Here is a 125531-nt window from a genome sequence, read left to right as displayed (position 1 = left end):
CAGTTGAATCCAGTGATTTTTTTCACCACTGGAACAGTATGTATTTAGTTTTCTTTGTATTCAATGTCAAATAATTTATTCATAAGATACCAGTCTGAGGTGTTTTTCAATTCTGTGTTTGCGATAGTGTCTAGTTCGGCAGTATGATAAGCAGTAACTATAATGGCAGCGCCATCAGCTATCAGCTGAACAAATTTTATTAGATGGATTCAATATAAATGAAAGGAGCTACATGTGAAGTCAGGCCCATAGTTGTACAGCACCACGAGTCAAAAAGCAATGGCAAAATGGCAAGGGTAAGGCATCTCTGTTAAGGTAGTCAAACTCTGCATCCAGCAACAATGACGACAGCTTACTCATATTTTTCAGCTAACTTTCTTCCATAATCCCTCTGGCTGTTTTGTATTGCGCTTCCAAAGAACATGCGTTTTTCGGAACAATAGAGTACGCTTGTAGCTCTTTACATATTCAGTCAAGTGCATCCCCCTTTGCATCGACTTTTCAATGCAAGGCTTTTGGACTCATGGTGCTATATCACGGGTACTTTTGCTTGCCTGTTCTTGCACCGGTGTCACACAAAACTGTTGGCTGCCGTGTGTGTTCCAGTTGTGACCATATTGTTGCAATCTTGCAGACAATGTGATTTGCCGCAACAGTTGGTTCACATTTCAGCACAAGTGTGCCTGTTGTACTGCTGGACAGAGTGTTTGTTCATTATTTGCTTGAATGTATGCTGTGGTTCTGGCATCTCGAGGACAACTTTCTAATAAAGTGCAAAACGTTGTTCCATGATAGTTTACTCAGACAGGATATCGCCACCGCAGTGGCTCATTGGTTATGGCGCTCAGCTGCTGACCCAAGAGTCGCGGGTTCAATCCCAGCCACGGCGGTCGCATTTTGATGGAGGCGAAATTGTAGAGGACCTTGTACTGTGAGATGTCAGTGCACATTAAAGAACTGCAGGTGGTCGAAATTTCCGGAGCCCTTCACTATGGCGGCACTCATAGCTTGAGTTGCTTTGGGACGTTAAACCCCCATAAACAATAAACCATATTCAGACAGGATATCCAGTAGCAGTGCAGCTATATCTTTGCATTTTGTGCATTAAGAATTAGTTATTTTCTCCTTGCAGATTTGTACGCAGATAGCCCCTCACTAACCTGACAATCTAAGATTTTACCCTCAAAGCTGGAGAGGCATTACTAAGACCCATAATTTTTTGCGGAGGAAATTTTTAAATTTTGCCAAACGATAACCTACCATATTCCACGGGAAGCCTCCCGTGCGTTAACTCATCCGGCCTTTCGAGCAGTAGCAGTCGCTATGCCGCTGCTTCCTATTTCGTGTTCCACAGTTCTGCGCCCGTTTCTCTCTTTCCTACTACCTTTACTGCTTTCTCTTGTCTCTCTCTCGATGGCTCGCGCCGCCTTCTTTCCATTACGGCACCCTTTTCTCTGTCCTCTTTCACTCCCTCCTTTATCCCGCCCTTCAAACCACAGTTGAGGTCTCCATCGAGAACTATCCAACCCAGTGCCTGCTGCGCGCCCCTCCTCGATGGCGCAGGGTCTTCGATAAGTTCGTTTTCCCTCGCAGCTTGTGAGCGTAGTGGGTGAGCTAGCTGTGGGTACCTCGAAGGACGAAAATTAATGCGCTGTGTTCGTAACCCTATTAATTCCAAATATAACGCAAGGTGCTTTGTGAAGCTCATGATTTAAGAAAAACTCGTATTCGTGAAATTTCAGTAATATTCCTTTCAACAAGTTCCACTATGGTCACTTCACACTAGCATGTAAGCTCGTTGCTGCCAGACCCGTAGCGCTTTATGCGCTATATAGCAATTGATTGAGCAGAGGACGAGCAAGCATGGCAGGACATCGACAGAACTTTGTTCGCTGCCAGCTGTTTTACCTTTAAAATAGATGCAGACGATGAAATTGATCGCATATTCCTATCATTTCTGTAGATGTCCACAAACACGTCCTTTAAAAAAAATGCGGCTGTGAACAGAATTCCGTGAAAAGTGCTGAAACCAAAGTTTTCGAGGAAAAACTAGGGCCTTAGTGCAAAAGGGAATGAAATGGACAATGAGAACATGGCGTCATTAAAAGACCGTTTAATACAGAAACGCAAAGGAAGACGTGTGTGTGTGGGGGGGGGGGGGGGGGGGGGGGAGCATGCAGGCGGCTCCATTTTGTGACAGTACTTGGCCCTTTATTAATCCTTGTTTTCCACTGTTGCAGACTTTTCAGGTATTTATTACAATTTGGTTCCCTGCATGTGATCATATATGCCTATCTCTTGATGCCTTTGATCTTTCGATCGAAACCTGCTGTTACAAGATTTCGCAAGCTTTCATTGCCAGACAGTTGCATGCAAGCTTATGTCAGGGCCATGTATAACAGCAGTGCTTATTAAAGGCTCCCTGAAAAGGGTGTTCAAGGTTGCCTATACGCTTGCATTATGTGCGGTACAGGCCACCGAGTGCTCATGCCGTGTACAGGACCTCAAAAGCGAACCAAGCTCGTTACGTCGGCAGCAAAGGGCTGTGATTGGTTTCTCGTGACGTCTCTTTCTGACGTCACGCAGCCACCATGGCCGCGGCAGGAAGCTCCACCCCTCCTGCGCGCGACGCCAGCCGGCGGAGGGACAGATTGGGTGGGGCCAGCGGAGGAGCGCCGACATTTCAGAGTGCAAAAAGTGACGAGAGGAGAGAGAAAGGCGCGAAGACCCGTAAATTTAGATTTTGACTACAGAACTCAGCTTCCACAAAACGCATTAAAAAAATTCTTGCCGGAAGATATTTGTGAAGTGGCGTCCTAGGTCTAACATTCCAGGCATACCGCAACTTTATTCGGAGCACCTTTCAGAGCCCCCTTTTAGTGAATAAAAGGTAAGTGAAATGCCTACAAAATTAGAGCATAAGCTTTGATGTGAATAAAAGTCAAGTCTATCCCCTGGACTCAGCCATAGGACATCACAGTAGCACAGAAGAATGAAGTTCTGCATCAGTGATTCCCCCATCCCTTACAACTTTAATACTGAAGCAATGGACTTGGGCTTCCTCCAGGGAAAAGATAAAGATGGAGAGGTCGAAGAATGCACCAAGAAGATGCTTTAATGATTGTATTGTTTGCAAATGCTTCGTAGATTAATGAATGCATTGAGCAAGACGACTCAATGTATAGCTATGCAGGATGTGTAGGGTTTTTTTTATGAACATACACACACTAGTACCGAATTCTGCCAATCTAACACTCTGTAGATTGCCTGCAGACACAGCAACATGCAGGCACGTATCCCTCCCTTCCCCCCGAAAAAACAAATTGACTATGTGCCTGAACAGCACTGCATGGTGATGCTTTGGTGGCTTCAAATGACACCTTTAACACGTGATAAATGTACTATTAGCAGGAAGTGACAAGTGTATATTCTGCAAACTTCTTGAGTATGAATGCTGTGGCAGAATTACCTTTGCCTCCCTTTCCACCACCAATAAGTCGTTTGCAGCATTGTGACAGGTAGAATTAACACTCTCGTCCTGTCAGGGCCACGGAAGACAACAAATAGTCCCTCCAAAGTTTGAGCAGTGTTTTATGACTGTTTCTCAAACGGTCATTGCAAATTGAAATTTCAGGATGGTGTTTGAAAGTACAGCGAGCGTTTCATTCACTGGGTAAATTGGCGCACAAAGCCCGCACAAACACAGCATCGTGGAGGCGCCTGCTGCGAAGTGGTGCGCTGCCGTTCGTAAACGTGCGTCCTCCGGGTCTGCAGTGCCCTGCGCACAGCAGCTGGACGCTATATAGTCGGACACAAATCAATAAAAAAGCGGCTTTTGCTCGTCAGAGGTGCTTCTTCCATCAAATGGCGTTGGCTGATTCTCATGAACCTGCTAGCGTGACAACATCCCCTTTCATCTGCCACTCTCTGCATTGTCACGCTAGCAGGGAGTCATTGTCACGCCATTTGCTGGAAGGAGGTCCTTTGATGAGCAAAAGCCGCTTTTTTCTTCACTCGTATTCGACTACAGTGCTAATTTCTTGACGAGGGCGCGGAGAAGAACATTTTGCTGCGCATGCCGTTCTGAATGGCTCACACCGCCACAGCCTTCACGACACTGCAAATGAGTTGTGAGATGAAGTACATAGGCATTTTAACAGCATATATGTCATTGAGGAGCAGGTGCAGTTGAAAGAAAACGCTCCTGATCGCCTGCATAACTGACATATGTCCAGCCCTTTGCCCCCTAAAGGGCCTTAGCAATTGGAGTAAGCAGTCGAATCCTGTAGTGACCCCCTCTTCTACCGCAATGTCCAAGTAATTCCTATCAATTATCCACCCACGGTGGTCAGCGGCTGTGGCATCTGACAGCTAAACCCAAGGTCCTGAGATCAAATCCCAGCCGCAGTGTTTGTAGAGCAAAACCTCGTTGTTTCGACCCTTGTTAATTCTGACCGTCGGCGGAGTCCCGCCAAAGGCCCATGTAAGACTATTGCGCAGGAAAAAATTTGTTTATTGAGATGCCTTGGGGCTGGCATCGGTTAATTCGGATGGGCTCCCGAATTCAGTGGCGCCATGTCGAGGTATGGCGTGCTCGACAAACGATCGTCCAGACATTCGCCCTCAGGGCTTAACTGCACATTACATTGTTTCCCGTGTCGCAACGGCAGGCGTGCCGACAATCGGCAGGCCTCTGGCCATCGCGAGGCCGATACAGTCTGGCTGCATAGTTTCGTTTTCGGGCTTCGCCTTCAGCCAGCAGCGACGGCGGTTATCGGCCGTGCATATCAGCCAGCCGAGATTTTGCCATTTCGGCGCCAATCGCTCCTGTACGCGTGGCATTTCCGTTACTCCAGCGCGCCGTTACTCCACTCATCGCGCGTTGTTTGTGCGGTGAAGCTACCTCACATGCGATACCACATGCAAAGAAGCTCCAGCGCCACTGCGTCACGCATTGATAGAAGCCATGGAAACCTTCTATAGAACAGTCCTGCTTCCGACACATCCAGGTGCATAGATTAAAACATTTGACGGAACTGGGAAGATCATCCTTGAAGCGCAGTTTTCATCTTGAAAAGAGGATGACCATTGCCCACATTTCCATCGAATAAATTTTACTTTCATGCGAATCGTTTTTGGCACTTTTTGGGGGAGGGTGCAAGGTGCATTTGATAATTTGACATCCTTATAAATAAAATTTTTTCTACTCCCTTGAAATCCTAATTAACGATAGGTTTTGCTGTATTTCGAAAGATACAGAATGCAAAAATGTCCATGTGCTGTATTATGTCAGTGCGCGTTAACACACGTGGTCAAAAATTAACATGGTCACTGAGGCAGTGATTTTCGCAACCCTAATCTCTGTGCGTCATGGCCCATCGGTGGGCCGCCTAATTTTCTTGCGTGCAGCATCACCCACTAGTGAACCATAGGCGAAGCCAGCTCCTTGGTATCTTTGAATGCAGAGTCTGAAAAATTTGAGCTGATATGCATTCCCACAGCTTCATCGCGTGACAGTATTTGTGGCCGCACAGCATGCATACAAGATGTGACCCACTAGTGAGCGCGATGCACTGAACATGTTAATCCGGCCTTCCACTGTAGTGTCCATCACAGCACGCATGCAGTGTCAGGACTTTCATACTACCATCATTTCTACGCATATCCTGAGTGTCCAAACCTGCAGCTATGTTTTCAGTGCTCACACATTCATCCAACCCTTCATTCTGCTCTTATCTGCCTTACAATCTCTAGCCATTGTGGTGAACGCCTGGCTGCCTATGACCGACATTGTTGAAGAGGCGCCATGAAACTTGTCCATCGAGCACACGCTAAAGACATTGCGTTGCACCAGGAGCTGGTAGAGAGAGTCAACAGCACCAAAAAATTTTGACGTTAATATTTTATCAAAATAGTTTTGCTCTCTCACCAGACTCAGTTTTCCCACAAACTTTCTAGCAACAAGGAGTTCCCGCCCTCTAGAGGCCCACTTTTCAACAAGAATGCTCACTCCCAACCCCATTTGTGTCATGATCACAGAGTGCTCACTTTTGGGAGCACTGACATCAGGAGCCTACATCAGGGGGACCCACGGGTTAAAAGGTGTGGAATTAGGTCTGTTAATGGACACTCAATAGACATGGAAAAGGCAGCGTTAGTACAATGGCAAGTCACAAAGTGCTAACAACCATGGGCTTTATTGATTGTGAAGGTGATGCGCACACAGGAACAAACCTAACACAAAAAAAATGCAAATGGGCAGAACAGTTGTTTTCATGCATACAGACCAATCCTTTTAATGTAAAGCCTTGTTAGCATTTCTTAATATGCGCAGTTATTTAGCAGCACCTGCATATGGATGTTCCCCGGGGTAAGTAGTGTCTGCATAATACATAATAAGACGCAACCCTTTTTTGGGAACAATGGGGTGCTCTCAACAATGTGTCCTTTGTGGTCATTTAAGATATCTGTACGGTGGGGTGGGCACACTTAAAGAGTAGCGTTGCAGTATAGCTACCACTGTGGCTTCTCCTCAGAGGAGGGTAAAACGTCTGGCAGTTTTTCTCCACATGCCCAAGGCCAGGACTGCCTGGGTCTCATTGGCCGTGACGTCAAACGCGGCAGTTTTCAGTCACTCTCTGAGAGAGGAGTGGTCCTATTTGCACAATGTTTTTCATGAACCTTTTTAACGTAAAAAGAATGGGAACCAGTGAGCTTAATTTTTTGTACAAACTCTTCTGCCTTATCAATGTGGGCCTTTAATTTGGTTTTGGTTTTACGACATACTACACTGTTGGTGCCTCAGACCCTGGAGAAAATGTGCTGCACAGCCACTGTTGTATAACAGCTAGAGTGCTCCATATAATGGAAATTTGTATGTCCTCAGTGAATTCAATGTGGCAGAAAGTTACAACTCCTGGCTGAATTGCACGTGTTATCTTGTGATTAGTTTCAAAACACCAGAAATGGATGGATGGCACCTCAACGCAGACCCATTTTGGCATTGCACATGCTAGTCACTCTATCTATTCAAATGCCTTTTGAAGATAGCGGAATTGGCACAATTACATTCAGTACTGCAGCCATTCAACGGCTCTACTGGCTTTTTAAACAGGATGCTTCCACTGCATCAACAAATGCAAGTTGATGGTGTTCTAGCAAAAATTAGCACAAGGAAATGCAGCTGAGCAGGAATCACAATGCACAGAACAGGTGCCAAGGAAAGCGAGAGACAATTGACGGCAGCAGAAAATCTGGTGGGGCAACAAAGTGAGAAAATTTGCTCAAGCGGGGAGGTTGCGGCCATCGCAGGACGGCCGATTGCAAACTAGAAGGGGTCCTCAACAAAGTATCGACTCTGCTGGCTATGACACTTCTGCCAGTTCGTAAATCATAGAACCACTGTTACATTCCGTGACTATTCTGGCAACGGGGTGGAAACTATGGAGCTGGAACACCCTTTCTATGCAGTGGAATATAGTCACCACTTGCAGTAGCTCTATTAAGACATCGTATATCGTCAGTATGCTTCGTTTAAAAGATAATTCCAGCACAACTGCCAACTTTCAATGTTGAAAGCCATGGAAAAATTTTCTCGATTACAATGGATTTACTTGCCAGGCCTAGTTACAAGGAGCTGCCACAGATGTTGCCAGCTGCCCCAGCAAGGGTGTGAGGGTGTAGTGAGTGAACTTTCCACAGATAGAGTAACATGCCAGGCAGCCAGTCACTGTCCTGCAGCTTAATCAGTTTCTGGAATGACACAGCAACAGCACCTCCTCCCCTGTAACTTCCCTTCGTAAAGAAAAGCCATCGCTGGGTTTAGTGTGCTGTGTGTTGCCTGGAGTGCTCAGCCACCTCCTAGGTTTCAATGTCAGCCAGTTTCATGAAATCAAGCCCCCTCATAACCACCTGTTCTTCCATTCGTGAGCCTTAGTGCATACTCTGCCCGTGCAGCAAGAGGAAGAGAGCAGCCCTCAACTAGTGACATATCACGGGCAATAGGTGGAGAAAGTTATGGTTCTTTGCTAGGTGGCATTTTATAGAACAACATTTACTAGCCAAGTTCCACGCTAGGATGCAAGCACATGGTGCCACATTGTGGGGTAAATGAGCCAAAGCATCCAAAGAGGTCCCATAGCACAGCAAGCAAAGGGACTGGCATTGAAATATGGGCAGCATTGGCTCTGCATATGCTGGACAGTGTTAAATTGATGAAAGACCCCTACAATATGAGCTTTTCGCTACTGCGAAACTAGCTCCATATGATCCCAATTCTCCAAGAAATAAGTTGCTTTTCAACAAAATGAGCAGAAACAGCTTAAAAACAGACTTTAGAAGAGACTTCAGCAAGATAAGAGTGTAGTACTTCCATATGATGGGTAGCAACTGGGCTTGCACAAAACTGAACACCATAAGCTTCCTGGGTGCAACAGGACAATTTATTAATGGCATGGCAAATTTATACATCACCTAAGAATTTCGTAACAGCCATGTGTTCCCTGCTAACTCTGTGCTGCAAAGCAGACCTCTGCACACACACTAAAGTTGAACAACCGAAGAATCCTGGAGGGAAGTCCCAGGTTAAATTAGGCAGCAGACAAAGTTCATAGCGAAACCTCTTGCTCACCATACATTAGCACAGATAATGCAACTGAAAATTCTTGTTAGCAACACTTTCATGAGTAACGATATTTACCTCCTCATGTGCTCTCAAAACATGTAAAGAAGATTAAAAAAAAATGAAACGACTGCCCTCATTTTCCAGCACTACTGCACACTGATGCACTTCACTAAGCTCGCAGGTGAAACTGTCGAGCCGTGGTTTATTATACCTCACCAGTCTCTGAACCAGTTCGTCACAAGAATGTCTGCATGGATGTCCCACAAACCACATCCTGTCCAGCTCCAGAGGACAGAAAAAAAAACTAAGCAATGGTTTTCTCCAACGCAGACAGAAGTGTGCATGTTATGTACAAGCAGGGGTTTGCAGGCCCGCAAATGTTGCCAGCTCAGTCTACATCCATTTTTTCGGTTACTTCTTCGGACTCTGTAGACTCGGACTGGGAGGGTGTGGCTGCTTCGGGGGCAGCTCGCGGAGGGGTCTCAGCCTTGGGCGGCTTTGGCGCTGCCGTGAGGGCCGCAAGAAGGGCCTCCATGGCTCTCGTCTCCTCTCGGAAGCGTGCCACCAGCACTGGTGGATCCTCATGCAGCGGGGCATTAGACAGGGCGCCCATTGCGCCGTCAAACCAGCTCTGTCTTTCCTCCACCGCTTTTGCGAGTTTCTGGTAGACATCTTCCTGTGAGCGAGCCGCTAAGTCGACGAGAGCCTTGCGAGACTTCTGCAAGATTGCGCCCATCTCTTCCGCAGCGACCCCTCGTTCCTCGTGCTCCTTGCAACGATTTCGGATGGGCTGGCCAATCTCACGCAGGGCGTTCAGCTTCTCCACATACAGATTCTTGGCCACTTCTTCACCTTCGGTGTATAGCCAATTCTCGGTCTCATTAAGCATGCTGAGAAACTTCTCCTTCTCATTCTCGAGGACGTACAGCTTGTACTTGTCCGACAGGTGGTCCCGCATCTCATAGACGTACTCTTCCACAGCGTTCTTGGCGTCCACGCGCTCTTTCTCCAAACGGTCCATCTGCACCATCTTGGCCTCGGACTCGATTAGGTGATCCAGTTCGGTGGGCGACAGCTGTGGTACCTGTGACTCGATTGGCAATTCAAGTGCCTTGGTCTTTTCCTGCAAGAAAGAGCGCGAGACAAAAGCAGTTAGGAACACGCTACTAATTGGCGGGGGCGGCAATGCCTACAGTTTTGGGTGGCTCTGGCCGCTCTTCCTTGTTGGCCTGGTTGTTGTTCTCGGGTACCTGGGCCTTCTCAGCTGGATCCCCTCCCTCGGCTGGGGGCACCTGGGGGTAGTGGGCAGGGGGAATGGGGGGAGAGTTTTTTAGCATTTCCAGAACACAAAGGGTGGGTGCTTTGAAAATGACACAAAACTGCAAAGGGGTGAGGGGGAGTGGGGGCAGACTCACCTCATCGCCACACGCCGCCCCCGCCGCCGCTAGGTCGCCACCGTTTGAACACTTGTTGTCCTGGCCACTTGCCTGGCGGCCATCATGCTTGACACGGTCGACGGCCGAGGCAGACACCACGGAGAAGATGCCGTGCAGGTTCAGTCGCACTTTCACCTTGACCTTGGTGGCCTCGTTGTCAGAAGAGGGCACAACCTTGTTCACGCTGAAGGTGCCCAGCTGTAGGTCCGGGTAGGGCACTGCTGCATCAGCCGTGTACCTGGGTGACATGCGTGCAAGGTTACAGTCAGAGGCGCCAGTACTTACGGCAGCTGAAGCCGCGTGTGCTTAATTTTATATATTACCAGGTAGTGCCATTTTTAAATATTCCACGTCGCTGTTCCACAGCTCTCTGCACCATTGCAGAATGTGAAACACAGCCCTATCTCACTGACTTAAGAAAGATGGTTTATGGGGATTTAACGTCCCAAAGCGACTCGGGCTATGAGAGACACCGTAGTGAAGGCCCCCGGAAATTTCGACCACGTGGGGTTCTTTAACGTGCACTGATATCACACAGTACGCGGGCCTCTAGAATTTCGCCTCCATCGAAATTTAACCGCTGCGGCCGGGATCGAACCCGCGTGTTTCGGGCCAGCACTTAAAAAAGAGACTAACGGAGCTGCACAAGCGTGCATTTGAGGTCTTGCAGTGACATGCATTACACACTAACATTCACAAACAATTATGCGAGATGCAGCACACAACTACCCGAGCTTGTAAGAACTACCTGCTACAACATAACTGGCAAGCAAGTTTGTTGAAACCTGATTTCACCAGTGTTGCTTCAGCAGTCACACCCGAGATATTTCAATAGTATCACAGTGCAGAAGCATGAGACAAGGCAGGGTGTGCACAAAACTGATGCATACCTAACCCTGCCCTGGTCGTCGTTTTGCTGCCACATGAGTGACAGGCCAGCCCTCCAAGTGATAGAGCCAATATATGTAACGCTCTTTGGCAGGCTAGCTGGCGCATAATTTGAACAGGACAGGGCTGCGGGAAATAGGGGAGGTAACAGGAGAAGGAACAAACAGCGACTGTCTTATCCGTTCGTTTCTTCTGCTGCATCGTCCACTCTGCACTGTTAAAGGCGGCGCACTCACTTGGCTTCCAGCGTGAAGGGCTTGCTCCGGTAGAAGGTGAGCATCTTGCTGAACGGAACCTGGTGCCAGCGCGGGAACACCTCGGCGCGGCCCTCCTCGCCCTTTCCCGGCGCGTAGCACAGCTCGATCGGATAGGGCTGCGCGTCCACCACCTGGAACTCGCGCACCTTGAAGATGGGCGACAGCATGGCGCACTGGAGCGCGCAGCCCCGCGCCACGGCCTCGTCCTGGTTGAGCGTCGTCGACGGCTCGCGGCCGAACACCTTGCGCACCAGCAGCTTGATGGCCGGCACGCGCGTGCCGCCGCCCACCAGCTCGACGGCGTCGACGTCGGCGGGCCGCAGGCCGGCCTCCTGCAGCGCCCGCACCAGCGTGCGCTCGGTGCGCGCCAGGTGCTCGGCGGCCATCGCCTCGAAGGCCTCGCGCTTCATCTTGCCCGCAACGTCGCGGTCGTTCATGAAGCACTCGATGTTGAGGGGCAGCTCGTGCGGGTTGGCGCTCATCTGCTTCTTGAGCTTCTCGCACTCGGTGATGAGCCGGATGAGCGCGCGCCGGTTGCTGGACACCTCCAGGTTGTAGCGCTCCTTGAACTCCTGCACGAAGTAGCGCACCAGCACCATGTCGAAGTCGCGGCCGCCGACGCTCTCGAAAGCCGTGGCCATCATCTTCAGCCGGTCTCGGTTGAAACCCACGATGCCCACCTGCAGCGCCGAGTGGCCCATGTCGACGAAGGCGACGATGCGCGGCTTCTCCTCGGGCAGATCGTTCTTGTAGAAGCCGTAGCTGAGCGCGATGGCAGTGGTCTCGTTCATCAGCTTCAGGCAGTTGAGCCCCGCGATGCGCGTCGCGTCCAGCATCGCCCTCCGCTCGGCATCGGTGAAGAAGTGGGGCACCGACACCACGCAGTCGTTCACTTTTATCTTCAGCGCCGTCTCTGCGATGTCCTTTAACTTCGTAAACAGCATGGCTGTGATTTGCGTGATGGAGAAGCTCTTGTCTTCGTTCAGGTAGCGGACGCGGACGCCCACTCGCCCGTGGCCCAAGTCGACCAGCGAATACGGCAGGAACGTAGACTCGTGCTTGACTTGCGGGTCGCCCATTCTGCGGCCCTGAAGCCTCTTGAATCCAAAGACCGTGTTCCTCAGATTCGTCACCTGTTTGTTCTTGGCCGACACGCCCAAGTCACGCGTCTTTTCGCCAAACGCAACGTAGGACCTGTCGAGAAGGGAACGCGATACAGAGTTACGCACGCGAGCAGCCTGTCGGAAAACCGCCAGTCAACTCTCGCCCCTCGAAGGCCGCGTGGGCCGGCGGAGCCTTATTCGTGAAGGAAAAAAACACTAATGAATGAAAATTAACGTGCACAGATTCAGTCAGCTGAGATCTGCCCGTTACGCGTGACATGCGGCTTCATGCAGGGCTCTACACCAAGAGCTCGAGTTAAAAATTGGACAAACTTACGGCGTGACTCGCTGGCTGTACTCATTGGCGATTGTTTCGATGCCACCGGCACGAGCAACTGCGATGAAGCAGTTCTCGTTGCCGAAGTCGAACCCGATCACTGACATGGTCACCTATGAGCGACGACACAGCGCGGTGAATATGGCGTGCTCGCACTGATCACGAATGAATCGGCAGTGAGCTCGTAGCGGCAAAAGTAGGCCCCGCTTCGAGAACTTTCTCGACGTTCCCGTCGCGTTACTCGCCCCTCGCAACCCCAACGCTGCCGGTTAGACCCTTACGTCAGCAAAGGAAGAGGCTTTCGACCAATCAAAAAATGCTTTGTGCTGTTGCGAGCTGCCGCCACGAGAGCACTTCCTCGTTACGGTGCGCGTTAGAATGATGATAGCAGTATAAAAAAATTGACAAAAATAATTTATATATTAATTACCCACTTAAAAGCAATAAGAAAACCATAAATATATAAAAATATCACTAACAAAATTATGTAATGTTAATAATATAAACAAATTTTTACGTTCAAGATCTTCTAGCCTCTATAGTTCAAGCTTGGTAAGCGCTCATAAAACGGTAAAACTTTTTGTTTTTCCAGCGGTGGTTTTCACACCTAATAGCCTAATAGTCAAACTAGTGAAAACTTACGGCGCTCTGGATTGACAGCAGCGCAAAATTTTTACTGGCAAGGGCGCTTTCATGTACTTGTTGAACTGATGCAACACTCAACGCAAATTTGTTAGTTTTTTTGTTTACGCGAAGCACACTATGCTGTCTATCAAAAAAACGTGGTTTCTAAAATCAAATAATTTAATAGCACAAGTCGTATGTGATTGCAGCGCTGCAAAAAGTACGGCGTCACAATGATAGACTAGTCGTCGGATCCTGAGCAGAGTGCAACCAGTGCTACTATGTGTAAATTTTGGCTTTTGCAGTGCCGCTCAGCTGCGCTCTGGAGTAGACGACCACGGATGTAATTTTGGGGAAGCCAGGAGGAGGGTAGCTATAATGGTAAGAATTTATTTTACAGCATGTCTCGATTTTTTTCTCTCATGATTGAATTTCATACGTTTGTTTCGACTCTTGCACCGCTTTAGGCTTAGCCATTTTATTTTAGTAATGTTTGAGTCTCTGGCTTGAGTTGTCATCGTCCATTGCTGCAATAATCGACACGCAGTTCTCCTTTCTCTTGGCACGTCTTCAGCACGCTAAGCTTCGACATAAATGGCTTAAATTGCGTCATACGAGGCGATTTGTGGCGGGGTAAATATTTCAATAAGTCGCCCGGCACTTCCCGCTCTTGTTTCTGATCTGGCAGATGCCGAAGTCGAAGTAATGCTGGTCCTCGGTCGCCTCCGATGGGAATTTTTCGCGATTCTAAACTGGCTTGTTAGAGCTTGGATGTTCAACATGGTGGTTTGTACATCACCCTTTGAAATTTTGATGAGCTACAGTCAACGTGCTTAACAAGTAGAGCAGGAGCAAACGCTTTGCCCCTAAACGTTGCTCAAGATAGCACCTCGCTTTTCTTTGCTCCCCAAGGTGTCCTCCAGACGAAACGTCGGTTCGTGGAATGATATCGGCATGCCCCGTGCCGGTCAAATCACATTAAGGCAGTCAGTGCAGTCGGGTTGTACCCAGTGCACGACATTGTCGCTGCCACCGTTGCCCCGCGGTAGTTGGGCTACGTTCATCGATCTGCATGGTTTCTGCCTCTGGTTCCTATTTTTGACAGATGCTTGGGATAACTTCTGTCACCGTATTAAAAGTGAATAACCTTGCGTCCAAACCCGATCTTGTGTACTCTCCCGAAGGTACGGCGGCGGTCGAGTTTGTTAATAGCTTCGCCGGCCTGAAACGGAAGCAGATGCGTGTCGTACGTCAAAGGAAAAGCCCCCGAACGCGGCGTAATAGTGTGCCGTCGAGCGCTCTCGGCTCTCGAGCAAGCGCGGTGGCGAGAATAAAAACAACGCCCTTTTCGCTCGCGTGCGTGCGCGCACATCAGAGCTGTCCCTCTAATGGGCTAAGCGGCTCGCTTCGTCGGAAGTGACACGATGAATTTCAGGCTACGTGATACACCCTGGCTGACCCGCCGCCGCCGCCGCGGCAGGTGCACGCCGCGCGTTGATGCCGCCTGTCTCACGGCTGCAGACCTTGCGCGCACGCCGAGAGTGCGAAGCTCGCTGCGTAGGACAGAGGCGCGTGTCGTTGCGTTTGTTGCGGAAATATTCGTATGCAGTCGAGCGCAGAAGAAGGCTGCGAGCGGTGACGAAACGTCCGCTTTCCCGCTCGACAACTGCCCTCCACTCGGCCCCGCTGTGCTTTTAGTGCGGCGACCGCACACGGTCGTGGTAGCAGGAATCCGACCGTGTCCCATAGTCGCGGATCGTCGCGTCCCTGCGTCGGGAAAGGTGCGAGATGTAGCACGGGTGCTGCTGCGAGAGTACGGCGGAAAAAAAAGGTGTTTTTTTTTCTCCACTGACTGTGTGCCGTGCACAGGGTTTGGGCTCCGACAATGGAAACTGAGCGTCTGGTCGGCGGAGGACCAACGGGCGAAGCGGGGCATGACTACGGCGGCCGGCCTCAGGACCACTCGGGCTCCAACTACCAAGCCCTGGCCACGGGCCACCCTCACCTGTTAGCGAAGTCTGCACGCAGAGGACCGCACACTTCGGCCACCGCTCGACACCGCGCCAGCAGCAGCAGCAGCGACGAAGAGATGATTGACATCTCCGGGAAGCCGTCTGAACAGCCCAGGGCATCGGGGGATGCCGTGGCCACATGTAGGGTCCAGGGTGAGTGCTCTGTTGTTTACGTACCTTTGTGGCTCATGCCTTGCATGGCATGTTACCTTGTTTTTCAGTCTGATTGCCAACTAGGGGTCTGTGGTCTAGTAGTAGAGTGAGCTCCAGCGGAACAACTAATTGTGCACCAGACTCAGTGTGGGAAGGCTGCAGCATTGTATGTCCATTTTCATTCATGCACAATTGGAGTGAAATGAAGTCATATGAGTGTTTGCAACAACTGCTTAAACATGAGTGGTGTTTTAGAGTGCAGTTCTAGGTGCCTGTTCCTTGCTTCTGTGTCACAGTCGTCGGTGTTTGCTTCGCTCTCGCCATGGCAGCTGGCATTTTGCTCTTCTACTGCCTGCCATGGTGAGTGCGGAAGGTAGATGGAAGGTAGCTGCTACCGGAAGATCCTGTATGGTGGCTAGCAATGTAAAATGCCACGTGCCAGCCGTGTAGAGCTGCACTCAAAATTCGCATTACCAACTATTATAGTCGTCTGCCAATTTTTTTTTGTTTGGCTGCCTTTCATGGGTGTGTTTCTGACAGGAAAAATTTTGTGCACCTTCAAGGTGGTAGGAAAAGTCAATCTCTGGCTGAAATATTAAAGTTGGTTTTGTGGATGGTACTACTTTTATTGTTCTGATGGTTATTTGACAATTATTCATACAACCAGGATTAACTTTGTGACTGTGCATGACTTTTAGGTCATTCATTCATTCATTCATTCATTCAAACTATAGAGAGCACGTTTAGGCATTTAAGTGGACAGGTTACTTGCGGAATGAAAATTAAGAAGTTGCATGCATTGTAGTGTCATAATGGCATGTCACAAGGTATCTAAAAAACAATCCACTTTAGCTAATTTAACTGTGACACTACGGCAAGCAATTTCCTCCTTGTAAATGTGCATTTAGTGCAAATGCTAGAAAAAACTAGGTCATATGCATTGCACCGTTTTACTCACAATATTAATTTCTTGCAACTTAATTGCAGATTTTTTGTGGGAAAAAAATGGATAATGTTGATTCCCATAAGAATAGACCTACCACCAATTACGTGAAAAGCATCATTGGATCAAACCTTGGAGAAAGTGATTTTTCTTCACCGTCAACATTTGAATGGTGAAAAATACATTTGCTATTACAGCACACCTTTCCTCTGTTTTGTGTGATTTCTGAATGCTAATCTGTTTGCTGATGCATCATCTGCTGAAAATATGATTACAGGCAGTTTAGGCATGTTCCAATGCCTACCTTTATGTTTGAGCTGTGCACTACAGCAGTCTTTCTTAGGCTGAAAATGCTGGGCATATCTCATGTTCACATTAAATATGAAGCATAATTTTCATGTTAAGGATTTGAGTGGTAAAGAAACAAAAAAAAATGCTGGTGTCAAAAGTATTTTATTCCATGGTGCCAAGTAAACTTGCATCTCTTTCATCACTGGAGCATACTGCAAAGTGGGAATTCTATTGTGTAGTTAAAAAAAATTTATGTGCAGAACGCAAAACTTGCTTCGAAGGGAATCTACAATTTCTAAAGCGAGCTTTTGTAAACGGACATTGCACTGACGTGTGGAACAGATCCCAGCTGTGTGTTGCCTCAGACAAACTGTGCCAACAGCTGTCGTTGGTCCTACGTGCGTTGTAGCAAGTCCAGCTGGTAAAGCAAACTCTAAGGCCTGCTAGAGCTGTGTGCGCTATTTCTAAGCAGTTTTAGGAATGCACACTACATGTGACCTCCATTGTGTGCATCTTGCTCTGTATGCTGTGCAAGGCATATGGTTTGCAACAGGAGATTTTATTTTTGATTTGTAATTGTTGACTTTGAGGGCTCTATCTTCCTTTCTATTCTTCTTTTTACTTTTTACCTGAAGGACGAAAACCAATAATCTTAAATGTTGTGGAAATCCCTTTATTCTAGTCTTTATCCTCAGTTATTGCAACATCAAATGGCAGACCAGCGCTGATGAAATTTAAGTATAACATTATACTCAGTAAATTCAGAAGTCCGTGGTCAATTTAGGCGGCGAAGAGCAGGTATAAAGAGACTTAAATCACGCACATATTCGAAACAAAACAGGGCCATAGAAAGTAGCAAGTTTGGCTGTAGTAGTTAAAAGAGTGAAGACACCAAATTTCTGTTGTGCACTCTGTTTTTGGAATGATGCTCAAGATAGTGATTAGTAAACATGATGGATTAATATGCAAAATTTGCCTGCACCAGGTAAATAGTTTATAACTGAATGTACTCTGTCATGTCATTTTAGTTTCATTTGGTGAATGATAGGTATGACATATCACCTGCAGGGTTATGGTCACATGAGGCACGCATATACTGCATAATAATAGATTTCGTCGCTTTAATCCGTTCACTCGGACCCAGTAACTGGAATAACAGCGAGTGAACAAGCAGTGCTTTTACAGCAATTTTTTAGTTATTAATTGCAATTATAATAATATATGAAATGTTAAATAAATAATGTAGTTCTGCATTTGATTACAAAGTAATTGCGTAGTCAGTGTAGGTGGATTCCACGAGGTTAAAACACCGCAGTAAAGAGTCTGATGTCTCTGCACCTTTGAAACAATCGTGCGTGTTGTTAAACTGTGAAAATTCTCATTCAAGGTCATTATTCCTTGTTGATTCTGGTTCTCCGGCCATTTTACGGAGGCCTCAGGCAGCCACCGCGGCTTTAGTCGATTGTCTGCCCAGTAGTGCTTATCTCTGCGAGGTGTGCTCTGTCTGCCCTGTACACACACTCCTCTTATCGCGCTGCCTTCCCAGAAGGCCGTAGGCTTACACGTTCGGCGCAGTTTTGTTTATCTGAGCGCCTTTTTATGAAGATGCTGGGTAGAGTAATAGATTCGCACGGACGAGCACCTTTTCAGGTCGTCTCACTCCTGACGCACTCGGTTAGCAGGCGCCGGAGCTGTCATTCTTCCAGCAGGGAAGTGATTTCGAGGGCCCATGGCGATAGTGACTGCCTGGCGTTAGCGACGCTTCGCGTATGCTGGACCTTGAAGAATGCTCTTACTACAATCCTTTGTATACATTGAGTGCTAGTTTGGCAATGTATCGGCGATTTAAATAGCTCCAACTAGATGGATGGCGCAACTGCATGTAACTGAGAGATTAACGCTATTTCTTTCGTAAATATTCTCAGAAATGTCTGTAGGTGGATCGCATCAGTTTGCTAGCATGTCGATTTGTGGTGCTATCGCACTTGATCGAAAGGACCGTTTCCGTGTTTGTGTGTGGACTTGACTCCGCTCACTCTCGTGGTCCTGTAAAAAAGCACGTTGTCGTTGTGTCATTATGATGGCAGCTCAGCTATGAGGAGCTTTGAGAGAAATATTGTGAGCTTTGCGGACCCTAGAAGTTGAATTGTAGACTCAGATATATATATAACGGTGTCGCATGCACAAATTGTGCACGTGCGCGCGTGTGTGTGTGTTTGTGTGTGCGTGCGTGCGTGTAAAAAACGATCTGTAAGCAGTGAAAAAACACCCACTATTCTAACATGTGTGTGTGTGTATGCGCACGCGTGTGTGTGTGTAAAAAAACTATGTGTCAGCAATGAAAAAAACACCCACTATTCTATACATGCATGCATGCATACATACATACATACATGTATACATGCATGCATACATACATACATACGGCGGACATCATCATCACCATCATCATCATCAGCCTTACTAAGCCCACTGCAGGGCAAGGGCCTCTCCCATGTCTCTCCAATTAACCCTATCCTTTGCCAGCTGCATCCACCCTTTGCCTGCAAACTTCATAATCTCATCCGCCCACCTAACCTTCTGCCACCCCCTGCTACACTTACTTTCTCTTGGAATCCACTCCGTTACCCATAAGGGCCAGCGGTTATCTTGCCGTCGTATTACATGCCCTGCCCAAGCCCATTTCTTCCTCTTGATTTCGACTAGGATGTCATTAGCCCACGTTTGTTCTCTCACCCACTCTGCCCGCTTCCGGTCTCTTAGCGTTACACCTATCATTTCTCTTTCCATGGCTCGCTGCGTTGTCCTTAACTTAAGCTGAACTCTTTTCGTTAGCCTCCACGTTTCTGCCCCGTAGGTGGGTACCGGTAAGATACAGCTGTTGTACACTTTTCTCTTGAGGGAAATTGGCAAACTGCCATTCATGATCTGAGAGAACCTGTCAAATGCGCTCCACCCCATTCTTATCCCTCTAGTTATTTCCCTCCCATGATCTGGATCAGCGGTCACCACCTGCCCTAAGTAGACATATTCCTTTACCACTTCCAGGCCCTTGCTGTCAATTGTGAACTGCTGTTCCCTTGCTAGGCTGCTGAACATTACCTTGGTTTTTTGCATGTTAATTTTTAGACCAAGCGTTCTGCTCTGATAAGGCGGACATTATGTACTATCGCGATCGAAATATTATGAGATGCATGCTCTCTAAAAAAAAATTAATTGCAGCTCTATACCTCGCCACTCAGTCGTGTGGAATTGTTGCCAGCAGATAGAGCATGCGTGCACCTTCATGCTTTGACGCATTTCAGGGGACTGGATTACGTGACTGCTCTAAAAAAATTAACTCGCGTCCCTTAACCTTTTGATCACAATAGTAGGTGATATAACTCAGTGATTTAAAAATTAACTAAAATTAACTAATCAACTTTTTGCTTTTGATTTCAAGAGCCAACACTATGTTAAGAAACTGAAGGCTTTGAGCATAGGAGCTGAGTCTAGTTGTTAATTTTTTTTTTATCGGCAATGCATTTGGAATTATTTAAGGTGAAAAATACACATTTTTTAGCTTGTAAAGTTGGCTTCCCGCAATGCACACTTTTTAAAATGGCGTCGTCGGGCGTAGTATTTCCGCGGAAATTCAGTTAAACTGTTTCTACGGCATAAAATAGACAAACGGATTCCGTATTTGCTCTATTAGAAATGCGAGCGACGCTTTTTTAAAAATGTGCATTGCGGGAAGCCAACTTTATGAGCTAAAAATTGCGTATTTTTGACGTCAAATATTGCGAACTACATTGCCGATAAAAAAAATAATTAAAAACTGGACTCAGCTCTTATGTAATATAATGTTGGCCCCTTGGCATTGTGCGCTGCGGAGAAGCTTGAAGGCCGTCGCGATTTTAAGCTACAGTTATGTCACGATTTCAAATGCTAGCCCAAAAGGACTTCACATGCTTTACCCGCAGGTTTCACACATTCGACCCTTTTAAGCTGGTCTATTTCTCAAACCTATGCAGTTACCCCTTAAACGGACTCTGAGGACTACAAATTGAAGGTCACCCCTACGGATAGATTATGGCATTCTAACTACAAATATGCTGCTTTCACTGAAAACTCAGCTATCATAAGAAGCGGCCCAAAAATGAAATGCAGCTGTCGCCATCACTGGCTGATTTCGCGAGTAATCTTTGGTGTGTCGACACAGTTCCAACGTTTCACACCAACGAAGCGACCTTAGAGTTTCAACGCGAATCGTAGAGGTTGGGCAACGTCGCCATTCACTTCGCGTCGCGTCCTCTTCAGTGTGCCGTCGCAAGTTTTAAGTCAAGTGGCAGGAAAGTTATTATACGCAGTTTTTGCGGCAATAAATATGGCTTTTGTTTCCCGACAAACGTTGACAGGAACAGAAAATGTTTGGAGTTGTCCTCAATGTTCCTTTGAAAGCGTGCTTTAGGTGCACTTGCTGCTGTATTAAAATAATTAAAACGAAATGCATTTAATTATTGAAACAAATCAATTCGATTTAAATCAACTAAAATCAAGTTTAACTGAGCGTAACAATGAACAATTAAGTATTAAACTACCGTATATGGATACTAATTGCTTACGCTATCGCTTTCGGCTTTTTCGACGCACAGAACCGCACAGAACAGACGCCGAGAACCGCACAGGCAGCGGATCTTAGGGGCAACGTTGCCGCTTGTTCGTACAGTCGAGCCAGTATATACAGAACTCAGAAAGTCGAATTATTATTCATATCAGACATTCAGGACATCCTGTTTAAAATCCCGTGCGAACTATTGCTCGCTTATACGGAACTCTCATTCAGCGGAACATTTGATATATCGAATAGGCGCCGCGCTCTTTAAAGGGCCTCAGAAAGGGGCTCTAATAAAGTTGCGGTATGTCTGGGATGTTAAAGGGACACTGAGGAGAAATTGAAGTTGGCTTGTATCGATAGATTAGCAGCTTCTGATCACAAAAACGCCACTCTTACTGAAAACAAAGCTCTTGTAATGTAGAAAATAGCAAGAACCAAAATACAGGTGTTGCCGCCACAGGCCAATCTCGCAAGTACAAGCGTGATGACTTCCTAGGACAAGAGGCGCCACCTTGGAGGAATTTTCCTTACTTCATGGAAGCCACGAATCTCTGAGGCTGGCAAAGGAAGGTTGCGCACTGCACCGCTAGCCGTCAGAAATCACGGAGTCTGCGTTTACGTCACGTATCCCGTCACTCCGTTCTGTGACGTCATAAGAGTTCTCCGCGTCGTCATAAGAGTTCCCTGAGTTTGAATCAGAGCGGCGGGAAAAACTTTCTCAACTACGAATCCAAATTTCGTTGAAATATATGCATCTTTCGCGCCCAGACAAGTGGCAACAAAGTCATGAAATGCCGAACTATCAGATTTTGCTAACAAAAAAAAAGATGATAGAGTTCTTCTCAGTGTCCCTTTAAAGGGCGCCGCTTCATAAATATCCCCCAGCAAGAATTTTTTAAATGTGTTTTGTGGAAGCCGAGTTATATGCAGACAGAATTTTAACTTTGTCGTCTTCGTGCCTTTCCCTCTCCTCTCGTCAATTTTTCGCGCACTCCAAAGTGGCGGCGCGCTCCTCCGCCGGCCCCACCCACTTGGCCCCTCCCCTGCCGATGCGCGGGGAGTAGCCGCGGCAATGGCAGCTGCGTGACGTCTGAAAGAATTTGGCGCGGCGAACCAATGATAACCCCCGCCTGCTGACGTCACTTGCTCGATGTGACCTCGTATGCCAGGTTTCGCGCGAAAGCTCGGCACCGCGCGTCGCCTCGAGGTGCGAAAGCGGGAATTTTTAAAAATGCATGGTAAATTGCCCGCTCGCTTTTGATGTCTCGTACGTGGCATGAACGCTCAGTGACCTGTACTCCACGCGATGCAAGCATTTTAAAGCCAAGCTCAAATGCCCTTTTCTGTGGCCCTTAAAGCGCCACTTCTAACGGAGCCCTTCGGCACCTGCTGGCAGCTCTAGCGCCGTGAAGCCGCGGGACGAGGTAATTGCATGAAGTGCTTGAGGGCAGAGGCGGGCATTTGACCACAAATATCTCAACCTCTCCTCAATCTTAAAAAAAAAAAATTGCCGACCTTACCTTACTTATCCTGAGGTCACTGGCGACCTCAGTCAACCTCACTTCAGATTTTGAGGTTGAGGTTGGCGCTGCCCGACCTCAGAAAACACGCAAAAGAAAACAAAAGCAATTAAGAAGTTTTTCAGTTAAAAACAATTCTGAGAATCTTGTCAGACAGGAAAGCCAAAATGGTGGTGCCATTGTGATGACTATATTACAATAGCGGCACTAAGTGGTCTGTAATTATTTAATAAGGTGTGTACAGACACTATTGATGTGCACGCAGTAGAAGAAGCTTATAATCTGGGATGAACACTAGAAGACTTTATGGCCTGCGGACAGGGGTGTCCCTTACGCGGTTACCAGCAGTACGACGGAGGGTATACTTTTTCTTTAATTTGCTTCACTAACTAATTATAAGCTTATCAGTTTCAGTATTCGGCAACTGCTTCGTGTATACTTGTTCGTATTGGAAGCCTCTCGCTCATTCACGCACGAACCGGCAATTGTCAAACAGACCCTCTGCACCATCTAACAGAAATTGGGAGGGCGGGGAAGGGGGTATTCACGATACTCTCCTTAAACTTGAGAATAGCGAATGTAAAGAAACTGATCGCCGATGTACTTCCATGTCAGAATATTTCGATTTTTTTAGCTCTATCTGCCATTGCGAGAGCACTCAGCGTAGATGAAAACTGTGCCACCCAGCAAACGCTCTTTTCAGTGCTCTCTATGCTCCCTTCGAAAACAAGCTGCGACTATAGTACACCAACAGAGACGCATTGTATTTCTGTCTATGTAGAAGCGAGCGGCCTCTAGCTTTTATTAAAGCGGTTGGGACATCAAATTTTGAGGCTATAGTAAGCTTGTTGTAGGCTTCCTCTGTATGTGAGGTCACCTATGGCGAAGTATTGGATGCAACAAGCGCTTAAAATATATTTTAATTGAGCTCCAAAGTTTCTAAGTGCTCTTTCTCACGATGGAGGCCCATCGCTAGCGCTATAGGCGGTGACGTAAAGCCCTGGGAACGATATCGCTGAATAGCAGTGACATCACAACACAGTAACGCGACGTACTATGAACGGTGACGCGCGACATCGGCGAGGCACTGCTTCGGCGACTCAGCGGTCGGTGTGCAGGTCGGCATATGTGCCTTTACTGACGCGCCAGCCGGCACCTTATATCGGCGGCCGAGCGAAACCTTCACGTCGATGAGACGATGAATCTCTTCTTTACACCTTCTCCGTAATACGAATAGGCGAAACGAGCGACTACATTTCATATGTTCACCCTTCGGCTCACCTGCAATAAGAATAGGCCTAGCGAGTCCGCCGGGCACGTATGCGCAACGTCAGCGATTGTGGAGAGCGAGTTCACAAGTTTTAGCGGACACACATGGTCATCGAGCGTGGTTTTGACAACAGTGACGTTAAATCGAGGATTGTTTACATCATTGGACGCGAATACATCAAGCGGGAAGCGTCGCTGCCAGGCGGTGTGACCCAGTCTGTCGGTCAATGCTGCTGGCGGCCACGGCGGCAGCTACGTCGGCGTCGCTTGAGGGCAACAAATTATGCCATTTTGATCTCAAACGAGTGCCGAACATACTTCTAGATAAACCAATTTAAATTCAAGTACTGGACACATCAGAAACGGCAAAAAGCAGGTACAACGAGTCGGAAACGCCGGTCCTACGCGTTGTCAACAACCTGGCTATGAAGCATTCCTCAGGCTGGCGCTGGCATTCTTCAGCGATTCTAGCAAAGTTATCGCACTGCGCAAACAAGTAAACCCGCAGCCGGTGCAAAAGAGATGAGCTTGCTTAACCTAAGTGGAAGGCAACTTGCAATTCCTGCTGAACCTACGCGCAATTGCTGCCTGTATACAGATGCAGATATATATGTAAACAAAAGTAGCGCCGAGGTGCAGTCGTCGTCATGGGCGCAATCCTGGAGGAGTTACGTACACGTGCGGTTAATTCTGAACCCTGTACGATTGTCTGAAAGCATTCATTTACCGAATACATGCAATGTTTGCTAAACTAGCAGCAGATATCGTAATCAGTAGCCACGGGATCCTGAGCATGTCTCGCAGCGCGGCTGCCCGGGCGGCGCGAAGTGAAGACAGAGACGGGTATTAGTCGGTAGGAACAATGAGGCATCGTGTCGCCGTAATGTAACATGAAAGAATAACTTCTCACCGTCGAAGGACCCCATTTGGGAGACGGTATGGTGGCGCCATCTGCTTATAAATATTCTATCTAAGCGCTGTCTGATCGGCGATCGGGTTTCGTTTTCTCTGTCTCTCCCGACGCTCGGAGGGTTGGGCGTTATAAAAATGACGTCACACCACCTGCGTTGTGCGGGGGTATAAATTCCATTGGCGATTGTCTTAGCAATTTAATAACCTTTTCGTGCAGAAAAAAAATGGTAAGGTTTTCGAAGGTGGGGTAGCTGCTTGTTTTCATAGAAAGTTGGGTGGGCGGATGAGTTTAAGAAGTTTGCGGGGATACGGTGGGCGCAGCTGGCCAAGTACAGGCTTAATTGGAGGGACATGGTAGAGGCCTTTGCCCTGCAGTGGGCATAACCAGGCTGATGATGACCGCTTGTTGGCTTAATTCGTGCGGCTCTTGCAAAATGCAGAAACACTATTTATGTTAATGGGAATGCTTTGTATTTAGACTTCATGCAGTGATATGCTGGCGTGTAGAACCGAAGTGTCTGTCACCATACTGCTATTCACTGCTGTTCTTACCTTGTATCAGACTGCAGGATGTTCCATGCCTTTCGTAAAGAGTGGAGCGGTTTTTCATCCGTGTAGACTTTTTTTGAGACCCTGTGACGGTTTACTGAAACTTGGCGCCAACTTCTCTGACGTGCGCTGTCATTTGGCGCGCAGCCGGTTGCCGGATCGCGGGCTGCACGTTTCTCGGTGCTCGCAATGGGGGAGCAGGAGACCTGGCGGAGAGCTTCGTAGGCGGTCTTACGGTTTTTGCATTTTGCCGCTTGCTGTCGCGTTCGCTTCAGAGCGCGTCGGGAAAAGGGAAGGAAAAAAAAAGCTCGACGTCTACCCTGTATTCTCGCCGAGAGCTCGATTTGGATACCGAATTTCGTTCCGTGCATAGAGGCGTGTGCTTCAGGGACCTGTCTCGCTCTCCCTCTCTTTTTTTTTCTTTTGCCTTTACTCGTACACCACATTTAGGTGTCTTCTCTCGTGGCATGCACCGTTGTCAGCGTTCACCGCTGTGAACTGTCGTGCTATCTGCGGGGACGTCCGCTCCTTTTAAACCAGACGTGTTTTATCGTTAACTGTTCTCTTTCCGTGTTCGTGGCAAACGGCCGACTCGTCTGCTTCGAACGTGTGGCGGACGTGAACGACGCCGGTGCTCCTCGCTGATATCTGACCGCAGAAGACTGGAGTGGAGCCTGCTCCGTGTGACGTCACCGCATGAATTGTAGCGCCATCTCGTAGCCATTTTGAAAGTATAGTCCGAAGAGTGCTAGCTAAAGATATGTGAATACAAAAACATTCTGGCAAGGTTCTGTCTCTTGGCGTGTGTGTGAGAGAGAGAGAGATTACGGTGCATATTACGTGGTGCTTACTGACTTCGCGCCGTAATGTTGATCCACACAAATCTTCTGGCGTATACGTATTCCGATCATGTTCTGTCGGTGCAAGAAGTGTGAGCGGAGTTCTTAGGATAGGATAACCTTATTGAGCTCTAGCGCAAGTGCTTTTACGCGGTTCAGATGAGTCCATCTCCGCAACGGTCGGTTGACCCTATTCCAGGGCTCCGCTGGATGCTGCCGTCAGCTGAGCTCGCTGTATCAGGCCGATCTGGTCATCGCGGCAGTCGCTGGAGAGCATACCCTCCCATTGCTCCGCACTTGGGTTTGGTATAATTGGAACGACGTAGACTTTTTGACATGCCCATGTTATGTGATGTTGTAGGTTTTTCATGGCACCACGGACACTTGTTTTCGTAAAGTGTTTGGTGGATTTTACTTAGTGTGTTTAGGTTTGGATATGACCCTGTTTGTAGTTGTCTCCATGTGACAGCCTCTTCTTTAAGGATTTGTGCGGTGGTGGGTACCGCATCCTGCTGGCTTTGTAGTTGTTTAGTGTGGCCGAGTATTCCTGGACTACTGGCAGGGACTCCTCAAGGTCGTTGACGTTGGACTCCCAGCTGGCATTATTGTTGTAAGGGTTGGGCGGCTCCTGCATGGCGGACGCCACGTCATCGCTGCTCACCGACCTCTCGGAGTCTGGTGTCGAGGTCGTGCTTGTCCATCTCCTGGGCGTCTGGGAAGTTTTGGGGCAATCCTTCCATGGTCGGATCGAATGTGTAGTTCGCAGAGCGGGGTCGATTCCAGGCCGCACCACCGTTGCCGTGTTAGGCCGAGCCGCCCATGTGCTCTCGTAGTCGAAGCTAGGACTACCGGTAGGCTTGGCGGGGCGTCGCCCGAATCGCAGCTTCCAAGGCCGATAAGGAGCCCAAATTTGTCCCTACCGTTCGGAATCTGGTGTCCAGGCGGTCCAGCTTGTGAGTTCTCGCAGCTCCAAATAAAATTTGGTGGCTCTGTGGATTGGTACGGTACGGAATGGTCAAAAACTGCGTAGCAGATGCGACACACGTCCGCACTGTTCGGCAGCCGTGACGGATCCTCCGGAGTTCTTTATCTCTTTCTAATAGCGGTCATTCGAGGCACTATTTAACTTCGCACTAGTGTATGCCGTTACCCTCGATTAGAACTCTTGTCATTTTTCTCGCGTTTTGTCCGAATTTAATTTTTCTGGTCGCGTTCCAATTGGAACTGTGCACGCAAGGTGGCCACGGTGGCCTATACGACCACAGCCTGTATGTAGCACATGCCGTCGCCGTCATCTTTCAGGAAAACAATGTGACCGTTTCATAAATCGACGAAAGACAACAAGAAAGGAAAACACCTGAACGATGTGTTGGCCTTCGAAAGAGCAAGCGCGACGAGCACAAAATATTTCGACAGCTGGCCGAGCTGAAGGGTTGACTCCAAGCGAGTAGACTGCGTTCCAGCCCGAATTCGTCGCCAATATGGCTGTTCCGGAATGTCACGTATACCGTACCTATGGAGTTACCGTCTATCCCTTACAGACACTTCTTTAGACAGTCTATAGACTGCCCATGGACTTCTGTCTGTAAAGCACACACAGCCGCGATGTGCGGGACTTGCCAGCACCTGAGTAGTATATTGCCTTATCGCGGTAAGCACTAACTCGCGAGGCCGCCCGGTTCTGTGTTCCCGCTAAGCGTGATTGAGGCAGTATATACATACACGGCGCGGACTACATTGCCCATTGTGTCTGTCCTGGGAGAAGCTGCAATGCCGGTTCGCGGTCAGGTGGTAAAATATGACTTCGTGAGGCCGGGGCTGGTAGTTAAATATATGACAGCATTGAGACGAACGCTTATAGCTTATGCGGGAGGCCTCTGCGTATTGCGTATATAGGCAGGCTAACCTATATATCTATCTCGGAGGCGAAAAAAGTATAGGGATGGAGAAGAAGGGGGCGGAGAGGTGGTGAGCGCCCACGAGTTTTCGTTACATTAACCCCCCCCCCCTCAACAAAAATAAAAATAAAATAAAATAGAGTTCCGCAATGGACGAGGTGTGGACTGCGCTGTGCAAAGAAATTCCGGGAATTTTCTGTAGTTTCCGGACTGTACTCTGCAGGGCCAATTTCCGGCTAAAAATAAAATTTATCGAAGTTAAAATATTAAAGTTGATTGCATATCGGTGCTGATTTCGCTGTTATTTAGCACGGTAACATGTTGTAAGCGGCCGCTCGGGACGCGTTTTTTTTTCTTTCATAGCCACCCGAAGGTTTCTTCGGCTCTGACAAAACGATCTGAAAAAATAAAATCGCGTACAGTCCGCACACATATAAATAGTCCGCATGACGCAAGATTTCAGCTTTTAAGCTTGTATCGTCCGCGCACTATATAGTCAGAAAATTAAGTTTTTTTTTTCTCGTCAAAGAGGATATTTGAAATGCGCCGTTCGTACGCGTGATCAATTTAAGTGCAGTATATATCGCTATAGCGTGGGGCTGCCTGCGACGTGTAGCCGTGGATTCGTGCATAGATTCGTGTGCATTCGCATATCACATTCGCGTATAGCCCGCTCGGGGCCCGTTTCTTGATGTCGGCGTAGGGCGCGTCTTCGCCGAAGTTTCCTGTTTTCTTTCTTTTTTTTTTTTTGCGGGTACTGGCAGTTTCAGTGCATGCAGCGCCGACAGTTCGTACACATACACGCACGCACTCCCATGCCGTCGTGTGGGAGCATGGAATGAAAAACCTCCCCATTTCGCTTCTTATTGTCCTCTTCTCCTGAAGAAGGGGTCGGCAGTTGAATGCAGCAGCTGCGCGGCCGCATTAAGAGAGCGCGCGCAGCACTTCGGCGGTCGTCGTGCGTGTGGGGTTCGTTCAACCGACGTTTTTATGGGCGGAACTGCCTGCCGTTGAACCCGCTTATTGATTCGTCTCGTTCGGAGCTTCTTCGTCTCGCTCGCATCTTGCATAGTTGAGTCATTGCGCAGTGTGTGTGTGTGTTCGTTGCTCTATCGCGGTACGTTTCGACGAGGAGGTATTGCTCAGCGCTTCGAGGATGCGTTGCCTCGCACGCTCCTGTGCCCGTCAGTTCGATTGATTAATGATTGATCGATTTGCACGTGTCAGTTAGAGGGACTGAACACTGAATTTTAAGGACCCATTATTTTTTTTTCCCATTATGCATCACCCCGCAGTGGCTATCAAAGATTAACTCTACTGTTTTCTTTTTCCCATTCTATGCGAGGCTTAATTGCGTATTCTAAATGAGTATGGAGGTCTTAAGATTTTTTTTATTTTTTAACATCTTGCTGGAACAGCATGCATGCAGGTGTATTATATGATGCTGATTCCGAATATGCATTAATATGCATACCTCACCTGGAAGGAAGTATATGGCAAAACAATGTAGCCTAATTAGGTCATTTCTTTTGGGCCTTCTTAGTAATTTATCAGTTAAAAAAAAGCTCTTTTTTTTTCTTAAGAAGGAGCAGACATTTGCAAAGGGCCACAGCACATCCTAAAACTGACAGAATGCCTATAAACTCATTTTGTTGATCATAAATAACATGGTTAGAAAGAAAAAAATATTGTGGCAGTAACCCACACTTTGCCTAGTTGCTAATCTATCATGATGGAACTTTCCACCTGACTAATCTATCATGTTTAAAGGAAAAAGGAAAGCTTTAGGATGTGTGGTGGACCAATGGAAATGTTTACATATTAGAAAAGATTTCTTTAACTGAGTAGTTATCATAGAGACCCGTAAGGAATGGCCTGATTGGGATGTTATTTTTCCATAAATTTCCTTCCAGCTTAGATATTTGAAATCTAAATCGAAATGAGCATTCAATGGTACACCTGGGTGTCAAGTTTCGACAAGTTATGCCGACAAATAAAGTTTTAAACCCTCATCCCCCCCTAAATGCGTCGTGTTCTCCAGTCTGTCCCGATCACTTCCGACCAATTATACGCTGCCATGAAGGGTTTATTTGAATGTTTTTTTTTTCTTCGCAAATGATCCTAAAGCTCTCCGTTTTCGTGATCTTGTTTGAGGCGACTTTTCGCTCTAAAAACTGCGTTTTCCGTACGTGACAAACATTGCCTGCATGTTGATGCTTGCTCCGCGCCTGCTGATGAAAGCAAAATTTGCAGGCTTGCTTTCGGTCATTTCATGCGCCGCTGTGCATCGCTTGCGACCCCCCCCCCCCCCCCCCCCGCCCTAGTTTACGCATTCAACACACGTACACGAGTCTCGCCGATAATGTTCCGTGACGTCATCGCTGCGTCACACAAGGCCACGCTGGGCGCAGTTTTGGTTGCTGTGTGCTGCACTGTTTGATGCTGTTTTATTAAAATTGTTTTACTTAATTGTTACCTCAAGAAAAAAAAAACGGGGTATTTCTTGGAATGAATGAATAAATAGGTCTGGAAGGAACGTGTATTGCGATGATATACTCAGTATTTAAAAGGCTCTTAAAGCCAATATATATCATTCCAGGCAATCAGTCCCCCCCCCCCCCCCCCCCCCTCATTTTTTTTTCTCGGTAAGCAGCGGAGTCTTAAGACGTCGGCTGCAAGGTGTGACCTAGCCGAATGATTCCGATGTTCGGGCCGTGACGGAAGAGAGCATTAACCAGGCGGGCCCCGTCTCTTTGTGCGACTGGAAATGGCGCAGCGCAAAGGATGGGGACGAAGGAAAAAATTCGGCGGTGGCACTTAAGACTGCTTACGTGTGGAAATGCGAAATCCTTATACGGTCCCCCCTGGGCTAGCCCGTTGTGCCAAACGGCAGTGCGGGGAGAGCACTTTTCTTCTTTCTTTTTTCCGCCCTCTCTAATTTATGTCCCTGGGTGCATTGACACCCACCCATCCACCCACACACACGCGCGTATGACACCACCCGGAACGCTGTACGACAAATGGTTGCGTCACTGCAGCTTTGGTTCGGATGTTGTCGGGAAAAGTGGCGGCATATGGAGGTCGTTCAGAGTCTCAAGTGGCGGTGCTCGGCTTGCTGTGTGCCTCCTACGGCCGCTTGATGACGTAATCCCAGTTTTCTTGCCATCGCTGCGATTTTCGTCAGTTGTGTGCCTTCTCAGACTTTCGTATCAGAATTGGGATGCAACCGTTCGTCGTAAAGCGTTTCGGGTGGTGTCATAGGTGCGTATGTGTTTGGGTAGGTATGCCAGTGCGCCCAACGACAGTAATAGACGTTTTTAGTGTACCGGAGACGTGCTACCGGAGACGTATACCGGTTTACCGGACCCCTCTTGCGCATGCGCAGTGGCACTGTTGGTGTCACTGTTGGGCGCAGGAGGGGTCCGGTAAACCGGTATACGTATACGCTAGCACGTCTCCGGTATGCTAAAAACGTCTAACAATTGATTTCACATTCCCACACGTAAGCAGTCCTAAGTGTCTCTGCCGAATTTTTTTCTCTAACGCTGATCTATCGGCCGAGCTGTGGACGCAAACTCGGACGTCGAAATGACGAGAGACGGCTTTAATACCTACCATGAGTTTACTCAGCATTACAGGCTATAAAGGCTAACCTTCCCTGCTCCGCATGAAAGCCTAAACAAGGAACAGGAGGTACTGTGGAGACAACTTCACACAGAAACTCTCCCTAACCAGCTGTCCTAAGCCATGTGTACCCGGATATATTTAAGCCGGAGTGCAGCAAATGCGGCGGCAAAACCACCGTAGATCACATCTTCTGGGACTGTCCGAGAGATCCCCCACCAATATCGCTCAAGAGACTCGCGCTCCCTGGCCCGTGGGAGACCTTGTTGCTCAGCTCCGACCTGGAAACCCAAGTACAGGTGGTGACGAGAGCCCAAGAGGTCGCCGCCAGTCTCCACAGATGGCCACCTAACAAGATCAACAAACCCATTTATCACTCAAGCCGATAATAAACGTTTTCCAATCCAATCCAATCTCTAACGCCATTGCAAAGTACAGTCGTAAAACAAAGCTTGACCAAGTCGCTAATCCCGCGGTCTACTGGGAAGCATTGCTCTGGAGGAAAATTTTTTGGCGCACTGGAGAATTCGAACTATGCGCGCCAGGCGACGCGTGCGTCGGCTGTGGACACACACACACACACACACACACACACACACACACACACACACACACACACACACACACACACACACACGCACACGCACACACAGAGAAAGAGAGAGAGAGAGAGAGTCACCACGGCGAGGTTTTTACTAGAATAAATAAATTAAAAAAATCTGGGTAGTGCTCAAAAAAATCTGGGTAGTGCTCGTGAAACTTCGTTGTCAGCCTTGATTTCAGACGCGGGTGACATGGGCTGTCACGAATTCCGCCCTCTGCGCCGGGGCTTGGAAAGGGTTTCGAATAAAAGCGTATATACCGCAGCTGCTGGTACACTATGTATCGTTTGCTTCGCCGCGAATACGCCATTTTTGCTTTTGGTTGCTTTTTCGCCCGTTCTTTTTTTTTAATGCAACGTGCGCTTAATTTCGCTTCCGACATTCTGCTACGTTGAAAACTAATTAAGTGCGTCCTTCTTCGTGTTTGTTTCTTACTTTCGCTTGCACAACTGCACGTGAATATATGTCATTCCTTCTCAGTGTCGTTGCACAGAGTCCGAAATTAAGGTCTCTGTGTTTATTCGTATACACTTCTCGGTACACATCAATTGGTGAGACTGCATGCATATTATTTTTTTTTTGTGTGACGTTATGAAGAATATCGTCTCTAGGCATCAGTTAAGTTGATGCGATCTTTACGTGGCCTACCCCCCCCCCCCCCCCCCTTCCTGTGTCAACCGTTGTCAACGTTTCGAAGGGAAGTGTGCGACGCCTGCATGTACTGGAGGAAAGTCACATTTGTGACTCGATAAGGCGCAGGTAGCGAACTCGTTTGCTCCCTCGTTGTCAACCCGTACCGTCCTTTATAAAAACTTCTTTACACATTAAGTCCGCTTGTGGTGTCCATTGTTCCTTGTGTTCCGTTGTTCTGTTGCGCTGTTCAAATATGGATTTCTTTACGCAGTCTGTAGATTGCATATAGGCTTCTGTCGGTAAAGTCTATAGACTCTCTATAGACAAACCCTAGAGAACAGTAAATACAAATCCTATAGGAAGTCTATAGACAATCTATAGATTTATGGCCATACATTTATGTAGTCTTTTGTCTATAGACAGCTTCTTATAGAGTATGGAGAGAAATATCTTTAGAAAGGCGATAGAGAGTATAAGAAGCCTATAGACTGTCTGTAGACCATTTATTTAAGGGGTCTGTTCAAAAAGCCCATTTTTCGTCAATACCATTTGTTGGGCGAGTTGGTGCTGACGATAATCCATAACAGCGCGACAGACGGGACAGAGAAGAGAGGACGCAACACAGAGCGCTGACTCACAACTAAAACGTTTATTGGCCGCCGGCCGGTATAAATACTGCCCTGGTGGCCGGGAAGGATACAAGCACGCTTGACTTGCGTGACATTCAAAAACGCCAGTACATCAGGCACGTGTCAACAGGTGTTATACGTGGGAAATATTTACCGCTACAGCAGCCACGAAATTTGCATTCACAATCAAGGTAACGGTTTTCCTTATCTGACAGTGCTACAGAGGGAGTACTGGTACATTGGTCTGAGGTCCTAGCTAGCGAGTCGCGGTTTTTTGCTATCACAAAGCATACTGTCAGATAAGGCAAACCGTTACCTTGATTGTGAATGCTAGCTTGTGAATGCAAATTTTGTGCCTGCTGTAGCGGTGATATCTCCCACGTATGACTCTTAACTGTTGACACGTGCCTGATGCACTGGCAATTTTGAATTTCACGCAAGTCAAGCGTGCTTGTTTCCTTCCCGGCCACCAGGGCAGTATTTATACTGGCTGGCGGCCAATAAACGTTTTAGTTGTGAGTCAGCGCTCTGTGTTGTGTCCTCTCTTCTCTGTCCCGCCTGTCGCGCTGTTATGGATTACCATTTTTCGTCATTATTCGTTGCCATGAACCGTAGACTCGGCTTCGTTCTACACTGCTTGCTGTTCTCGTCCGATCCCAACGGCAGCCGTTGATTTCTTTTTTTTTTTCCCCTGGCAATATTCATCTTTTGCGGCCTGTATAAGACTCTATAAAAAGAAGTAATAAAGTACAGAAAGCGCTGGAGCGCCTTCAACTAGTACAGCTGTGGTACTTATTTTTCCTGGGTGCTTGGTCTCTTGTCGGCCGAATACGAGAGACGTTCATCGGCTGAAGTGTATGTACGTGTATATACTTGTCCGAGATGTAACGATGAGCCGTCTGCTTAAAGTATGCCGAATAAGCGGCCTGGCATACCCGTCTGTAGTGACGGCTTGTTGGAGTATAAACATGCTCTTGAGCCCCCAGCTACGGAGCGAGCTTTCGTCAGCCGCAACGTGAGTGGTACCGACGGGATTGCCGTGAGTATGGGTTTATAACCTCCCGGCCGTGTAACACTGCCTGCAGGCTTTGCACTGCACGTGCGTCAACGAAGGTGCACTCGGGTGTATGCGCGTACGTGTGTGTGAGGCACGTGGTTCGTTCTTCAGTTTTGGGGTAGGTGTGTCACGGTGTTATGCGCGTGGGAGGGTCACCGTCGGCAAATGTGCTGGAAGGTGTTTCTCTCTCTTTTTTTTTGGTAACCAGTGAAAATGCGGTCTGTCCCGCGCGAGCATGTACGGTTAAAGAGTGTGTTTAATTTTTTTACAACGACGCCAGCACTGTCTTGAGGCCGAGGTATTTGCTGCGCAGCTTGCCTCCAGGAGATAACAGCATGTGAAGGCTTCTTTCTCCCTGTGTATACAGCTACTAATAACTTCAGCTACTGGGCTTTCTACCACTCGTTCGTGCGTGACCATGTACGATGCACAGTGCCTGCAACTGCACCCTTCCGACCTCGGTTTAACTGTGTGGGCGGAATTTTGAGGCCCGGCGGCGGGAAGGCACCGGAGGCAAGGCGAAGGACGCGCGTGAGAGCCTGGCGGCGCTCAATATGTGGACGCACTGTGCGGGCGCTTCCTGCGCCATGGTGCTTTGCCGCCTCTATGTGGGGCCCAGAAGCGTGTAACCGTGGTTGCTTGCGGCTGGCGCGCTGTCCTGCAGCTGATCTTGTGAGGCCGCTGGATCGAACCCCTGCAGACGTGCTCTCCGCGTTGGTGTGCTGTGCAAGCTCGATGTTTAATCCTTGTTTAGTGCATCGTAAAGTGGAGCACTTTATGAGGGAAAAGACGAGTGAAAACCACGCGTTTTATTTTTTCTCTCTCTACGCGCGAGCACTCAACGCCATCTCGAGTTCTGTGCAGAAATTAAAAAAAAAAAGAGGTGCTTTTCGCGTAGTGGGACACAGTGTCATTGTCGGCGGCGTGCTTAAGGGGGATGTGGAAGGGATAATGCGACGAAAAAAAACGTGTACGTTGGAGGGTTCAGTTACGAGCACATTTTGCTAACGCTGGGTCATGTGACCCTGCTGTGATGACGTCCTTTAGCACGGTTTGACAACGACGGGATCACGTGAGGCCTGACCATAACAGCTTACTGACCGCAATATTAGCAGAATAACTTTAAAAAAACCATCTTTGGGTGCGGTTTGGAATACATACTTTGTGCAGGGTAATATGAATGGCCGAATTATACAACGCATTATTAAGTTTAAGCAACTCGCCCCGATGCAAAAAAACCAAACAAAAATTGGCGATGGTTTAGCTCTGCTTAAACCTGGTGTAATGCGTTAGCTACAGCTGGCCGAGTGGAACGTGGCCACGTGATCAGCCACGGCGCCGCCGGCAGCTGCTCCGCAACGCGTGACCAACCACGTGACAGCGTGGCGGCGCCGCCACGCTGAAGCCTTGAAATGCTACCGTAATGTAGCTGTCGCTACGAAACGAATTTCCTCGCCGAAGTTGGGTTCGATATGTGACGTCGGGGTGTGCACTCCCCCCGGGTGCCCAGGGAATGAAGAGCGTGTTTTAATTGGTTGCGTGCCATCCGATCGAGAGCCCGCGCCCTGCAGTTTCCGCGCGGAAACTGGTGCAGCGGTGGCGGCGGGTCCACGCCGCGATGCATGTGTATAGGCGGCGCATACCTCGGGCGAACGGAGCTCTGTAATTGAGATTCTCAGATTGGTAGGTCGCGCGGAGGGGGGGGGGGGGGGGGGGGGGGGGGAGTGCAAATAATGGAAATGCGCAGCCCCATAACTGTCTTCTTAAGTAGGGACCACCGTAACGAAGTTATTCGCGACCGACGGGCGCTCCGGAAGGGGGGGGGGGGGATGTTGCCCAGAGTGGCGGTGGGAGAGCCCGCACGCGGCCGGCCGGCGTCACGGTGCTGCGCGGCCGGGATCGATTGGCCGCTGTGTAACTGTTGTTCCTTGCAGCCTTGACCCCCCTCCCGACGCCGGGGCCGTCGGCGCGGTCACCGGTCGGAGCCGTATCGTTTCGGGTGCTTGCGCCGAGGCTGCGGGGCCCGTGGAAACGTCCGTCCGGACACGTGTTAGCGCATGAAGGCAGGGGCATAGATTTTGCTGACGAATGCTGATCATCAGCTGAGACGGCTCGGTTGCGCAAAGGAAGGAAACCCCCTAGCTGCCTAAAAGCCGCAGAAAAACAAACACACAAAAAGTAGCGACATATTGCATCCCTCCTTCGCCCTCATGCTTCGCCGTTCCCAACGGATGCGTTCTTTTATGTATCTTTTTTTTTGCAATCTTTGGATTTTGATTTCTCGCGCCAACGGTGGAGACACCTGGCCCTGGCCGCAGTGACAAGAGGCGGCAGCGGAGGAAAGGTGCAGGTCGAGTTCCAGTGAGTGCAAGGAGTGGGCCAAGCGACATCGTCATTTTTCAGGAGCTTTAATCGACGTGCGACTCCTGCGCCGTCCCTTGGTTGACGTCATCCGCGCAGTGTGTGTGTGTGTGTGTGTGTGCGGGGGGGGGGCACGCATGTTGGCATTCACATAAGTAACGGGGGAGGTGGTGTTAGCACGCGATGCACAGGTTATGCACAGTGTATGTGTTATGCAATTAACGCACGGGGTTGGCTGTCTGGTTGGCGGTGCGGGTTACGGTAAGAGAGGCTGGTGCTGCATGGCTTCGTGGCGGTTGCTCCTTTTGCAGGCGGCACGAACGACGCGGGCAAGTACACTAACCCCCTGTACGCCCAGCCCTTCGGAGACTCCAGCTTCGAGTCACTCGAGGCCGAGAATGCGCAGCTCACAGGTAAACCCCCTCTCCACTGCTGCACCTGCCTTCCTCCTCTCCCGGCTTCTTTCCCCCTTGCTTTCGTGCGCACATTCGGCTTGCAAGCGAGCAGGGATGCACTTGTTGTGGCCGAGTGTCTTCGCCGTATCTGCAAGTGTGCAGTCGTGGCCTCCGTGATCGGGCGCGCCGCGCTGCCCGGAGCTGATCGCGGAGGCCTCGGTACAGTGCGGTCCAGCGGGAGAGGGAACGCACGTCGCTGCCAAGTGCAGAAACCGACGCAAAGATCGACAGGCACCAGAGGTGGGAAACGCGACACCAGAGGTAGTGACTGTCAGCTGACTTGTGCGCGTTGCGACGCGAAGAATTAATTGAAGCAGTCATGGAAAATGCTACTGAAGCAAAAGGGGAAAAAAATGTATGTAATAGTCGCGCACAGGCCAGCCACCACCGCTTCGTGCTTGCAGTGAGCTCTTTCCTTTTGTTTTGCGACAGACGACGGGAGGTGCTTTCCGACGATCCCGGTGCCTGTGTAGCTAGCTCTTCCGCCCCTGGAACCTCGCGTACTACACCTCAACTTGGCTGAAAGCTGCTTTATGTAAACGCATGGTGCCTGCAACCACTCACCTGCTGACCGCTATCCACAAACACCATGTACACGTTGGTATCCATTCTCGTAATCCATGTGGTACGGTAAGCAGCATAGCTGAGTAGGCTAGTTTTAACGAACACTGCGTGCGTTTCGGGAACAAATAGGAACCTTATAGCGTCCAATTTATAGAGTTTAATGCGTTCTTCTTAGGCACAGGCAAGCGGCTGTCAAACTTGTGCTCGAAACGCAGTCGTGTTGGTTGAATACTACACCAACTGGGCGTTACCATTCCACGCTGGACCTCACCGTACTCTCGCTTTCCATGGACTGCTGCTGCTCCTGGCGTGAAAGGCTTGGCGCCTTCTTGGCCACTAGGTTTTTGACGAAGGTGTAGTCGAACGCCTTTTGCCACCACGCGTTGCGTAGAGTTTTCCAGGAGTTGCTTTTGAAGTGAGAGGGGAAGGAGAGACGATCCCCTTCCTCCCACGTTACAGGTAAGTAAGCGCACGTCCTTGGCTTTGGTGGAGGGATGCATGCAGCGACGCCTAACTGCTATGCAAACACGCATGCGCATACAGCACTCGAAATGAGCGAGGCGAAAAATACGTGCAAGGTTTTTCGCACTTCTGAGTATTATGCGAGTTGCAGGTGCGTACGTGCAGGGAGCCTCTATCGTCGATGCAGGTGTTCAGGTGCTACCTTGTCGTGTTACAAGGAGTGCTTGGTGCGAAGGTGATAGTTGGTGCGCGGTTCCTTGCACGTTTTTCTCTGACTCTTGATTTTGAGTTTGGTAAGTAGGGGTGAAAGGCAGTTGCATCGAAAGTTTTTTTTGTGTGTGTGCCATTGAAGAAATAAAGTTGCAGGAAACCTGTAGACAGAACATTAAACTGCATGGAGTCTTCAATATCCGAGCTCCCCTGGTAGTGGTCCCGCAAAGTAAGGTCGAGCTGTGCTCGTTTCGCCACGGAATTTTTCGCGGACAATATGCAAGTCTCTCTTTAGCGTCATTCATCGCGTTTCTGTCCTCTTCGAAGTTCGAACCTGCCGACGTTGTATATATATATATCGTGTGAAATTCGGTCAAACGTCGACTCATGCTTCACATAATCATGATGGAGGTGACTATAGGCAACCTGCAGTGCTCAGGTGGCGCTACTATTGTTGCGCTGGGCTCCAGGAAATTGCTGCCTTCAGCCTTTTAACGCGAGACCACAATCTGGTTGATTGTACGTGCGCGACTGGCTGATAACGCTTCTTGGCTATAGGTGCTGGGTGAGACATCTGACGCACGCCACGTATGGGTTCGCGAATGCGCGGAAGGCGTGGAGAAGGCACTCCTGGCGTGCTCCTCTCGCTAGGCTCAATACGTGCGGCGCTACGATCGGCACGAGAAACTCTATGGGCTCCGTGCGCTGCAGTTTGGTGCGCGCGAGTGGCGCCACCTGGTCAACAGCGGTGGCGAAAGGCGGACGCAGCCAACGCAGCTCTCTGGTTCAGTTTGCAGTGAGCGAGGCGAGCGGTGAGGTGTTTCGTCCGAAGGCGAAAACAAACTTGGATAATTATGGGTGCTCTACCTACTGCTGTGTTTACTCAATGTCATAACAGCTATAAGAACACTGCAGTCAAAGTACCGAATATATTTAAACGCTTTTCTTGGACATCGTGCATGCTCGCTCATGCTCAGAGGGTATGCTGGAAATGAGTGCACTGTGGAATTAAATTCATGAGAGTGAACTGGGAAAGGGTTTACATTGACTGGGGTGTTTCGAACGTGACATCATTGGTAGGAGCTGATTTATGTCTTTATGTAGAGCGAAGGAATGCGTTCAGTCAGTCACAGGAAATGGTCTACGGTGAAGTTCTTCGAGCTAGCATCTGAAGTTTAAGTCTTCGTTTGTTATGCTCATCTGTGGTTCAGCGCGTTAATTTTGTTTCTAGTTTTTTTTTCGTGCGTGTGTGTATGCAGTGGGAGTGACGTCGTACTTCTGAGAGTGCTTATGTCGTTTTTCACATTGTTTCACCTAAGCTTTCGTGTATTTATTTGCATCATTTTATTTCCTTCAGTGGTTTAAAATTTTGTATCTTTATTTGTTGCATTTATGAGATCTCGAATCCTGTTCTAGACGAATAAAAAGAAAAGTAGAGAGTTGTTCAAATTTCTTTATATATATATTTCTTGGATTTCACATCACTAAACCCTTAATTTCGGGTTGATTTTAACTAGATTTACCGTCCCAATGCAACGAAGACTATAAGGGGCGCCATAGTAGGAGGTTCCAGATAATTTCAACCACTTGGAGTTCTTTAACGTGCACTGACATCGCGCAGTACGCGGGCCTCTAGAATTTTGCCTTCACCGAAATGCGACCGCCGCAACCAGGATCGAACACGAGTCATTTGGGTCAGCAGCTGAGCACCATAACCACTGAGCCACCGCGGCGGCCTTTCTATAGTTAAGTATTTACCAAAAGAGAAATACGACCAAAATAATTCATGTAATTGGTGTCTTCATCAAAATTCCTGAAATGAAAGTCCTGTGGAAGATACCTAGCAAGAAACCCATCGTCTTTTTGTATGCTTAGAGCTATGCTTCTCTGAGAGGAATACACAAAGAAGTGTCGATCCTGCAGGATGTAGAGCACTATCATCTGATATATATATATATATATATATATATATATATATATATATATATATATATATATATATATATATATATATATATATGTGTGTGTGTGTGTGTGTGTGTGTGTAGTAAGTTTGCGTTTTTCGCATTTCTAGCCGACCATTCACATAGTCGATGCCACAGTGGATGTAAATTACATAGCTGATATCATTATTTGGGTCAGAGCCTTTTTTCTCAAACTGTAAAGATACTTCATTAATCTCAATAAGCTCAACTGCGCTGCCAGATATTGCAGTGCGGTCGGGACTGCAACACAATCATGGTTGCTCGGAATCGGTGATCAGCCCAACCTGAAAGCAATTGAAACGAAATGCAGCAGTGGTGGCGTCAAGGCTTTTAATGCGTTGAAATCCGCAGAGAAAAAGGCGTTGACTTAGAACGGCATCGCGGTCAGTGCGCGTCTGCTATGCGGCGCAGGGCCACCACGGCCAGTCTCGAGGCGGGCGCGCGCGCTCTCCCTTCGAGAGACCGGCCGTGACGTCCGGTTAACGCGGCGAGTGCCACGAGGCGGCGCTGGCGATGTGGTCGCTGCTGGCGCCACCATACCAGCGCACGGAGCCCATAGCAAGAATTGCCTCTAGCAACTGCTGCACCGTGTTCCTACCGCTTCCCGTAGAGCACCTTCGGATAAGCGAACAGGGGTCGTCGTTTGGCCGCTGCAACGGTGTTTGACCATCGGCGCATGTTTGGCTTGTAAAGCAGTCCTGCTGAGCCGCTTACGGTAATCATAGCGTGCCCTTAGGGGCTGCGCTCACGGCGGTGGAGTCAGTGACGCTCCACTCGCGTTTTCTATATGTAGGGATACGTGCGCCATACACATTGCGTTCACCGGTGCGGTGCCGGTGTGCAGTGCGTGTCGGGCCTTATTCGCCGCACCGTTCCTCCTTTACCTTCATTATCGGCGCCCCACCCCACCCCCACGGTTATGGGGCGTCCGGCGCCTTTCGGCCGGCCATTATGTCCGATTGTGGCCTGCTAAGGCGGGGCGCGGCGTTTATCTCGCTTATCTCGGGGGCCACCAGCCGTCGCGTCCTCCTAGCACCGTTGCCTCGGATGCCGTCGACGGCCGCTGATTCTTCGACTGAAATACGAGCGGGCAATTTATTTTGTCGTGTGCATTTCCGCACAGCGCTTAGCCGAGGAAGTTTTGTTCACGCAGAACCGGGAAATTGGCAAGATAAGCCTTGCCTGTGAGGTGTGTAATAGAGCTTACTTGTTACGCTGATACAGGTGTTTCTGCTATGCGGAGCTATAATACGGTGGAAAGACCTGGAGTAAGCCTTGCGTTCGCTCCGGTTGCGTTGCCCTGCGATGCACTGCCGGCGATTTTTCCGTTACGTTGCTTGTATCGTACGCCTGGTTGACCAAAACTAACTAAACCTTTCCCATGCTGTACAGCTGTATAGGGAATCTGCGCTGCCCACGTGACACTGCAATTGTTCAGTAGGCGACTAAAAACTGCCGCCGTCAGCCGCTTGGGCCGCTGCAAACGCGAGAGCACATTCTGAACGCTGTTAGAGGCCCACATTTGGGTGATAAGGTTTATTTGCCCAGCTTCTCTCGACGTAGCCCAGTTAGCCGACTTGTGCCACGTGTGGCTTCGACATAGCCGTGGTAACTCATGCCAATAGGCGCAGGAAGGTGGCGTACGTAAAAAAGCACTGCGGGTGCGCCAAAAACTGCTTGCTCCCCTCGTTGAGTGCAGGTTGCCTATAAGTACACCCGCTTGTTAGCGCATGATTTGAAGGGAGGTTTCAAAGGAGATATCGCGCACGTCTTCGCAATTGCGCCATTGTTAGCGGTTCGCCGCGTTTTCGAGGAAATTATTTCTTCGCGCGCAGGGAGCTAGTTGTCTGAATGCTATAGTGGAAGCTTTCTACCTTTCCGAGAGCACAGAGGGCGTAAGCTAGCCCTGAGTGTGTCAAAGATAGGGTTAGCGTTAGCAGTTAATCTGACGCGTACAGTATTAGGAATGATGCACGCCGTTACCTCATATTTCGAAGGCACCGTACGTGCTTTGGATAATAGCTCTCTTAGGTTGAGTAAGCTCAGGCGGGAGTAACAGGTGCCAACGCCGCCTTACTTCTTGTCCCCTGAATCTTTTTTTTTTGAGCATCATTAGTGTGCAAGGTTAAGGAAACCGGAAGGCGGCCTATAATATGTTTGACTTGGGCTAGTTTGTGTCTTTGTGTGTGTGTGTGTGTGTGTGTGTGTGTGTGTGTGTGTGTGTGTGTGTGTGTGTGTGTGTGTGTGTGTGTGTGTGTGTGTGTGTGTGTGTCTTTTTCGGTCGCCGCGGTGGCCGAGTAGTTATGGCGCTCGGCTGCTGGCCCGGAAGACGCGGGTTCGATCCCGGGCTGTCGAATCTCGATGGAGGCGAAATTCTAGAGGCCCGTGTACTGTGCGACGTCAGTGCACGTTAAAGAACCCCAGGTGGTCGAAATTTCCGGAGCCCTTCACTACGGCGTCCCTCATAACCTGAGTCGCTTTGGGACGTTATACCCCCATAAACCAAACCATGTATATAGTTTTCAGTCACTACATCACTCAAGTCAGCCTGCTTCAATGCAGTTACAACAAATGACGTATCAGCAGTTATATTGCCTTTTAGTAGCGGTCGCTACATTACGGTAGCATTCCGAGCCTTCGGAGTGGCGGCACCGTGGCGGGGGCGGCGCTGCAACCCCGTGGCGGCGCCGCCACGCTGTCACGTGGTTTATCACGTGATGCGGAGCAGCTGCCGCGCGGCGTCGTGGCTGATCACGTGGTTGGTCACGTGACCAAGTCCCACTCGGCCAGCTGTAGCTATCGCGTCACACCAGGTTTAACCTTCAGCCACCGCGGTGGCTGAGTGGTTATGGCGCTCGGCTGCTGGCCCGAAAGACGCGGGTGCGATCCCGGCCGTGGCGGTCCAATTTCGATGGAGGCGAAACTCTAGAGGCCCGTGTACGGTGCGATGTCAGTGCACGTTAAAGAACCCCAGGTGGTCGAAATTTCCGGAGCCCTTCACTACGGCGTCTCTCATAGCCTGAGTCGCTTTGGGATGTTAAACCCCCATAAACCAAACCAAACCAAACACCAGGTTTAACGAGAACTAAACCACCGCCATTTTTTTTGTGCCCCACGTCATAATAATAATAATTGGTTTTCGGAAAGAAAATGGCGCAGTATCTGTCTCGTATATCGTTGGAGACCTGAACCACGCCGTAAGGGAAGGAATAGAGGAGGGAGCGAAAGAAGAAAGGAAAAAGAGGTGCCGTAGTGGAGGGCTCCGGAATAATTTCGACCACCTGGGGATCTTTACCGTTGATATGCTTGGGTATCGGGACCGAGGTCTTCACCGCATGACGATGAACTCTGCAGACGAGGAGGGTAGCCTTCAGGAGGGTTGGAGCACTTGAAGGTTTATTTACATATTTACAAGAGAAGCATGGAGACCAAAAGTCAGAGATGAAGTGCTACATATTTACAACAGAAGCAGGGAGACCCAAAAGTCAGAGATGGAGTGCTACATATTTACAACAGAACCAGGGAGACCCAAAAGTCAGAGATGGAGTCCTGTGAAACCAGCCAAATCCCGTCTTAAATACAGTTGATATTCCCTAGGCACCTAGCTAGGGAAACCGGTGGCTGATCAAGCGTCCAATGGGCAGACACACTCTTCATAGTCTCTTCCCTAACCCCGTGACCGCTCCGCCCCCACAAACACGTGCACAGGCGATAAGGAATCCTGGCGCCTTGAGGTCCTGGAATTGTTTCCGACCGGTTGAGCAGGTTCATAAGGTTGTTGGCTTAGCAGGCGGTGACCCCTCCGTGGGAAAGAGGCGTCCTGGAATGTGTTTTCCGACGGGTTGATCATGTGCACAAGGTCGTTCTTAGCAGGTGGTGATGCCCTCCGTGGGAAAGAGGCGTCCTGACGGCCCCGGGCATTCCAGAGGGTAAGATGAATCAGCCGTGTCCGCCCCCGCTTTGTCTGGCTGCACGTGCAAGCGAGCGAGGCGGGTTCGGCGCCTTTGTTCGCGTCTTTCTGCCGGTCCACGTGAGGGCGCAGTTCGGGAACAATGCCGCATTCCATACTCCGGACGAAGGGATGAGAGGCCTTTCGTCACAGCTCACCGTCGCCAGGAGCCGTTCCTAATCCTCTTCTCAGGACGACAGCACCTTTGGGTCAAGCATAGTTCGATGGCGCCTGCCGGGGCTCGTCTGTTCCCGCTGTCGGGCCTCCGATCACAACACCGTGCACTAGCATCGCACAGCACACGGCCGCCTTAGCGTTTTGCCTCCATAAAAACGCAGCCGCCGTGGTCGGGTTCGAGCCCGGGAACTCCGGATCAGTAGCTGAGCGCCCTAACCACTGAGCCACCGCGGCGGGTCCCTCACGTCACAGCCATCGTTCTGGTGATGGAACTGAAACCGAAACAGCGTATAGAATAAATTCAATTACAAATTATTTAGTGGTTGTAGGCGAATACCACGGGGCGCTTCGTGTAGACCAGCGTCTAGCGCCTCATTTAAAAGAAGACAGCACGCAAGCAAAAATTTGGTGTCTATAGTCATTTAAGGAGATTACCCACAGATATATCGTAAATCTCGTTTTTTTCTTCTTTTTCTGCCCCATGTAAGCTGGACAAAAGTTTTGTTAAATGCTTAGCGGTTAAAATCGCGAACCCCGATTAAAAAAGCACTTCGTCAAATACTCGGAATGTAGATGTAGGCTAAGCATCGAGATCCCCCTTGACTTGCAAAAACGTTTATATGAGAAAAGTTGTACGGCACTGCGCAGACGTGAACAATTCCGGCAGGTTGACATCGGATTTCTCTGCGCTACAGCTAGGATCGTTACCTAGCGCGCATACCAGTGTACAGATTCGAAAAAAAAAATTTTTTTTTCATCGTTAAGCTGGTGACAAGTGCGTCATCAGACAATCAATATCGCTTTCTCAGAAGGAGGTTGTTGCATGTTTCTGAGGAAAAGCATTCTGAAAACCCCCGCCTCTTTTTTTTTTTTTCGCCCAAAAGTGTAATAAATGCATGCTGCGTGTCTCTCGCCCCCCCCCCCCCCCCCCCCCCCGCCCCCATATTTTTTAACCTTCACCTGCGGCTAGGAGCTGCCCAATAAATACGCCCTGGAAATCAAATGCAGTACGGGATGAGGGTCGACCAAATTCACGACGAAATATTTGTTTTTTCTGCACTTTTGCCAGCGCAGCTTGGAGGCAGCTGCAAGGATTCAACCTGCCATTGCCCGCGCTCGCTCCCTCCAGCTACTGTAATCCAGCTGTGCTCCTCCCACTGTTGCAGGGGGAGGAGCGGCGCGTTATGGAAACGATTGATTTTCCTCATTTTGCTTATTACCTGCAACATGCCTCGTTGTCTCAGTTCCTCAGAATGGCTCGAATAGGGCATCTTATTTAATTCATTCGTCGCCACCCCGTGAATTGCGAACGTCGTTTTTTTTTTTTTGTAATATTACAAGACAAACGTTTTAAACACCCAACAGCCGAGGGTTGCGCCGCCTGATCTTTCTGCCGTCACGTCTTGCAGCTTATTTATTGAGACCACTAGGACAGTTTGTCTCAGATTTGCCGAGAAGTGGTTAAGTCGCTGCGCGGCGGGTTTTTGATGGCAGTGGCTGCCTGATTTAGTGCCAGCATTTCGACCAAATTCGACCAGGACGAGCCGAAGCGTCCGCGGCTGGTGGCGCCGCCCTTCGGGTTCCAATGGAGTGAGTGTAATCGACAGGCGCGGTGTCCTTCGCTCTCGATACGGGGCGCCACCGTTCGCTATCTCCGATTGGAGGCCGCTGTATTGGTGAGCAGTGAATTCCAGTGCACGTTTCGCGCTTGTCGCTGTGGGGGCGGCAACCTTTAGCAAAGCATGCGCAGAAGCTTGGGGCGTGCTGCTGAGTAAACCGCGGCACGAGAAGAAAGGCTGTTGTTTCCGGAACTGTGCAATGTGCGCACGCGTGCTCTTTGGAATATAATTAAGCCTAATGCTGACGTGTCGTGTTGGCCTTGGAGCCACCAGATGGCGTGCAACGAGAAAGCGCATTTATTGTTTTTTTTTTCCCTCTGCTTGGCGACCGGCAGCCGTTGGGTATGACACCTGTGAAGCGCAAGCGCTCGACGTCTTTCGTGACATATCGATTTTTTTTTTTCGGCCGGCACTTCGTCAAAGGTGACCTGTAGTTGTCTAAACGAGAGCTGAATTTTAGGGCCTTCATCACGTTGCCGACTGAATAAAAACTTTATTCATGCTCCTAGATGTCCAGACGAATGAGGCAGGTTTGGGTGCCTTTTGTGAAACTAAACTCGTGTTGACCATGATACGTGTAATACCATTATTGGGAAGTCATCACTTGCATAAGGTGGCCTTCTTAATGATTCATGTTTTATTTTTTGTTATTTTCACCACTTTTGGTAGGCCTGTGTTGCGCTTATGTTCTTAACATCGGGTTCGGCGCTGACTGTTGCACACGGAATAACATTTCTCACAATATAAGGCGCGATGTGATGTTTTCTAGGGAATGCTTATGAGCCATGTGATGGCTCAGGAAGTGAAAACGATCGAGCTTAAGACCTATAGTGCGGTAGGAATTCTGTTTTGTCGCACTAAATGTTGCCATGACTCCTTCATTCCCGGCACTTCTAATCGCTTGAAGTCGCCTTTGCGGACGTCATTGCTTTTCACGCAGTTGTCAAGCAACCTCTTTTGCTCCAATCTTTTACAATGTATTTTTGCTGTCGTTTTTCTGTTTTTCTTTCTTTTTTTAAACATGACTGTTTTGTCGTATTGCTGCTGGTTTCGTACTCTATCTTGTTGCGCAGTCGTGAATATTTATTTTATAATTGCCATTTAGTTTTGTGTTATCTTTTTCCTGTTTTGTGTTTTATGTTGCTTTGTTTCACCCACTCCCCTCTGTAATACCCTTAAGCCCTGAGGGTAAATAAATGAAAAAAAATAAAATAAATGAGCGCTCCGAGCTTGTCCACTTTCACGAGAGGCAGCCCTGTCAGAGACAGCTGTCTAAGCGCGTTGTTGCTGCCGCCGCCCTTCGAATACATGGGGGAAAGGAATCCAAGGCGCCCTCTAGACTGGATTCGTCGAGCGCCTTCAGAGAACGCATGCAGTCCTGTGAGCAACAACGCGGAACAAGTCGGTTTATCGAAGTCTGGGGGGGGGTTGTTTCCTCCGCTTGCTTGATTATCGCTCCCTGCTGCGCTATGCATCGCCTCGGCGTATGTCGCTTTGCGACGTAGTTTTTGAGCCGGGTTCATTTGGTTCGTCCTTTAGTGCAGTTGACGTTACCGTGAGCGCGCTATGGTCGTGTGGGGACGCCTTTGGTACTGCAGTGGGCCTAAGTGGGCTTACGCTGATGATGATAGGGATGATTGAATGGTTATGAGATCAGCGTGCCGTTACGCTTCGTGGGCCTGCACTGTGGCCGTCTTCCTCGCGTACAAACAGTTTTGCGATAACAGATGGAAATCCAGGTGTCTTCCCTTGGCGACCACTGGATGGATTGACTGCGTAATTTGGGAGACTGACGTGATATCGCTTTTGTGACCGCGTCTGGCTGCGGGACCATGGCCTCTGAGGCAGCGTGGTGGAACTCCCTTCCTCAAAAAGTTGGGCTTTGTTTAATCGATATCTGTTTCCAATACCCTGATGGCCCACATGGAATTAGGGGAGCGGGTATGCGTGAAATAAAAAGGAACTCTCAGGACAGCTACCGCTCTGTAAGGCGAGATTCAACGACCGCTGTTGAGATATACTCTACCTCCTCCTGCCTCGGTAACCGCCCTTATTGAGCGGTAACCACCCTCCGGTTGCGCCTTCATTTCTCTCACTTGCCATACGCTCCTCCTTCCACGACACTGTAACCATCACCCCCAGGAAGGTTCCTGTGGTGGTAACCACGCTCTGGTTATGCATTTCTCCGCTCTTGTCATGCCCTCCTCCTTCCACGATAACTACCCTTCTGGTGATTCCCATGGCTACCGTGCACCCGCCGGTTATACGCAGACTTTTCTACTACTACTACTACTACTACTACTACAACTACTACTACTACTACCACCACCACCAGGCACGTAGCCAGAAATTTTTTCGGGAGGGCCCCTAGGCAATTGTATAGCGGCAGGGCCCTTGCTTAACAGGAACACTGGTGGAGCCCCCCCCCCCCCCCCCTGGATACGTCCCTGACTACTACTACTACTACTATTACTACTACTACTATTACTGCTACTACGCCGACGCGAAACCCAGGAACGGGCATGCACTTAGCAGCTGTCGCTGTAAAAAAAGAAACGGGTTGCAGGAGGGGACAGCGTACAGTAACAGAGTCTGCGCACAATTCCTGCTAAAAAAGCTGAAGCCGCGACAGCAGGGGGCTTTTGCCTTTCACCTTACATCGGTTGCCTTCCTATTGCATCCTTGGATTTGATTTCGCCGTCACTCTCCAGTTCCTCCCATGGTTGGGCTTCCGGGGCGAGGAGATGGGCGTAGGCCTTCTGGAAGGTGTGGAGGTGGGTTTCGTTCTGCGTGTGCTTCTGGTATAGGTGAAGGCTTCACTTCCTTGCTCTCATACGCCGACGTTTATACGGGACGGCCCTACTTCTGGTGCTGTCGCGGTAACACTGGAGGGTGGTCACACGATGTGATGGGACAATCTGCGTTAGGATAGTAGTGGTTGTGCAGTCCTCCACACACCTGTAGAGCGCTCGAGTGACACCTGTCTGATGGGCTCAATATAACTGTTAAAGACACGAGGAGTTAAGCACGTTCATTGGCAATGCGCGTGCGCGATAAGGTCATGTTCCGAGCCCTTCCTCACAAAAACTTCTTTAGACAGTCTATAGTCTATCCTCTCTCCCTGTCCCCTCACCTCTTTCGTTTCATTTCTCCATCCTGCCTGCTATCCTTTACTTCCGCTGCCCCAGCTCAGGTGCTTCAGTATCGGTGGCAGATGCCGGGGTTAGCAAAAATCTTTTCCTTCCTTTTTACTATTATTTTAATAAACAACCACTACTACAGTCTATAGACTGTCCATAGATTTCTGTCTATAATGTCTATTGACTCTATAGACGAACCCTACAAATCATATAGAACCATACAAATCATATAGACAGTATGTAGACAATCTATAGATTTATGGCCATACAATTTTAGTACACTTTTGTCTATTGGCAGGCTGTAGACTATGAATAGGCAAAAAGAAATATCTATAGAATGGCAATAGAGTCTATAAGAAGTCTGTAGACTGTCTATAGACTATTTTTATAAGGGCTAGGCCACTCGTTAATGCCCGGTGCGTTGTTCGGGCGCTGTAGACAGGTCTGTGGTCGACTGTATACTGTTACGTCTCGCCTACAGCGCGCGGTATAGCCGGCGCGGATGCACCGGATGCCGCGGCTTCGTTCATCGCTGCCGCAACGCCTCCCGCCAAGCGCGTCCAGGCAGGTTTCAGTGCCACGTGTCGTCGTGCGTGCGTGTGTGTGTGTGCTTGTTTTGCCCACGCTTGTCAAAGCGCGGCAGCCGGGGAGAGGAGCTCCTCAACTGGGAGGCGAGGAGGTCTGACCGGCGCCGGCCTGGCGGACGCGCCCGTCACGCCTGAACATGTTCAAGCGTCGCCGTATCGGATGACTCTTCCCAAGCCGTTCCCTCTTGCCCTCGACTCCGAGGGTATATAAAGAGAGCGGCCCCGGACGCCAACGAGAGACTTCGATTTCTTCCTGCGAGTAACGTGGTCGCCCTGACCGGCTGCTCTTTTGCGATGCCAGAATAAACAAGTTGTTCTGTTGCCAGTCGACTCTTCCTTTGCCGGGACCTTCGGATGTTTCCTGCTTTGCCCCAGGCCGCCAGGCCAACGCTACCCTTGGGGCTTGCAACCCAAATGCAACAACTGGTTGCCAGCGGTGGGATCGCGACAACGGAGGCCAGCAGCGAAGATATGCGGTCAACTGTATGCTGAGCAGCACAACGACCATCCGGGAGCAGTGCAACGAGCCCTGTGTGATGACTGGTTGCCTGCAGCGGAACGACTGCGCTGAATTCGTGGCTGCGAGGTTTGGTGAGTGCGGGACTTTCTTCTTCTGAGTTTTGCCAGGCTTTTGTTAGTGTCAGAAACAGCTGGTAATTGTGGTTGTCGTTGCTGCCGGGTTAGTTTGCGGCAAGACAATAGTAGGCAGTAGAGAAAGCAGCATTCGGAGCAGCCATGGATTTGAAGTCGTTGCGCAAACCGAAATTGCTGGAGCTTGCAAGAGAGTTGGGTCTTGATGTCTCAGACAAACTCAGAAAACCAGAACTGCTAAGGGCGATTCTTGAGTTGGAGGCTGAGGATGACGAGCTGTCGGAATGCCTTGAGACCATTGAGGAGAGGGAACAAAAAGAGAAAGAGGAGCGCGAACGTAAAGAACAAAAAGAGAAAGAGGAGCGCGAACGTAAAGAACAAAAAGAGAAAGACGAGCGCGAACGTAAAGAACAAAAAGAGAAAGAGGAGCGAGAACGTAAAGAACAAAAAGAGAAAGAAGAGCGCGACCGTCAACACGCTTTGGAAATGAAGCGTCTCGAGGTAGAGATGGAACGCGCTCGTAATGGAAGTCAGGCACACGGTGCAGGAGAACGGGTATCGTTCAAAATGACTGACCTGATGCGGCCGTTTAAGCTTGGAGAGGACATTGGTTTGTTCCTGGTTAACTTTGAGCGAACGTGCGAGAAGCAGGGGTTCTCTCGGGAACTGATGCGGCCGTTTAAGCTTGGAGAGGACATTGGTTTGTTCCTGGTTAACTTTGAGCGAACGTGCGAGAAGCAGGGGTTCTCTCGGGAAACGTGGCCACAGCGCTTGCTCACTTTGTTACCCGCCGAGGCGGCCGACGTAGTCGCTCGCTTGAAGAGAGAGGAGGCAGAGGATTTCGACCAAGTGAAATCAAGTCTGCTAAAAAAGTACAGGCTGTCAGCGGAGGCGTTCCGTCGGAAGTTTCGGGAAAATGAAAAAGGCAGAAATGAGTCATATACAGAGTTTGCCTACAGGCTTATGTCAAACATGCAGGAGTGGCTCAAAGAAGAGAAAGCGTTTGGTGACCACGAGAAAATTCTGCAGTGTTTCGGGCTGGAACAGTTTTATAGTCGGTTACCTGAGAACGTGCGGTACTGGGTCTTGGATAGGCCAGACGTTAGTACAGTGGCTAAAGCCGCCGAGCTAGCCGAGGAGTTTGTGACGCGTCGGGCTCGCGGAGCTAAGGACGGTCAAAAGGGTGAATTTGGCTCCAAGTCTGAGAGGCCGAAGTTCACACCCATGAGAGCAAGGGGGGACACACGTAGTGCGGATGCGAGTGAAAGCAGTCCGACCGAACGTAAGGAGACGGCGGCAGCCGAAGCCGAACGCAGAAAGCGGTTCGAGGCGAGGCAAGCGCGCGTGTGTTATACGTGCCAGAAGCCGGGTCACTTTTCGGCGCAGTGTCCAGAAACAAAAACAAAAGTCGTTTTTTTGTCATTATGCAGCACTGACGAGAACATGAAGCTTCTCGAGCCTTACATGCGAGACTTCCTCGTGAACGGGAAAGAGTGCCGAGTGCTTCGTGATTCCGCAGCTACAATGGATGTAGTTCACCCCTCTTACGTAGAACCCGATATGTTCACGGGCGAGTGCGCATGGATCAAGCAAGCCGTGGAAGCTCACAGCGTGTGTCTGCCCGTAGCAAAAGTGCTCATTGAAGGACCTTTCGGAGCAATTGAGACGGAGGCAGCAGTGTCATCTATGCTGCCCCCCCAGTACCCGTACCTATTTTCGAACCGGTCCGATCACCTCCTGCGCGAGAAGGGTCTTTTGTTTGGTGAGGCTAGCGTTCAGGCCTTAACCAGATCGAGAGTTCGGGAGCTCGCTGCAAAGGCGGTAGTTGCGGGGCCGACGTTGTCGAGCAATGAGAAAGGGTCGGAGGCGCAGCAAGCTGATATTCAGAGCACGTCCGAACTGAATAAAATTGAGCCTGTAGCGCTGAAGGCACCAGGTACTGGAGAGGAAATGCCCGACACGGGAAAATTAGAAGAGCTATCTACAGATTTGCTCATCGCGCCTACGTCCGATGGACTTAATAGGTTGCTAAAAGTCAGCCGGTCGGCTTTGATAGCAGAGCAAAAAAAAGATGGCAGCCTAGAAAACATGCGCTGCAATGTCAAAGAAGGTATCGCCAAGAAAAATGTTCGTTTTGTGGAAAGAGGTGGGGTCCTGTACCGGAAGTATCTAGACCGCAGAGGAGTCGAGTTCGATCAGCTGATCGTGCCTCAGTGCTACCGTCAGGATCTGTTGCGCTTGTCGCATGGCGGTTCGTGGTCCGGACACCTAGGAGTTAAGAAGACTAAGGACCGTCTCTTGCAAGAGTACTATTGGCCAGGGTGTTTTCGTGACGTAGAAACCTTTGTGAGGACATGTGACACCTGTCAGCGGGTTGGCAAACCAGGGGACAAATCGAGGGCGCCGTTGAAGTTGGTACCTATCATTACGGAGCCTTTTAGACGGCTCGTTATTGATACAGTGGGACCTCTGCCGGTAACAGCCACGGGGTACAGACACATTTTGACTGTGATCTGCCCAGCGACAAAGTTCCCTGAAGCAGTGCCGCTTAAAGATCTCAGCTCAGTTGAGATAGTCAATGCACTACTGTCCATATTTGCGCGAGTTGGTTTTCCTGCGGAAATCCAGTCAGATCAGGGCACAGTGTTTACCAGCGCTTTGACGACAGCCTTTCTCGAAAGGTGTGGGGTAAAGCTGTTACACAGCTCAGTGTACCACCCACAGTCGAATTCCGTTGAGAAGCTCCACTCCGTCATGAAGCGCGTGTTGAGAGCATTGTGTTTTGAGCAACAAAGTGATTGGGAGCTGTGTCTGCCTGGGGTGATGTTTGCATTAAGGACCGCGCCGCATGCGGCTACGGGGTTTTCGCCAGCTGAGCTGGTGTACGGTCGCTCGCTGCGGTCTCCGCTTCGCATGCTTCGAGACTCGTGGGAAGGCAGGGGCGACGACCCAGTCGTGGTCGAGTACGTGCTTAGTCTCCTCGAACGCTTAAGAAGGGCACAGGAGTTGTCAGGTGAAGCAATGGCAAAGGCCCAGCAGAGGGCCAAGGTTTATTATGATCGGACAGCCAGGGCCCGTCGTTTTGAGGTGGGCGATGAGGTGATGATATTGCGCACATCGCTAAAAAACAAACTCGACGTGCAGTGGGAGGGCCCAGCACGGATTGTTCAAAAACTGTCGGATGTTAACTACGTGGTGAGTCTGCCAGGAAAACGGAAAGCACAGCAAGTTTACCACTGTAATCTGCTCAAACCCTATAGACAACGGGAAGCAGTGGTGTGTATGATGGTAAACGTTCCCGAAGAGCTTCCGGTCGAGCTTCCGGGACTAGGCTCAGTGACGAACAGGGAAGACACTGATCAGGTCATTAGTGACTTAATCATTAAAGCACCGCTGTCAGCTGAGCAGAGAACCGAACTACACCAACTCTTACAAGAGTTTCAAGGTCAGTTCTCTGAGAGGCCTGGTAGGACTTCTGTCCTTACTCATGATATAGAACTTACCTCGCCAGAGCCAGTACGATCCAAGGCGTACCGGGTGTCACCCCGCCAGCGCGACATTATGGAGGCTGAGGTAAAGAAAATGCTACAGCTCGGTGTTATTGAGGCGGGTGAGAGTGATTATACCTCCCCTTTGATTTTAGTTGAGGTACCGGGCAAGGAACCTCGTCCTTGCGTCGACTACCGCAGGCTTAATTCTATCACTAAGGATCAAATTTATCCGATCCCTAACATCGAGGAGCGCCTTGAGAAAGTTAGTAGCGCTCAGTTTATTTCCACCCTAGATCTTGTCAGGGGTTATTGGCAGGTTCCACTTACAGAGGAGGCTAGTAGGTATGCGGCGTTCATTTCACCAATGGGAACATTCCGTCCTAAAGTTTTGAGTTTTGGTTTGAAGAACGCGCCATACTGCTTTTCAAGCCTCATGGACAAAGTGTTGCGGGGACAGGAAGAATTTGCTTTACCGTATTTAGACGACGTAGCGATATTCTCCGCATCCTGGTCTGAGCATATGGCACACTTGCGGGCAGTGCTAACCCGCCTGCGCGAAGCGGGCTTGACAGTCAAGGCTCCCAAGTGCCAATTAGCACAGGCCGAGGTTGTCTACCTCGGTCACGTGATTGGACAGGGTCGTCGCCGCCCCTCTGAAATAAAGGTGGCCGCTGTGCGAGACTTCCCGCAACCGCGCACGAAGACCGATATTCGGTCGTTCTTGGGTGTCGCCGGCTACTATCAGAGGTACATCCCCAGGTACTCCGATATCGCGGCTCCCCTGACGGATGCTCTAAGAAAAACAGAGCCCCAAACAGTCGTCTGGAGCGAGACAAAGGAGAGAGCTTTTAGCGCCCTAAAGAGCGCCCTAACAAGCCAGCCTGTGCTACGATCGCCAGACTATACCAAAGGGTTCGTTGTTCAGTGCGATGCTAGTGAGCGAGGCATGGGCGTTGTACTGTGCCAAAGGGACAATGGAGAAGTGGAACACCCCGTCCTGTATGCTAGTCGTAAGCTGACCTGTCGTGAGCAGGCGTACAGCGCCACCGAGAAAGAGTGTGCGTGTCTCGTGTGGGCCGTTCAGAAATTGTCATGCTACCTAGCCGGCTCGAGGTTTATCATTGAGACGGATCACTGCCCTCTCCAATGGCTGCAGAACATCTCTCCCAAAAATGGCCGCCTCCTGCGCTGGAGCCTCGCTTTGCAACAATATTCCTTTGAGGTGCGTTACAAAAAGGGGAGTCTCAACGGTAACGCCGATGGCTTAAGTCGAAGCCCCTAACGTAGGAATCCGCCTCAAAGTTGTTGGTTACTGATGTTTTCTTCCTGAGGCAGGATTTTTAACATATTGCTTTTGTTTAGTGTTTCAAAGTGATTATGTGCTTTCTAGTGCAATTTTCCAATTTGTGGACGCGTTCTGAGTGCTGCTTGACTACTGTATGGAACTAGGCAGTAGTATAAAAGGGGAAAGAGCCTGGCAGAGCTTAGTGAGGGTTGTCTCGTGCTTGCTGACTGAGCGGTTGCGTTTCGGCGTAGTTCTAACGCTTGCTGGAAACGAGCACAAAAATGGCAACTCTCCCGAAGTGACTTTGCAGTGTCCTATGTGATCCTGAACCCGAGAACGAGGCCTTCTCTGTGCGCTGCGCTCAAGCAACGTCGAGGGACGACCGGATTCGTTTACGAGCATCATCGAGCGACATCCCTCTGGACAGCGGATGCAGTCCCCTGACCATCGGGATCTCCTTCTCCCGGCGGGGCGGTCTGTTACGTCTCGCCTACAGCGCGCGGTATAGCCGGCGCGGATGCACCGGATGCCGCGGCTTCGTTCATCGCTGCCGCAACGCCTCCCGCCAAGCGCGTCCAGGCAGGTTTCAGTGCCACGTGTCGTCGTGCGTGCGTGTGTGTGTGTGCTTGTTTTGCCCACGCTTGTCAAAGCGCGGCAGCCGGGGAGAGGAGCTCCTCAACTGGGAGGCGAGGAGGTCTGACCGGCGCCGGCCTGGCGGACGCGCCCGTCACGCCTGAACATGTTCAAGCGTCGCCGTATCGGATGACTCTTCCCAAGCCGTTCCCTCTTGCCCTCGACTCCGAGGGTATATAAAGAGAGCGGCCCCGGACGCCAACGAGAGACTTCGATTTCTTCCTGCGAGTAACGTGGTCGCCCTGACCGGCTGCTCTTTTGCGATGCCAGAATAAACAAGTTGTTCTGTTGCCAGTCGACTCTTCCTTTGCCGGGACCTTCGGATGTTTCCTGCTTTGCCCCAGGCCGCCAGGCCAACGCTACCCTTGGGGCTTGCAACCCAAATGCAACAATACATTTCGCTGTTGCATTGATCGCTTCCAGTCTTTGAATTTGATTTCGCTGTCGCTTTTTTCGTTCCACTGTTGCTTATGTTGTTGGAGGGTGCAAGTGAGCGGAGGTGTGTGATGCGCTCCTCAACGGAAGCGGTGTTCTTTACCGTCCCCTCATTCCAAACCATCATTGAGAGCCCTTCTGACCGTGCAAGATGTGCACGTTTATTTACAGCGTATGCGTCATGCAGCGCAGGAGTCTTCAAGCTCTGGAGACATGCTCACAACAGCGTCGCGCAGAACGCCATCGCAGAAATGAATGGCATGGGAAAACGTGCAATGCAGTCGAACATCAATCAGCATGTTGTGCGCTCTGCGAGGCTCGGCTGTCCACTGATCGTATCGACAGGGACCCGCAGTCTCTTCCAAGGACTGAGCGCTATAGCTTATATCGTTCGCTGTGTCTTCTCCGTAGACCTCTCACTAAGCCCAAATGGAAACAGACTTCACTCAGAGACCACGTTCGAGAGAGGGCGCGAAAGGGAACGAGAGAACAGTCCCTCGCCCTGCCTCCGTTGACGTGTCTTACCCTAACCATGAAGGCCGTGTATCGAAACGGGCATACAGCCGCCAACAAACGGTGCCTCACGAAGGCTTTGTCGCGGTCCACGGGCGGTGCTGCCACAGCACGCACCGTGCATGCGAGACTAAAGATTGACAACGTCTCCCTTATCAGGCGCAGTTCGCGAATCTAAGTCTGCGGGGGAACTCTGTGCTAAACAAAAGGAAGCCCAACAGCTAGCGCACGGAGCGCCCCCCAACGAGCGCCCAATAGAGAGATCAACCTTATTTCCACCGAAGGGTTGAAAAGAGTCCGCTCAAAAGCGCCGATAAATTGCGCGAGGAAAATGAGCAGCGACGACCGCTGCTCCTCCTCCCGTTGGCACGCACAAAGCGGAGCTGTGCGGAGTTAATTTCCACGCGCTTTTGCGTCAGCTTGCAACGCCCGCTCCGTGCGTCTTGGTTCGAGGCCGCCCCTAGCTCTCCCTACGTGGCAGGAGGCGGCAGCCCAGCGAAAGCACAGCCGGACGGAAACGCCGCAGACACACGGCGAACGCTGGCGCGCAGGTGGGCTGCGTTCTATAAAGGGGCTTGGGCCAGGCCAGGTGTTGTCCAATTGCGCGCGGCCTCTCTCGCCGACAACGTCCGCCGCCGATTAGGCGCTGTTTACCACTTGTCCGGCGTCTGCTGGCGATGCGAGCTCCCTCTCCCCACCCTTGCACGGCCCTCTCTGACCAGTAACGGCGACTTCGGGAGTCTAATGCACGGCGCGACAACGTAACGAGCGCACTATGAGGAGGAGACAGTGGTTCGTGGTCGTGCCGATGGCTGGGTACAGACCCTGCAGTTATACACGGCCAACAACGCTTCGGATTACGGGCGATGTGCTGCAGTACATCCGAGCATACACGGGGAACCGGTGGATGGCAGTATAACTGCGGCAGCGGTAACAGGGCGCCTCCATATAAAGGAAGGATGGACAGTGGGGCATGAAGATTGTTCGAAGGAGAAGAAAACAATGATTAAAGCGTCATTTCATACAGCGTCCTTACAACGCCTTGCCGGAATCATTTCATTCTGCAAACATCGTCGGAGCGGAACCATCTTATCGTCGTGTGTTGTACTTGCCAATGCCACTGATTTAAAAAGTTATCAATATATTAGTGCCTATTTACCATGTAGTATTGGTTTAATTCGGTCTGTCTGTGGGCATTCCTTTTCTTGTATCCATAGGCTGCTATGCTTATAACCTTCTGAGCCGCAGATAATAATAATAATTGGTTTTTGGGGGAAAGGAAATGGCGCAGTATCTGTCTCATATATCTTTGGACACCTGAACCGCGCCGTAAGGGAAGGGATAAAGGAGGGAGTGAAAGAAGAAAGGAAGAATAGGTGCCGTAGTGGAGGGCTCCGGAATAGTTTGCTGCGTGGTGGCTTTCTTTCCTTTTTCACGTGTTTAGGTATCCATCTGATGCAGTATTTTTTCCCCCACTGAGTGAATTTTTCTTTTCCTTTGAGTATTTGTATATATTTCCTATTCAGGTTTTTCAAATTTTTAAATGACATATTTGTTCCAGATGTCATTTTACTGCTGTAGCAGTAATAGGCGCATTTTTCCTAATCTCGGTGTCAGCTCGTGAGAGAGCACGTTGAAGAACTTCCACTAGAGATCGCCGTTAATCCGCATCTTTCAGCTGCGGCACCTCTTTCTTTTTTCCTTTTTTTAAAATTTCCTTCGTCTTGGCTATAGCCAGAATTCGGCGGCTTTCCCCTCGCAGCCCACGTGTTGCCCCCCCCCCCCCCCCCCCAAGCTTTTCTGCATGCTTCTTGGCAAGAGACATACACAGGCGGAGAGGCTGTTTAACATCACTTTTGTCTCTAGCGGAGCGAATGTGCTAAGAATGACCGCATGATTCCGAAAATATTAAATGAAAAGTGAACAAAACAAACTGAAAACTATGTAAGCTCTTGGTAGATACTCATAATGTTCTTAATCGAAGTGAAATAAAACATTGGGCCACATAAGCATTTCCCCAGCAAGCTCATAATTCAGATATTACAAACCCATTACGAACTCTCTGTTATGCGAACTTCCACAATGAGCTAACAATTCAAAATTTAAAGACGGATTATAAAGTCTTCGTCTTTTGAAAATGTAAACGATTTACCAAACTCGGTACAAAACAAAAAGACAGAAACAGGAGTCAAAGAGCAAAGGTTGTAGTGACGAAGCGGCAGCACAGGGAATTGAATGCCGATTTTATTGGAGGGGACAACTTAAGCTGAAGGGCTGACAGCTTGAAGATAGCTGGCATATTTTATTGTGGTGAAGTTCACTGGCCTTTATATTAAACAAAGGCTACCGCACAGTCAAGAACGTGCTTCATGCCACAGTTGGCCTCCGAATAAAGTCGTCCGCGATGTCAGTGATATTTACTTTGCGGGCGAGCTCTTTGTGCCCATGCAGAAGTGCTATGCAATCAACCGCGCCAGAATTCAACGTAATTTCGTAGTTTATGTTCCGAGTCAATTGAGACAAGACTTGAATGTTCGGGGATGGTTCGGAGTTTTAGAAAGACACTGTGCACCAAAGAAAAATTCCGTTTATTAGGCGGGCATTAATTTGATTCCGCGTAGGCACTTGGAACAGGAGGCGTTCGGAAAGCTCCCGTTGCTAGTTGGATCCCTCGATGGTGAGCTGCTGTATCTAAAACTCTTACCGTCGTCATCCTTCTCCTTTGTTTGTGGACGACATCTCAGTGCACCTGCGGTAGTTTAAAAGGCTGTGCTGTTCTTCCAACATTTAGGCGGCAACTGTAGTTGTTTAGTTGAGGTGTCCAAAACTAAGAAAGATGACGTGCTGCATGCCCCCTGACCCCAACGCTCAATCTTCGGGGGTGCACAGCCCCCTATAAAGATTTCAGGGAGAGTGGGAGAGAAGGTTCGAGCCCCCCCCCCCCCCCCTTCCATATTGGCGCCAACGTATGCCACCCTGCAGTTAATGCGCTTTGTAGCAAGCAGCCAGCCCTTGTAAAAATGGTCTATAGACTTCTTATAGACTCTAGTGCCTTCCTGTAGATATTTCTTTTTGTATATTCATAGTCTACAGACTGCCTATAGACAAGTCTACTAAAAGTGTATGCCCATAAATCTATAGACTGTCTATAGGATTAGTATTGTCTTTAGACTGTTTTCTAGTTTTCGTATACAGAGAGTCTATAGACTTTATAGATAGTTTATGGACAATCTATAGACTGTCTAAAGAACTTTTTGAAGGGAGGTTTCCGTCGCGCTGTCATGCTTGCGCGATGTTGCCAGTAGTGCTTGTAAGGCTGTCGTCAGGCCCGCAAGCTGCAGCCTGTGTGCCCCCCCCTCGTGTTGTGAATGCGCTGGACGACAGAAGCAGGTCGTGAGCATATTCATCACAACTGGGCACGCTGCGTGTGCCCGCTGTATGCTGCGCTCGCTTGCTTAATTTTCTCGGTCCCGGAACACGGCTGTAACCGGCCACTTGCGGCCTTCTGTCGCGCCGTTGTTACATGGACCATTGCGTGCGGGTTGTACTACGCGGGGGTTGCAGCTTGCAGGCTTTGGTATAGGCACGTCGGCGTGTGTGTACCAACACGGTTCGCCGATTTATTCTGCTGCGGCAATGTTCCCTATCAGGGGAGTGATAACACATTAGCATCCGCCTGAGCACCGTCATCCGGATAAACGGGCGAGCTTCGATGTTTAATTCCCTTATAAAAAGGGTCTATAGACAGTCTGTAGACTTCTTATAGAGTCTGTTGCCTTGCTATAGATATTTCTTTTTGTCTGTTCATAGTCCATAGACTGTCTTAGACGAAAGTCTACTAAATGTATATACGGCCATGAACCTATAGATTGTCTATACTGTTCGCTAGGGTGTGTCTATAGAGAGTCAATCGGCTTTATAGGCAGAAGTCTATGGACAGTCTATAGACTGTCTAAAGAAAATTTTGTTAGAGAAGAAACATTGGTTCTGGTGTGGGGCAGTAGCTCTACCAACCGAGCTAACCAGGACGCGTCTTTGAGGTGACAGGGCGCACGGCCGAATTGATCAGCACCTCGTAGCGGGAACGGCGTACGTGTTAGCCCAGTGAGTCATTACTCCTTCGATATGTGAAATCTTCCCCACTCCTGGGGGATTTACCCCAGAGCAAATTGAAGCGATGTTGCCTGTCCGGAACCTGAACGACGGCCGGCTCAAATTAAGAAGGTCGTTGGGGAGGGGATAGAAGAGAGTAGTAAATGCTTTTTACATACGGTATACAAGTCAGTTACGTGCACGCAAGTAAGAAGTGAACAAGCAAGAACTTTATTGTCACTGTCCTGTATACGCACACGGCACTTCACTGCAGTTTCACACCCTTTATGTCAGCAATGTGCAGCTCAAAAGGCTTCCTTCTGAGCCATGTATAACGGCTATATGCAACTCCTTGGAAGTCCCAAGCTTTGGAGGGGAGACGACGGCAGTGCCATTCGCACTCCAAAGGTGTTAACACTGGTGATTTTTTTATTTCAAGTTTTCGCGTCAAGTTAGCCGAACCTTGTTCCGTATACTTTCGCCTCGTTTCTTTCTATCCAGACGCGGCAGTGCACTCCAACCCCTCACTTCACCCCCTGGGGCTGCGGCAGAAAGGAACTGATTCATCATTAGATAGCCGAGACAATGCAGTGGCGTACACTGGCCGCGCCCGTAAGCGGCGCGAGCGACAGGAAAAACGCGAAGCGCGTGCCCGCCGCCGCCGGCGATTGCAGTGTCTGCTGACGAGCGATATCTTGTAGATACGCCCCCGTAAATTTAACATGTTTGAGGAACGCTCCAGAATTTAAGCAACCTCATTTTTTCGTCCCTCGATTAGAACTTTTGCAGTAGTTGCGTGTGTTACACACACCCCGACGAAGTCTACTGTGTTATTTGCGAGTTAGAGTTTCCTCGATTGTGAATAAGTGATGGTTCCGTAATCACGACGTGAGATAGGGGTGTTGTTGGAACAAAAGAATAGGATAGCGATATGTTCGCTTTTCCCTGCTCGTAACTTTTTGAATTACAAATGCGCGCTGCCTGGAAATAGCGTCTGGCATTCAGCGTTGGCTTTTCCCTCTGTAGGGTCAGCTCTGCTTTCATGCATTGTATCTATAGGTTTCGCTTGTGTGGCTGTTGCGATATGTATACAGTTGAAAATGCAGGCTCCCCGCTGTCTGTGTTGGAAATTGTGAGCGCGCTGAACGCGTGAACCTTGCGAAGCCTTGCGAGTGGTGGTACAAAGACCGACGGTTTTGTTCCACGGCAGTTCACCAGTTCATTGATAGCGATGTGTACGTTGATCTGCTCTCACTAAGGTGGGGCTCTTTACGCTGGAAAGAGACAGAGTCATTTGTAAGGAATGAAGGCTGTGTCAAATGAAGGGGGGGGGGGGGGGGGGGGGTAAAGACTTTTACACCTTCCGCTTTTTTTCCACGTAGAAGAGGCGACGCCGATAACTGAGCGAAGGGCGGCTTTGCCTTCCCGTGAGGCGTCATTCCCATGCACACAAACAGCGCACGTGAATCAGCTGTCTGCAGACCGTACGTTCTCACTGGTCGATGAGTGAACACTGCAAGGCTCCGTTTTCTGATTGGTAAGGAGGGGAATACATGGTCTTGGAGGGGTGACGTCATCGTCTCTAGAGGCATATACTACTGCTGCCAAATGGACACGATGCCGGAAACTCCGCAAGACGTGTTGGACGCCTGAGTTACGGCATACGTATAGCTGAACTATCAATATGGCTCCGAGTATGCAATCCAAATCGCGACTGGCTCGAGCTCTGTGCGGGCGTTGGTGTTCGGCTCCTGCGACGCCGTCGAGGCTTCTGGGATGTAGGAAGCGAGAGCGGTTTCCCTTACTCTCCAGAGGCTTGGAGCGTGCCTAAAGTGCCGCAGTCCTCGCGGACTATACTTCTTACAAGTCGGGGGCACAATAAGAGAAAACATTAAGCTAGTCAACAAGGGAACACCGCAGGGATCGGTGCTCTCCCCTACTCTTTTTAACATTGCAATGATCGGGCTTCCAGAACGACTCAGAAAGCTAGACGGCCCCTGCCACAATCTCTACGCTGATGACCTCACCCTTTGTGTTGACAGAGGGGGGAGCGATGGGCAAATAGAAGACACCCTACAAAGGGCAATATGGGAAACGGAAAGCTATCTGAGACCCATAGGGCTAAAATGCTCGCCGGAAAAATCGGAGGTGCTAATCATGAGCAAGCAGCACTTCAATATCCAGCTCCTGGTCAACAACACCCCGGTCCCAAGAGTGGGCAAGATCAGGATGCTGGATATGTGGATACAACAAAATGGGAGAAACGCCGAAACAATGAACAGAATAGAAGCCACGACCAAACAAACTTGCAGGCTTCTCAAGAGGATAGCAAACAAAAACGCGGGGAGGAAGGAAATGAACCTACTTAGGCTTGTCCACTCTTTCATCATTAGCCGAATCACCCACGCTATCCCGTATTAAAGACAACAAAAGCAGAGAGAGACAAGGTAGACATCCTCATCAGGAAAGGCGTCAAAACAGCCCTAGGTTTACCAGCGTGCACATCAACCGAGACGATCCTCAACCTAGGGGTGCCGAACACCCTAGAGGAAATGTGCGAGGCGAAACTCGCGGCACAATATGGCAGTCTAACTGGCACAAAAACGGGCACATCCATCCTTAGGAAACTGGGCTACCAAAGCCCAGAATCGCGAGAGGGGGTAACCGCCGTCCCCCAAAATTTCCAACAAGTTAAGAATAACCCCCATCCCAAGAAACATGCACCCCATACACAACGAGGAACGCAGGAGAAGCAGAGTCCGAAGACTCCAAAGTTCCCTCCTCCAAAAACAAGGGATAGTGTACACCGATGCGGCAGAGTACCCACAAGGGCACTACGCTGCAGTGAGCGACAAAGGCGAGCTAATCTCGAGCTGTAGCGTAAAACACTGCAATCAAAGCCTATGACAACGGTAAGGTGTCCAAAGAGGCCGGCAAAATTCGGCAAGCAGGCAAGGAGAACGTACCCAACGACCTAATTAGCATAATATGGGCACCCGCCCGTAGTGGACTCACAGGGAACGAGGTCGCCCGAGGACTCACACACCGGGCCCCAGCGCAGGTAGACTACTCCCTGTCCAGAAAGCGAGACTTAACCACATACAGAGAAATTCTAGAACACTACAGAATGGACAGGCGAACCCCCCCCCCCCCCCCCCCATAGATCTCCCACACAGAAGGAAGAAGTAATCTGGCGAAAATTGCAGACGGGTACCTTCCCAAACCCGTATATCATACACAACTGGCATCCTGAGGTGCACCCTTTCAGTGCAAAAACTGTGAAGGCATAGAGACCCTAAATCACATGCTCTGGGCTTGCCCAGCGCTCAACGGTCTACATGGAAACAGAGTCTTCGGAATCCTCCCTCCATAGCCAGGAAGAACAAGCCCAAAAACAAGTCATCGGTCAAGCCCAGGCCGCCGCCGGAAGACAACTGATTCCGGCCGACGTCTAGGGAGGGAGGTAGACGGTGAAAGGGGGAGCTTCGTCTCACCCGATCACCCATGCATACTCTCTGACATGTGCAATTAAAGTGCTTTCTCTCGCTCTCTCTCTTGGGAACGTTGTGACCGAAGTACGCCAGGCGCCACGATCTCGTGGTTGCATGTATACAGTAATGGACAAAAGTTTGCGGAATGCTGATTCGCGGAAAAGAGTTTATTGCGGAGCGGTTAGGCACAACCGATCAATAAAAAGCATGGAAGCTTGAGGAGACATGCCTGTTCCATCTAGTAAAAGCGAGGCAACGCAGAAATTAATTTCTTTTCAGCGAATCTGCATCCCGAAAACTTCCATCCCGTGCTGTTGCTTTTCGTGCTGATCAGAAGAGCCGAGGAGAAAGAGGCCAGCGCTGTTGTGCTGCAACGCCGGTTGTATACAGGTCTAGTGGTCTCCTGCACTGCATGCATCAAGGTGTGGCCTAGCTTTCAGAAACGGGCACCCGAGCGGTGCGAACACCAGGAAGATGCCGTCTAGCGTTCCAACAGATTTGTCCTGCGTTGTCCGGGAGCCAGCTCAGTGGCCCAGTCGAGACCAGAGGGGCGATATGGTTGCAGAGCTTTGGCGGTTTTGAGCATCGGCGACTGCGCACACTTCTAAGCGCCTCGGCAGCCACGGTGCCCCTGCAGAGTTAGCGAAGCGCCTCCCTGCAGCAGAACTGTTATTGTGGCTCGGCCCGCCTTCGTCCTTAGTTAGGTTCAACGAGAAGTCAAAGGACGCTGTGTTCAAACGGGAAGACGAAGAAGCAGCGCGGTCTTATTGGCGGGCATCCGCATGGTGTGGCCACTGTGGCGGACGATGAGGAAGAGGAGGAAGAGGCAGGCACGGCGGAGCGCAGTCCGGCAGCCCGACACGCAGCGGGGCCGGCCCTGTGCCGGGGCGCCCCGCTGGCCGCCTTGCGTCCTCACCACCCATGCGCCACGAAGAAGGCGGCGGCCACGACGATGGCTGCAGCCGGGACGGGTCGTCGAGGGGCGACTCGTGCCCCGGCCTGCCGCACCACCCGGGGGGCCAGCCGTCGGCGTGCGACGTCGGCGAGGCCTCCTCGGCCACCACCATCGCCGGCGTGGGACCCGCGGGGGCCGCCGAACCGCTGCAGCTGCCGGCACCGCCGGCGCTGCTGGTGCGGCATCGTGCACACCGCAGGGATGGCGCCGACACCAGCTGCAGTGGTGCGCCCTGATCTCTCTCTCTTTCCCTTTCGCGCACCCTTCTGTCTGTTCAGAGGCGCGCTCGCTTTCTGCAAACATATCTTCCGTGCCGTAGTCGGCCACCGCCGGCGTACTTCACTTTAGGGTTGGTTAGAAGTGCGCGCTGTTGTTGCGTCTTCAGACCCGGTCGCACTTGCCATTGTGGCATGGGTATGAACACGTGTGCGCTGGTCGGGTGCACTGTATCGAGCTATCGATGGATGGATATATAGCTGCTATGGCTTTCAGTAGGCTCCTGCGCATGCACTCTAAACATGAATACGCCTGTATGGGAGTAAAAATGGAGTAAGCTGTTCTCTAGTACACTTCCCTTTTTACTCCTTTCTGTTTAGAGTGCAGGCGAGAATACTGGGAGAGCGATGCCTGACAACGTAGCTGCTGGCCTTCTAAGGCGGTGCCTACGTGCGCAGTGCAAAAGCCGTGCAAGTGGTATACGCCAGCAGCGCTCCTCGAACCGGACATCTGCTCTCAGGTTTCGCTTTCTTTGAAAATACATGCTTCCGCGTGATTAGTATGCGAGTGCAGTCCTTGGCCCTTTGGGTGTCGTTTCTGCTGAAGAGATGAGAGCGCTCGTCTAGCGGCATCTTAAGTGCGACTATAACACCACCTGCACGACTATAACACCACCTGAACTTTCACGGCTTAGCCCGGGCGAAGTGCTGCATAGCTGCTTAATCCGAAACCACGTGACCTCTGCTGGCAGTGGTGTTTACGCGGCTGCGTACGTTCGTTGGGCCCATATATCGCCGCTAACCTTTATCGAACGCCTTGTAGCGGAACACCGGTACACATAATCTGATTGCCGTGAACTGACGTGAATCGTCGCAGTGACAGCTGCAACCGCGTTCAGAGTTGTTGGAAGGGGCGGTGCTGCTTGCCGGTACCGCGACTCGTGTCGACGCCCGTTCCCACCAGGACAGGATTGCCGTCGAGTGAAGGAGGTTGGTGCTGGGCGAAAGAAGGCGACTGGATTTATTCACCTATTGTACAACGCCAAGAGCAAACGGAGGTCCCTCGGCCACACTCACTGCCGAGTTATAATGGGGTCTCACTCCCTAAAGTCCCTAGGTAGAGGGCGTCCTCGATGAGGAGAGGGTGGCCTGAAACGTTCTCTTTCGCGCACAGTCTCACACCGCCGCACTTATGGACACGTCCCTGTCACGTGTTGAGTCTGAGAAAGTGGAAGACGCCGTCGAAGTAGTGTAGGCCGCGGTAGGTCAGCACGTATTGTTCCGTGGCCAGCTGGTGGTCGCCACGTGTTCCGACACCTGTGCAATCTAGTACACTCTCTACCTGCGTTTCATAACACCCGACGCTCGAGGCAGACACTCCGGAAGGGGGTGGGGGCACCGCCGGAAACGAGACCTTTGTCTCCAGACATGGCCGCGGCAATTGGAGAGACGCCCGCTTGCTCGTCGCGGACGGTCTCGGCACGTGAAGATGCGCCGGAATTTGATCTCTTTTGTGCCAGACTTCATTCCGACCTTCTTTTGGGTCGAGGATGGCTGCATTGCGAAGCGGCAAAGTGCGGGGATTAAAGCCAGATGACAACCCGGTCCTCTCCGGGAGGTCTACTACTGCAGGCCTCGGGAGCAGTAATCATGGAGTAGACGGGCTGCTCGGAACCACCCGGGAGAAACAGATGTGCTGGCTGCTTCTAGACGAGGCTTGCTAACGCCGTTCTCAACCGAGTGTAGGGACACGTCTGGAACAGTATCGCGCGGAAGTGTTGCTCATCAGCTTCATCAGCCAGACTGCGTCCACTGCGGGACGGGGTGCTCTCCCGCAGCCTGTGCCAGCTGAGGCCACTTTGTCCCTGCACACTTCCTTATCTCATCCGCCCACGTGACTTCCTGCTGCCGCCTGCTACGTTTGCCTTCCCTTAGAACCCACTCCGTTACCCCAAGGGAGCATTGGGTACACCTCCCCTTCGCATGCTCTGCCCATGCCTTCTTGATTTCAACTAGGATGTCACCACCTCGCGTCTCTTAACGTTCCACCTATCACTTTCTTTTCCATAGCTCGCTGCGCTTTCCTCAACTTAATTTCAGCCCATTTCTTTAGCGTCCTAAGTTTGTGCCCTGCAGGTGAGCACTGGCAAGATACAGCTGTTTATTATTTCTTCCTCTTGAGGTATACTGGGAAGTCGCTGTTCCTAATCTGAGAGCACCTGCCAAGTGCACTCCATCAAATTCTTACTCTCCAAGCTGATTTCACGCTTGTGTTTCGGACCTGCGGTCGCTCTATACCTACTTTATAAATGTATTCGCTTGCTACCCACAATGTTTTGCCGCCTACCGTAAACTTTGGTTCCCTTCCGGGTCTGTTGAACATTACTTCAGATTTGTGCGTTTTAGTCTTTACAGTTCTGCTGTGCATGTTTAGGTCCTCAATCATCACTTGCAGTTAGTCACCTGAGTTACTTAACAGCGCGGTGTCGTCAGAAAATCTCGGGTTACTAAGATATTCACCATTAGCCTTTATCCCCGAATCTTCCCGAACCAGTTCTCTGAGTATACCTCCTGTAAACACACGAGGGCCTGTTCTTGCTGCGTTTGCGAATGCAGCACCATTTGTCCCAGTTCATTTGTGTACAGGTTATTTTTTTTTATGGCGGTGGCGGGGGTGTTAATCGTGCCAAAAACAGGCTCGCGTATGAGTTATATACTGCTTGTGCCGCCGCAAAAATATTCCAGAATTTCCCACTTCTTGGGGGACTGTAGGGAAGGCTAGCGACAGTTGAAACACGCTTTTGCAGCGCCCACCCGGCGAGAACGCCTTGAAAACTCACTAGCCCTAAAGCAGTTAAGTAGCGCCCCAGTCACCAGTGTCTCTCAGTGCGACACCGGGATATATCTGCACGTGTTGATGGTGCGTTAAATTTCTTGCCAGATGGTTCGACTACGTACCCTTTGTTAACGACCGATTGTAGTGCCCTGTTGGCCCTCAGAATAACAAGAGCGAACTAGGGATGGGAAAGGCAGTCGATTGGGCTCTACGATGGGCGACAATCACCTCCAATGTCCGTCCTTTTTCCTATAGCGTCTCCGCCCCTCTCCTGCATGCCCTCAATTCCCCTGACACCTATGATAATCTAGAGCATTCCCTGTTCTCCTGCCCTGTTGTCATGCATTCCCCATTTACGCATACCCCGCTTTTCTCGGTCCAGCTGGATTTGTTGACCCTATAGCGCTGGACATTGTCGACGCTTAATGCTGTGTCGTAATATTTTCTTCCCTCTCTCTATCGAAAGCAAGGACAACTCGAGCGTTGCTCTCGCGAAGGTGTTATGGCGCCTATATTTTGTAGCGACAGCTACATTACGGTAGCATTTCGAGCCTTCAGCGTGGCGGCGCCGCCACGTGGTTGGTCACGTGGTGCGGAGCAGCTGCCGGCGGCGCCGTGGCTGATCACGTGTTTGGTCACGTGACCAAGTTCCACTCGGCCAGCTGTAGCTATCGCCTCACTCCAGGTTTAACCAGAGCTAAACCACCGCGCCAATTTTTTTTCTTCGCTTCGGTGTCTTGTGGACACGCTCGCTTCAGCGCTCGCACTCTTGCACCGCTTGGGTGTACCTTTTACCTGCATCTCTGACCGATCTGGCTGCAGTATACTTAGCTTTGCACAGCGCGTCATAATACCGTAGTTCGAAGTGCCGCGTATACAGCAGCTTTGAAATTTATGCCTGCTTCCCGATCACGCGCGTCGCCTATCTAACAAAGCTGTCGTATCGCGCCCGCTGTTTCCCCCTCTTTGTGTGCATAGATAACGGCACAGTGCTCGCTGTCGCATTGTTAATGCGTCTCGCAATATGAGCCGCCACCAGGCTACCCCCCCCCCCCTTAATTTTGCTTTTTTTTTCCTGGCGGAGAGTGCTTGTGGAGAAGGGCAGTAAGGTGGGAACAACGAAACATATGTGTGGCTGATGAGGTGGCTGAGTTATTTTACTGTAGTCTACGTAGGATAGGCTTTGAAGTACATCTTTTGAAGTGTGGTTGGACGTGTAAAATAGGGCTAGGTGGAGAGGGTCAGGTTGATGTTTTTGGCCTGTCAGCCATGTAAAAAGCCATTAGGCCGTCGGTGTTGGAAGTGTATGCAGTCTCGCATTTCTTTGCGTGCAGTCCGTGCTAGCCGTATATACAACCCGTTGATTTCCTGCGGTCGTATGCGGCCGTGCGCTAAAACAAAGCGAGTCGCTTCCTATGCCCTTCGCGTTGTGCGTGATATACTACATATTCCGCCTGTATGGCGCGCGCGGATCCCTTGACGCGATATATGCGCAGTGCTTATATACGTGCTTCTCTCTGCCGCCGTCTCTCGTGTAACGTTTCTGCGAATTCCGGTTCCGGGAGTCGCCCCGTATATATAATAGGGACACTCGACACCTACTTTTCGTCCCAGGAGTCCTGGCGGCCGGCGGAATATTCTCGCGCGGTGTCGAGATCTCTAGCTTTTTTTTTCTTCTTGCTTGGTAGCAATGGCATGCCGAGCAAGATGGAGAGTTTCTTTTCACAGCGTCCCGGTTTGCTGTGACGTGTGATGCCCGCTGCTTTATGTGCAGGGGGAAAATTGTTATTTATTTATTTATTTGTTCCTCAAAGGTCCACGAGGGACATTACATGAGGGGTGGGCTGAGAAGACAATTAGCATGAATACAGATGATGTTCGAGGGCGGTTTTGAACCTGCTGTAGTCGATGATGGTTGCCACTTCGGATGGAAGGTCACTCCGGTCTCGGGCTGTTTTCAGAAAAAAAAAGACTGGTGATATGTTTCGGTGCGGGCTTTCACAGGGTAGACGGCGTCAGGGTGACAATTGCGGGAAATTCGATGAGCGCGTGTGATAGGAATAACTTCGTGATTAAAGGTATGGAAAAATTTATGATATAAGGAAAGACGGGCGATCTTGCGACGACAGGCCAGTGAGGGGAGATTAAGCTGAGACTTTAGTGCGGAAACGCTAGTGTGGGATGAAAAATTAGAACAAACAAATCTTGCAGCGCGATTCTGGACTGATTCTAGTGTGTCAATCAGGTTAGCAAAGTTAGGATCATAGGCGGAGCATGAAAACTCCAATTTCGACCGTACAAATGTTAAGCAAGCAAGCAATTTTATGGAACGCGGTGCTAAGGCAAGGTTACGGCGCAGGTACCCTAAAACTTGATTAGCTGAATTTGTTACATGGTGAACGTGTTGCGACCAGGTTAGAGTTTCACTTAAATGAATATCGAGATATTTATAAGAATCGACTGATTTAATGGCAAGGTTGTTAATTCTATAAATTGCATCCTGGTGGTTGCGCCGGCGGTGGAATGAAAGAAGTGAAGTTTCAGCAGAATTTAATGACATTAGCCAGGTTTTACACCACTCTTCTACGCGTAGCAGGTCTTCTTGGAGGATGGTAATGTCGGCAAAATCGTCAGCAAATAGACGTATGTTAGAAGTGATGTTAGAGGGAAAATCATTTATATAAATAAGAAATAGAAGGGGGCCCAGGACAGATCCTTGCGGAACGCCAGACAGAACAGGACAAAGTGATGACGAATGAGAATTAGCGTGAACGAATTGTTAGCGGTCCCTTAAGAAAGCACGGATCCAATCCAGAACCAAAGGATGAAGGTTTAGGCATGAAAGTTTAAGAATGAGGCGTGCATGAGGGACTTCATCAAACGCTTTTTCAAAATCTATGAATATGGCATCCGTAGGAATGTTATGATCAAGACATGCATGTATACCATTAATTAAGAGAGCAAGTTGTGTATCACAGGAACGACCTTTGCGGAAGCCATGTTGATTAGGATGAAAAAAGTTATGCGATGATAGAAACTTGGCAGTATGGGAATATATTACATGTTCCATGATTTTACAGCAAACACTTGTTAACGAGATAGGTCTGTAATTAAGTGGGAATGACCGGTTATTCTTTTTTGTAGACTGGAATGACCTTCCCGATCCGCCAATCGCGTGGTAGTGAGGACGAAGAAAGCGACTGCTGAAAAATCAGATAATATGACACTACAAAGAACTTTAGTATTTTTCAGGATTTTCGGGTTGACTCCGTCAACACCAGCAGATGATGAATTTGGTAACGATTCTATGATTTTTAATATTCCACTCGGCTCAAAGATAATGTTTGCCATAGGAGAATCATTAAGACAGTGGACTTCAGGGAGGTTATGGAGAGGTTCATCAGTAAATACAGAGCAAAACTGATCATTTAGGATATTTGGAACATCTAAATCAGAATATTTAAGTCCAGAATGATCAGTAACCAGTTCGATTGCAGTGAACGAACTTGAAAATCAGGGGTAAAGTTACCGAGGAAAGGTCACGGTTAAAACTGTTGTAATCACCTTTATCATATAGAGTAATTGTTTTCTTTTTCTTTTTGTTATTCTGTAGATGGCATGAGAAAGTAGCATGACTAGCCAGGTGATCGCTAAGCCCTTCTAGATAAGTTATAGGTGAAAAACTACCAGGTTGGGATGTCAGCACAAGGTCCAAAATGTTAGCAGAATGATTTGTTATTCTAGTTGGATGATCTGTTATTTGTTCTAAGCCAAAAGTAAGGCAGGTCTGAACAAATTCGCTATCAAGATTATTTTTTGAGAGAGTGGATGCAAGATCAGACCAAATTATGGAAGGAAAATTGACGTCACCGAACAATAAAATCGGAGTGTTTGGATAGAGGATTGTTAATCTGGTTCAAAGCGTCATGAAGCAGAGCACTAAATGAAGTTATGGTTAGGAGGCCGATAACAAACTCCGATCAGAACTCGAGGGTAAGATTGATCGCAGCAAAGCCAGACCATTTCCAAAGGGCTTGAAATGTTTACCTGCGAACAATGTAACGAGCAATCAGTGGCTGTTAGGACTCCCCCACCTCGCATGTCTCTGCGATCTGATCGGAGAATATCAAAGTTAGAAAGAGACGTCGTAGATGCCAGGTTTCGGTTAATAAAAGGTTTCGCTGCAGCGCCGACGGGAGTCGCATTTTCGAACATGTTAAGCGTATACGACTGTTAACAGGGACGCCCTACAAATCTCCGATTACAGTGTGGCGAATTACTGCGAATGCAGAGATGCTTAATTAACCAGCTTACTATATACCTATAATTACCACGCGTAGATTGTTTTCTGGTGTTCGCCGTCGGGGATAATACTGTGCCGAAGAAGCCTTTCTAAGCGTCTTCGACGAAAGGTCTTATGGGCAGGTTTCTTTTTGTTTTTTCTCCCCGTCAATCGTATGTAGGATTCCATCGGGGTTGAATGTCGCCGTAGTCGTCGCGATGGGGCGGCGGTTTATAGGCACTCTATCGGGGCAAATCATTTTTACGAGGCTCGACCGCAAAGCTATATACGATTCGAATGCTGACCGGAGCGGGTGTCGCGCGTCTGTCTGACGAAAGAGCGCGAAGCGGATTTGGCACACGTCGAGGTGTCGATTGCCGCAGCCGGACTCCTTTGGGTGAATGTGGCTGCTTCCGATAGAACGGCTGCGTGCGATCAAGTTGCCTTCGGCTGACATTTGTCGCTGTGTATTTCTGGGCGTTAATTGGCGCCTCGTTTTTAAATGCACACAGGCTGCAGCCCGTGCGCATCTGTTCGAAAATACGGCTGCCGCCGCAGTCAAGGCTGGGTGGCAGAAAACGACACGCGCCAGAGTGTCAAGGCCGAGGCAGATCTCGGAGAATGTCGGCGGTCGGTTTCAGTTCCCGTGACCTTCAAGGAAGATGCTTCGGGCTTCGTGTAATGCGCATGCACGCGCACACCATAAAATGCAGCTGCAATTAATCTTTTTGTTTCACTTAAAGAATGTGTATCCATTCAGAGTGGAGAAGAAACCTTAACGCCTTTTTTATTGCTGCCATCGCTCTATTTGCACATGCAGCTAGAATACAAGGCACATTTCGAAAAGTGGGGGAATTGTTAACCCGGGGTATGATGATGACGATGATTATTATGCATCTTTTGTAGTGGCGCAAGTGCATCTTTGGCCGAAGGGCCACTTGGCTCAAGGCGTTTCTGTCTGCACAAGGCGGTGTCGAAGACACATTTTCTGAGCACTTCACCCCATAGGAGCCCAGCGCCAGGCCAGGGGAAAGCTATTACCCGTTGGAAGCCGACAGGTGCCCTGGGGATCAAACCCGTAACCTTCCGCATGCCTCTCAAACCATGCACTATATGGGCCACCGCTACGTTTAGCCAGTTTCTGCGTGTAAAGGATGTGGCGCATGCTGTACGTGCCCATTTCGGTGACAATTTTTATTTATTTATAGCCTGGTTGTTTACTAATAACAACTACAATGGTGAGCCAAGATAATGCTGTGCGGTCTCCGGCTGTCAGAAATTGTTTTATGTCGTGCACCTCCAGTCTTATACTTTCGTTTTCTGTTTCGATCGTGGACCTGGCAACCCGTGTCAGGTTCTTCGCGTAACGACGCCGGGCTTCCGGCCACAGGTTCTCGTCGATGCTGTGTGCGTGACGATTGTACAGTGCCCACTGTGCACACGCGACCGCTGGAGCGGACTTTTGTCACAGCGCGAGTTCGGGTTCTGCGAAGCCCGTTTACCCGCCGCGGTGCATGCTCTGTGGTTAGGGCGCTCGACTACTGATCCGGAGTTCCCGGGTTCGAACCCGACCGCGGCGGCTGCATTTTTATGGAGGAAAAACGCCAAGGTGCCAGTGTGCTGTGCGATGTCAGTGCACGTGAAAGATCCCCAGGTAGTCGAAATTATGCCGGAGCCCTCCACTACGGCACCTCTTTCTTCCTTTCGTCTTTCACTCCCTCCTTTATCCCTTCCCTTACGGCGCGGTTCAGGTGTCCAACGATATATGAGACAGATACTGCGCCATTTCCTTTCCCCAAAAAAAAACAGTTATTATTATTATTAAGCCCGTTTCTCGTCTTGTGCGGTCAATGTATGTTCGCGAGGCAAATAGGTTACGAATCGTTAACGGATCGCAAAACGTCGTATATCGGAACCCGTTGTAAAGCATCGGCTGAAACAGAAAATCTCGAGCACAATTTTTTTTCATGAAGTTCATCCTTAACACTTGTCAAAATACGAGTAACCAGGCTGCCCGGTTTGCTTCTCAGTGGTATATAGCGGAACACTTATACCACTGATCAAGCTATAAATCACTGTGAGGTAAGGAGAACACTTTTCCTCACCTTCCAATACCCTTTGTTTTTAGGGAAGCCGTCAATGCTCTGTTATTCGATTTAGAAGCGAACCATGCAGCCTGGTTACTTTTGGCAAAGACTGCACATGTCCATCCGCCGTTGTCTTTAGACTGTGCATGTTTCATACACCGGGCGTCTTCCACCGCGAGATTGAGAGTGTCTGCTGTAGTATATATATTGCTTCGTTGTGGCCTGTATACGCACAGTTTTGACAAACGTTTTTTGGTTCTGCAACACTGCGGCTTAGCCCCGGAGTAGGAGTAGTAGTAGTAAGTGTTTATTGATAAAAATATAATAAAATGAAGTTAAAAGATTATTGCTCACCCCGGCATCTGCCATCTCTGTGTAGGCGGCACCTGAGCTTGGGCAGCCGAAATAAAGGATAGAAGGCAGTATGAAGAAGAGAAATGAAAGAGGTGAGGGGATAGCAAGGAACCCCGGAGCACTTCCTGTTTGAAGAATTTGTACGGGCGCGTTTTTCCAGCACGCAGTAACCCCCTGCACGGAACAAGAGAGGCATCGAAAGCTGGCCCGTCGCCTGCACCGGCGCCTTATCAAACAATGCGCGGAACGCTTGGCTTTCCGCGCTGCTTTATCTCGGTCCCTGCGCGACACGCGTCGTCTGCACCGGCGCAAACCTTTTCAAACGCCGCGCCACTGATACCGGAAGCGGTTTGGGGCTCGTATCATCATCAGCAGCATCCATGTTTTTGTAGAGCCTGTCCGCAGTGTCCTTGCTGGCACTTTAGGCGTCACCGCGACCTTTTTAGCCTGCACCTAGAGTGCGTATATATATATATATATATATATATATATATATATATATATATATATATATATATATATATATATATATATATATATATATATATATATATATATATATATATATATATATATATATATACTTCGCTTATGTTGGTACTTCGCACTGTATGTCTGTAACCCTGCTTCGGGGCAGGGGTGTGTTATCAGGAGTGTTCAAAGAGGCACGCGCGCAGATAAGATTGCGACTGTCCACCTGGCCTTGTTGAGCGCCAATTTGCAGGGGCCGCTGAGGTCAGGCGCAAATTACGTTGCACTTTTATGCCGGCTAAGCAGCACCGCATGTTTTTGTCCGCCCGTGATCCGATGATCGACACACGCTGAAAAGAGAGCTTGTGCGTGCGTATGTGCGACTGGTTTTGATAATTTAAGTGTACAGTCCGCGTCAACCTTGTATATAGCGCTCGAGCAGTGCCTACCAGGTGACAAAAAAGCAAATTACAGAGCAGCCCCTGATTTCTGGGAACAGTGGTCGTGTCTGCGTTGTTTGCGGGTCTGCCTGGCACTACTTCCGCGCAAGTGTTGCCTCTGGACTCTATAGAGGCTGCGACAAGATCTGGATGTGTTTGCAGGGAAGTGCACCGCCGCTTAGAGCTCTACACAGGGGTGACGCAAACTGTGCAACACTTGCTGCTGGGCGAGCCGGTTGGTTTCCATGTTTGCAGGACACTTGAGCAAGAATGAACGGAACACAAGAACAAGGAGGACGACAGGACCCGTATTTAAGAGGGGCATATCAAGCCTCATGAAAAGGACTGCAGGAAACAAAAAAAAAAACGCGTGACTCAAGCGAAAGAAAAGTCATGACGAGAAGCAAGCTGAAATCTTTACAGGGTGAAGCTCTGAAAGCTGTAAAACTACACCCCTTAAGTGTACGGGTGCAGTCACGCTTTGCGTTTTTGTGGAGGAAAAACGCAAAGGCGCCCGTGTGCTGTGCGATGTCAGTGCACGTTAAAGATCCCCAGGTGGTCGAAATTATACCGGAGACGTCCAGTACGCGTCACCTCTTTCATCCTTTCTTCTTTCACTCCCTCCTTTATCCATTTCTTTAAGGCGCGGTTCAGGTGTCTAACGATATATGACACATACTGCGCCATTTCCTTTCCCCCAAAACCAATTATTATTATTATTGTACACATTCAAGAAAGAAATTTATTGTTCTACTTTTGCGTCGGAGGCGGAAAGGCATTAAATGCCCTTAAAGGTGCCGAACACGTGCATTTTAAGCACCCAATTTTCGGAAAGTTTGCTGTATATAGGTCGCTGGATTCCGCAATGATTTTTTCGGAAACGCTGGAAAAAGTGTGTTAGCCAAAAAGTTTATGTATCCCAATGCAGGGAACCATGATCAGTGAGCGCGATGGCGACTGCAAATCGGTAAAAGTGGTATACAAAAAAAAACATGCAAATATTTGAAGTATAGGGAACTATAGAATGCTTTGAAGATAGGCCTTCAGTTTCGAGTGAAGCAGCCACCGCTCAGTTCGGCGGGCTATACACAGTGATACATTTAAATAAAACAGGCTACTTTGAACTGCGGAACTTCACTGTTTCTCATTCTTTTTTTTTTGTTTTTTGTGTGTGCGTGTGTTGGCTCAGTAAATAATAATTGGTTTTTTGGGGAAATGAAATGGCGCAGTATCTGTCTGATATATCGTTGGACACCTGAACCGCGCCGTTAGGGAAGGAATAAGGGAGGGAGTGAAAGAAGAAAGGAAGAAAGAGGTGCCGTAGTGGAGGGCTCCGGAATAATTTCGACCACCTGGGGATCTCTAACGTGCATTGACATCGCACAGCACACTGGCGCCTTAGCGTTTTTCCTCCATAAAAACGCAGCCGCCGCGGTCGGGTTCAAACCCGGGAACTCCGGATCAGTAGTCGAGCGCCCTAACCACTGAGCCACCGCGGCGGGTGCTCAGTAAATGCTCCGTGTCCGAATTGGCTGTCGGCGCTTCCGCTTCGATCATTCAGTGCGCGTTTGGCAGCGCTGCAATGCGTTAGAGCAAAAAGCGCAGTCATGTGATTGTTTTTCATATTTCCCGGACTTTCTTTAAATGCTGGAAAGAAAGGAACGAGGTTGGAGATAGTTGGTAGAAAGGATTGGGGTCGGTTGTGTCTTGACCCCCTGAACTAAACGCGCGTGACTCTAAAGTAAATAGAAAAAATACGTAATTAATTTTAGCTAATTAACTCACTAAGCGGAATTTTAAAAAATACTCGAATGAACGCCTTACGGCGGGAAGCAGTATGTCCGTGGCTCAAGTTACGTGAAGCACCCTGTATAAGGTGGTGGATCCTTTTCTGCGGAGGGGATTTTGCACGCGGGTTATATTGCCCTAAGTTGTGGGATCACTCTCAGGGGGAAGGGGATGTGGGGGAGGTTATCTTGTCGTCGGTGGCGTCCGTCTTGGTCCTGTAGGGGAGCGCAGAGGAGGAGGGCCTCCAGGCTGAGAGGTGATTCGGGGCCGGCAACCAGCATAGAGCCGATGGCGGTGCAGGCCGTAGGCTGGCCACGCACGCCACAAGTGTCCCAAAGCTCCCGCATCACCGCACGAGGGCCACGGGAGGAGGCCAGGCGGAGGACGAACTTCCGCGTTGGCGTGCAAGAGCAGCCGATGCGGAGTCCCACAGCGATCTGTGGGACTCTCTTAGATCTCTTAATTTCCCTTGCGGGCTAACGCCTGAGCGGCAGTGTTACCAACGGCACAATACCGAAAAGTGTCGCTGGGTACGATGCAAGTGCGCACAACGGCGGCCGATCTTCGGTAGGCTCTCTGTGAATGCGAGTGCAATGGCGTGCACGTGCTGGGATCACCTGACTAGGCGAGCCTGGATAACAGCTGCGCGTCGGGGCTTGGTTAGCGCCGAAACAATGGTGCATATCTGGTGATGTTTGTTGGAAGCGATAACGGATAGCAGGTGTGCTCGGCGGCTTATGTAACGGGCAGTGGCCGGGAGCGCCGCGCTTGCGTCGGAGTTGGGGAATTCGCTTGCGAACGGTGTATACGCGTTTGCAATATGACTGATGAATGATGAACGGGACGCCCGTGCAGTGCTTTGCGTTCAGCTTTTGTGCTCCTGTCTTTTTTTTTTTCAATGTTGCTAGGCGTATGTTTAGAATAAATCTCGTCCAGTGAGTTTTTTTTTTTATCTATGGGGCTCTTAAAAAGCTTCCGTTAGGCTTGAAATAATTCGGTTTTAGGTGCTTAGCTTATGGCTTCTCTCTGTCATCATGATCATCATCAGCCTGAATACGCCCACTACAGAATAAAGGCCTGTCAGATGGCTCTCATGTTACCCTGTTCTGTGCCAGCTGCGCCCACCGTATGCCCGCAAACTTCTTAACCTCGTCCGCCCACCTAACTTCCTGCCTGCCCCTGCAGCATGCTACGCTTGCCTTCTCTTGGAACCCACTCCGTTACCCTTAAGGGCCAGCGGTTATCCTGTCTTCGCATTACATGCCCTGCCCAAGCCCATTTCTTCCTCTTGATTTCGACTAGGGTGACATTAACCCGCCGTTGTTCCCTTACCCACTCTGCCCTCTTCCGCTCTCTTAACGTTAGACTTATCATTTTTCTTTCCATGGCTCGCTCGTTGACCTTAACTTGAGCTGAACCCTTTTCGTTAGCCTCCACGTTTCTGCCCCCATAGGTTGTTAGTCCATCATTTGACCGCAGGTAACTGCAGTAAACGATCACCATGTGTGTGGCGTATTATTGCCCGAGTTGCCTCTGATGCCATTAACCCGCAGCTACTCACGTCGACTCTATTGGGAAAGAAACATACTAAGTAACTTGACTGGTGCGATCGCGTATACGTAAGGTTGCTGAAGGAGCGCGTTCACTTGCTGCTTCTTGGGCAGGTCGTTCAACTTCATGCCGATGAAGCCTCCCGCTGATTGATAAACGCGTCTACTCTATAGCTGGTACGCGTGTTCATTGCCAATGTGACCCTGTATACATTACGAGTTTCAAGGCTGCTAATTCGTGTTCGCTGCTGGATGGTTCCTTCACCTTCATTCCTTCCCTCTTTGTTTCGTCGGCCGATTCCAAGGTCGCGGGATCGACTCCCTGCCGCGGCAGCCGCATTTCTTCTCCAAGAGCGCCCATGTGTTTCTCTGAAGCCCTGCGCTACGGCCTCCCTTATATCCTACGTTTCAGCGTCGGGGTGTTAAACCCCATCACTCTACAACCTCCTCCTCCACATCTTTGTTTTTTTTTTTTTAATCGGTGTTCGGCATAACTGTGTCCGTTTTGCACATTTTGAGGCTCTCATCCTATGTTTTACCCCGACAGCTTTAATTTAATTTAATTGCAAGAGATGTGCGGGTGCAGAGGGCAGGTCGTTGGTGTCAACACATGATGCAGCATGTGGGTAGAGCGTGTCAGGTTGTCTGGGATTAATTCTTTTTATTCTGTTATCACTGTCGATATTCTTATCCACCCTTAGTGTTTTAATCATCGACTCCCCCCCCCCCCCCCCCCCCCCACGCCTATAGGGCCCTGATGTAATGACTGCTAATCACTTTCTGCGTACTTTGTCATTCACACGTCACCGTGATTTTCTGCATATCATGATATCCGTGTTAATCAGCCGCTGCTGTTCAGAATTGAGCGGGCGTTTTCAACGAACTCATTCGGAAAAATGCCACGACGCAAGAAGAGAATAGCAAAGGAAAATTTGCCTACCTCGCTACGAGGTAGCAGGGAGGAGTTGCGCATTCCAGCTATAGGTTTACTTATTCGCATATTGTTGGCATTCGCTGACGTGGACGGACTGTGGGGAAATTGTTTCGCGACACACCCGGAGACTTTCGAGGGCGGCCGTTGATTGCCGGTGTGTACTACTTTATCGGTGTCAAATGAAGCGCCAACTGAATTGCCGCTTATCATTTATAAACAGCGGTCGTCGCACCCTTGAACTTGATACCAGTCGCGCTCGCATTATGGCCAACTCCCGTTGGAAACGCCCGAGTAACTGTGGCTTTGCTCTTCTTTTTTATCAATTGTCCCGTTCTCATTCTATTCGTCGCTTATTCGGGCTTACAATCTCAGTGTCACTGGGACCAGACGTTAACATATGTCGGACTCAATACGACGCTCGACTATGTAGTGTACAGCGGCGCAGCTTTCATTTCAGCTCTCAGCCATCGCACCTTCGGCAAACAGACGACGACTCGTTATGCGATAACTCGAACCGGCCTCAGTTTTGACGCTCGACGAGGCCCTCCTCGGTGGGTGTCCACGGACGCTTAATGCATAGTTCGGCCCCAAGGCGGGCGTATAAAATGCCATGTGTCGAAGCGATTATTACTCCGCCTTAGGAGGAAAAGCCCCGGCGGCGCGAAGAAGCAGACAGGCTCGAAGCGGTTTCTCAAACGGCGAGCAACATGTTTTCTTTTTTCTTTTTTCCCCGATTCGAACGAGAGAGTCGTGCTTAGTAGTTCGGTCTCGTCTCGGAGCGTTTCAGCTTAGCCGGCGTCGTACGAGAGAGAAGGGGCAGTGCGCACACGCGATTTGTCGTTTATTTCCGGGGAAAGCCGCCTGGGGCGTCCTTCGGACCGAAGGTGTGTGTACACACAGCGGCGTCGCAGTCTCCGGGGCGATCGGGACTCCGTCGTGGTGGACGTCGGCTGGAGGTGGTGACGCTCGATAAGGCCGCCGATAGCGCGCGCGGGGCGTGAGGACGAGGGTCAGCTGTCGGCGCTGCCGCCGCCGCCGCGTCAACGCGCGTGAGTGATTCAGTGCGGCTTCGGAGGCGCGCGCGCGCCGAGAACCGGGAAGGGGGGCCGGCGTCGGCAGTCATGGTCGAGCGTAAGGAGAGCTACGTCGAGCCGTCGTTGGCCGCCATCCACCGGAATGGAAGCGAGCTGCTCGTCGGCGACCGCTGGAAGAGGCCCTACCTGCTGCGACCGCTCGCAGACGACGGCGAAGCGTGCCTCGAAGGTTCGTACTACGGAGGGGCGGCGCGCGGTCTTCTGTCCGCGGACCTCTTCGGTAGTCCTCTCTGCTTTCCTCCTTTTCCGTCTTGTTCTCTCAGGAAACGACATTTCGAATCATGCTTTTTAATTTAATGAGCTCTGACTAAAAGCTGTACGCCTCGCGCGCGCGCGGCCGGCTCATTAACGTATTGCGCCTTCCCCACTCAGCGCGATCGACAGTAGCTGTACAGGTGGCGGTGACAACACGCGCAACATTACAGCGACGCAACGCGGCCTGCCTGCCTGCCTGCCTGCCGATTCAATCGCCCCCCGATTTTGATCGCAAAAGCGGCTTGCTTGCGCGCGAGCGTTTTGAGCAGGCTGGACGACGCGGCGCTTATATGTCACTGCGCACAGCAGCTGGAGCGCGCTGTCGGCGCTCGGAAACCCCGCGCCGCCGTGCCGTATGCGTGCACACTCGTGCGTTGTCACGCGGGCTCGATTGCAGTGTCCAGCCTGTCAGCTGTTCGCCTTCTTTTTTTTCGGACTTGTGTTGTTCCAGTCTGTGATGAGGCTACCCTGGAGCGTTGAGGAGTGACGGACGTCTCCTCGTCAAAACTCCCCCCCCCCCCCCCGGCACTGACTCACACCTCATCGGTCCCGTCGACGGCCGCGGAAGCAGCGAATGTTGGCGCGCTGTGTTTCTGCTTAGGGCGCAGCTTCGACTAAGCGTTTTCTTTTTTAATTTATTCGTTTCTCGGCGCGCATGTGCGCCTCTTGCATAGCGACGTGCGCACACCGGAGAGAGGGGGCGAGGAAAATCAACCTCGGGGGTTTTTCGGAGCCAATCGCGGTCGCATTCGCTCCCGCGAGCGACGCGCAGCTGCGTTTGTTTCCCCCGACACGGCGGCCTTGGCGGCGATGAGGGTTCGAACTCCCCTTGCGACCGGAGTCCTCCCCCTCCTCGCTTCGAACAGAAGCCGTGCTTTTCACTTTTTTTTTGTCCTGTTCGTTTTTTTTTTTTCGAGGCTCTCCGTGGAATGGAAGCACAGAAAGGGAAATGCATTGTCGAGGTGTCCTTTTGTCGCGCGTCTTTCGCCTCCTCTCTTGTTTCCTTTGACGCCGATTCTCTTGCCGTCAATGCTGCTGCTGCTGCTGCTCCAGCGGTGCGTTGCACTGTTCGTCCCTACTCGAGCGCGTGTTCGCACGGCCGCCGCCGCCGAGCACGCCGGCAGCGCGAGCCGCACCACAGACGGCGTCCGCTGCTGCCTCTGCCGCGCTGGCGACGACCTCGGACGGCCGCGCCGCGACCGCGGTTCTGAACCCTCCCGGCCCTCGTCACGAGTCCGAGTCGGACGACGTCGCTGCTGCGGCGGCGGCGGTGGCCGCGGCCGAGCTGGCTGCCTCGGTGCTCATTTACACGCCGTCGTCGATGAACGGTCGCCACCACTACTACCGCAAGAGGCGCGCTGTCAAAGGTGGGGGAACAGCGGTCAACGCTCGAGTGACATTTTATCCCCCCCCCCCCCTTCCCTGTCCCGAACAACCCGTTTCCTGAATATGCGTGCGTAGCCGCATTGAACACGCGGCGGAGGTTGGATGTGTGCTGTGTTAATTCATTCGTTGCTTCCGTCGGCGGACGTCGCGGCCTCTCGCCGTTATCGGCGGAGTCGGCTGCGTCTGCGCGTCGGTTCCGAAGTCTTGTCTCCGCGACCGGATTTGCGTTGTTTCCGTTGCGACGCGATTGCATATAGCTGTGGCGGCTCCGTGGCTCGGTCGTTTCCACATGGCTGTAGTTTTTCGCCGGACCGTTTTCGAAACGTTTCGGGATTTGTTCTCGTAGTTTCTACTGGTACGCTGTGTCTCGTGTACGTCGCATGTAGACGCCCGCGCGTGACGTTACGAGGCCGTGCTCGTTGCAAGCTTTTTTTTTTCTCTCTCGCTCGCTGGCCTGCGTTTGTAGTGAGGTAGCTATCGTTACTTTTGTCGAATAGGGGTGACTTTACTTGGTTCGTAAGCAATTGACTTGGGCGGTGAATTTTGCGCTCCGCGTGGATGGTGTTGAAACACGTTTGTGCGCTGCTTGCGATGTCAAGCTCAGCAGCAGAGCAGTCCATGGAGTGAGAGAACAGTTGAGAGAAAATTTTCATCACTTTGGTGGGTGCCAGTTATCTCGCACCACACTTGCCAAGCGCTGTTCAGGTTGTTGTAACGCACACGATTAATATACCGAATGTCGGATTGCTTTTTGTTTTTAGCAATGTCTGTACGAGGAGCATTCTCGGAGGTTTACGTCATCACCCCATTGTCAGCCTAGTGCAGTTGTGACCGAATGTACAGAGGCCACCTGCTTGCTTGCTCGTGAGAACGTTACCCATAGAGATGTGGGAGTGAGCACTGTATATAACTGTCACGTGGTAGCATTTGGCCCGGGAGATATATATTTGGGCAGGAAGTGTTCTCGATTTAGGGGGGGGGGGGGATGAGTACAGTTTTGCTCATCCCGGCCACGGTGGCGGCCATGCGAATGATCCGAGGTAGCGATCCATCCAAAGTGCTCCATTGTGCTGCCTCTTTCTTCTTTCGCTCTCACCTTCTTCCCTCATGGGGTGGTTAAGGTGTCCGCCGAGAAATGAGAGAATAACCGCGCCATTTGTTTCCTCTTAACCGACTGTTTTTTTTTTAATACTTTGTGTGCGCACTGTAGTGTTGCCGCGTGGAAATTTGCTTTTTGTACACATCATCACAACAGCAAAAAGTCAACACCTGTGTGTGTGGTTGTATTGGGTAATGGAAAAGAAACGGCAGCATGGGGAGATTATAGTGATTTGGAGTTCTTAGGCAGCTGCGCACTTGAGTCTGACGACAAGGTCTGCATGAAAAAAGTACAAGTAAATGTTTTATTTTTATGAACACTCCTTCTATCATTGCTATTTATTGTAGTACTGGCGCAAGAATGTCACTGTTTAGTGTCATTGAGTTCCCGGGTTCGAACCCGACCGTGGCGGCTGCGTTTTTATGGAGGCAAAATGCCTATAGGGGCCCGTGTGCTGTGCGATGTCAGAGCACGTTAGAGATCCCCGGGTGGTCGAAATTATTCCGGAGCCCTCCACAACGGCCCCTCTTCTTTCACTCCCTCCTTTATTCCTTCCCTTACGGCGCGGTTCAGGTGTCCAACGGAATGTGAGACAGATACTGCGCCATTTCCTTTCCCCCAAAAACAATTAGTATTAGTAGTAGTACTGTCGGTTTTTGTGACTAATATGTTGCATTTCAGTGTAAGCGATTTTTCTTTATATGTACTTTTCTTTTAAGCTCAGAGTTTCTGTGGCCAGAGACGATTTCTGTCGTTGTAGTCATGACTTTCGAAGGACCCCCAGCTCTAAGTCAACCATTTTTGCTTTCGTTTTTGTAGAGCTTGCGCTGTTTCACCTATTATCGCTTGCGCAGTAGACGTAGTCGGCATATCCTGTTATGTAATACTACAAACATGTCTGTTCGCACGCATTTATAAGACGAAGCTTCTTGAGTATGAAAAGTGACATATGCTTGCAACCATCTTTACGCAGTGATGCGATTGCCGCGCCGCTTGGTCCAAACTGTGCCAAAGGCCTTACTTAAGAAAGAGGGGGGTCCCTGGTCGCGCACTGTGGCCGCGTCTGTGGTCACGTGTCTTATAGGCGGCGCTACCGGCGGGCCTAAGCGTGTCTTTAGACTCTTTCATCCAGTCGTTGATACGTGGTCGGGCACTGCATTGGCCGCGTATGTAACATCGTCAGCCCGCACCAGAAAAGAGGAACGAAATGAGCCTGCAGCACGCGGGCATCTAGTGGTCGTCCCAAGGTTTATAGGGCATCGCACGATCGGTGGCGCCAACATTCGCAAACAGGGTCGGTGTCGGGCTTCGCGTCCTGCTTGGCCGAGGTGGGAGGCTGCACACTACTGCGAAATTCTCGGCCGGCGTCAGTCTTTGGGTTCGCTTCTTTGCCCCTGCCTGATATTGTTAGAGGTCTCAAAAACAACGTGTGCGCGTCGGACACTGGCGCTGCTTTTTTTTTTTTTTTGCGCCGTTGAGAGCAGTGAGGAAATTGCGTGCGTTGCGTTGTTGTTAATGCGTACGTTGTGCGTACGTTGTTAATGCATTTTTTTATATATTCGTAATCGTCCGAGCCGCGGTATAGATCGAAGATTCCTATAAACAGAATAGGGCGAGAATGCGTGCGCGCGATAAAGCCAGAGTGAGGTTGGTTGGCAGTTGCTGGGTTGGTCCTCTGTACGGGCGACGCTGCGTGCACCGGTGCATGCATGAATGCGTGCATGCGCACACATATGCACACACACCTTTTTTTTTTAAGCCAAAGTTTGCTGGCCGCGAACATGCGATTTCGCCGTGGCGGTGCTCCGAGGAGGCACATGACGTCACAACGCGCGCCGCGCCGCGGATATTTCTCTCTCTCGCTCCCTAGTCACTACTGCGCATGCGCCAGTAGTAGCACCGAGCCACAGGTGTTCCGCCGCTGCGCAGCGCCACGCCCTTCGTCAAAATCCAACTTTCAATTTTCAGTTTTCTCTTTTCCCTCCCTCCTTTATCCCTTCCTTTACGCGGTTCGGTTCCGATGTCCACCAAGATATGTGAGACAGTTACTGTGGCATTTCCTTTCCTCAGAAATCAAACAAAAAGCCTTCTGTGTTCATGGAGTTCATTGGCATTGACAACTTTGCAAAGGCCCTTCCTTTTCACGAAAGGAAAGGCGCATAACCGGCTCTGTAGGTCAGTGGAGACCTCAACCTAGCTTTCATGTATGTGGCGTTGGTGTCCAACTGCAAAAGCCTGCTTTGGTTGCGTTCCGCACACTGGATTGGCAGCGCGCCCTCCCTGCCACCCTGGGAGGTGGCATGCAGTTAATGATTGATCGCGAGAGATTGATCCCCAAATGAACGCCGCGGCCTGGCTATTGCTGCAGTGCCGCATGTCAGCCACAATGCTCTCAGTGCTAATACATTCGGGCCACATCTCTCTCTCACCACCGCCACATGTATCAAAGCACGAATGAGGCGTCCGCGTATCCAGGGAGCCAGTTATGCGCCCTTCCTTTCCTCAAAGCCATCGCTGTCTAGAACATTGTCAACGCCAATGAACACAGTGAATGCCGACATCTTTCGCTTTGTATATCCTGGATTAGCTGAGCTAATCCGCATTAATTTTTTAATGCGTGCGGGTCTTTCCGTCAAAGGCCGTGGAAGATGAGGCAATGAGGGGTGATATTTTATGACAAAGCTGGCACTCCTTGATAGTGTGCAATTAAAAGACGACGGATTAGCTATATTGTATAAATACATACGCACACACCTGCTCCAAACTCCCATATTGCTGCTCCAAAACGCAATTTCGGCTGCTCCAAACGGTGCTTCAAAGTCGCTCGCGCCACTGACGCCACTGTATGGGCGGAACGAATGCCCTAAGAAATGGCCGGCATAAGTAGCTGCACTGGTTTTGTAGGTGCGGATTGTAATGGAACTGGAAATGACAGTCTGACTGCGAGATTTGCTTGAGGTTTTTGCAAATCTACTTGTCGGTGCCCTGCGTGTCACACAAGGTATTGGCGTTAGGCTTCTGGGCTTACACTTCCACTCAGTTTGTTTTCAGCTACTAATGCGAAAATTTCGAGGTTGTATGTGTTGCAAACATAATTCACAGAACGGTAATTTTCTTTTTTTTTTAAGTTCTCATCACATCTGCATTGGGCAGATTTCAATGTTACTGTTTGCATTCCTTCACAGTGAAAATGAAAGCATCCAAAAGGGTGTGTTTATACACTACATGCATGCTTTCATCACAGGCTTCATTTTTATTTCCTCTTTGGTTTTTACCCACCGCGGTGGCTCAGTGGCTTTAACGTTCGGCTGCTGATGCCAAGGTTGCGTGTTTGATCATGGCCGCTGTGGTCGTATTGCGGTGGGGGCGAAATCTAAATGTGTTCGTGCACTGTGCGATATCAGTGCACGTTAGCGGATCCCAGGTGGTCTAAATTAATCTGGAGCCCTCCACTACGGCACCCCTTATATTCCATGAGTCTCATCGATATGTTAAACCCCACAATTTAGTTTTTTTTATTTAGCTTGTTTCTTGGTTTTTGTCACTCTTTGTCTTCGTCAGATGCCACTTGGCTTAGCACTGATTCTTTGTTTGATTGGAGGGAACATTTGTTCTGAAACTTGCTGTCGCCCGCATCCTAGGCGTCCTAGGGAACAGTTGGGAAGCCGTTGTGATTTTGTTATGGAAAGCGTGCCTTTTTCCTCTTCATTGTCACCCCGCTGCGGAGGCGGCTGCTGAGTCCGAGGTAGCGGTGTCTGATCCCTGCCTAGGTAGCCACATTTCACTGGGGAAGAAAAAAAATTTCTAATTGGAATCAGACCCAGTAGGACGGCCATTTGGGCTCATGAATTCAAATGGGTAGTTCACTTGGTCTCCAATTGGTATGTCCAGTTGGAGACCAAGTGAACTACCCATTGGTATGTCCAGTTGGATATACCAATTGTGTCATCCAACTGGTTCCTGAGCTTCCAGTTGGTTTCATCAATCCCAGTTGGATTGCTAACTGGTTTCATCATTTCTGATTGTGTTGCCCAATTGGTTTCCTGGGTTCCAACCAAATGGTCCAGTTGGCTTTCCAGTCAAAGAGGCAAACAATTGTTGGGTTCCAATTGGGAATTCTAATCGGAAAATTGGTTTTTTTATTTGGAACCGACTGTCGCTCCAAGTAGTACTTCAGTTCAGGCTAGTTGGTTCATGGCTGTGGTTAATTCTGAGGGCAGCGCAAAAGAGACAGGGACAGGGAAGGCACATGAAAACAACGGGACAGGCGCCTACGGACAGAATGCCCCAATTGGTTCCAAGTGCACAGATGGAAAGTTTCCATTTGAAGTAGTTCAATTTGAAACCAATGATTTCCTTGACTAGGGTCTGCATATTGCTCTTTACAGAAGCAGTCAACTAACTAGGTTTTTGTAAAAGAGATATTAGCACGCAGCTTAATCAGCTGAAATTTTTTCGTTATTTCCACTTTCACCGCGGACGTGGTTAAACTTCGCTCAGCGTTGAAGCGCCAGTGGTTCCAGCAGGGGGGCCCATGAACGTACCATATGTATTGAACTTATGTTTATATTTTCTGACTATAGTGTTCCTTGTGGGTGATGCATGCTTGTTTGGCTTGATGTCCATAAAAAAGTGTAGTTCTCATAATTTCATGATTTCATTTCCTTTGTAAAAATGTTGGCACAAGGCAGAATATCTCTTAGTAGTACGATGAGAAAAGCCAACTGGCTCCAGATCGAAGCTGGTATTTTTTTTTTTACTGGGTGCAGTTCAATCCATTTAGGAAACCATTTAGATCCAATAGGTGTACCATTTGAGTTAGTTGACTAGGCATTTGATCTGGTTGGGTGGGCAGTTAGTTAAAATTGGAAACATCAATTTGTCTCACATGGTGGAGCCAATGGGTGGCAAAAACACATCTGCATGTTTTTGGCCAGTTTATTTTTGTGGAGAATTTTTCAATTAGACCCTTTTGTTTTTGGATTGTTTTTATTTTGGCTGAGAATGCGTGGGACGTCCGTGTGCTTTGCTGTGTCTGTGCATGTTAAGAATGGTTGAAATTCGATCCACATGTGCCGCTTGGGGCTGTAAGCCCCACGTGCCATACCACTCGCAAGTTGAGCTCTGACACGCGGTGGCATGCCCGTGCACACAATGCACCCTGCAGGCTCATCTGGGCAGCAGCAGCAGGAGCTCGAGGAGCAGCTGGGTCCCGCGGCGGCGCAGTATGATGACTTCCACACCATCGACTGGCAGCGCGACCTGGCGCGAGACCGCATGCGCCACAGGCTTATCGTCAAACGGCGGGGCCAGGGTGGACTCGTGGAGCTGCTGGTGGGCTTCCACGACGCGTGGTCTGGCTGGCTCTGCGTGCTGCTCGTCGGCCTGGCCGCAGGCGCCATCGCGGCCGTCATCGACATTGGCGCCCTCTGGATGAAGGACCTGCGCGAGGGCATCTGCCCGCAGGCCTTCTGGCTCAACAAGGAGCAGTGCTGCTGGGCCTCCAATGACACCTTCTACAAGGGGGACGACTGCAAACAGTGGTACAGGTGTGTGCGTGCATTTGTATCAAGACTGGTTTGTGACTGGCTGGCATCAGGCCTGTTGTGATTAGCCAGCGCTTGGCCTTGGGGCCATTTGTCTGATGTTCATCTGCTGGCCTGTGGGTGCCCATGCTGAGCCTGCCATCTGAAAGTTTTTTGTGCTGCCAGATGCCAGCACTTGAAAGCAACTGTGCAGCATCTTTCTTTGAAGGTGCTGTTTCATTATCCCTGAGGAATTTTTTACAGCGAGAGCTGTTAAGGGCGCATTTCCTTTTTTACGGCTTCATTGGCATAACACTCTTCCATACAAACTGGTCGGTGTGCGATATCACTGCAGCATGTCATGCCGATTGGTCAGAATGCATCGATTTCACTGCAATGCGCCGCTTTAAGAGGTCCAAACAAACTACACTCACTACTCTGCAAGAGAAGGCAAATGAAGTAACCATGAATAAGCAAAAAAAATATCCACCACCACATTCAGTTGTGACTGAATCTTACATTACAAAGTGATAACCATCCTGTGCATTCTTTTTAATGCGAAAGCACTGCTTCACGAGGTCTAACCGGCTCATAGAGTTTGTGTGAAGCTTGACCTTGAGGGGGACCTTGGCCAAACCATAAATAAATAAAAATAAATACTGCCGTAACTGGGAATTGAACCCACAGCGGTGCGGGCAGATAAGCGTCGCTGGCCACTGCACGAGAGCACTATGCTTTCACCACAGCCGATCACACCCCATGTTAAACTGCAACACACTTTTGCACTGTGCGTTGTACATCTTCTTCTTCAACTATTACTACTATCGAACTAATATACATGCTCTAACGCTGTGCATTGCACATCGTTGTCGTTAGACGCACATCCCCGCAAAGCAAAAACATGAGCCAACCAGGCAAAGCACATGTTTTCGCACATCTACCTGGTTTAACTACATTAAAACACTACCACTTTTTCTTTTTGCTTAGCCTGAGTGCCATACTGGATGGTGCATGGGCGATGCCATGCCAACACATGCGGCACACTCAGTGTTAGGCTGGTCATAGCTCAGGGGGCTGAATCCCTTTCTTCATATATTTTTTATTTCTGTAGATGTGTTTTGTCAGCATAGCCCCTCTCATTCATGCAAGGAAGCCATATGATGGTGGCATTTCAGCCTGAAGGGATGTGACATAGTGGTTCTGACACAGTAACTAATGAATGTAGGTGATGGACTGAAAGATAGTGTTTCAAGGCTCTTCTAATGAACCACAGATTTTTACGTTTATCTGGAACCCTCTTCCATGTTATCTTTCATGGTTTTGGAGTTGTTCTGGGCCTTGCTACGAAAATTTCAGGTCTTATGGGGCCTGCTAAGAAGCATACAGTATACGCTTATGTCAAAAAGTGTTTTTGAGTTGTGTAAGAAGAAAGCATTTGAATTTGTGGACATGTTGAAAGTCTAGAATAGAAGCTTCAACATCAACGTGCATCTGGCCATGAAAGTTATCTCTGCCTCTCTTCTTCTTCTTCCAGATGGCCAGAAATGTTTGACAGTGAAATGGACAAGGATGGGGCAGGATTTTACCTTCTCTCTTATCTGCTATACGTACTCTGGAGTGTGCTGTTTGCCGGTCTGGCTGTCATGTTAGTCCGGACATTTGCTCCGTATGCCTGCGGCTCTGGGATCCCAGAGGTAGGCTATGCCGTTTTGCTGTCTCGGAACTTTTTTTTTGTTTGTATCGAATGTAAGAAAACTGTAAGACTGTTATGAGAGCGTTGCGAAAATTCAGTTCTTGTTTTAGCTTGATGCTGTATTATATTTTTTATTATGCTTGAACTGAATTGAAACTTTGTTCCCAAAATGTTGAGAACAAACCACACATAAAAAGCTGAAATGTTAGCATTAGGGCATCTGTGACCTTATGCAATATACAAAAAAAACAAACAAGAGAATTGAAGGGACTGTAAACTCAACTCCTGAGAATGTCATTTCTCTAGTGCAGTTGAATAGTTGGGTCGCATGCAATTACCTAAATTTTTTTTTATGCTTAAGACTTTTAGTTGAGGAACTTGCTGTTAAAATACATTTTTCTTATTCCTTGCTTTATTGCTGTTATTGTCCTAATCTGGACTTTTCCATCTTAATCTGAAGAAGATTACCGCTTTGTGCTTGACAGCAGTATAACCTTCTGAATGGCCAGAAACATTATCCCGTTGTTTTATGTTGGTGCCAAATAAACGGCAAAGGCTGCCGTGCTGTGCTTAGTTTATTTAGCGCAAGTAATTTGCTTGACCGACGTTTTCAAGTCAACACTTTTGTTTTGATAGTTGTGCACAGATGGAATTATCAAGATTTGCTTCAGGTCGTGAAGCTGCCTACTTATTGGGGCTGGGCAGCTTCACATTTCACTGCATGGCACAGTGTGCGTGCTTTGCAGGTGTACCAGTGTTGGTACAAACCTTCCAAGATGGCTCAGGAGCTGTGGTACTGAGCTGCCTAGCAGTAGTTTTGCGGATTAAATTTCCTGTGGCGGCAGCTGCATTTTGATGCATTAACCCTGACACTTTGATGCACTAGTGTTTCATTAACCATGTGATGCCCAGGGGTCAAAAAGTTGGGCTGCAGTTAAAAACTTCCAGGATTTCTTCACTAATGGTGCCTTCATCACAAATATGTAAAAATCCTGAGGGAGTTAAAAAGCTCCATGTGGTCGAAATTGGCTAGGATTTAGCTTTTGCTCACAATGGTAGATCAGTGTATCATTTTTTTTTTGTCTTTCAACCCTTGTGGTTCCACACAGATCAAGACCATCCTGAGCGGCTTCATTATTCGGGGCTACCTGGGCAAGTGGACGCTAACCATTAAGTCGGTGTGCCTGGTTCTCGCTGTGGGGGCCGGCCTCAGTTTGGGCAAGGAGGGGCCCCTGGTACATGTGGCCTGCTGCATTGGGAACATCTTTTCCTACCTGTTCCCCAAGTACGGCAAGAACGAGGCCAAGAAGAGAGAGGTACGCCTCACTCCCCCTGGTGGAAAAGAAAAAATTTTGGTTTTCTGGGTGTTTCAGGTATTTCTTGTGAGTTGTGCCTTAGTGCCATTTGACACCATGAGGGAAGGAAACTGGGCAAACTCATCCCATTAGCAGATAGGCTTATCTGCATCTTACCTAACCGTTTGAGTTCAGGATAATGAATCGACTCCTTCGCAGTTGTGTTCCTGTGTGGCTCAACTGCCTGACGTGCTGAGCTTCAACAATGCAGGCATTGTGTTCATTGCTGCCACTTCAAACCTTTCTCTAACACACGTTTGACAATCCAAAGGAAAGATGGGTTTTGAACATCACTGCAAAGTTCTGCCTTGATTGTGAAATTTGCACTTCGAAACTTGGAAAACAATGCCGTTGAGCATTTCATGCTTGGAGGCAGACCAGGAAGTTTGATTGTATGCAGTTGCTTTAGATGTCTGCTTATCACCTTACTCATGTGCTATTGCAACTTAGTGAGATACTTATGCCAGTATGCGTATACTTTGCCCCAGTGGTGCCTGCATCATTTGGAATGGCCATGTAGCTGTCTTTTCTTAAAACCCTGTGCATGTTGAATGTCTAGCTAGTTGCGACAAGTTGAAAGCCCTTTTTAAAAATTTCCATGTACTAATGTGTGCAGTATTTCACTTCAGTCTTGCTGAGGATGTCTGCCCATGCTTGGTGTGTTTCTTTTCAATTTCTTTCTTGCTTTCTTTGTACTGCTTTTCTGTTAAGGCCGCTTCTGTTTCTGTGATATCCTCTTTGGTCATGTGCCTTTGTTTGAACCGTGCACTTTTTCCTTCCAGATCCTCTCAGCTGCTGCAGCTGCAGGTGTGTCTGTTGCCTTTGGGGCTCCCATTGGTGGTGTCCTATTCAGCTTAGAAGAGGTGAGTACCACCCCTTTTCGAATCACTTCTTGAGCTAAACACCCTTGTTCACCCGGTTTAGCTTGGTTTCATTGACAAGTGTTTTTTTGTTGTTGTTGTTGACTCTACATGCGTAATACTGTTGTTCTCTGTTGAAGTTATAAGCTTGTCAGATCGGATCGTAAAAAAAACCAAACAGCACAGCTGTCACCAAGTGTTTTTGGTTTTATTTCATTTTGTCAAAGCTGTCGCTTAGTTTTTCGTGATGCTTTTCTCGTAACCCTCAGGATGACTGTTATGCTGGAAAGTACGAGAGGAAGTCCAATTTGCCACATGGGGTTACATGAAGTGCGGGGCTAGTTGCACATTATTGTGGTATGCCTTCTGTGTCCACTTATATTTTTTTTATGGTGTGCTTGTGAATGAAATGCCTTCTCCATTTGAGAAAGAAAGCCATTGTGATTGTACGGAAGATCTAAAGGCATGCTATTGAGACAAACTTAAGAAAGGGCTTGTAGGAGTGTTTCAGGGCCCCCAAAACTGCATTTACCAACGTACGAAGCAGCGACACAGTTAGCACTACTTTGCACGTTCCGTGCCCACTAATGGGAAGTGATGTCAATTTCATTGTTGCGCAGGTGAGCTACTACTTCCCGCTAAAGACACTATGGCGTTCCTTCTTCTGCGCCCTGGTGGCGGCATCTGTGCTGCGCTCAATCAACCCATTTGGCAATGACCACCTGGTGATGTTCTATGTGGAGTACGACCTGCCCTGGCTGTTTTTTGAGCTGCTCCCGTTCGTCATGCTCGGCATCCTTGGGGTCAGTCATCGTCACCTTTTTGTGCATGATTCGATCATCTTGTAGTACTGTCGCCCTCCTTCTTGCTTCTCTACTTTTTTTCGTCTTCTTTGACACGAGTGCTAGTTAGGATTCTTGTAGGAAACGTCCCTTGCTTGCAGTTTGACAGCTCATCTTCTTGTGCGCAGTGTCTGTGCAGTTGACTTCAGCAACGTAAGGGTAATCAGAGTGGTCAGGAGTTGCCAGAACTAGCCGCCTTCTTTATTGATTGTGACTACTACATAGTTCTAACATATGAAGCAGTGGGCTGAACATGTTCATTGTCACCAGTATTGCAGCACAGGCGGGTAAAAGAAATTGGAAGGATATTTCGACTTCGGCTGTACACATGAGCTTAACAGTGTCCATTTTTATTGAGTGATTGGTGGACATTCATGGTTATGTGCTGTATCTACCGTGGCAGTGAGCAAAACTCGCTGATTATTTAAAGTTGTAGCACTTTCTCATTGGCACTGTGGGTTGTAATTTTTTATGCCTGCACACTATTTGTGCACTGGCTAACACTGCAATCAACAGTAGGCTGTAGCACAAACATTATCTGAAAGGGATTACAAACACGGGTGGACCTTCCACTACTGCTCGTGGAAACATGCACGGTTACAATCAGCTATACTTTTTTTTGTTGTTTTGCTAAGAGGAAAAATGCACACTATGGTCATAGGTCTAACAGAGCTGGAGCACATTCAAATCATTAAGTATCTGTATACAGTCGACGACAGAAAATTCGGACGCCTGATTTTTTGGACATGCTTGATCATTCGAACTTTTTCATGGCACCACGACATGGCCTATATGGGCAATGTATAAAAGCGCCTGAAATTTCGAACGCACCGCAACTGACTGCTCGATTTTTCGGATGTCATTCGCACTCATCATCAATACCCAAGCTGCCATATAATGTGTACAGTGGAACCTCATTAATTAAAACTGCAGGAGAGATCGAAAACTTGATCAAACAAAATGAAATTTAAGCTTAAAGGGAGCCTCTTAACTTGAGATGCTGAAATTCTGTGCAAGTCGGCATATTGCGCCCGCGTGGTTTCGAATTCATAATATTTTTGAATGTCTTCCACCACACGAACTTGAACAGAGTTTGTGGAACTCATCTGTGCCGAGTCGTTTGTCTCAAATATGGAAAGGGGTAGCTGCGAAGCGCATGGGAGGTGTCCGGCTTCGCGGAGACTGCGAGCATGGGAGGAAATGGTGGTTGGTGCATTTCAAAACGAGGTCAGCGTACCCGCGACAAAGCGCACTGCAACCCTGACTCTTCTATTCTGAAACTGCAAAGTGCATATCGCTGGATACGGTGCAGAGTTTGGTAGTAGTTGCTAGGCCTAATGATGAAGGCCAACGCTGACGGAGCACTTGCTTCGGCTGTTTCTTGGTTCTTATTGTTTCGCCATCTTCGCGTTCTTGTTCCAGGTCCATCTGCTTTGCAAGCGCAGCGTTGTTCCCGCAGCATTATGTTCGCTTTCTCATTTAGACTTTGTCCCAACCCATGCGTTCATTGGCGACATGCCGAGGGCAGCACAGTCAGGCCGAGCTCGTGAAAGCGGCACCGCCAGTCGTTTGTGCGCGTGTCGCGCAGTGAAATTTAGTCATGAGAAACTTTAGAATGTATGCAATGCAACTGATCCCTTCCTCCAGCATATTGATAGTAATTTCATTATTTTTTCGGCGAAATTAGATTTTCTGGATTGTCTGATCTCTCGGTCGTTTTTGCGGTCCCTAGAGAGCCCGAAAAATCGGTCGTCGACTGTACACATTACTTTATTTTCTCTTAACGTGCACACACTCATGACAAATGCATCCCCAACATTAATTGTGAAAATTTTACAGCATTGTGAATTTTGCTGCACATTATTAACACATCTCTAAATTGCAATTTCTTTCTTTTTATAGTAAGTGCACTCATTATGAGGGTTTACAATGCCTTCACCCTTGTATTGCGAACAATAACAGTGAAGCTTTCCTTCACGTATATAAGGATTGATTGTGCAAAATTGCAATGGGTGCACTGTTGCCACTACAGTAGTGAACAGTTCACTGTTCCTAGTCAATGGTAATACGTGCTTGTTTTCTCTTTAGCTTCCTCTTGATCAGAAGATATATGCAATGTGTTTTCCTTGGCGTACATTACTTATGCAGGGTGTGGTGGCCACAATCTTCATCAAATGCAACATTCGTTGGTGCCGGTACAGGAAGGAATCTCGTCTGGGCCAGTACCCCATTGCTGAGGTGAGTGATGTTCCTCATATACTTTTCATCACCCTGTTTTACTGTCTCCATCTCTGACCTGTGTCCTTAATGCGTTGTCATTTCAGGTCATAGTGATTACGGTCATTACGGCTGTTCTCAGTTTTCCCAACGAATATACACGTATGAACACCAGCGACCTCATAAAGGTAAGACGCAGTCTCACATTTGCTTGCTTTGTGTGAAAAGGTTTCCTGCATTATGGTGTCTGTCCTGAAATCTGTTCTGCAAAGCGTTTGCTTGGGCCTTGTGTGGATACTCGGAGATACATTCATGATTGTGTTGCCCTAATTTCAGTGGATATTGCTCCATAGCCAGAACTTGGAACTTATGGGAAATAGGAACGCAGTTTAAGTACTGGTACAGAAAATTGTGAATACCGTTTCGCTTCACTATCTTATTACTGCCACTCTAGCTCTATGAGGTCACAAAGCACCACACTGCATTGAAGATGAAGAATCTGTTGGAAAAGTGCTTTTGTGTGAATTATCATTTTGTTTTATGTTTTTGTGGTGCCTCCTTATATTTAACTAGTACTTAGAAATAATCATGCTGAATGTTATTGAAACACTTATTCATGCAGTTATTTCCGCAGATGCTTCAGCTGTTTGGTGTGTACGGGAAAACTTATCAGTTTCTTTTAGTTTTTGATTCCTTATTGTAACTTCAGGGCTCTTTTGCCATGAAATATACAATTAACAAACTAGTAGCTCTTATTTAATTACCTAATGGAAACGACTGTTTGCTCTAGAAGCCGCAAGACGAGAAGGTTTTGCTCTTGCATTCGTTGTTTTGAGAACTTAAACAAGAAAAATAAAAGACCCACTGTTATAAAACATATTTAATTCTTTGCAGTTACAGTTTACTGCCTTGCATCCAGTGTAAGAAATGGAGACTAATCATGCCCTATTTCGTTTGCCAGCAGTTTTGCACTGCATCACATAGGCTTTTCTAATGCTCTTTTTTTGCCTCTATTCCTTCAAGGTCCTCTTTAGCCAGTGTGGCATTACGGACGTGTCACCCTTGTGTGACTACAAGCGAAACTTCACCAATGTCAACAACCACATCGACATAGCCGAGGCCGGAGACGGTGTTTACAACTCGCTGTGGCAACTCAGCCTGGCCTTGATATTCAAGCTGCTCATCACAATCTTCACCTTTGGTATCAAGGTGTGTGCACACTTTATACTTACAAGGACGTTGCTTCGCTATTGTGAAATTTGCTGGTCCTTCTGGTTTTGTTAGATTGATGCTTGGATATGCAAGGTTTGAAGGGTAGACATATGCATGTCGGTCTCATGCTTTGAAATCTGGAACTGCTTTCTTTTTCTGAATAGAAAATCTTATGGCGATTCATGTGGTCATGTTTGTCAAGTCCAGCTTTAGATTTGGCTCTAGTTGTGCAGCGTCGTGACCTTTTCCAGTAGCTCTTCTTTGTTGCTGCCACATTGTGGATTTTTCTCATGGTGCTCCGATTGTAATGCCAGCAAACAGCTGAAGAATAAAGCCAAGGACTTGGCTACCTAATAGTACGTATCGAAGGCTTCATAGGACAGTGGCAAAGCAGTTCACAGGAATGACATAATGTGGAAAATGCATGCAGTGCTGTAATCATTTTGCAAACCGAGCTACCGCTTTCAGCTATTTAGCAGGCCATTGTGGGAAAGAATCACATTTTCTTCTGGTTTGAAAAATGAGGTGCAGATCATAATTTCATTCAAACAAGAAGTTATTTTCGTGCGCAAATGGAAGTCATTGCTTACCATGAGCGGGGTCACCAAGAGTGACTCTGATCACCTCAGGGCTTCACAATGTCACTATATACTCTGCGGCAACCTTTTTTAGCCATGCTGCCAAAGCTACAGAGCCGAAACATGCCATCTCTTCCTTTGCAGCAGAATGTAGTCGCCAGTTGCCCATTCTTTAAGGCATAATTCTAATGTAACTGCGCATTTTAAACTTTGAAGAGTCATGGCAAAAACAGTTTCATTATTGCTGTGAATTGCCTGGGCATGTTCTCATCCGGTTATAAGAAGCTTCCATAGATGGCACCAGCTGCACGAGCGATGGAGTGAAGCATTCGCACAACAAGCAACTTGCCAGGCGGCTGCCCTGTGACCGAACTATTAGTGAAGTGGCACAGTTAGAGATGCTCCGCTCCTGTAGCATCCTCTTCATATAGCCGAAAGAAGTTGTCACCTAGTGCAGCTGTAAGATTGTCATAATTTCAGTGAAAAGGCAACAGGCTTGCATGCTTGCAGGCAATATAGCAATTAGAAAGGCATGCTGTAGAAACTTCCATAATGCTCACGTTTTGTTTGCTTCATTGTTAAACGTTCTGCAGTCGCTTGGTTATGGTGTTTGGCTGCCAAACATAAGGACGCAGGATCAAATCCCAGCCGTGACAGTTGTGCTTCGACAGAGGCATGCAAAAGATGTTTGTGCGTCTTTTATGTTATGTGTATGCTATGTGATGTCAGTGCATGTTAAAGAACCACAGGTGGTCAAAATTAATCTGGACTCATCAATATTCGGCACCTCTTTCTCTCATCCTTCTTTCACACCTTTCTTCATCTGTTCCCCAATGATGCTGTTCAGGTGTCCACCTAGGTGTCAGTTGCTCTGGCAGTGTCAGTCCAGGTGTCAATTACTCTGTCTTTCTTTTCCTTGTGACTAGTTAAATTTTTTATAGTCCATCATTCATGCAATCCAAACACCCCTTCTTGATCAGAGAGGCCTAATCCTAAAGCTTCTTGTTTGTTCAATTCCCATATCAGTATATTCTACACCATTTTGGGTGCACTGTTAATGCCACTGTGATTGCACTAACCTTGTGAAATCTGACGTCTTCCCAGCTGTTGGGGCCACAATGTCAGGGCAGCTCTTGATGCCTTTCCCGCACTGTTGCTTCATTTCAGGTTCCTGCTGGCATCTTTATCCCAAGCATGGCATTCGGCGCCATCATGGGCCGAATGATTGGCATTGCTGTGGAACAGCTGGCTTAGTAAGTTGTTGCTGATGGTCTTCACAACTCCATCCGATTAGCTTTCTGCTGTAGCTAATCGGCGGACACCGCCCTGGACGTGCTCTTAGCATTGGCTCCTGGCGCAGGGCATCAATCTTCCCTTTCTCTGTCTGCTTGTGCAGCCAGTACCCGACCCTGTGGGTGTTCCAAGGTGCGTGCAACACGGGCGAGAACTGCGTGACCCCAGGCCTCTATGCCATGGTCGGCGCGGCGGCATGCCTGGGCGGGGTGACGCGCATGACGGTGTCACTAGTGGTGATCATGTTCGAGCTGACCGGCTCGGTGCGCTACATCGAGCCCCTCATGGCGGCTGTCATGGCCAGCAAGTGGGTCGGCGATGCCCTGGGCAAGGAGGGAATGTATCCTTCATGTTTTATGTTGTCTGTGTGTGGTAAAACAAGAGTTGCGGTGAGGTTACAAAGTAGGTTCTTTGGTCATGGGAAACAAGCATTAACAGACAGGAGACTAAGGAACAAAAAAACAGGACATCAAAAAGATGACATGTAATAAAGATTGGTTTATTTGACCTAATGCACATGATTCACTTGCTAAGGTAAAAAAAAAAAGTCGTTTGCATGTGGTCAAGTATTTTTTGCGCCATACTGTCAGTTAACAAGCTTTCAGTAGTTCAGCATAATAAAAGCTATAAGGAAAAGTGCTGGAAAGAAAAAGTGTGGTACCTCCAGCATGCAGAATATTTAGATGTAGGAATGTTGTTTGTTTTGTGCTGTGTTACACACAGTAACTGAAAGATGCCAGAGTTGTGTACCTTTTGTTCCCGCAGAAATATTTTTGTTTTTGATAAACATCGTATTTCAGCATGAAACATCTAGCTGGCATGCTTGGTATTACAACAAACATGGTGGGATTGGCCAGTTAAAAGCATGTGGCGCTTAAAAAGAGAGCCTTTGCTTCCCATTATGCATTTTTCTACTTGCTGCTTACTTGTTAGTAGGTTTTTAAACGTCGCATAGATTTGTGCAACCTAGATGACATGCAGTAAGAACACTGGATGGGCGGTTCTTATTGTGTATCATGTAGGATACTGAAATCCTAATGGCTTTTTCAAAAATGAGCATATTAGCTGAACATCATTATCTTCTCATAACTCATAGCTGATCCATCGTGTTGCAAGAAGTTTCAGGTGCCATTTGGGTTAGTTGGTGAACAGTCAGTGCTCAATATGTGCTTCTAAACATACAACCTTTGTCCGTAAAGTTTGGAGACTGAGTTCATTCAAAAAAGTATGTTTAACATTGAAATCATTTTTGCTGCACCCCTTCAAAATAGTCTCTCTTCCAGTCCACACACAGCTTCCAACGCTTCTTCATGTCTTGGAAACAGTTGGAAAACGCTTCTTTTGGCAGGGCTATCAGCTCCTTTGTCGTGGCGTCTTGAATGGCCTCCACTCTCCCCATCCAGAGACCTTTTAGGGCTCTCCTCACGCAACAAAACAGGAAAAAATTGCATGGGGAGAGGTCAGGTGAGTATGGCGGATGGGGAAGTGTAGTATTGCTGTGCTTGGCGAGAAATTCTGTCACACTGAGAGCAGTGTGCGGCCTTGCGTTATCGTGGAGAAGGCTCCATTGTCCAGATGCCCGTAAGTCAGGGCGACAGCATTGCAGTGCATCGCGCATGTGTTGGAGCACGTGGATATTAAACTCCAGATTCACCATCCCGTGGTGTATGACACCTCTCACATGGAAAAAAACTATCAGCATCGTCTTTGGTTTGGTCTTCTGTCGCCCCACCTTTCTCGATGCCGGAGAGCTTGTGGACCGCCATTCGGCGCACTGCCTCTTTGTTTGAGGATCGTATTTAAAACACTGTTTCGTCTTCAGCAATGATGCTGTCGACGAATGCACCATCCTTCTCTGCCTCGGAGAGCGAATCAGTGCTCACTGATGCCTGCGTGTCCTTCTGGTCCTGTGTGAGGGAGCGCGGTACAAGCCGGGCATTCAGCTTTCATTTCTCCAAGTTCTCACTCAAAATTTGGTGGCATGTTGTCTTACTAATGTTGAGAGCATCTGATAGCATGCGGACTGTAATGGTGCGGTCTTGCTGTACGATTTCCACGATCCGAGCCACGTTGTTTCCATTCCGTGAGGTTGAAGGGTGCCCCTGCCTTGTATCGTCACGAAGGAGCTCATATGTCTGTGTGGCTGTCTTACCCAGCTTCACACAGAGTTTTATATTTACACGCTGCTCGAGGTGGACGTCCATCTCTCCACATTCACTCACAGTAGAATAGGCAAACGACTAGTGACAATGTACTTTTCTACATGTAATGCCATCTAGTGGCTGCCACAGCAATAGCTCAGGTTAGCCCGAAAGGATGGCCCTACACATACGTACCAACATTTGTGTGGGGGAATCATTTCTAGAGAAGAAACTAAATGAGTCTCGAAACTTTACGGACAAAGGTTGTATGATCAGAGCCTGATTCAGTTGATAGGTTTGCTGGCTGCAAGGACAGAAAGCTCGTGACACTGAGTGAACCTTTATGCTGCAAAAATTCTGGAAACCATGCAACAGGATTCGTCCTTGACGATTTGTGGCACCCAGCTACGACGCTCACATTCACCTGAATGGTTACCCTTTCCTGGACAACAAAGAGGAATTCGCCCACACCACTCTTGCAGCCGACGTAATGCAACCACGGTGAGTTGCACAGCAAGTCACATGCTGCTCTCCTGTCAAATCTATTTAAAAACATGAGTACAGTCTAGCTACCCCACTTCAAGTTCGATAGAACTCCAAGTGGACCAGAAGTTTGTTAGAAATATGCAGAGTTTGAACTAGAGGGAACCTTTTTCAGACACCTGATGTTGACAGGACCGAAACATCAATTCAAATGAACTGAAAGTTTGAATTAAGTATGTTCAATATAACTAGACTCTACTCTGTATGCCAAATAGGCGAGGCAAGACATATCTGTAGAAGTCTTTCAAAGGCACTCAGTGCCTTTCAGTGTCTGGAAGGAATTTTGTTTATTCACAAGTTTATTCAGCTTATTCAGGAGAGTTTTGCATAAAACTGAATGCATTCACTTTATTCTGGGAACCTGGCTAACGACAACTGCATCATTTGATTTTTCCTTTTGCAGGCGTGGGGAAGGACCACTTTGCTGTGTGACGCAGGATAGCATGACAGTCGAAGAATTGGGTAAGTTTTGGCCTCGGGACAGCGGTTCCAAGTAACCTTGGGTCGGGATCATTTACTGTTCAGGTGTGTGTGCTCTTTTCTGAGCCGTGAAATATAAACTCGTTTGCAGAGTGCCTCCTGAAGACCACAGACCACAATGGTTTCCCTGTGATAGTGTCCACCGAATCTCAGTATCTGGTTGGCTTCGTCCTGCGCAAGGACCTCAGCCTAGCTCTGGGTGAGTGCCACTGCTGCTGCCTGATTCACCTTTTCAAGGAAGAGTGCAGTTCCATGCACAAATCTGAAGTTGAATGTGTTGCCCTTCTTGTCTGCAAATTTAAACGCCGTGTTTCACTTGCAACTTTTTTCTGATACATATGGGCATGAGTATGCTCTTAGTAACGCATTGTGTATGTTGTCATGGTTAGCTTGATGATAGCTGTTAAATCTTGGTGGCTGTTCAGTGTGCATCTGTGAAGCTGCAGTAGGTCCCGCAGATGAACTGGCCTCATTCCTGACTTGCTTTGCCATGTGCTCCTACAGTCGCTGTATTGTGCAGCTTATCGGCGTTGTGGTAACACAAAGCTGTTTTGGTTGCAGCAACTTTCGCATGCTGAGTAGCTTAGGGACTTTGGGAAAAGCTCAGCACTTCACATTTTGGTAATGAGCTGTTTACTCCCACAGTATTGGACCGGTCACTAAAACTAAAAAATTGCTGTCATACTTTTTCTTATATCTGTTCCTTCAGTCATTCACCTTAGGGCAGTGCTGTCTACCTTCACTGCTAATAGCTCTTTGCTGGCTTGTATAGGGCAGACAGACATGTAGCATGAGTTGAGGCTGTTCATTGTTGCGCAGCCAATGCTCGCAAGTGCCAAGATGGGGTTGTGGGCACCTCGCGTGCCCTCTTCACGAGCCAGGTGCCAACACCATGGAATGGCCCACCACCAGTTAAGCTGCGTCGGATCTTAGACCTGGCAAGTACCCTCTCTCTTTTCACATCCTGTTCACAACATTGATGCATGCATAATAACTTCAGAAACAGTCAAACCTCGTTATAGCAAACAGGTGAAAAATCGTAACATATTTATATAGCCCAAATTCATAATATAACAGTTCGTAAAAACTGCACGCAAGAGCAGCGCAAATTATTCAGTGAAGGGATGGCAGTTCAAGCGGACCTAGTAGAGAAACGGGGAGACCTTTACCGAAGTTTTAGCATGGCTTCAAAAACACCCGCAATGATTCCGGTGGCCACAAATAACCAAGCACCAGCTAGGATGGTTCCCCCGCATTATAGCCATGTTGTGTGGAAAATGGTATGTCAGAGCAAAAGCTACCACATCCATGACAGCCATGTGAGTGATGAGCCCAGGATGGTTATTGCAAGGCTACAACCAACCATGCCGCTGCTTCTGGGGCACTGTGGACAGATGCAAAAAACAGCGCGTGCTGGCCACGTGATGCTGACTGCCTGGCTACAAACCCCCCCCCCATGCCGCTGTGTCATCTGTAGTGCAGTTTATGAGTGCGAGATAAAAGCACTAGTGCAAGATTAAATCCCAGACCTTGGTGCGAATGCTTGCCACACCACAGTTATAGTTTGATACAGCTGAAATGGAAGCGGCAAATTTCTCTCAACAGAGAGGGGCTCTCCAGCCAACGGCCTCAACAACTCAACAGATTCTCATGATGTTGTGGCTAATCCCTTTGGATCTGCTAGTGTGACATTGCAGGGGGAGTAGAAGAAAGGGGGTTAGGCAAAGCTTAATCGTATTAACCGCGGTGTAAAAAAAAGTCTACACCATTGGCTGGAGGGTTGCTTTGAAGGGTGTGTGCCACTTTATTCTTGAATTGTATCAAACTATAGTCACTTGTGTAGTGTGGTGAAGGCTTGGTGCTTGCAATTCAAGCAGACACCGCGTGGCACTGGAGAATTTGATATATCCGTTTTTGAGAAACTGTGTTTGATATGTAAAGTGGAATTTGCATGTGCTTGTTAAAAATATTTGGGAACAGTTAAGTACAGCCGCTAATTCATAATATCTGTGTTCGCTATATTGAGGTTCAATCCATAGCCATGCGATCACCTTTTACCACCACTTTGAATATAGTGATCGCGTTCCTCAATATACTGTGGCTTTTCTGTTCAGTTAAGGTGCTGCCTGTTGCCATGATGAAATTACATCAAACATGTCAATTTTATATTGATCATATTATTATGGCAGTAGCAGTAAGTGTTAAAATACAAATGCATTTTCCTAAAGAAGTAAAGTATAAATGTGGCTTGCGAGCCCATGCCTCCTAAGCTTGTGTAATTGTTATCTTTATTGAAATCTATTATTTACTTGCTTTTCAATCAGCTTATTTTATCAGCTGTATTTATTTCAAAATACAGGCTTGTTTTCTTGCGGCATTTCACCATTTTTTATAAGTTCTGCTGAAAAGCTTTGTTTTATGCTTGTAAAATGGTACCTGCAGTTGTATACATGATGACTGAGGTGTATTTTTAGCGTGTAAGTTTTTTTTGCCTAACGTGCAACATTACCTGCGTAACAACATATACTAAAATGTCAAATGATATGATCATGACTGTTACGAATTTCAATATGATACAAATTTGTCAAATTCTCCTGCTGAGGTGTAGTGTGCAATGTGCAGAATTTCAGGTGTTCTGACCACCCTTCCACATTTCTATGGATTATACGACTACAGGAGCCATATTCGCAACTACTAAGTGCTTCTCTTACATCGACGCTGCAATCGCCAGTCATGTTGTACTCGTCATGAATACTGAGTTCTGATACACGGCCTGCACATCGCCAAGTTCATGATCGCCAATTGCACATTACTTGGTGTGAGAACTGAGTGGTGCCATGTGGTCGTAATTAAATCCTGTCAGCTGTATATAGATTTGCATGAATACATTTCTAATGCTTTAGCTCATTTTTTTGATGATACGAATTTCGGGTTTACAAATATCTGTCGTTACCGTGTGAGGTTTGCATCGCTGAGATTCTGCTCTATCTAATACCGCTGTCAAGCACACAAGTTAAGTGCACATGCGGTGACTGTGCTTCGGCGTCCTGAGTGACACCTTAGGCTATGCGGTGCTAAGCGGAAAGGCAAAGTGCACTTGTAGTAAAAGAAAAATGGCAACACGAAATGAGTGGAATTTTCGGAGAGTCGACGAAAAAAAAAAAACAACTTAAAAGTTGACTGTTTGACATAATAGCGCAAATAAAACGAGCTTAAACAGTATCTAACAATGAAAAAAAAAGAAGAAAATCCTAGACCAGCCAAGACTCCAGAATTTTGACAACAAACAAGATGATGGCGAATAGCGAGTTGCATCTGATCGCGTTCTTATGTTGTGTTGCTTCGCATGTAGCTATGATGAAGAAATATTTTTTGAAAAACAGTGTTATAGCAAGTAAAATAAACTTGTGAGTACTTTTTAGGCACCATGCAAATTGTGCCTTCAGAATCTCTGCTGTCGAGGTTACGCACTGGGCCCTCAGAGTGTGTTCCATCAACGCACTTCAACCGGAGGGCACTCTTCTGTGAGTGGCGCTCCACTCGCAACATTTAGATTTGGCAAAGTGCACTTGTAGCACATGACGTCCTCTGTAAGCGCACTTAACTTGCTTGCTTGACAGGAGTGTAACTTACTTTTTTCATTGCAGTTTTGTCTGAGGTGAAGAAATGAAGAACCAGTACTAGGCATTTATTGCTCGAATTGTGCTGTTGGTTGTTTTCGTGTTTTGCATTCTGTTCACTATACAAAAACTCACACCGATACCATGATGCATGGTGCATTGCTGCTGCTGTGAAACATGAGCTTTCTCGATGTTCTTTTTTTACTACAGGCTCCCATAACAGTGACAGACCAGACGCCGATGGAGACGGTGATTGACATGTTCCGCAAGTTGGGCCTCAGGCAGACTCTAGTCACGCACAATGGGTAGGCCTGCACACTTTTTGCAGTTGCACCTGCTTGCTTCGGGAGCTGTGTGAACTTCTCTCAACGTTTTTCTAAGCATTGAGTGCTACCTGTAAGAGGTGCATGTATGACACCTATAATACCAATCATAATTTAAATACATTTCTAATTGTGGCCTGTGTTGGACAAAACTGTGTATTTATGCGAGCTGGGCTTAATGATCTATTGCGAAGTCAAAAGGAGTCGGAAAGCCTAGCTATTGGAAAAATGTTATATTGCTAGCTCAGCACAATTAATTGCTGGAGCTGTAGTTCAAGAAAATGCATAAATATGCATCTGAATGGTTCTGCATCATGCTCAGATGGCTTTTTGTTGTTTTCAGGAAAATCTTGGGCGTTATTACCAAGAAGGACGTCCTGCGCCACATCAAGCTTCTTGCCAATGAAGACCCAGAGTCTGTGCTCTTCAACTAGTGCAGCCGAGCAAGGCCATCTGAAAGGACACTCGAAGTCTGCGTCGTTTGAAGAGGACAGTGTTGGGAAGGCAGCCCTGGCATGCTATGTTGCCAGGACGGTGCTAGCAGCTGCGCACGTAACTCAAAATGACCTTGCCCCGGTTAGCAGGCAGCTGCTGCGACAGCATGCCGTCAGCTGCACAGCAAAGAACACTGACGCACACACTCCTGACAAGTGCGTCCTCCTCCTCCTCATCGGACCACTTCCCCCCTTCAAATCGATGATGTCGACGCCTGTGGTCGTAGCGATGATTATAGCATGCAGCTGAGTGGGGAAGTGAGTCCAAAGAGCAGCAACGTAGCAAGAATGCAATGGGGGTCACCCGTCATCCTCCTCATCCTCTCCGTGGTGCAGCTGCGCTCATTTGTGTACAGTGTGTGTCGCACAAAAGAACCAATTGTGGGCAGCAGCTGCCATTGATCCTCCAAGCGCACCCCCTCCTCCTCTCCTTTCCCTTCCCCTGTCCTCCCCCACCCCGTAATTTAAGAACGGCTACTTGTGTGTGCTGCACACAAACTGTCATTTTGAGTAGTTGCTGCATTTACAATGTTCACTGTTGTTTGTATTTTAACACTACTGCATCTTTACTATTTTGTTGCTCTTAACAATATACAACTCCTGCAGCAAGCCTGAAAAAGAATCTCTTGTGACTTGTTTGTTACCCACCACTGTTTCTGCGTTGGTGCTGCATTCAACAGCTGCACTGCAGCTGTGCATACTTTGGGCACAAAATGGCACTGCAGTTGGCCCATAGGTTTGCGTAGGGGACCTTAAAAGGGGGGTTGAAACACCAAATTTATGTTGCATGTTCTTTCTTTGCAGAGATGCAAAAGTCATGCTAAAAAACATGGAGCCTCACATTGACTTTGCCTCTGCTCAGTAAATTATTTATATGAATTTTCTTCTCCCATGTAGCAGTTCGTTTGAGGGTTGAGATTATGTGAGGAATGCAAAAACTCCAATATAATGTCTGGTTTTTAGTTATAATATTGTACCGACTCTTATGCCAGTCTTCCCTAGGAGCCAAAATGACAGTGAGTGAACAAATAGCTATTGTGTTGCAGTTTCTGTATACGTCATGTGACTTCAACCATACTTGTGATGTTATAGCCACCATTTGGCTGCTGAAACCGAAACTTCATTGGAGGAGAAATTTTATAATAATTTACAGAGTAGAGGCAAATCGCACACAGTGAGTGATGTTTACATATGGCTATTTTAAACTCTGCAGACTTTTTTAGTTCAGAACCCAAATTTCATTTTTCTTTCTTTGCAGATATTATTTTCGACGAATGAAATACTGACATTTTCCGGTGATTTAATGCAGCAATCCTGTGTGATGGTTTGGTTTATGGTGGTTTAACGTTCCGAAGCTACTCAGGCTATGAGAGACGCCGTAGTGGAGGGCTCCGGAAATTTCGACCACCTGGGGTTCTTTAACGTGCACCTACATCGCACAGCACACAGGCCTCTAAAATTTCACCTCCATCGAAATTTAACCGCCGCAGCCGGGATCGAACCCGCGTCTTTCGGGTCAGCAGCCGAGCGCCGTAACCACTGAGCCACCGCGGCAGGCGCGTGTGATGAGAAGTAAACCGAAATCTATTTTTGTCATCACAAACAATTAATTTACCAGTAATTAGCTTGCAAGTGGCAGTATTTGGAGCGCTACTTGTGCAAGAAATTGCTATCGCCATTAAAATATAAACTCAACTTGATTGAGTTAGCCGGCAGACAAAAACTGAAGTTGAAGTTTACTTCTAGTAGCTAGGCTGACATGCAATGTTGGGCTGTCGTACTGGATTCAACGCGATGGCGGAGCAAACGTGGTCTGCGTGTTGACGGCAGCGATGGACCTGCCGCCCCTTTGTTGTGGAAGCCAGAACATACTTATTCGTGACACTCGTGCATGGTTTCATGCCACTTGTCATGTATGCAGGACCAACTAGCTGCTAGCTGCTCTAAGCAGGTGATGCTAGTAAACAAACAGTGCTTAGCTAGCAGGCTCCGAGGATGTGGAGCTTCCCGGTTGTCAAAGGCATTTAAGCTAGCGGACCAATACCTCAAATCGCACAACTGTGCTCCTTATCCAACGACTCCATCGTCTCATCATGTCCCTGGCTTCCTGCTTAATTTCAGCTTTGAACTCTCATCAGCCAGCTATTTATGCCTTGCAAGCCAAAAATAATGAAACTAAATTCAGTGGACTTTTATCATTTTTTTTCTCTGCTTAACCGAAATGTCCAACCTGTGCTTATGTCTTGTGCAACATACCAAAGAGAAAAAAGCAGCAGAAAGGTTGGTGTCTCACCCCTTGGAGAAGTAGTATGTACGGAACTCTTAACCTGTTATCCTTTTTGGCCATCTCTGCACACACACAAAACAATTATGGCCTATCCCATCGTCGAGGGTAGGTGCAAGCATGAGGTGCATTGCAGGAAAGGCACAGCACATGCTAGGTGGGACTACTCTCTCCTGAAAACTACTTCCAACATGTCTTCCAGAGCGGTGCCTGTTTCTCCATTGGTTCGACAAGCTGCACTAAGCACTCTTCTTTTATAGACTGGTCGCCTCTGTCTGCTGTTTAGTCCCAAGCTGGGGTGCACATAAACACGAGTAGATAGAAGCGAAGGGAAAAGGTAGCAAGATTAGGCACAGCCATCGTGCATCCGCTGAGGCAACAATGACTGCTACGTGAGAGCCAGATACTCTCGTAGCAAGGTAAGGTGGGTCGGCATATTCGGGTGTTGAGGAACAGTGTCAAAAAGACGTGACATCCCGTTCTGGAAGGCGATGTTTGTGTCACGTCGCCGCATTGGACACGGCTGCCCACTAGGCGGTTCTCTGGAGGTTTCGTCGATCTTTTTCCGTGGGAGCATTCACCGACGTCACAGTGGCCGCCATTTTGTTAACCGTGGACCACGGTGGTCCGAGATTGTCGCCACTTGCTACGGCCTGCACCGCTGAAGCCATGCGCTGGACGTAGCTTCGCATGATGTCACGTGAATGTCCCATTTGCTGCGAGATCGACCTACATGCGGCGGCATCATGGCTACGTTAGTGGGGATCGGCGCTCACTGAAACGTACGTACTCGGTGGCGAATCGTTTCAATGTTTACGGAGGGTTTTCTACCGAAGAAAGCGTGCCCTCTGCAATAGACGAGTGATGTACAGTCGCGAGTAAAAAAGATTAGCACTATTGACGTGCCACAGGAGCGGCAGATAGCAACTCTCGACGATGCGGTTACGAACACGCCCATAACAAAAGTGTCAGGTGTGTTCGCAAAGCACGGCGCCGCGCCAGCCACGCGGTGCGATTTTCACCGCCCCGGTGACGTCACTGTGCTAATCTTTTTTTACACGTGACTGTACCTTTTAAAATGTTCCAATTTTCCTGAAGAAAGCGTAAAATCGGCAAACTGTACGTGAAAGAAGCACGGATTGTAGGAAAACAAGGGACTGGCATGTACGCAACCACATAACCTCTGTTTTGTGGCTTGCTCGCATGGTTTTGCATGCTTTCTTCTTGTACTGTGTGCGCAGGCCTGATATATTTATTGCGTCACACTTGCCAAACGGCAGATCTGTTTTTCACCTTTTCACCAGTATGCGCCGCTCCCTGTCGCCGCAGGAGTGATAGCTACACGAGGGTCGGAGAGGTAAATTTAGTGTCGAGTGGGCGCATTTCGCCTCATAAAGTCACTGTGGCGACAGTGTGCTACAATGGGAAGAAAAGTGCCATTCGGAATATACTTTCAACGTACGTACGCGTGCACTTTCTTTCCTTTTTCTCTATTTTTCTAAGGTGAAGCCGTCTTGCATGACAGGCGCTTAAATGATTAGACATCAGAACAAGGCGAACTGTGGGACGATAGATATCGCACAAGTACTTTCCGCGCTGACCTGCCTCAAGAAAGGCGACACGGACTGGTTCGCTAGCCTCCCTGAGTCGAGGATTGAGAGGGTTAAATGCAGCGTTGACAGCGTATTGTCCAGCAGGAGTGTCCACAGATGGTGCAGCGCACATATCTGCTCCGGCTAGACGTCACCGATACTTGCCCAAACTGGAACGAAACGGCGCGAATACACGGGACCACAGAAAGGAAGAACACAGACACAGCGCTGACTTACAACTGGGTGTGTTTCGTGCGAGAAAACATTCAATACAGAAATCAAGCACAAGAAAAAGAAAGAAACACACTACTGATATCATTTGCTAGTATCCAAGACAGCTGCTTCTTTCTTTGTAAGTGAAGAGACTGTTCGCTCAGGCATTCACCTCCTCTGTGGTGGATGATAAAGGCTTTATAGATCTCCCTTTGTATCTGGCTGCTATACCTGCGCAGCACTTTGCACTGCCCGAAATGAGGAATGCAACTACATGTGGTCACGTGTTTGGGAATAGCAACAGCTTTGCTATTCTTTAAGTCATTTGCATGCTCTCTTTATCGTTAATGCAACGACCGGTTTGCGCGACAGTGGCACCGCATGAGACAGGGATTTCATAAATTACTTTGCTTTTGCATTCCACATATATATATTGTGTCAGTATCAAGAACCAACTAGCCCAACTATCGTCCCTTTTGCCCGAACTATTCCCCCGAAGTAAGATCACGCTGTCGTTGTACGGCCAGGAGTTTTCGCCGCTCAGGAAAGCATTGCTGTTCATGTGTACAGTGTGAAGAGTGTTTCAGCCAAGTGGAGTGAGTTCTTGAATGCACTACGAGGCAATCGCTTTTGCAGCCAATGTCAGTGCATTTAATCGTGTGACGCTGCGCACCCGAAATACCAGCTTTGGCTGATGAACCGGGCAAGTGTGGCGGCAAAAGCTAATGGCATCCTGGAATGAGGGCCCACCCAGCTAACTTCGAGTTGTTTTGTTCATTAAATATGTTTCACACAAACGCTAGCTGGAATTATCGGACAGTGCCAGTCTTATTCAAAACAGTTTGGGAGATATCTGCGAAACGGGTACCGGAAATAAAACCTTCCATGGTTATTTTCTGTTACCAAAGAAACGAACTGCTAGGTGGCTATCAGTCCACGGCTGACAGCGACCTGGGTGGCCCATTCAATGACCCGGGTTTGAACTCCCAAGTCTGAGCTGACCAACACGGCCTCCCACTGTTCGAGAGTAGGAACCTGCATTAGAGATTTCGGGGGCGGCTCCTGTTTACAATTCCACAATAGGTGATCATAAGTGGCTAAATCACATAATGTACATGCAGGGTCATATTTACCGGGGTAGAATTTTGACAACAGGTAAGGCATCATGAAGGATCGCGTCTGGAGTCGCCTCCAAGTGGTCTCCTGCTCCTTATTAAAGGCTTTGTCTGGAGGAGGGAATATCCTCCTTTCAATTAAAATGATTAGTAATATCGCGAAAAGATGATAGGCCGTCCTTCGAAAAACTCAGCAACGACAGCGTCCCCTGCTCGGCTGACGAATCCTCGAGCTTTTATGTGTGCCGCTTCGTTACCAGGGTTCCCCGAGTGAGCTGGGACCCATATCAATTCAATAATTCTGTCTGAGTCTTTGGTTTGACCCAATATGCCCATTGCTGCCTGAGAAATTCTGCCCCTCGCATAATTGCGTATGGCAAATTTAGAGTCGCTGAGTATGGTAGTAGCTTCTGTGTTAATGATAGCAAGGGCGATTATTGCCTCTTCTGCCGTTTCCGAGGATTTCGTTATGGTAGTGCCGGAGACTATCAGTCTACCTTGCGTATCCACCGCCGTTAGTGCGAACGCTTGTTTCTGGGGATATTCTGCGGCATCTACATATACTGCGTGTTCATCTTGGTTGTATATGCTGTGTAGAGCTTTTGCCCTAGCCCTTCTTCTCCCCTCGTGGTGAGCAGGATGCATATTCTTAGCTAGTGGCTTAACTCTTATTACCTTAGCGATGCGTTTAGGTATCTGTGTTTTGGTATCTTGGGGTGGCAACTGTATGCCTAGTCCTAAACGATCAAGTATGGTTCAGAAACAGCTTCGCGGTAGAACACTTGCATTTAGCCAAATATCAAGGTTACTAGGCTGACAATGTCATAGTTTTATGTAGTTTGACCAGCGACTATTTGCGCTTACATTTAAGTCCTGGGCGTGGTGTGAATTTTCAGATGTTTTCGCAGTTCTCTGACATAAAATTTGCTCGCAGCTGCGATGTGATGGATGCGCAATAGCCAAGTTTAACAGCAATAAATATATAAACGCCTTACATGTGCATTTCAAAACCGATTAACATAGCAAGAAAAAAATACCCAAGCAACTTGATTGTTCTGATAGAGGGCTCAAAATGGCCCGTTCAGATTGCTTTCTGCTTCGCAGCAGTCTTCAAGTCGACTCGTGTGTCAGTGCCCGTCGGATTCCGAACATAACTGACGGTAGTATATAATCGCCGGGCGTCTGCATCCAGTTGTATGGCAGCGACCTGTTCGTTTTGATTTGACACGACACTTAACGCCATCGTCGTTGCATTAAAGACTCCGCGCAGCAAAGAACCTGAATATCCGAAGACCGACTGGGGATGTCATGATGCAGCATGGCGTACTCGATGTGGAGTCATCCTCTTCATTGCGGTGTAGGATGATAGCGTGTCGGCATGTAAAAGGCAGACAAGTAAATAGGATTGCACTTAAGCCGCGAAACAACCAGGAGTCACGAGGAATGTGTGCCCAACGCTCGCATGTAAACACTGCTGGCAAGCATACAACGCGAGCGGGCGTCCACACTCGGGAGGGTTCACCGCTGCGTCGCAAGGTGGCGACTGCTTTCCAATGAGGGCTGCCTGCGCGTCGCCATATTGCTCGCTGGGCTGTTGTGTTCACATGACGCGAACACAGTGAGAGCGGCAGCGGAACCACTTATCAACAGCACATGGAGGAAGGAAAGGAAAGAGAGACGGTTACGTCGAATTTTTTGAAGCCGGCTCCACCCTACTGGCCGCCGTTTCAGCGCGCTTGCACATGCGCAGCAGACAGTGCAACAGACGACGCCGCTGCGCCCAGCGTAACTATTGGCTGTGCCGTCGGCCAAAGACTCTCAGCAGTCTTTTCGAAAACACATGACTTCCGGCACACTTTTTGACGTGCATCTCGGATAGCGAGGGCCTCTCCTGAGTTTTCCTTCCTTCATGCAACAGCCCAAAGAGGAGGCGTGTTGATATCTCCCTCGCCCGATGGAGGCAGTTTTCAAAGGCGAGGAGGAGGTCCGCGGCTGAATGGAGGGGAAATTTCCTTCTCTGGTTGGCTTGTGCAGCGGACGGGCAGCGGGCTCTGCATATGCTGAGCTGGGATTGAAAACCAGTTGTTTTCTTGCACATTGAGCGCTTCATATCAAAGCACGATTTCTCGATAGCATACATGGTGTTACAGGCGAGTATTCATCAAGAACATGGCCTGCCTACTCGGAACGTTAACTGTCGTGGCTTTTCTGGTCTGGTCGATGTATTCATGCAGTGCCACATGGTCGCGTAGTAATGAAAAATACATAGGGACTCCATCTGAATGTTTCATATCCCAAACAATTCTCCACTACGGCATCTCTTCTTTAACTCGCACCTTCCCATCCCTTAATTAAGGCGCAGTTGAGGTCCACCGAGAAGTGAGACAGTTAATTTTCTTTTCTCAAAAACCACTAAAGAGAAGGGGTAGAGGAGGGAGTGAAAGAAAAAAAAAAGATGTTCCGTAGTGGAGGGCCCAGGAGTAATCTCGACTCCCCGGGGATCTTAACCGTACACCGGCATCGCGCAGCACGCGGGCGTCATTTGCGTTTCGCCTCCATTGAAAAGCGCGGCCGCCGTGGCCGGGTTCGAAACCGCGGGTGCTGCAGAGATATATATATATATATATATATATATATATATATATATATATATATATATATATATATATATATATATAAACGTTTAATGGATAGAATGTTTGGGTGGGCCCTCATTCCAGGAGCCCATTGGCTTTTGCCACCGCTCTTGCCCGTTTCCAGCGAAAGCCGGTCCTCCGAATGTTAGCTGGACAGCGCCGCGCCTCCCAGTCCTCAGTTGTGGGGTTCTTGAATTTTGGTATAGCTGGGTTTTTCTGGCATGCTCATACCATATGGTCTAAGTCAGCCACTTCACTGCAGAAGACGCAGTGCAGATCATACGAATTTGGAAACATATAGCTGAATATGACAGGATTTATGTAAGCATTCGATTGCAATTTGCTTAAAATGACCTCTTGCTCCCTGTTTAGATTTTTGTGTGGTTCGGCGTATATTTTCCTTGTTAATCTCAAATGTTGGAGTAAATCCCCGCAGTTTAATAGTATCTAAGAATAATTACATTCCTGCGAATGTTGGGGGTCCCGGGGTAATAACGCGCGTGCAGCGGCGTGAGCGCATTCGTTTCCAACATCTCCAAAGTGTCCTGGAGTCCATGTGACTGTGAAGTTAGAGCCTTTATCTTCTTGAGTTCTGAGTATTCTGTTTGCGTGTTTACCAATCCTTCCTCTTGTATAGTTACGACATGCAGTCTGGGAGTCCGTAATAACCATCGGCCTGGAAACCATCGCCAAAGCTATCGCCGCTTCCTCGGCCTGGGCGATTCTTTGGCATCGAATTGATACCTCATTAACCAATTTCAGTTGCGCATCCGTGCATGATAGCGTTGATATCCCGTTGACCGGTCCTGCCGCGTCCACGTAAATTGCCTCTTCCATCGCGCCATGCATGTTCCCCTATGGCGTTCGCCATAGCCTTCCTTCTTTTCTTATGATAGTCGGGGTTCATATTTCTCGGAATGGGCCGTACCTCGATCTTGCTTTTAAGCTGATCTCCCAAGTCCTCTCTGTCCCCCGTAGACCAAATGCATGGGAGCCCTAGTCTATCGAGTACGTCCCTTCCTGTCCTTCCTGACAGCCGTATCCTCTGCGATATCGAATGTTGTTCAGTAATTTCATCTACATTATTGTGAATGCCAACGTAAAGTAATATTTCTGTTCCTGCATGACCGGGATACGAAGTGTTCTTGTATATACTTTGCGTGTTATGACGTCCATCTTGTTCTCACTTTTCTTTTATTTCAGGTAAGGAGCAGTGTAAGCTATCCTGCTCACAATAAAAGCCTGTAATAACTTTATAGTTTCTTTTTCTTTAAATCCATGCTTGTGGTTTGATACCCTACTAATCATTCTCGCCACTTGCTGAGTTGTTGCCTACAGTCGCCTAATCACTTCACTTATGCGTTCCACTTGGCGTCTACTAACAGACCTAAGATTTTGCAAGTGGCGCCTCTTGAATGTGCGCTCCTTCACAAATACTACAACAGGGTCAGAGCCTCCTTTCTTCCTAAATATTAGTAACTCCGATTTGTTATGTGCGCACTGGAGTTCACAGCTATTAGCTTATTCTTGCACGGTATCCGCCGCACATTGTAGTATTTCCTGCATGCTACCAGTTGGCCCTCCGGAGGTCCAAATCGTAATGTCGTCAGTATACAGTGTGTGCCTGACACCCTGTATGTTGTCCAACCTATAGGGTAGTCCAAATAGTGCAATGTTTAAGAGCAAAGGGGACAGCACTGCGTCCTGCGGTGTTCCCCTACTTTTTAGCCGCGTGAACTCCGACTTGACTTCACCGACATTGAGCCTAACTCTTCGGTTCGAGAAAAATTCTTTGATATAATTTTACGTCCTTACACCATAATTGCAGTCCTGTAAACTTTTGAGTATGATATTATGTTTGACATTGTCAAATGCACCTCTGGGGTATAATGCTAGAATTGCCCTGGTCGGATAGCCTCTATAGGTTTGTCGATTATTTCTTCTTTTTAGCTGTAAAAGTACATCCTGAGTTGAAAGGTTTGGCCTGAACCTGAACATCGTGTTCGGGAAGAGGCCACTTTTATCTAAATGTCTTTAAATTCTTTTATATATAACTTTTCCCATCAACTTGCCGGTGCACGACGTTAGCGATATTGGCCTCAAATTATCGATACCGATCTCTTTACCGGGTTTCGGAATAAACAGAACTTTTGCCGTCTTCCATTCGTCAGGAAATTTACCTTCCGACCAGAATTTGTTAAAGAATTCCGTGATATCCTCCAATGACTTGTCGTCCAAGTTAGCTAGCATTTTGGTGGTAACCCGATCTCCACAGGGAAGATATCCCTCTTCATGTCCACGAGTGCGGCACGCACCTCCTTGTCCATATCCTCATTCTGTGTGCCCGTGCATTCTTCCATGTCCAGACCGATAGCCTCCGATTGTATGTCTCTCTTTTTAAGTTCCGCAGTTAGCTCCCTTTCACTCCCCTTGAAGTTGCGCATGGACTTCAACAGATTTGCTTTGTCCTCTGTTTTGCTCTTTCCTGGGTCCATCAGACATGTCAGTATGGACCAGGTAATCTTGAGGTTAAGTCTGCCATTGAAAGAGTCGCAGAGGTTTTGCCAGTTAGCCTTGGCCAAATTCGAGGCATACTGCTCCGCGGGTTCCGTAAGCTCTGCTATTCTTTTCTTTAGTTTCCTGTTTAGCTTCTCCCTCCTCCACCTCTTTGTGAAACCTCTCCTCGCTTCCCATAGATGCAATAAATGCAGGTCAAAGGCCGGAAGGTCCTCCTATGTCTTAATCTTTTTGGTGTGAGTTTCCACGTCCCCCAAAAACGTTTTCGCCCATGCCTCATAATCTTCAATGTTGTGCTCCTCCTTTTCGCTCCTACACTCCCTAACTTTATCCCAAGTGGTAATATTCGCTGCCCCCTCTTCGTGCTGCTCTTGTTGCACTCAACTGTAGTCTGCAGGATAGAGCGATCGATCCCCAAGTTCTCCTTCAAGTTCTCCCAGGCTGCATGTCTTAGATTTTTACCTAGGGTCGAATCACGACTAGCGTCCTTACAGACACTGTTACCCGCTCTAGTAGGCTGGCTTGGGTCCGTTAGGATCGTTAGCGCCTCATTCGTGATTGCATCTGCTAAGTGTTTTCCCTTCACAATCTCATACGAGTAGCCCCGTAGGTAGCTTGCAGCATTAAAGCCTCCTACAATTTTGCGGCAATTTTGGCTTTTCTAGTAATTTTCCTGAACCTGCCCCTTGTATCCTTCGGCCTGCTATAGATATTTACGATCCAATTACTCTTGTTTTCTCTATAAAGGGGTAACATTTCTATGCAAGTATATTCTACCCCCTCCACCTCCAGATCAACGATTTGGGCCGTGCCTTCTTTGCGTGCTAGTATGCACGTGCTTGGGTGAAGATGAAAGGCCTTGTATGCAATGAGCGGGTACTGCAGCTCATATATCCCAGAAGAGGATTCCAGTCGCACGGCACCTGTGGAAGGGTGAAGTGTGCAACGACGGGCATCCGCTTTTTGAGGCGAGAGCACAAGTAAATCTTATTGGAGTTGTGCGAATATCCGAACGCTTGAATATCGACGCAAATAACGCGGCATTTGGTTTGGTTTTTAAAGCCGATGGAGTATGAGAAAGTCTTCCATTTTTTTTAACTCTTCCGAAGTTGGAGAATGCAAAAAAATTCCGTTAATTAGGACAACGAAAGAAATAAAACGTCAAGTACAATAGGCGATCGATTATTCGATCAGACGCGTGGACCACACAGGTGTCCTAAAAATCACCTTAGGCCGCGCAGTCACCAGCTTCAGATTGCCACAGAGGGTAGTTGATGAAGACGACGATGTGCAATGCACAGCGCGAGTGACACATCCTGTCCCGAATTTCAGCCGCCTGGCGATTTCCAGGTTTCAGCGGTTCCAACACATATCAGCCAGGTTACGTGATCCCTTACTAAATACCACTGATTATCAGCACTTAGCATATAAGTGGAACGTCCGTTCGTGTAAAACCAGGCTGTGTGAGGTATCAATGACGTGGTTGTGGTGCAGGATTCCCAGTTTGAATTTTTATCTATGCAGGTGTGGGTTGACACCGACAAACCTATGTGACGCATGCGGAGAAGTTGAATCTGTACACCATTTTCTCCTCTACTGTCCACAGTTCGCACTTCAGAGGAAGATTCAACTGGAGGTTCCTCTCTCCAGGTTAGGGCTCCCGTTATCTCTGCCAATGTTATTATCGTTCGGTGCAAGCGCCAAGGATTTGCATTGGGTTCAATTTGTGGGTTTCTCCATGATTACATAATTGCAGCTGGTAGGTTGATTTGCTAATTCTTTTAAAATTCTTCGAGCTCTTCTTTTTTCACCAAAATGCTGTCTGTTATTTTACTTTAAATGTTCTTCTGTCGTTTTTATTAATACATTTTTCAAAAATCACGCTTGGTGCTAAAATTTTGTCGTAATCTCCTATGGAAATTTCCTTATTTATGCCACTGCACATCGGCCAATCCCCCAGGTGGGTATGTGCCATGCCTTAAGAGGACGAAGAAGAAGTAGCGCGAGTGTGCTATATGCAAAGCACTTATCTGCCAACGTGCTAAACGGTCTCCTGGAGGAATATCTGTTCCAGTATACTAGCCATGCTGCTATTCTCACAGATGCCTCACAACAAGGCGGAAAGGCAGCAGTAGGTGTTTATTCCCACACACTAGATTGGAGTTATTCTATCCGGTTCTCTGATTATACACTAATTCTTGCTGCTGAATTTCTCGCTATTGGTTTGGCCCTTCCAAAAGTTCCCCGCAATATTTCTCAAGTTATTCTCTCGGACTGTCTCTCAGTCTTGGCAGCGCTTGAAAGTTCGGCAACTAGTCTCTTGTACCGATCCCTAATGTACTTTGTGCCACTTCATGTCCAAGAGGTGCGTTTTCAGTGGATCCCAGGGCACTGTGGCATTGCTACAAATTCGATGGGCGATTTCTTCGCGAAATCAGCCATCAACGGGCCTGTGGCCCATCTCGTTCCGAACCTCACCCTGCTGACCACGTCCCGCTATGAACTTTACCGAATACACCATTGCCTGAGCCATGAGCCCATCCTTGGTACAGCGGATTTCGAACATTTAAAATTTCCATGGATCATACGTTCTAGCGCATCAAGACAATGTGAGGTTTCCATGACGCTGTTGCGCTGCAGTATTCCTCGCCTTAATCTATATTTATGCCGTTCTGAGTTCACGCCGTCGAATCTACGTGCGTGATGCGTGGACGTTGAAACGATAGATCATTTCATCCCCTACTGCCGGTGGTTTTCACGGTAGAGAACTCAGTTTTTGCAAAATCCTCTCGCTCAATTAGGGCTGCCGTTTACTCTTCCTGTCCTCTTCTTCTTCGTTGCAACCGTCAAAGGGCATGTCATTAGGCAGGTGTGTCATCTTCTTCACAAGTATATCATTGAAACCGTGAGATTTTTGCGTTAACTTCTCGATGCCTTTACTTTCCTCTCAAAATTATTTTCTTTCTGGTTAATTCTTTAAAATTAGTTATTCAACCCACACCTTGTCGATTTTCATTCCGATTTCCTCAAGATCTCTCAAAATTCGTTATTTTGTTTTTCTCTCAGATTCCGCTATATTTATGAGCCGCTTGAGATAAACCTGGATGAGTTTTTTACTGTTTGGATCTGCACCAAACTCTGGCCTCGCTACCACTCATGAACTACTGTTCCCTTGCGAGACTGTTGAACATTACTTTGTTTTTCGGCATGTTAATTTTTAGACTCACTGTTCTGCTGTGCCTCATTGATCATGCTTTGCAATTTATCTCCTGAGTGACTCAGCAAGGCAATATCATCAGCGAAACGCAGAGAATGGAGATTAGGTATTCTCCATTAACTCGTGTACCCAACTGTTCCCAATCCAGGCTTCGGAACACCTGCAAACAGGTGGTGAATAGTATTGGCGAGATCACGTCTCCCTGCCCGACACCCTTCCTTACTGTAATTTTATTGCTGACTTTATGGAGGACTACGGTAGCTGTGCAGTCGTTATAGACATCCTCCAGCATTTTCACATAAGACTATTCTGCACCCTTATTACACAATGCCGGCTTGACTGCTTAGGTTTCCACTGAGTCAAATGCTTTCTCGTAATCAGTGAAGGCTAATAAAGGGGTTGCTTGTATCCTGCGCATTTCGCTATCGCCTGATCACCTGATCGATAGTGTGAATATGGCCTATTGTCGATTATCCTTTACGAAAGCCTGCCTGATCATTTGGATGATTGAAGTCTAAGGCTGTCCAGACTCTTTCAAGTCCTTTACGTCTCCTTTCTTATCAGTTAAAATAATGTTAGCGTTCTTCCAAGCTTCTGGTACGGTCGAGGCCATGAGGCACTGCGTGTACAGGTTGGCTAGTTCTTCTGGCAGAATCTCCCCTCCGTCTTTCAGCAGATCTGCTGTTACCTGATCCTCACCAGCTGCTTTCCCCTTTTGCATTGCTCCAAGGCTTTCTTTACTTACTCTTTCGTTACTGGCGGAATGGCGCATTGCTGTGCGCTACTGCCTCTCTCATTGACGTTCTGATTACACTGGCTACTGTATAGATTTCTGTAGCCTCTCTTTGGCTGTTCTATCTTATCCATATGTCTAATAAAAAGATAGGAAACTAAAAGATAGGAACGCAGAATTAATAAACGCTCCGTTGACGTTGGCTTTCGCATTTTCGGGGTTCAAAGGCTGGAAACACACTTCGAAGCCAGCAATATGTTATTGTTGACACTCTTCGACGGCTCTAATTAGACGGCAGGCGAAATGCGGGTCATGGCAAATATCGCGATGAGAAAGTTGGGATCGTGAATCGTTTTGGCACGGGTGCCCTGTCTTCGCTCCTCAGGAGCACCGCCATTTTCTTGCGTTCACGATCTCCCGCTCGCTTCGCTGCCACCTGTTTGGACGAAATTGGTCTGTTCAGAAGCGTTCCATTTGAACCCACACTTCATGGATAGGTGCACCGGCGCCTTTGCACTGCGGCGCATTCCTAAGAGGGGGTGTTGTGATGGAGACTTCAATGGGATTGAGAACAGTTTGCTGGAGAATTCAACGTTTTTAGTGCGCTAGCACTTATAGTGGCTATCCTCCCATTTAGCCGTTGTGTGTTTGCTTGTTTGTATGTCTGTCTGAACTCGGTTTTGTGGCAGGCTGCTCAACTACCCACCTGGTGACCGGTGGCCTTGTAGTAGAACATCTGCCTCGCATTCGGGAGGTGCTGGGCTCGATCCCCAGTGTCGCCGAGTACCCACCGGTTTTCTAATGGATACAAGTTTTCCCGGCCTGGTGCCCAGCTCTTCTGGGGTAAACTGGTCGGGAAATAGGTCTGCCCACCGTGTCAGGTGACAGTCCATTTGACCGTGAGAGTCTACTCGGGAAGGGCAACCTGGGCCGCAACCCAACCCAAGCCCCACCGAAGGCAACACGATCTGCCAAGTATCACCTGCCTTGTGCCACTTCGCCACTGCCCACTTGCCCACCGGGTGGCTTACTTGTCAAGCTGTAGTCGGTAGTAACCAGGCGAGAACCTGGGGTGCTAATTAGGCGGCACTGACCCTAAGCGCACAGAGCTAAGCGTAATATGAGCAGCAGCGGTTAGGAGGAGAACGTGATTCGAATGATACCTGCACAGTTGCTAAACGGAAATAGTTGATGTGCTAATTAGGTTGTGGCTTGGTACCACGCGGTAGGTCGTAGCTCCAGCAGACAATTGACGTCATTTTAGATCGCATATCCGAATTTGGCCTAATTACCGAAATCGACTAATTTTGAGTATGTGTGTGTCTCACAAACAGTTTGGAGCATTCTCCTGTCCTGTTCTGGGGCAAGCTTTCGCTCGGTGCTATGCGTAACAAGCCATTGCAAGCGGCCGCGTAAATTAACCCTGCATCTCAAAAAACCTAAATAATGCCGGCTGGAAGCCTCCATTCACGAGTGCGCATTATCAAATGTCGTGTAGCGTGGCTGGACAGAACGGGTAAAACAACCTTCATTTACATACATACATACATACATACATACATACATACATACATACATACATACATACATACATACATACATACATACATGCATACATGCATACATACATACATACACATACATACACACACATACATACATACATACATACATACATACATACATACATACATACATACATACATACATACATACATACATACATACATACATACATACATACATACATACATACATACATACATACACATACATACATACATACATACATACATACATACATACATGCATACATGCATACATACATACATACATACATACATACATACATACATACATACATACATACATACATACATACATACATACATACATACATACATACATACATACATACATACATACATACATACATACATACATACAAGCTTTATTTTCCACAAAGAAGTGGAAGGAGGCGAAGGGAAAAGCCGTACATTTGCGGCTTGAGAAATTCTCCGCCCCCTTACAGTGTACATAGCAGCAGAGTGGGCAATAGACAATGCCATATTTTTTTGTTGCAAAGAGAATAGAAAAAGAGCACTATATCGCATCAGACAATAAAATAAGCATAAATAAAAGTTTAAATAGAGCACTGTTTTTGGACGCCTGGAAATTTTTTTTTTCAAAAATAATACAATGTAATGCAATTGAACATAAGAATAGACCTTTGCGTTCATTCACAAAAAAAGAGTATGAGCAGCAAAAAATTTGTACATATTTGCAAGAGACATATTGAATACATCAGCACGGAAGCAGCCTGTAGTCGAACATCGTGCGGGAATTGAGCTGTACCGGCCTTCGGCAGAGCACATGCATTAGTGCAGGTGATCAAGTAGCGCGGCATCACCAGCAGTCTCCGAGGCTGCGAGTAGAACGCGACAAATAGGGCATGATTTTAAGACGTTAACTTGTCCAGTTAACAGATCTCCGATTTATGGAGTAAAAATTAGCACTCTCCACCGCTAATTAGACAATAATCACCCATATCCTCTTCACATCTGAACATTGTTAAATATTTATTTCTGAAGTCTGAACGGGTGTATCTTTTTATTTTAATTTTTAAAATTTTGCAGCCAAAGGTCCAAAAATTCTTCCTGTATGATTATCCTTCATTGTGTAGGTCTGTGTGCCTTCAGAAGCATGCAGCAACGTCCTATTGCTCTTATTCAATTAAATACATACGCGGCACAGTACGTATTTAAATGAAAGCTATAAATATTCTCAGGATTAAGAGCGAGAAACTCTACAATAGTGTTGCTTTTTGTTTTGGTCAGATGTTAATTCAACGCGCGTAATGACCTCTTTCCGTAATGTTTATGTAATGTTACAAAGAGAGGTTCCAGTAGCATTTCCGATACATTAATTAAACATCTAGACAACATAAAGCAACATTATCGGAAACGGTAAAGCAACCCTGCAAGAGCATGCAGGCCCACCAGTAGTAATGGTTCATAACTTAACCAACGCTTTGCAAGAACCAACAACGAGGGAGGCAGTTGAGCTCCACAGTACAGCACAACATTCAACTCGTATTCACTCATCTCCGAACGGATAGCAATGCAGTAAAGTTTATCTAGCCACCTGAAGGTGCCACTAAGTGATGGTGGCGAATGGGTAATACTCAAGGCTACCTAACGAAATAATGGAGCTGTGCATGCGATCTATAGCAGACGCAATCTAGGAGTTTTGGTTGCAAAGGGCTGCTCGATAAAAAACATCTTTATTGTGAGAACAATAGGAAAATTTCTCGGACAATGTGCTTGAAATATATTTGTAATGTTGTTTCATACTTATGATTAAAACATAATAACGGTTAGAAGGCTACATTAATATAATGCTTATTTGGAGCGTGAATCTAATGTTTATTATGCAACATATAATATTGTTTTTTTTTCATTATATT

The 125531-nt window shown here is 48.4% G+C and overlaps 2 protein-coding genes across 6 annotated transcripts; one reads left to right on the top strand and one right to left on the bottom strand.

The window, feature by feature from the left end:
* Positions 1-8419: 8419 nt before the first annotated feature.
* On the bottom strand, positions 8420-13024 carry Hsp110 (heat shock protein 70Cb). The gene is made up of 5 exons (XM_077661574.1): positions 12645-13024; positions 11184-12398; positions 10039-10297; positions 9817-9915; positions 8420-9746 (listed from the first exon to the last, which is right to left on the bottom strand). The coding sequence occupies exons 1-5, from the start codon at positions 12749-12751 to the stop codon at positions 9012-9014; spliced, it is 2415 nt and encodes an 804-aa protein (XP_077517700.1). The 5' UTR covers positions 12752-13024; the 3' UTR covers positions 8420-9011.
* Positions 13025-13535: 511 nt separating this feature from the next.
* Positions 13536-108380, top strand: ClC-c (chloride channel protein 3). 5 transcript variants are annotated; one of them, XM_077661568.1, is made up of 19 exons: positions 13536-13649; positions 15138-15433; positions 37469-37570; positions 89750-90131; positions 91642-91801; positions 92910-93116; positions 93938-94018; positions 94636-94818; positions 97006-97095; positions 97182-97262; positions 98098-98283; positions 100032-100117; positions 100261-100497; positions 102704-102799; positions 103245-103303; positions 103413-103520; positions 104141-104259; positions 107152-107246; positions 107608-108380. In XM_077661568.1, exons 2-19 carry the CDS (start codon positions 15154-15156, stop codon positions 107696-107698), a joined length of 2643 nt encoding a protein of 880 aa, XP_077517694.1. In that variant the 5' UTR covers positions 13536-13649; positions 15138-15153; the 3' UTR covers positions 107699-108380. The 5 variants fall into 5 exon arrangements, with proteins under 5 accessions (XP_077517694.1, XP_077517696.1, XP_077517697.1 ...); XM_077661570.1 differs by lacking the exon at positions 37469-37570; XM_077661571.1 differs by lacking the exons at positions 13536-13649; positions 15138-15433; positions 37469-37570 and adding an exon at positions 65683-66016.
* The last annotated feature ends 17151 nt before the right edge of the window (positions 108381-125531 follow it).

The sequence above is a fragment of the Amblyomma americanum genome, chromosome 4, assembly GCF_052857255.1.
Source record: "Amblyomma americanum isolate KBUSLIRL-KWMA chromosome 4, ASM5285725v1, whole genome shotgun sequence".
Classification (NCBI taxonomy): Eukaryota; Metazoa; Arthropoda; class Arachnida; order Ixodida; family Ixodidae; genus Amblyomma; species Amblyomma americanum.
The sequence above is the reverse complement of the archived record's forward strand: the minus strand, read 5'-3'. Positions and strand labels throughout refer to the sequence as shown.

Bases quoted from the DNA above. Each gene is read 5' to 3' on its own strand.
- ClC-c (XM_077661568.1), top strand. From the start codon at position 15,154: ATGGAAACTGAGCGTCTGGTCGGCGGAGGACCAACGGGCGAAGCGGGG. The intron at 100,118-100,260 runs GTAAGTTGTTGC...CTGCTTGTGCAG, and splicing joins GCTGTGGAACAGCTGGCTTA to CCAGTACCCGACCCTGTGGG. The intron at 103,304-103,412 runs GTAAGTTTTGGC...ACTCGTTTGCAG, and splicing joins CATGACAGTCGAAGAATTGG to AGTGCCTCCTGAAGACCACA.
- Hsp110 (XM_077661574.1), bottom strand. From the start codon at position 12,751: ATGTCAGTGATCGGGTTCGACTTCGGCAACGAGAACTGCTTCATCGCA. The intron at 12,399-12,644 runs GTAAGTTTGTCC...CCTTCTCGACAG, and splicing joins TACAGCCAGCGAGTCACGCC to GTCCTACGTTGCGTTTGGCG. The intron at 9,916-10,038 runs GTGAGTCTGCCC...CACTACCCCCAG, and splicing joins GGGCGGCGTGTGGCGATGAG to GTGCCCCCAGCCGAGGGAGG.